Source organism: Pelodiscus sinensis, chromosome 1 (assembly GCF_052426305.1).
Source record: "Pelodiscus sinensis isolate ZL-2025 chromosome 1, ASM5242630v1, whole genome shotgun sequence".
Lineage (NCBI taxonomy): Eukaryota > Metazoa > Chordata > Testudines > Trionychidae > Pelodiscus > Pelodiscus sinensis.
In genome coordinates this window covers 295,657,867-295,788,250 of record NC_143052.1, presented here as the reverse complement: position 1 = coordinate 295,788,250, position 130,384 = coordinate 295,657,867, and the positions used below count along the sequence as shown (strand labels likewise).

The window sequence follows — 130,384 nt, the reverse complement described above, 5'->3', positions numbered from 1 at the left end:
CAGTCACAGACTTCGTGAAGACAGAGACCGTCAGCTGTCCCATTATTGGGGATGTCTCTAATCATCAATACAGCTTTTAGTGATGCCATGCTAATTTACCTTACACCCACTAGCTTCATAAGCATTTGCATTTCAGCATTCTCACTTTGAAAAGCAAGAGAATTTTTCCTTCCACAGGGAGCTTTATGAATCTCTTTGTTTTCTCCTCATTTCAACCCACCAATTCTTTTTCTGAGCCATGAAGTCCTCCACTAAGGAAGGATTCCACTGCTGTTATCAGAGTTACGGGGAAAATGCTTCCATGTCATAGTGGCAGTCTGCCGTATAAAACCTTATAATAGGATACACTAGCAGGCACCAGATTCCTAGAACATAACTACCGCTTTTTAACTGCTGGAAGAGTGGTTGTTGAGTGGTAAATGCATGCCTTGGGAACTTTACCCTCTCCCAGCTCCCTTTTATCCTATGCTCTCCTGCTAGCCACATCATGCTCATTTCCTATCTCCAGATATGTTCCATTTGTATCTCATTTCCCCATCAATTTGTTGAGCAGGTTTCTAGCACACTTTGTCTTAGAAATGTTACCTCTTGTTGCTTTTGTTACATAGAAGCACAGAATTTGATATGTCAAGTGAAGATAGAAGTTCAGAAACAAAATAGCAGCTCTGTCAGATAAAGCAGAACTGAATGCGTCAGCTCTGCCTGTGAGAGTATCTGCTCTCATGGGACAAAGCCAGAGTCTAAGAAAGGGTATGAGCAATTTTGTCAGTGTTTCCTCCTGGGATGGCTAAAAAGCTAGTTCTGTTCACAGCGGGGTGGGGGTGAGGAGTCCTTGGCGAATTCACTTTTTTTAACACCTCTTTTTGTTCTGACTTGTTATTTGTCAGAAGCTGAAGCCAGTCTGTGTAATGGAGAGAGTACAAAGGATGATGTGGAACAGCAGCTTTCAGATCAAACAAGGACACAGCACTTCAGAGTCGGCAATGCACATTCTAGTTTGTGTGTTTTGTTGTAATAAAAGGAAAATAAGGAACAATGAAATTCATAACATTTGTTTTTAAGGAATATAATGAAAGATAATAAATTTTCATTCCTGATTTTAAACAATCCAATACTGTATAATAAGAAAGATGAATCAATGTCTTTGCTTTCAAGAGAAACAGATGAGCTTTTGTTCCTTATTAAAATGTAAAGGAATACTATATGAGTTCTCCCCCGCCGGCTCTTAGTATAAAATATATTACCTGGGATACAGCAAATGCAGCAAGAGTTGTGGTTGCCTGGCTTAAAAATAAGAATGAGTAGCTAATTCAGTCAACCAGTATTTTGCATACAAACAAGTACCATGTAGTTTGACAGAATTTATAAGCTACCTGAATACTTACACAAATTAATCCTATGCATTAGCCTAAAGGCAGAGAAGATACTGATCCAGACTTCTTTGGTTCCAGTATTGAAATTATGTTAAAATGGAATCTCAGGGATTTAGAGCCCCAGTAAAAATTGGTGCACATTACATTCTGGCTAAGTATCTGTGATCGTATCTACCTCTAGCAGCTTGTACATACAGTGAAAACATTGCTATTACTCTGGGAGTTTATTCCATTAGCTCAAATAATAAAGACTATGGATCATGGGCTCTAGCCCCACTTCATAACAACATGGTAAATTCATCACAAAGTGGCAGTCTCCAATTCAAGAGGGGCTTAGATGTTTTTTGATGTAACGTAAGAGGAAACGGGGACAGAAAGGTGAAATGATTCACCTACGGTCACACAGTGAATGAGTGAGTGGGACAGCTGGGTCTTCGAGCAGCGTGTGCCTTCAGTGTCAGAAGTGAGTAACAGTTAAGTTCTATGTACTATGGCCCATGTGAAAGGAGTTGGCAGTCTCATTCCAGGTCCCAATAGCACTACCAGAGCATCCAAACATTTGATCGGCACAAACTGAACTACCTTTTCACGCTTAGAGCAGAGGTCCCCCAAAGGGCCTGGACCAATCTCCACAAGGAGTGGGGAGGTAGCACCACCCAATCCTCCCCCAACTCTGATCCAGCAGTGGTCCTGGACCCAGCCCCAACCCCAACCCCATCACCAACCTTGGCCCCTCCACTGCGCCTCAGGCATGGCTTCTACTCCCAGCTTCAGCCCCTGACCCCAGCTCACTTCTTGGTTCTGCTCACAGCCCCTAGCCTGTCCCTAGCAGTGGCCCCAGCTTCAACCCCTTACTTCTGTCCATACTCCTTACACCCTTAGCTGTGGCCCCAATGCCAGCCCAGCTCTGGGGGGGGGGGGGGGGGGGATATGTGGATAGGGTAAGGGGAGGCTTGACTGTGAAAAATATGGGAAACCACTGTCCTATAGGAGGGAGTTGATTGTTTATACTTAACATCCTAAGGAATGATGTCAAATGATCAGAAGTTGTCTTGCAAAATATTGCTTCTGCCACATGTAAAAAGCTGAGACTAAAGCTGCACTGTAAAGAATCCCTTTTCTTATCAAATCCTCTAAGCCAATGAGCATACTAAACCCACTGAATTCAGTCATCAAAGCCCTTTTGTGAGTAGTCAAGGACCTTTCAAATCCCATTTCTAAGCAGTCATCCTTAGGCTTCCCCTTATCTGGGGGTCACGAGGGATGAGCTCCCTCCTCCCAAGTCAGTTAAGACCTCTCACATTTTTAATCAGAGGGAAATGACACAAATTAAATAAATTTATCTTCATGGGAAATGAATGATCTTCCTCTAGGCTTGGGAATGAACATGTTTCTAAATATTTTATCAGAGAGGTGTCTCAAATGTAATTCAGGAGGAAGAGTGAAGATGAACATCACATATCTAAACAACTGGCACTTTAAGAGCCAATGCAACAACAACTTTCCTACCTATATTCACAGAGTACTTCATTCTTTCATTTATATGGGGTAGTCCACATACCAAGCCATATAATACATAGGCGGGAATGTGAACACATCTGGGTTTTCGTTTAATAGTCTCGTGGCACAGACTTGCTTTTAGTTTGCTGCTTTTGAAGATATATTTCATGTTGTGCTCAGCAGTTATCCTTTTACACATTATGTAGACACATCAACAACCACACAGTAAACAGGGTTCTAAAGCTTGATACTATATTGTGTGTAACAAAGCCAGTTTTTTACATATGTTATATATTCACCTTTCCTCTGACATCTGCATTGCACTTGGGAAAACACTCACACGCAAAGGGATGAGCTCCAGGGAATGTAGAAACATTATCTAGCACGGGAATACTCAATTTTCGCTTGTATAATACATAACATACACTTAACATAATACACTTCTGGTCTCTTGCCAGAGATTCTAAATGATTAGACTGTATCAATTTACTCTTCAAACACTGATTAAAATCTCAAATCTTTCATAGCAAATGATGCATGAACCAGAGTCAGAAACGTGATGACTGAAATATTGCAATGTCACAGATTCATCACACAGCTTTTCCAAATGCACACACATTGTATTTCAGCTGGCTCCTTAAACGCTCTACTCACACATCCTGCTGATCTGCTCCCCCCTCTTGTGCTTGGAAAGATAATAGCCCAGCCTTAATTGAAGCAAACAGGTCATTAAAACGGCAATTTTTTGTAGACATTCACATGACTGACATTCACTGACTGCCAAAGACAGGCACAGAATGAAGGGGGTGGATATTCAAGCACATTTAGCATTAGCGTCTACATAAAACCAAATCTAAGGTAAACATTCAAGCAGCGAGGGGGTCTTAGTATCTCCCTTCATGTTCCAAATAATCCTCATTTGGTGCAGACTAAACAACTACCCAACTTTTGCCATCTGGATGAAGCTCGATCATAGATGAAGTCTTTGACCTACCTTCCTTCTGAGAGTAAAAGGACTCTCTTCTTCTTACTATATCTAACATCCATACAGCATGTAGAACTTATCCAGCCTTACTTCAGGAGAGCTCTCATCCCAGCTCCCAAAGGTGTGTTAAGTTCCCACTGGAATCCAGAAATTCTAGGTCTTCATCCCTGTCAAGCAAAGCACATTGTCCAAAGCAGCTGTGCAAGTAAGTTACCATCTTACCAGAGATGGATATGTGACGAGCAAAGCATTACTGTAAATACAGAATTTTGTCTTCCTCCACCCCCTTTACAGAAATGGACACCATAACCAAGATAATATGGATGCATACATTTATTCACTTCATTATAAACTGTCTGATTTTCAAGACCTGCTGAGCAGCCTCAAATCTCACCACCATCAATGGGAGCAAATATCCAGCATCTCTGAAATCAGGCTAATTTTATTGAAGTTATTATTGGTATGACAGTAAGAGTGTGAAGAACATATGGTCTAAATAAACAAGATTGAGAAAGGTGGGAGAATGAAATCATTATTATTTCTAGGTGAGGAGTTGAGGCTGATAGGTGTTTGGTGGCTTGCCCACATGAACACAGGGGCTGCGTCTAGACTGGCATGATTTTCCGCAAATGCTTTTAACGGAAAAGTTTTTCCGTTAAAAGCATTTGCGGAAAAGAGCGTCTAGATTGGCACAGACACTTTTTGCGGAAAAGCGTCCGTGCCAATCTAGACATGGTTTTGCACAAGAAAGCCCCGATCGCCATTGGGGCTTTTTTGCGCAAAACAGTTTTTAGCTATCTACACTGGCCCTCTTGCGCAAATACATTTGCGCAAGAGGGCTTTTTCCCCGAACAGGAGCAGCATAGTATTTGCGCAAGAACACTGAGAATCTTACATTAGATCGTCTGTGTTCTTGCGCAAATTCAAGCAGCCAGTGTAGACAGCTGGCAAGCGGCTGCTTTTGCGGAAAAACTTGCCAGTCTAGATGCAGCCAGAATGTGTGTAGAGGTTAGCCATTGAACTCAGACTACCTGAATGTCAGGCAAGGCTGCAATTACAAGACCAACATTCTTTGCATCTATGGATTTAGAAGCTGAACTTTTGGTAGCTAGTTTTGAAAAACACTGGCTTATTCTTCAACACAAATTTCCTCAATATCTTCCACTCTGAATATAGGTTTCTAAATGCTCTGGTCTCCCCAAGGTATGGCCCACAGTGTGTGGCCTTAAGCACAAAGTTGGCTTAACACTTTCAGGAATATCACAACAGTTTTCTCTACTGTCACTACTTTTATGTTATCCTTTCTGAATGTTCAAATGCCTGATGTTGAGCTCTCCTGGCCCTTTCCACAGAGTTATAAATATCGTCTAACACATCATTGTTCAGGTACGACTTCTGTATTACTTTCAAGTTGCCTCCTTCGCTTCAGCTTAAGCTACATGTAGGCAAAAAACAAAAATAAAAAAAACCAAACAATCCCTCCTCCCCACCCCCAAACCAGCTGAATGATCTCATTTTTTCCCTCTCATTTCAGACATTCAGCCTGTTAGGCAGAGTTACTGGAATAAAGCAGGGAAGCTCTTTTTCCACAGCAAGCCATCTGGCTGACATAGACTCATACTGATGCTAATCTGTTGGTTTCTTTCTTTTTATTATTTTTTTTCCTGAGGAACACTTCATCTGCAGCTGTAAATTCAGACCTGCTCCCTCTGTGCACAGAGCATTCATTTTGCACACATATTTATTACCACATTATGCCCCATTGTAGGTGTCAGGAAATCATTGTTATCTTTGGTGCGTCTACGTTGTTCTAATGTCAGGGATGTACTTTCAAATGGAAATTAAGCAATTATGTTTCACATGGGGAAACCTGACAGATGCATAGATTTTTACACCACTGGCAATGTCGCTGTCACAAAAGCAGTCATTGCTCCCGGCGGACTGTCAAAGAAATATAATGTACTTCAAGAATAGGGCAAAAATACAGGAGTAATTAAGTGTGCGATGAGAGTTCATAGATCATGTAGCTGTTTAACTTCAAAATGTGCTAATGACATGACGAGATCGCTTAACGCATCCATGTAAAGGAGGCTTAAAGGAAATTATTAAAACGCAGACAATTGCTTTCCACCTCATCTTCACCCAACTCCCATTTAAGTGAACATGATCAACTATGTTAAATATTTTTTCTCCTGTTAGGAATTTCTTTAAATAGGCTACAGTGAAAATACAGACGTTGTAAGCAATGCTGCACATCAGACTTATTAAATAACTCCTTTTCCTTTGGCTTTGTAAATTGTTTATAAAGGGCCATGCTTACTCTCAGTATATGTTGGCTGAAATTCATTTCTAATCTTTATGCTGTACAGTCTTCCTCCTTGGTTATTTTTTTGTTTGTTACAGGACTTTATTCAGCAATCTTTTGTGAAGCTCTTGGTCAGTAGCCTCCTTGCTGCTCCCAGTTTGTAACAGACCAACAGCAGAATGATTCTGGCAGTCAGTGAATGCAGGCAGGCAGGCAGGCAATTATTTTCACTCCCCTCTTGAAATCAATAGGAATTTTGGGCCCAAGAAATAGAATAAGTTAAAAAAGATCTGCTTCTAAAAAAATATTTAAACCAACAGAGACCAGTCAATGTGTGTGTATTAAACCAGGTTTCTGTGTATAATGATCAGTTTAAATGGAAAATTATAAGCATTCTATAAAATGGATCTATTTAATAGATTTAGAGAGACTCACATCCTACAGTACTATCCATGAGAGATGCACTCACTTAATGGGCATTTTATACAGTCAATCCTGCAGTCTTAACTCAGGCAAAAAAATCTAATTATTTGTATTATAGTTGAACAGAGAGATACAAGAACACATACGTTCCTGCTCCCAAAGCTTTTACAATGTATAAGATAAGGCAGGCAAAGAGTGGAAGAAAGGAAAGATTACAATTGCTGTTTTACAGTTGCAGCATAGAGTAAGTGACATGCCCAAGGTCTCACTGAGTCTCTGTAGCAGAGCCAGGAATTGAACCCAGATCTCCCCAAGCCAGGTCCAGTGGCCTAGCCAGCCTCACCCTCTCTGAGTTTTGCTGGTACAAGGACTGAGTAAGAACTACAGACTCTGAAAGTAAATAGGATCAGCCCCCAGTGTAGTTTGGATACTCAGTACCAGGTACTTAAGAATTGGCTTTTGTAGATAGAATTTTGCTATTATGAATTGTTTAATAGTAAAAGAAACACTTTATGAAGTTCTAATTTATTCTAAAACATTTCAGCAGCATAATGAACTTTATTATATTCAGGGCCTGTGGCAATCCGTAGTTCTATGGCTGTATAATCATTTCTGGTTTCACTGTATTTAGGATGCCCATGTTTCTGACTGTGTTACCTTTTTACCCTTAAGGGTAAAAAACAAGGGTCTGTCCTTGGACCAATCCTATTCAACTTATTTATAAATGATCTAGGGAAAGGGATAAACAGTAAAATTTGCAGATGATACCAAACTGCTCAAGATAGTTAAGACCAAAGCAGACTGTGAAGAACTTCAAAAAGATCTCACCAAACTGAGTGGGCAACAAAATGGTAAATGAAATTTAATGTTGATAAATGTAAAGTAATGTACACTGGAAAAAATCCCAACTACAGTAATTCCTCATTTAACACGTGCCCGCTTAAAATGTTTTTGTGATAGCATGATTTTTTTTTAGGGAACATTTTTTGAATTACACGACCGTCGCTGGAATAGCACGATTTCCCCAGCCGGCCCATTGCCAGCGGCAGCCCGGGGCTTCCCCCACCTCTCTGCAAAGCGGTGGTGGGTTTGCCGCTCGCTGCTCCGTTCCCTGCTGACTCCCCCTCACCGGACGCCTTGTCCCCTCTCTTTGGCCCCCGCTTACAGGCTGGTGGCTGGGTTTCCCCAGCCGGCCTGTCACCGGCGGCTGCGTGGGGCTTCCCCCACCTCACTGCAAAGCGGCGAAGGGTTTGCTGCTCGCAGCACCGTTCCCCGGCAACCCCCACCATTCACCGGACGCAGTGCGGGTCCTGGCAGACCTGTCACACGGGCACACTCCAAACCCAATCCCCCTCTCCTCTCCTCCCCTTCCCTTCCCAAGAGCCAAACACCTCCCCTCCCTGCTGTAACCCAGTCCCCTTTCTCCCCCAACCTTATGTCCCGGTCCCAACAGACACCACCACTTGAAATGCAACCCCCACCTTTTCCATTATTTTCAGTGGGAAAACTGACCCCACACAACATGTTTTCACTTAACAGAATCATTTTCTGAAACATATCTATAGTGTTAAATGAGGAATTACTGTATATGTACAATATGATGGGGAATAATTTAGCTACAACTACTCAAGAGAGATCTTGGAGTCATCATGGATAGTTCTCTGAAAACATGCACTCAATGTGCAACGGCAGTCAAAAAAGCAAACAGAATGTTAGGAATTATTAAAGAAAGGAATAGAGAATAAGACAGAAAATATTTTATTACCTCTATATAAAACCATGGTACGACCACATCTTGAATATTACGTACAGATGTGGTCGCCTCATCTCAAAAAAGATATATTGGCATTGGAAAAGGTTCAGAAAAGGGCAACAGAAACTATTAGAGGTTTGGAACGGATCCCATCTGAAAACAGATTAAAAGACTTAGACTTCTTAACTTAGAAAAGAGGAGACTAAGAGGGGATATGATAGAGGTATATAAAATCATGACTGGTGTGGAAAAAGTGAATAATGAAAAGTAATTTACTTACTCCCACAATATAAGAACTTGGGGTCCCCAAATGAAATGAATAGGCAGCAGGTTCAAAACAAAAGGAAGTTTTTCTTCACTCAGCACACAGTCAACCTGTGGAACTCCTTGCCAGAGGATGTGGTGAAGACTAGGACTTTAACAGGGTTCAAAAAAGAGGTAGATAGATTCATGGAGGTTAGGTCCATCAATGGCTGTATTAGCTAGGATGGATAGGAATAGTGCCCCTAACCTCTATTTATCTCTAAATGGGTGACAGGAAAGGGATCAATGAGGATTACCTGTTGTGTTCCCTCCCTCTGGGGTATCTGGTATTGGCCACTGTCTGCAGACAGGGCTTGATGGATGTGAGGGGGTCCACTCACCACCGTAGCAGGGGTCTGCCGTCTGCCTCCGGAATCAGCTCCTTTTGCTGGCAGAGTACCTTCCCTCTGGTGGGGCTTCCCCTCTTTCCTCCAGGCCGTGTCGTCCTCTTAACCACACTGCCCTATGGCAGTGCCCAAGTCCGTCTCTGAGCCCCTCTTTCAGGGGTTGTTGTTTCTCCACCGGGTCGTTATGCAGGCCCTGCAGTCTGGGGGTTTGTTTGGCTAGAGCTCCCCTAGCCCTGCCTTGCCCTCCCCAGCCCTGCTCTAGCTCCAGGGAGCCTCCTGCTTCCCCAGCAGCCAGGCCCTCACTGACCTTCCTCCTGGGAGCCGCCACAGCCCAGGTTCTTATATAGCCCCTAGCTGGGCCCTCATCCCCTGATGCAGCCCCAGCTGGGGCTAAACTCCCCAGCCCTGCTTCAGGCTGGGGTTTGCCCTTAAAGGGCCAGTGCAGGACGAACGCCCTGTCACACACCCTCCCCCTTAAGTATTTCTCACGGGGGGGGGGGGTACCTTTAGCCACCGGTTGCACCTGCACTGTCAGTCTTTATAGGAGTTCTCCGAGGCGGAGGGGGACCTGGACCCACCCTCTCTCCAGGTCCCAGCCCAGGACCCTAAGGGTAGGCGTCTGCGATGCGCTGCCCGACCGGGGGGGCCATAGCCGCAACTCACCGGTCCCCGGGTCTCCCTGACCCTGTCCTGGGCTCCTTCCTCCGCCTTGGTCCATCTATGTCCGCCGCTTCCCTGCCAGGGGGGCTCACCTCCTCCCACCGCTCTGGTCTGCCGCGGGTGCCTGCATGGCTCTACCGGCGTGGGTCTGAGTCCGGGTTCGGCGCCCTGCTGGTTCTGTCCACCGGGGTGGGATGGGGCCCTCTCTCCTCTTTCCAGGCAGGGAGTCCTCTTTTAAAGCTGGCGCCCTTTCGAGGGATGCTGGCGCCTGCACCTTGGGCCACTCGTGGCCCCGCCCTCAGGCGGCTGACTCCGGGGCCAGCAGCGCCTGCGCGGGTGGTCGCCGCCGAACAGGCACGGCAGAGCCGTCCCGATCCTCCGGTGGCTACGCCCCCCCCCGGCGCTTGAGTGCGGGGCGCAGGGTTAGTGTCTGCCGCCCCGTCACAATGGACCTTTGGTCTGACCCACTGTGGCTGTTCTTATGTTCTTAAGTACTCCCTCCCTCCTCCTCACCTTCCCATTTTATTCCTTCTCCTACTTCACCTTCATGTCTTCTTCCTTGCTATCCCATATACCTGGAAGACCCATATTCACAAAGCCAACATTCTCTTCCTTCTTATGTTTTCTCTTAGCATTTCACAGTAAACATGGGTTTATGGAAAATTATGTCAAATTAATCTGATTTTTAAAATAGTGATTACGAATTTGGTTAATAAAAGTAACAGTACTGATGAAACAGATGTCTGTATTAAGACCACTGGTTTGGTACTGCACAACCAGGTACAGATTAGCTATTCTGAAGGCCAGGAGCGAACAGATTTTGTGGGGGCCTCTTAGGTTCCAAGATGGGGCCAAAATGAGTGGTTCAGTGATGGGGCAAAAAAGAGGGGGTTACTGGGGTGTTGGATGGGGTGCAGAGTCTGGGTGGAAAGTAGGGTGGAGAAGTGGGCTGGGATGGAGGTAGAGTGGTGCAGGAGGAGGCTGGGGATTCGGGTGCTTACCTGGCACAGCCCCCGGGGGAGTAACATGTGGCTCCACAGGGAGTAATAAACAATGAAGATGACAGGTCACTGATACAGAACGATCTAGATTGCTCGGTAAACTGGGTGCAACTATAAAGTTATACAAATAGTAGCAAAGAAAAAAAACCATGTCACACTGTAATCACACCTTATACACTACTGTAATAATTTTAGCACAAAAGATGCCTTGCGAGGTATAATTTGAAAATAAATAACTCACTGATCATTAATATTCTTGTGTGATATATGTATGTAAGGTTATGAATATATGGTGGAATTATAACTAAAGTATGTTTAAACCAGCTATGTCAGGAGAATTGTGAAACAAGTCTACCTAAACAAAGGAATGTGTTTATCTCTATTTACATATAAACAGTGAACAGACATGAAGCTAACAGGAGGAGGGAGGCAAATTTAAAACTAACAAATGAGGGAGAAGACAGAATAGGATCTAAACCCAGCAAGAGAAAGAAGCTTAGTCTGGGTTTTACTTTACAGAAGAACCCATTTCAACGGTTTACTAGTATATAAAGATAGGGGGCTGAAGCTCAAATGATAAGCTACTGAATAAACTAATGTATAATACAGTAATATTGTATACTAAGTAAATAGATGAGGTCTTTTCTGAAAGCTAATGACACACAGGTGATTAATATTGTTTAGAAATATATGTATTACCCCTAAAGGAGGATTGTGATCGATTTTGTAACCAAGGCGGGTGGAAGTCAGAATGCGATCAGCATATTGCTGACAGGCTGTTGGGGTCAGAGCTGCTGGACCAGGGCTGCAGCTTTACACAGACACTCAAGGTGTGACCTACATGCTGGCAGGCTGGTTGTGAGCAGCCCAGGCTGGAGCTCCAACAGCAAAGCATTGTGAAGCACCCAGAGTTACAGGACAGACAGCAGCACAACCCCTCACCAATCTGGATGATCTACCCTTCCCCACAAACCCTGACCAGACCATGACACCATACTTGCCTGGGAGGCAAGAAACTCCGAAAAGGACTGGGGGTGGGGAGGAAGTCAGGGTGAATAATCAACATAATATGAGCACCCACTGTGATACTGTGGCCAAAAGGGAAGATGTGACCATTGGAGGTATAATAAGCAGAGGTGAAAGTAAGCGGGCGCGCCCTGGTGCACAGCTCTGGCAAGAGTTGGCTGAGCTGCGGCAAAAGCCAAAAGAGAGCTCAAGAGCGGGCAGGGACCCAGGTTGCAATAGGACAATACCTGTAAGAAATTTTAAGTTACTTTCATTGCTGATAATAAGGAACATAAGAACGCCCATACTGGGTCAGACCAAAGGTCTATCTAGCTCAGTATCATGTCTTTCAACAGTGGCCAGCACCAGATGCCCCAGAGAGAATGAACAGAACAGGCAATCATCAAGTGATGCCTCCCCTGTCACCCATTTCCAACTTCTGACAAACAGATGCTAGGGACACCATTCCTACCCATCCTGGCTAATAGCCACTGATGGACCTAACCTCCATGAATCTATCTAGTTCTCTTTTGAGCTCTGTTAAAGTACTGGTCTTCATACGATCACAAGCAAGGAGGTTATTTGATCTGTTTGGGGTTTTTTGACACTGATGCAAACACTGCTTGAATATTGTGTCCTGTTCTGGGACCCACAATCCAAGGATGTTGGCAAACAAGAGAGGATTCACAGAAGAGCCACCGGAATAAATAAAACACTGGGAAAACCTTCCTTCCAGCCAAAGGTTCAATCTGCTTAACCTAACAAAGAGGCAGTTAAGGGGTGACTTGATTACAGTCTATAACACTCTGCCTGAGGAAAAGAAATTTTATAATAGACGACTCTTCAATCTAGCAAAGACATAACAAGGTCCAATAGCAGGAAGTTGAAGTGAAACAAACACAGACTAAAAATAAGGTGTGAATTTTTAACAGAGAGAAATTAGCCCTTGGAACATTTATGAAGAATTGTGGTGATTTCCCATTACTGGAAATATTTAATGCCTGTGACAGCTATGTGGTCAATTCAGCCTTGAAAATTTCAATCAATACCCACACACATTTAGCAGAATGCGTGCACTAGCTTATCCCAGATTGCCCATATTTTAATCCACACTTTTGCATCCCTTTTTGTTTTGTTTGTTTGCTATCCTTGTGCATTATACTATGTCTAAAATTAGACTGCAAGTTCTCTGGGTTGAGGATCATACCTTCTAACTGTTCTTTAAATGGCCAAGCATGACAGGCAACTGTAAAAATAAACAGTGCCATAGAGTCAGTCAAAAAGCTACATAAAAAGGGCCAAGAAAGACCTTACAAGTATAGTGGCCCCAATTATAGTAAAGAATCACTGGCAAACTCGTTTATTTTGATTGGCTTATTGATTTAAACTAGAGCCCAACCATCTGTTCTAAGAACATATTAAGTTAAAGCACAGGATAGTACAACTATTGTAATGAGTTATAGCTTTTTAAAAAATAGTTCTTACCTACTACCAAATGCTTTTCACATATTCTAGACACGAGATTGGAGGAATTGCCTGTTGTGGTTAGATTGTTTCCTGATATAGTAAAATACATGGAAAAATTGAGGGATGGAAGCATGTTGGACCACGAAGAATTCTATGGGGAGAATTGGATCTTGGATCACATTCTACGCAACCATCCCCAACCCTGCCTAGGATACCTCTCATCTTCTCACTCCTTCTACTTAATTTCTCCTCTCATTTTTCTACTTTCCTTGCTGCATAAATGCTCCTGTCCCTGGATCACAGCTTTTGGCAAGTGCTTCTGGTCACTGAATAGTGGCACTGAAAGAGAAACTTAAGATTTAGTCTTAAAAAACAAGCACCTTTGAAATAAAAATCACATTAGACAATCATCCTACAGTTTGCCTCTTGGTCTAAGCTGCACTTTCCAACCACTTGGCTAGTAAAAAAGACAGATGTTAACAGGCTATGTCAGCAGTTCTTTATTGTAACAAATCCATTACAGACTTCTCTACTGCACTCTCTTTCTTCCCCAATTCCTTACAACTCTCAGTCATTGCCACCTAGTGACTTAGTATGGAAATGTAGGTTGGGATTTATTGATGCCTATGTTGGAACAGATAAGATAAGGGTATGTTTACACTACATCTTATGCTGGCATAATTTGTCACTCGGGAGGGTGAATAAATCGTGCCAGAGTGACAAATTACTAGGACCCAAGTGCTAGTGTGGACAGTGCTATGTTGGCAGAAGAACTTCTCCCATTGACATAACTACTTCAGCACCCGTGAGTGGCAGAAGCTAACCTGCTCCCAATGGCTTAGAGCAGCTACTTTCGAGAGCTTACAACGGCACAGCTGAGCCTCTGTAAATTTTCTAGTGTAGTCGTGCTGTAAGATTTTGCCTGGTGTTATGCAGATGTGTTAAATGGGTGAGGGGACTGCAGTCACAGAGAACTACTATATCTACTGGAATTCTTGCAAGATTCCAGAGGCTGTGATAGCACCTACCAAACTCTGATCCTAGGATGTCTGGCTAGCACGGCAGTGCAGCCAGGCCCTTTGCCCCTTATGGGTACCATACACTGCAACTGGCAGAACACATTATGACATGAGAGATAACAGCAACTATACCTAGTGTTTGCTAAAATCAAAATTATACAGTAGTATCTTCAATTGTAAAGAACTGTGGCAACTTTTGGTTGTGGAAACAAACTGAGCTATTAATCTTGCAATAATTGTATTCTAGATACAAGCCCAACCTGCAAACTTTGACTCTGGCTCTAGTCCTAACCTTTCCAACACTAAGGGTGCGTCTACACTGCACCATTATTTTGAGATAACTAGAATTATTTCAAAATAACAATGTGAACGTCTACACAGCAATTCTATTATTTTGAAATAAATTCGAAATAACGGATGATTTTTTCCAATTTCTGACAAAACCTCATTCCATGAGGAATAACACCTATTTCAAAATAGCTATTTTGAAATAAGGCATGTGTAGACATTCCGCTGCTGCTATTTCAAAATAGCTCCTAAGCAGGCTGATTCTAAATTATTCCTCCACTGTGCCTCCTGGGTTCTAAATCGAGATAGCATGTTTATATTAGGAAAGTCTGCCTCGGACCAATTTTGAGGCTTCCCTGCAGTTTAGAAGTGCTATTTCGAAATAAGCTATTTTGGAGTAACTATTCCGGAATCACTTATTTCGAAATAGCTGTGCAGTGTAGACATACTCAAGATTTATTCATATCTGGGATATTGGGTAAGCCTCATTCTACTGCGTGCAAGATTCTATCCCTCCCCATCCTACCCATGATTTATAATAGCAGAAAGGAGACTTTATATTTCCTCATCTTTTTAAAAAGAACAAGATGTGGTCTCCCATCATCTCCAGTGGGGTTTGCATGTTCTGCAGTCGACATTTGTTAAAGTTCAGGCTGAATTAATTCATTTTTAAGAACTATTTTTAATTTCATTGGTAACACTGAATTAGTGCTATGCAGACCAATCACACAGCAATGTAATGCTTGTCGTATTGCTTAGTAATAAATCAAACTGGGGTAATTTTGGGCTTAGTATAGAGACCTATATATTGTCTTTTATAAATAAATCAGACCTAATACAATTTCTGTAATGAACACTCCATCATTGTCTACACCTCTAATGATGTTTCAGTTACCAAAACTCTGAAATAATTATCAGTAGCGACCAGCTGTTTTGACAATAAAATGAAAAATATTTAAAGCTAAAACATTGGCTATTTTTGAGATCATTCAAATATTGCTAAATCAGGTTGGAAATGTATTTAAAGTCTCATACTGGACCCTCACACACCAAAAATGCCATCATTTTTTATCAAATGGGTTGTTTCCAGTACTAAGCACCAAAATCCTAACTATAACTAATACATTTATGGTGAGAAGAATGTTTGAGAGTTCCATTCCTGATCCTAAGTCACCGTGGAGTCAGGGGAAGATTGGGCCAAATTTGTACAAATCAGCCTTTGATTTTGAATATTGTAACTCACTATTTGGGTGACTAACCTGAGATATCTTGCTCACAATGGTCATAAGTGTTGAGGATCTGCAACTCAAGTTGCAGTCCCTGGGAGCTGGGCATGATCGACACCTTTGCAAAGAGGATTACAAGCTACATAATAAGCACCTGAAAACCAAGTAATCCAAAATTAGAGGGCAATTTTGAAAATGTGACCCTTCCCTTTTCTATCCATTTACCACATGTATAAAATAGAAGTAGTAGTTGCTTACCTTCATAGGTGTATTATTTTAACTAGAATACAATCTCTATTTTCCAAACGTGTTAGAGGACACTAAGTAAATTCAGGTAACTGAGGTTGTAGATAATTAAGGCAATTTTCAATATAACGGGTGTTAGGAGACATGACCCCATTTAGAATAAAAGTGTTTCAGAAAATTGAGCTTTGGATAAATGAAATTGTATTATAGGCCTTCATTACAGTTCTTTGAACATGTAGAACAATGTAAGCAATTTTTTTTTTGGGGGGGGGGGGGGGAGGAGAAGATCCTGCTGGGCTAAGCACAATGTGAGTGTTGATTTCCTTTAAGTTTAGTGATAACATTGATTTCCTGCTTCATCCTTCATGAGAAGGAAAGCACATATTTTAAGAAAAACATACACAGCTGAAAGATACGTAGGTATAGCGATCAGAACCTTGTTTACTTTCTTCTTTGGTTCTTGTTAACACTAATACATAGATTTGACCACCAATAAACAATGACACCTTTGCTTTGCACCTTGTTCTCTGGTGTCTACGAATGAAAATGGAGTAAATTAAGTCTCCTGATAATTCCAATAACTTCTTGTCAGTATTTAGTGCATATTCACAGAGACACCAAAATAAATAGTTTGGCAAACATACTGCTCATCCCCTATGTCTGATTAACAGTTCTTTGTTAAAGTCAGAGAAAAGTAACTGGGTACTACTTCAGTATAGTTCTATATGTTCATATACATACATTTTACTATGTAAGTGGTGGTGATATACATGTAATAAATTATGTGAATATAACATGATCTCTTCCCATCCAACCAACTCAGAGGCACTCATTCTGCATTCCAAATCCTTGAGTAAATTCATACACATACAGACATACACAATATGCAGACATCAGTACAGAAAAGTATTTAAGCATGGGCCTAAGTGTATTACTGAATTGTTACCCACTTACATAATGATTTTTCCCTTTATACGTTAGTCAGCTATTTTTACCCCACTCAGTTTAAGAATTGAACACTTGATAACCTAGCACAGACTAATACATTAGTTGATAGGGTTACCAGGAGTCCGGTATTTTCTGATTTTTTTCCCCGCCAGGAGGCGAAAATACCAGACACCTGGCAACCCTACGACACACTCAGCAACCGGGCCCAGCCCATGGACACCTCGCCAGGCGCCCCTGGATGCCCCCCCACATCCTTGCTTACCTGGTTCCGTAGGGTCTTGTGTTGTCGCTGGAAGAAGAAAAACAAAATGGCCACTGGAAAAAAAGCTCTTCTTAAAGGGGCCATACTGAGTTTAAAATTTTTTTGTTTTGCTCAACAACTTTGGTCCTCCTCCCTCCCCCAACAGAATTTTTTTTTGGAGGGGTTGGGTGGGATGTGTTTGGTATTTTTGGTTAAACCATCTGACAACCCTATTAGTTGACAGTAGTTTATTTTCCATGTGAAACTACTGTAAAGGCTATTCCATAAATGTCCATGGGTAAGGGATATTTCTTTATCCTTCTTAAATTTAAAATACAATGCAATACACAAACTCAACCATACTTTTTAATAAATTATACTATATTATTTATATATCTCATATTTTGAATATGCATTAGCAAAAATAGAAAATGCAGTGTAGATTAATAGAATTGACACAACAATCAATACCTTTTGAAATCTTTATTAAAATACACATTAACTAGCCATGAAAAGTAATCAGTGCTAACTAGTCCAGTGCAAAGCCAGTGAGAGAGACAATCTTAGTGTAGATTTCTAAAATGAGTGTTTATAAAATAACTAATTTCATAACTGCAGAACTGTGCCAAAATATTTCTTCTTTCAACCTGAAATGTTATACATATATTTATTTGAAGTGTTGCAGCTCTGTTGGTCCCAGTAAATTAGATGAACAAAGTGGGTAACTTTCCAGTAATTTTTACTGGATCAACTTCTGTTAGTGACAGACAGGCTTTCAAGCTTACAAAGGGCTCTTCTTCAGGTCTGGGAAAGGTACACAATGTGTCACAGCTATATACAACATTCCACGATCAAAAGTATGTCTTTTTCATCAACACAAGTTTGTCCAATAAAAGATATTACCTCACCACCTTGCAACTCCCATACATATTTAGGCTTTATGTACACATACAGGCCACCTGCAAAATGCTTTGGTCAATTGGATTCATAGGTAAGATTCATAGAAATATATCGACTGTCATTTAAAATCACTGTTAATTACTAGAGTTTACAACATTTTACAAAATTATATGTTAACAGCAGTTAGATAAAGGCAATCATTTTTGAAGACACATACCATATGCTTGATAGAACACAGTGCATGTTACTAAGCAGTGTTTTTTGCACCACTTAGGGAATTTATGTCCTTTCATATAATCCCATTGCCATTCTTGCTCATAGAAATAACTCCTCTAAAATTTATCATGCATGCACCGAAACTAAGGCCTTGTCTATATCTACACGGAGATTGATTTTCTGGAGTTTGATTTAGTGGGTCTAGAAAGCTACTCCATGAGGTCACGAGGAGTATGGGAAGTTGACAGAATATCTCCTGTCAACCTCCCGCAGTGGTACAACCTCAGAAATTTGGTTTAAGGTATGTCGACTCCAGCTACACAATTTTCATAGCTGGAGCTGTGTATCATAAACTGAATTTCTCGCCCAGTGCAGACCTGGCCTAAGATTCTCTCATTATTTTTTGGCTTCTAACTGCTGATATAATCCAACAAATGGATTAATTTGTATAAATATAAAACCATCTCTTCAGTTCTAATATAAAATGCACATTTTCAGTACCATTATCCATTAAAAAATACTAGCGCTCAGCCTTGTTATGATCATACTTTTGTACTCCTGCATTTGTAATGAAAACAATGATTCAAGACTAAACATTAGAGAGTTATGCAAATCAAACTTCTATAATTTCAGGGAGTACAGGTGAGGCACACTCACATAATAGATTTTTAATTTATTCCCAAATTCAGAATTTAGCAGCAGGGGTATTTTTTGCCCAATTTTTAATGCTTTCCTATCTATAATGAATAGTCTGCTTCCCAGCAGAGTTTGGAGCCCTCAGCGTGAGAGAGGCTCCTCAACAGTGTGTGTAGATATGTAACCAAATCTTCTTAAAATTATCACCACTTAATCAGAAACTTTATAAAACCAATGAAAATCATTTAAAATCCTAGGGCCACATGACATCTTTTAGGAGCTGATTTTCAAACCTCTGGCTTTGATCCACGAAAGTATATAAGCATATGCTTAATTTTACCCGTGAGGTGGATTTTATGGATATCACAAATGGAAGGTTAAATGGGACTGCTCATGTATTTCAAGTTAAGCATGTGGGTGTGCGCCTTACTGGATCAGTATCAAAGTACTGAGCACCTTACAGGCTTGGGCCTTTAGACCCTCCCACAGCAAAGTAGTTAACCATGTGAGCAAACACATTGGACTACTCCATTACATTTACACATGTGCTTAAAGTACCTTCTTGAAAAGGTCTTGTAGAGCAATGTTATATTAGCTATAAAATTTGAAGCCACATAAGATTAACAAACAGCTTGTTCAACAGTGTTATTTGTTGACATTAGCTGTTTCTTAAAGCTTAGGGATGCCTTGTTCTAAGAATTCACTTTTAGGCTGTGTCCAGACTCCATGCCTCCGTCGACGGAGGCATGTAGATTAGCCAGCTCGGAAGAGGGAAATGAAGCCGCGATTAAAATAATCGCGGCTTCATTTAAATTTAAATGGCTGCCCCGATCTGCCGATCAGCTGTTTGTCGGCAGATCGGGAGAGTCTGGACGCGATGCCCCGACAAAGAAGCCTTTCTTCATCGACACAGGTAAGCCTCGTGAAACCAGGTTTACCTGTGTCGATGAAGAAAGGCTTCTTTGTCGGGGCATCGCGTCCAGACTCTCCCGATCTGCCGACAAACAGCTGATCGGCAGATCGGGGCAGCCATTTAAATTTAAATGAAGCCGCGATTATTTTAATCGCGGCTTCATTTCCCTCTTCCGAGCTGGCTAATCTACATGCCTCCGTCGACGGAGGCATGGAGTCTGGACACAGCCTTAGAGAGCACATAAGAAAAAGTCTTTAAAAGCTGAATATGAAAGGTGATATAACCAAGCCACATTATGTTCCTCATTTCTTCCTCTGACATCTTTTTACTGACATCTAGAAAGAACAGAAAAAACAGATAAACAAGCATCAATCTATTCAAATAAGAATCAATGCATTTTATTTTCTCTTTAAAATCATTCTATCCTGAACAACAGCAATAAAAACATGGGAAAACATCAGATACTTGAATCCAAGTTTAGCAAAGGCAGGTTAATCCAGCAGGAGGGGAAAAAAAGTAAAACCACATTTCTGTAACAGTGGTGCCATATTGTTCAGCTAACAAAGCAAGAAATGTCACAGCAACACTTCATAATGACCATTCTGCTACTGCTGGCCTTTCACTGTTACTATATTTAAAGCCTCATTTTGGTAAGGAACATTATTTTATATATCTGGCACAATATGCTTTTTATAATTTCCTACAGATTCATGTTAAGGAAGTTTCAAATATGCTAAATGTATTTTATTGTTTCCTAAAGGGAAAGGACATTTTTAAAAATTGTGGGTTTTTTTAAACTTGAAAGCTCTAATGCTTTTGGAAACAGCTTGGGCTTTTGTAACATATGAATTTCTGCTGGACCAAAGACAATCACTAATAAAATCACTATTGTTATAAGTTACTGCATGGCTGACAGCTGACATTGAGATGTGACACAGTAATGCAGAATGCATCTGTGCTCACAGGAAAAACTCCAGACTTGCCCTGGCAAGCAGGGATGAATGTAGAATTCATGTACAGAAAATTGGTGCACTAGATAAGAAGTCAAGATAGATACTTTCCATCTGTACCAGATGTTCTGTCTGTGACCTATCCCCCACCTATTCAGGAGTTAAATTGACCAGCCTTTTTAAGAGCAAAGTTCACAACTCATTTAACTCATGTAAGGCTTTGCTTTTAAAACTGTATTTCATTGGCATTCTGACTTTTAAAACTTCGTACTGTGAAACCCAGAGTCAGTGCTTGCTTTAGAAATCCATTCTCATGCTTCTGCCCTTTCCTGCATCTCTATCCTCAGATTCTTCAATAACCCTTCCAATCTTGGTGCTCTATTCAAGCTTTCCTCCTGACTATTTCTTTTCATTCACTCGCAACTCTGGGTTTTCTTCCTCACAGCCTTTTCAATGCTTGATGCAGACCTTCAAGTAACATAAATTAAACTCTGTCATTGTCTTCTAAAACATTTCTAAACCACCACAGACTGTGTGAAGCCTTTCAGTTATAACAGTCATAAAAGTTTGTTCCCTTCCCATAATACATTGTGCCAATTGGAACTCAAGGGTGGGATTTTCCTCAGGTACTCATAAGAACGGTCATACTGGGTCAGACCAAAGGTCCATATAGCCCAGTGTCTTCCACCAGGCTCTTATTACGTATAAAATGCAGCATCCCAGACCAGCGCTAGCAAGGACCCAGCAGCCAGGACCTGGCTTCTGCTGAGTCTAGCAGCCCCTGTTTGCTAAACACATGGCCCTGTCTGCCACGAACAGAAGCTGCTCTGGCATAAGCCTGGACCGCCGCAAACAGGGTCTGCTTGGCAGCTGTAGCCTCCCGTACCCCGCTGTTGCCTCTGATAGAGGCAGTAGGGGGAACCAACTTTTAAACTGGCTCTCCACAGCACTGGCTCCTGTTTCCCCCCATTGCTGAAGCAGCAAGAGGAGGGGAGGGGGGAAGCGAGAGCAAGAAGTCAATATTCCACTCAACTACCCAATAAGCTTATGCTTATCAGATAGTCGACTAGTCATCTACGCACTAACATCCCTAATTAGGATAATGCAAAGTGGTTTTGAAAACATCATTCTTAAGACCATAGGACACAATTATTTATGTTTAAAACTCTTAACAATTCACAAGAACATTTCCTACCAGCTGCTCTTCAGTATTCCATATAGTGCTACAATGCTAGAAATCACTTACATTCCCAGGACAGAAAATCAGTACAACAAAAAGTGACAAGAGAAGTCTCAAAAGAAGCTTATATAGGAAGAACACAGATATGATGATATCTAGTCTTAATGGGTAAGAGCTGTTTAGCTGATAGATATTCACTTCTGAATGGTACATGAACTTCAGCCCTTTTTCACCGAACCCATCAGTAGAAGACAAGTTATAGACTGATAGCTACCCTTACTAAGTGATCAGAATTTCATGGCTCTGCATGATTTACTTTCTTTCAAACCAACCACGTTCTGATATTCATCTTTCCCTTGTTTCCTGCAGCTTATTTTTACAGTAGTAACAAATATGAATTATGACAGATAAAGGTGGATTCATATTGTAACTTGTCTGTGAATTATTTCTTTATTTTATTGCCAAAATGACAGCTCTTCCATCCCAGCTCCCTTACACAACAAAAGTTTAGACACCCAAGAGTGGAATTTTGATTCTATGTGACTGATGAGCACAATTTCAATTAAAATTGGAGTAGGACTGGGGGATGCTTATTTATCAAAAACATTCAGCTATGGGTCTACTAAAATGATTCACGAATTTGTGTTAACTTTACACTTTTGACTGAACTGAAAAAAATCAAAACATTTTGATAACAAACTAACATGTTTCATTTCTACTAGACTTGCATTTCAGAAAAGATCTAGATTCACAACATGGCTGGAGTGGGTGAGGGGAAAAGATGGTGCTGCCATACTTAGAAGATTTAGCCAAATGGCTCACATGGGATGAGACACATTGGTTCAATTTTCCTTTGTGCCTAATTCTGTGACTTTGAGTCACCTCCATCCAGGAAAGAACTCTAGCCAGCAGTCTACAAGATATTCTGGTGTGCAGCTTTCTCAATCTCTCCTGTTGAAGCTATTCTACTGTTTATAAAATACTTGAGTGCAGAGAGAGACACACACACTATTGGCTGCAGTTAGGAAACCCGCCTTTTTCTCTTTTGCTTATTTGGATTTATTGAGATTAGGTCATTAGGAGTTTTTGAAAAATCACAGTCTTGTTCCTTAAATAAATATTTGGTTATTTATTTTGATAAGAAGCTAGGATTCTTGGAATCAAACACAGTGAAAGATACACAGATTTTTAGTAGATGTATCAATTGCAGTGATGTTATAATTTTTCAAGATGTAGAAATGTATACACAGGGAAGAACTATGAAGATACATCCACAGAGGGGAAAAAGTCCCCAGACCAGGTGCAGCTGGCCTGTGTCAGCTGACTCAGGTGCACAGACTAAATATCACTGTGTTAGCTATCCAAGCGTAGGCTGGAGCCTGAGTTCTGGGATTCTCCAAGGGAAAAAGTTCCAAGAGGCCAGGCTCCAGTCTGAGCCCAGATGTCTTCACAGCAATATTTTAGCTTTGGTGCTTAAGTCTGAACCAGCTGACTTGACCAGCCACAGGTTTTTTATTCCTGTACCCTAACTGCCACAGCTTACCTAAAACACAGCATACTTCTATGTATACAGAAAACACAACAAACAGTTGTTTCATATATCAATTTATGATCTATTAATTTGGTTATTTATTGCAATTTCTCTTGCGCATTATAACATCATCAACTAGGAATTCTGGTTGCAAAGATAATCTCCCTAAGCAGCTCTCACATCACGTGATTTGACCTGAGCTAATAAGGAAACCTTAAGAAGTTGCTCTAGTCTGATTTTATGCAACATGTAAATCTCAGAAATGTAAAACACTTGCTGGACCCAGAAATCATGATTCAAAATTCTCTTTAACTGATGGACTAAATAAACGTCAAACAAAAACCTGTAGGGGAAAAGGGATAGTTTTAGAACAATAATAACTACAAAAATAACTACTATACCAAACTATGTTAGTTTTAGTTTCAAATTTTTATTTTTTTGCTTTAGGCTTTGCACTAAAGAATGCAGACATGGTTTTCATTCCAGTCTTGTCAACTTTGGCTAGAGCTTTCTGAGCGGCAGACATCTTGCTTGTTGCCTGTTGATGAAATGCATTAAAAAAAGGAAAAAAATATTAGTGAGCAAATCTAGAGGAGGAAATGCTAATCTACAAACTCATACATACTGAAATCAAGTAAAGGTTTCCTCAATTTCTCGGTATACAGCAGGGAAAGAAGATGTTGGAGAAAACAATGAAAAAACTTTACAACATGAATTTCAGATTTTTCAATAAAAAATAATTGTCATGAATTGTTTGACCTCAGAGACAGAATCTGTTAAAAGGTCAAGGAAACAATATCTCTCTTCCTCTTGTAGAATGAGGTATCCGAACTAAAATGCTTACTTTGGAATAATACTAGAGAGTGCATTAACAGGAATAATGCATGCAATATAACAGATGCATACTGCAACCTGTGATTTAATCTTATGATTATGTTGTCAATAGGCTGAATTACAACCACGCATTATAAATGATGAATAATTCACACTGATTTACTATCAAAGTCTTTCAGAGAGTGAAATAAAGGGAAAAAAGAGGAAAGGACACCAACAGTGAAAGAGGTAACCAAGATTTGAAGCTTGTTGATTCCACTAGAAAAGCTTCCTAGAGACTGTTACACCAAAATCACATTCTGTGTGTCACATATTATAGAGCTGATCTTTTTCCTGTCTTACATTTTAAAATGTTGTGCTTCACATCTCTAGCCATTTCCCCTATTTGCACTGACCTTTCTTTATGATCATCCTTCTACCGTAGGACTTCACAATTTCCCTAAATTTGGGCTCAGTTATGATGTTATAAACAGGATAACGATATGCAACCAACAGTAAGATTATCTGTATTACTTGTAGTGCAAACAAAAACACTGCCAAAGGATTTTAAAAGTGCAATACACTGAACAGAACCCATGAGCCAAATTCATCTTTCCCAGATGGTCTTAACTACATATTTTGTTATTTCAGAAATAAATCAAATGCAATATTAAAGCTTTCTTCAGTCTTTTTTGTATATTTGTTCCAAGATTCAAAAACATTGTATGGGAGTGAGAAAAATGGAGCTTCAGAGTCATTTATCATGTGAATTTAGGGGTTCTCCTGTACCTTCCTTTATGGCTGTGAAATGCCCCAGGGAATGACAAAATGGCAGACTTCATTGGACTTCCCAGAAAACTGATACTGAAGCTGGTAAATTAGGCGGCTTGGTATTGATTTATTTTATTAACCCATACAAACAAGTTCATCATGCTATACTTGTGGGCAAATTAAGACCTGTTTGAAAATGTCTGGTAATTTAAGCCAATGTTGCCTCCCATGCCCCCATTTTAAAATAATATCATAGCAAACTAATTGTGCTACCATTTTCCCTAATAGCAATAATCTTCTTCCTCCTCCTTTATATTGCTATAGTAGCTTTCATCCAAGGGTCTCACTAAGTCGCAAAACGTTAATAAAGTTGCTGTCTAATCCCACCACTAAAACAGTCACCTTTGCAGTTATTTAGCATTGCACTGGAATACTACACAATAGGATGGGAAATTAAGACTATCATGTTAAATGGGAACTGTAGGTAGAGTTTAAAGAGGCAGAATGCAATTTCTTTCACTAAAATTTTTCCAGGACTCTGGAATCAATCCTTCTATGAAAAATGCCATGAAAAATGGTGATAATAAATGGTCACAACCTTCACTTTAAGACTGTTAATTAATTCAAACAATTTTTATCAATCTTATTCACAAACAATTATGTGTATCAAAAGAATATTGACTGCTTTAGAAGACTTGGCACCATGAATATAGCAAGGGGATAGAATACCAGGAAGAGTAAAAGGAGAGCATTAACATGAGAGCAAATGAATATAAACTGACCAAGTATAAATTAGCAGGTGGTTTCTAACCATCAGAGAAGTAAGGTTGAGAACAGCCTTCCAATAGGAGTTTGGAAACAAGGAACCTATCTAGTTTCAAGATAGAGGAAAGTTTATGAACAGGACAGAGTTGTCTAAGGGTACATCTACAGCGCATAGCTATTTTGGGATATCAGAGGTATCCCTAAATAGCTACTCCATGTCTACACAAACTGCCTGTTATTTCAAAATATTTTTTGAAATAACAGGCGTGCCATTTCCCCATCCCGGGAAACCTCGTTGCACAAGGGATGGCTTGAAATAGTGCGTTATTTCAAAATCTGGCACTGTGTAGACACACTTCAAAATAAGCTATTTTGAAATAGTATTGAAATAAGATACGCAAATTGCATATCTTATTTTGAGTTTAGGGTGCTGTGTAGAGGCATCCTTAGATAGTAGGAAACTAGACTTAATGACCCAGGAAGTCATTTTCAGTCTTGGTTCCTATCAAGGTAAATCTACCTACAATACAGTGAACTAATTTTTATTTAAAACATGTTGAATGTACTTGCCAAAAACATCCATTTTATATTTGCTTTTCTGATTAAGAGGAACACTGCAAAAGGGGGCATCCTGTATATCTGTTTGAGCAGTATTAAAACCTGCTTTAACAAAATGTGTACATGCATACATATCAAGCACATAATGTACCTTTTTGTTCTTGAGATCACCACTGTTAAACTTAGTATAGTCTTCTTCCGCTTCTACAGGTGCATCTGAGAATTTCCTTTTCTGAAATGTTAGAGCGATGAAGTTGCTCTGTCAACCACTACTGTGATGTACACACATTGAATGTTAAAGCTCAAAAGGCCCTTGGGCCGTCTGGTGAAAGCTCAGCACAGAAATGGCACAGGTAACCAAACAAAGAATATGCAGTAGTACTGGTATGTCTCTTTTTATAAACACTGTCCTCAAGAAACAGGAGGATAAATAAGATCTCTTCAATATACAGAAGTTTGGTTAGTTTTGTATGAAACATGTTTTCTTCTCTTTTTGCCCACAGAGGACTGATTTATAGAATCACTTATATATACATTTCAATTTCTATCATTTGCATTTAGTTTTTAATTCAGAGATTGTTTGATGCATCTTTATGGATTCATGCTGGAAAGCATTATCTACTGGCTAATGGACAGGACAAAATTCAGGTCCTCAGTTTCTTGGGGCAGAAAAGCACCAAACAATCCGCTGCTAGAAACATTTATTTGTTGCATAGAACCTCTCTTGGGATCACTACTTTCCACAATCTGGTAACATTTATATGTTGACTTGTTTGATATACATTGACTTGGCTTTGCTCAATGCTCTCTAATTTTAGTTCAATGACAATCTAAGAGACTAGCTGTGCAAGTTACTGCCCTGGAGGAATTACTTATAATGCAGCAATTGCAGAATTCCCCCTGGATTAAAGTTGCTAGCTATCCTTAACTACTCCTGAAGTCATTGGCACTCCAAGGAGATCAGCACTTCGCATGATCAGACCTCAGGAGTGCATGTTTCATTCCTTAAACATGATATTTCACAAAATGCAGAGAGCTTTTTTTTTTAATTTTAAGAGACAACTACCATTGTCTTAATATCTTATGAAATCTGAGCTGTGGCCTTTCTAGTTTCTGTTCCAGAGCGAGTGACATTACAAGTAACTTGAATGGGAATCATTCCATTTTAAAGCCCTATTTTTCAGTGTATTTTTGGCACTTGTGATGCTCTCAATCTGGCACAAAAACCAGGTTTGCATTGTAGATTTCTTGGGCCCTTTGAACCAGTCTTTTTTAGTTCAATCCAAGTTGGAGCAGGCCCTTTGGGAGGTAGTATGCTTAAATATTGCACTATAAGAACATTTTAAAATGACAGCCTAACAAAAAATGATGATGTCCCTCTTCTGGAATCACCATGTTTTTGACTTTCAGTCAAATATTTGCAGTTCAGCTTTAGTATTTCGTGTGGTTTTGTATTATGAACTGTCAGCAGCACCAACTTCCTATCCGGAGGGGATATAGTAATTAAAATTCAAAACTGGTGGTTACAATTAGCGGGAGGGTTGGATATGTCACACTTCTCACTAAAACATGAAGAGTTCAGACTTCCCCAATAAGTCTTGTAATAGAAAAATAAGCTTTGTAATATCCCTCAGATAGTAGACATTTGCAGCTAATCTCTAAGGCTATGTCTAGACTGCAGGCTTCTTTCGAAAGAGCCTCTTTCGAAAGATCGCGTCTAGACTGCAGGCGGATCTTTCGAAAGAGAAATCCGCTTTTTCGAAAGAGAGCACCCAGCGAGTCTGGATGCTCTCTTTCGAAGACGGCCTCTTTACACTGAAGAACGCCTTCTTTCGAAAGAGGAACTTTCGAAAGAAGGCGTTCTTCCTCGTAAATTGAGGTTTACCGCAATCGAAAGAAAAGCCGCGTTCTTTCGAAATAATTTCGAAAGAACGCGGCTTGAGTCTGGACGCAGGGGAAGTTTTTTCGGGAAAAGGCTACTTTTCCCGAAAAAACCCCTGAGTCTGGACATGGCCTTAGGCTCCTGTTTCCCTCTCCATTCAGAAATTTATTTTAGATTATTTAAACAGCAATTACTTTGAACTAAGAAGAGATATACATCAGACCTGTCTTGATTTGTAGGAACCACACATTTTGTCCTTAAAACACCTTGCTTTCACATAACAGAAAATTTAAAATAAGCTAAAACAAAACATTTAAAGCATGTCAGATTTTATCTAATTTATGCTTTGGTCCTCTGAAGCAGTGAGATAATACATATCTTTTTAGGGTCTGAACCCTATATTTTAGGGCATTTTAGATCTGAACTTACAAAGATTCTTCACATAGGTGTTCAACACATTGTGAGCAGCCATATGGTGGAAATCAATGGGACTGTAGATATTTCATAATCATACTATTGAAAAAAATTCTAAAAATGGCTTGAAATTCACATTGCTAATAACTTTTAGAAGTCACCTTTTAAAAAAACAGAGTCTCAGAACTATCCAAACTGCATAATAGACATTTATACACGCTGTACAATCCACATCACAAGAGTGATCAATACAGTTGGTGTAACACCTAATGAATACTGTATCATTTGGCTCAAGACAGAATCAAAGGAACAAATTGTGGCCACAATTACTTCCACATAGTTACAGAGGTATAACTAAAAATAGAAAAATATTTGGCAACATTTTTGTGATCTGCCTCCCATTTCTGAACAGTGCTACTAAAATGGAGGTTTGCACCTTGCTATTTTTAATGCTTTGTCCAGTCTAATTTTAACTGCCTTAAACATTTGAAAGAGACTAATGTACAACATACCAGATGTCTATCAAGAAGTTTTATTGGTACTCTATCTTAAAATGTTTCCTACGTTAATATTTTCCTACCTTTAGAGGGGGGTCTGCTTCTGGACTTGTAACTTCTGGAAGCCTTCAAAATAAAAGTTGTTAAGTTACAGTTTTTACATAGAAACAAATTAATATATTGGATTAAAACTTTTGACTATGTTAACTTCAAACTATGTTCTTCTCCCACAAAGGCGGCACCAATGCTAATCACATCAGTCATTCTCAAAATATTTTCCACTTAATTTGATATTACTTTTATGACACACTAGTGATGTGGGCCAAGTTTTTGAAAGAAGTAGCTAGTGGGGTGCCTGTTAGGTTTAATCATCTTAGGTGACAAAATAGTGCTTGAGTTTCTGAAAGTGCTGAGCAAACACACTGAAAATTGGGTCCCTGTCAAGTGTGTCTCAAGTTGGACACCCAAAACGAAGGAAAATCCAAATCAATAGTTACTTCTGAAAAGCTTTGCACTGATCTATGAAAGGATATTTTATGGACAATTTACATTTCTGAAGGGTAAATTCCTACACAGGACCATCCTTAGGTTTTATGAGGCTCTAAGAAGAATTATTAAACTGGTACCCCTATGCATGGTGTCAGGCTGGGGGAAAAGGGAAAGATGAGTTTTTAGAGACGTGATTTTATAAACTTCAGCAACACACTAATGAAATATTTTAAAAGAAATTGTAAAGTAAGTTCCTGTTGACTAACACAGTAAATTCAGAAAATGCTTGTTAAATGCCTTCATTACCACTTGAATGGCTCTTTCACAGGTTCATTGTTCTCTTAACAGGTCTGGCAGGCTTTTTTTCTTTTAACTAGGTCCTCTCTGGAGGAAGCAGAGCCACAGAACAGGCATAGAAGGAGGTGGGTAGATGGACATAAATACCCCAAATTTTGGGGTGCCATACGTAGCTGCATATTCTGGAGATGGGTAAGGACAGTCCTTTTCCTACAGGATGAACATCCCTGGTCTGGCACCCTCGGGACTAGGGAATTTGTCAGACCAGGGGAAGTCAATGATGGTCCCTCTACTGCTGCTGTCTGTGGGCCTCTGCTCTGACAGCAGAAGAGGGGCCGGCATTGATGCAGCAGGAGCAGGGAGGTGGGGTGCGTTCAGAGGATGAGGCAGGGCAGCCGTGAAGTCCTGTGGGTGGGTCCAGGAGAGCAGCCCCGCAGCTGGTGGTGGAGCTACCTGGCCATCAGGCTGTGCTCCTGCCCCTGCAGCACTGTGCTCCTGGCCAGGGAGCTATACAGCTACCCTGCACCTTTTCCCTTGAGTGTCCCCCTCCCCCAATCCTTGCTCCTCTCCCTCCATGAGTTTGAACACTGCAAATCAGAATCTTTGGGAGGGTGGGTAGAACTACTCAGGCGGGGGAGGGCTTCTTCCTGTGAGTGCTCCAGACCTGGAGCACCCATAGATGCTGGCCCATCGTTGTTGCCAGATGAGGGAAGTTCCAGATTATAGAAGTCCAACCTGTGGTATATTTGTAGGCCCTGATCCCACAAAATACTGCCTGTAAACTGCAGATACACAAACACAGTGAAGCACCAGGGTATACTACAGTCTTCTTGCAAACAATGAAGCCCAAGATCAAGGTCCTAATCCAGGATTAATTTTTTAATTCATATGACACAATATAGGTTAGATTTTAAATTAACCTCCAGGAAGACTGGTGAGAAATCTGATGAGGTTCAACAAGGACGAGTGCAGAGTCCTGCACATGGGATGGAAGAATTCCAAACATTGTTACACGCTGGGGACCGACTGGCTAAGTAGCAGTTCAGCAGAAAAGGACTTGGGGATTACAGTGGATGAGAATCTGGATATGAGTCAGTGTGCACTGGTAGCCAAGAAGATGAAGGGAATATTAGGAGGAGCATTGCCAGCAGATCTAAAGGGAAGTGATTATTCCCCTTTATTCGGCACTGATGAGGCTACATCTGGAGTATTGCATTCAGTTCTGGACACCCCCCGCCCCTCCACTATAGAAAGGATGCATTGGAGAGGGTCCAGCGGAGGGCAACCAAAATGATTAGGGGGCTGGAGCACATGATCTACGAGGAGAGGCTGAGGGATTTGGGCTTATTTAGCCTGCGGAAGAGAGGAGTGAGGGGGGATTTGATAGCAGTCTTCAACTTCCTGAAGGGAGGTTCCAACCAAAAGGATGGAGAGAGGCTGTTCTCAGTAGTGACGGATGGCAGTACAAGGAGCAATGGTCTCAAGTTACAGTGGGAGAGGTCTAGGTTGGATATTAGGAAAAACTATTTCACTAAAAGGGTGGTAAAGCACTGGAATGGGTTACCTAGGGAGGTGTTGGAATCTTCATCCCTAGAGGTTTTTAAATCACGACTTGACAAAGCACTGGCTGGGATGATTTAGTTAGGGCTGGTCCTTCTTTGGGTAAGGAGCTGGACTCAATGACCTCCTGAGGTATCCAGCCCTATGATGCTATGACTCTATGATTAATAGAGCACTGCAGTGGAACCCAGGAGTTCTGGGTCCTATTCCTGGCATTGCAACTAGCTTGCTGGATGACTTAATCTCTCTGTGTCTTCTCTATAAAATGAGGATAATGACATCAACCTTTGTAAAGGATTTTGAGATGTCTGGATGAAAAGTGCTAAAAAAGAGACAGGTATTATTTATACTCGCAAAACATGCTGTTTACATTAACAATTACAATCTAGGCTTAATAAAGTGAGCTCCACTCCTCCTCCTAAGAATGGCCACACTACACTAATGGTCAGACCAATGGTCCATCTAGCACAGAATTCTGTTTTTCAACAGTGGCCAGTGACAGAATAGGGCAATTATTGAGTGATCCATCTCCTGTCATCCAGTACTTACATCTGTTAGAGGTTATGGGGCACCCAGAGCATAGGGAGGTATCCTTGACCATCTTGATGAATAACTATTGATGAATCTATCCCCCATGAACTTACCTAATTCTTTTATGAACTTGGTTGTAAGCTTCTGCATTCACAAAATCACATGGCAAACAATCCTGAAGACTGGCCTTGCATTGTGTGAAGAAGTATTTCCTTTTGTTTGTTTTATACCTGCAGCCTATTCGTTTAATTGGATGATCCTGGGTTCTTATATAATGTGAAGGGGCAAATAACACTTCTTCACTCTCTTCACACCGTTCATGATTAAACAGATTTTTATCATATCTCCCTTGGTCCGCTTATCTTCTCTTCTAAGCTGAACAGCCCCAGCCTTTTTTAAAATCTCTTCTATATGCCTCATCAGTTTTATTACCCTTCCCTGTACTTTTTTTTTCCAATTCTGATACTTTACCTGAGATAGAACGACCAGAACTGAATACAGTATAAATCCATGGTACACCCATACCTTGAATATAGTGGCATTATATTTTCTGTCTGATTTTCTGTCCCTTTCATAACACTGTTAGCTTTCTGAACTATCCATGATGACTCCCAAAATCTCTTTCTTGAGTAGTGACAGCTAATTTAGAGCCTATAATTTTGTATCTATAGTTGGGATTGTTTTCCAACATGTATTATTTTGCACTTATCACTGAATTTCATTTGCTATTTTGTTGCCCAAGCATCCAGTTTTGTGGGATCCCTTTGTAACTTTTCTCAGACAGCTTTGAACTTAATATCTTGCAGACAATACAAAATTACTTAAATTTTGCCATATACTGTTTACCATTTTCCTGATCACTTATGAATATGCTGAACTGCTCTGATGCAAGCACAGATTCATCTCACCATTGACCTACTCTTTGTTTCTTATCTTTTCACCATTACTGATCCATGGAAGAACTTTCCTCTTATCACATGACTGAAAAACCTTTGGTGAGGGATCTTGTCATAGGCTTTCTGAAAGCCCAAGTACATTATATTCAACTGTGTCCACATCTGTTGATATCTTCAAAGAATTCTAATAAACATGACTTCTCTTTGCAAAAGTTGTTTTGATTCTTTCCTAATATATTATGTTCTTCACTATAGTTGGCACTGAAGTTGGCAATTACAGGCAAATAAGCCTAATATAGCTTCTGGGGCTTTAAAACAAAATCAGTATTACATTAGCTGTCCTCCAGGCTTCTGGTACAGGCCCTGAGTTAAGTGATAGGTTATATACCATCTTTGGTTCATTCAGAGCTCTTGCATGAATACCATTTGGTCTTGTGACTTATTACTGTTTAATTTATCAATTTGTTCCAGAACTTCCTCTACTGACACCTCAATGTGGAACAATTCCTAGGATCTGTCACCTGAAAAGAATGGCTTAGGTGAGCACATCTACAGCAATAAAGACTGATGCTTCTTTGTTATCACTTCTCTGCTCTGTTATCACCATGATAATTCAATGGCTCCCCAGTTGTTTGGAAAGCTTCCTGCTTCAGATGTATTTTAAAAAAATGTTGCTGTTAGTTTTTGTGTCTTTTGTGAATTGCTTTTCAAAATAGTTATTGGCTTCTATGCTTTTACATTTGATTTGCCAGAGTTCATGTTCCTTTCTATTTTCTTGGTAGGATTTGACTTCCTCCTCCAATCCAATAAGAGACAAATAAAATATATCATTTACTGTAACTTGATGGTCAAAGTTACAGTATTCAATAGACAAGGTTGTTTGCAGAAAAATGTGTCTCCTATAAAGCTAAGAAATAATTAAAACAATACTTACTGTAAGTACTTGGATAATGCTGCACTCAGACCTTCAGGAATATATTCTGATATTAAGCCATGGGCATATCGTACATAGTCCTCTGAAAGTTTAAAAAAAGTGATTTGGTGGGATAAGAAAGAGTGCATGCATCCATGTTATTCAGTCACAGGACTGCTTTCCAATCCATGCCCTTGTATGTCAGAATCATTCACGATGATGAGCTAATGCTAGAAACTACTAACAGACATGTCATGAAGTTTCTCTTTGTTGAGCAGCTTATGTTATATGACACTTATAAGTTTAATTAAAAAGCAAGGATTTTCTATGCTTACTTTGTCAGCAGAGACGTTATTAATCTCTGTGGCATGTACTTTACAAAACCTGTTTGCTTTCTGAGAGCACTAAATATAATGTATTTTTTCTGAACAATTAATTTAAAAAAACGCTGCAGAAGTAAAAAGCTGACTCAACAAAATGTATAATCATTAATTTTAAAGCATCTGGATCCTACAAGTATTTGGCAAGAGTTTCAGTACTAAAATATATTTTTGGCCTCAACTGAAAACAATTACATGAGACAATGAGTCTATTTCAAAGCCTTGTACTTTACGTCAGTATTTTATGAAAAATGGCAAGGCATATCTAAACATCACTGGCAAGACAGGATAATTATCTGTGGAAATATGAACTACTAGAAGCTGGTTTTGGGACAGGGAACTCTTGCTGTAAAAGTTTTTTTGGAAATCAAACCTTTGGCAGCATGAAGTCCTAAAACAAATCTTTTTCCTTTCCCTTCCCCACAAATGCCTGGAAAACAAGACTTAGATATTGCAAACTCTATGTGAATAATTTGGTGTTAATGAGGCTATTAGAGAGTAACTTTACTCATAAGCATAAATGTTTGAACAAGCAGATCCTAAGCAAATACCTTGCCACTTAATTAGCTTAAAAACACTTCTCACCCCACCACATGCTATATGGAAAAATACGGTAAAACAGCCCCCAGAATAGCAAAGATGTATTTCTCCTGTGTCGGAGATAGTTTGCCAAATATGAAGTTTTGTAAAAGCCCAAAGCAAACTAGCACTAAAACAGGTAAAATTAATAAACTGGCTGCAGCATGCACATTTTAGCTGAACAGGCACAAATTTCCTGTGTCCTTTACAACAACAACAAAAAATGAATTTATTTCTCAAGCATTTCTTCCTCCTTTAGCCCCATTTGCAATCGAACACCATAAAGTAGTAGTCGAGATCCAATATGATGATTCTGAACTTCACCCTTAAAACCAATCTATATCTAAATAAAAGTGTTTTTGTCATTTTGCTGTTCTTTCATGGCACTGAATTATAATGTCAAGTCAGTTACTACAGCAATACTCTTTTGTCAGACTCGGATATGAGCCTGCTTAACCCCTGCTCTCCAGAAATCTTTATTGAATACCTTATCTATTTAAAAATCCAGTACATTGTTTTTCAAGAAGTGCCTGCTGCCTTTCTAACCCATAGTCTGACACAGGGGTGGTCAATAATTTTTGCAGGGGGGCCACTTCACAAATTTTGGCAGTGGTCGCAGGCCGCCTCTGAAGGGGCAGGGCCTTGGGCGGAGAGAGGCGGAGCCTCAGGCAGAAAGGGGTGGGGCAGAAAGGGGCCTCAGGCAGAAAGGGGCTGTTCCCACTAGGCACAGCCAGTCCCGGATGGGGGGGAAATCAGGGCCTAGAGATGGGGAAGCATACAAAGTCTTTCGCCTCCCTCCCCTGCCTTGCCGGGGTGTGCGGCACCTAGAGGGAACCACCAGCCATTTTAAACAGCTGGCGGTTCCCTCAGGGGCCATGTAATCCTGGCGAAGGGGGAGGAGAGTGGAAACCTCGCACTCTCCCCTTGCCCCGTTCCCAGATCTCAATTGGCCTGAGGCGAGGGCAGCGGCTAGTCCAGCTATGATAAAATATTTAGATCCTAAACACGAATCCTTCCTTGTTTCCTGTGTACACATTTTCCCATTGTATGCCCTACAACATTTGTGTCTTTCCACACCTACAGATGCCACTTGGGCTACGTCTAGACTACAAGCCTCTTTCGAAAGAGAGTGTCTAGACAGCAACCAGTATTTTCGAAAAAGAGAGCTGCTTTTTTGAAAGAGAGCACCCAGGCACTCTGGATGCTCTCTTTCGAAAAAGTGCTGTTTGCGTCCAATAACACCTTTTTTCGAAAGAGCCATGCAAATGGTCTCACCCAGTGGCCTCTATCAGGCATCTCTTTTAGTGTGCTTCTCCTCCCCCCCTCCCGCCCCCAGTCATCAGCCTCTGCAACCCATTTTATCCTGCTGCAAGAGTTATTGCTGTGGGCAGTGGAGTAGAGGGATTCGGGCCTGCCCACTTCCCCGAGTCCCAGCCTAGGGCCCTACGGCAGGGAGATCTCTCCCTGACAGCGGATGGGGGAGTAACCCCAAAACTCACCCGCTCTCAGGTTCCACAGCCCAGCCCTGACCCACTTCCTACCCTGGTCCACCATTTCTCTACTCCCTAAGGTGCCACGCGCCCCAGCTCTGGCACCCCCTCCAGCACTCCCCGGTCCCAGGCGCTTACCAGTCCGCCCGTTTCCCCCCTCTCCCAGCCGCCACGGAGGCTTGTCTCTGACCCTCCTGTGGTCCTGTCAGCTTTTTAGACGTCCTGCCGCTTTGGCAGGTGACGTCACCAGCCGGCACCTCCTCCTCAATGCGCCCGGCGCTTACGGAGCTGGCGCCGGTGTCTATCGCGGCCCTGACTGCCCCTCTGTGCGGGTTTGGCGCATCTTCCCCTGGCGCTTCTTGGCTAGGGGACCCTCCAGCCCAGGGTCTCTCTCGCCTCCCTCCAGTGTGGGGTTGCCCCACACCGGCGCAGAGCACTTTTGAAAAAAGACGTTATTCCTCGTAAAATGTGGTTTTCTGTGGTTGAAAAAACTGTTGCGTTCTTTCTATTTAATGTCGAAAGAACGCGGCAGCAGTCTAGACGCAGGTGAAGTTTTTTCAAAAAAAGGCCACCCACTAGTCCGGACATACCCTTGGAGTTTTACTATAATCTACACATCTGCATTTAGAGGCAGACTGTGAAGATGACTGCCATACACTTGAACCAGCAACTGTATGAAAAAATTAATTTCACTACCTTATCACTGAATGAATAAAACAAGATCAGGATGATTAAAAACAACTATAGTAAAGATAGACTTGATCTGACAGTGGCAATTTCCTTTTATTTATTTAATGTTTTTGGAAGTAATAAAGTTAAAGGCACTTGATTCTCTCAGCACCACCTCTTTTTGAAACGATATATTATAATGCACCTCTATAAAACTGTCTTAGCTGTCTCTTAAATATCAATTTATGTTTTTTCTTTTGATGTCATTACTTGGTAAATCATTTCCCACATACTAATTACTCAGAGTTCAAGATGCCTGCTACAATTACCTGCTCATTGTTTTCTTATTTTTAGATTGCATGCAGGCTTCTGAACCTATTATTAAAGTGAATCATTAACTTTGTTTAATGTACTCTAATTACTTCCTGAATTTGAATATCTTGTCTTAAAATTTTTATCTTTTTTTTGTCATATTGCATATTTTGAAGAGTGCATGTAGGATATTTCATAATCCAAACTCTCTGTTACATTGTCCTCAGGAAAAATGATATTCAAAATATGGTGAAACTTTACAAGAGATTTATTTAATGACTAGCTGGAGTTACCTGGCGTTGCTCGGTCCCGCTCCCTACCAGCCGATTTGCTCCACCCCTCGCCCCAGCCCTGCTTCCTGCCTGCTGGTTCTCCTCCTCCCGATCTCCCCCGGCCAGCCCTGCTGCCCCCGACCAGCTCTGCTTCCCGCCAGCTGTCCCTCCCCGGATCTTCCCCAGCCAGCCCCGCTATCTCCGACCCTCCCTCCACCAGCTCTGCTTCCCGCCAGCCGCGCACCCTCCCCAATATCCCCCGGCCAGCCCCGCTGCCCCGACCAGCTCTGCTTCCCACCAGCTGCCTCTCTCCCGATCTCCCCTGGCCAGCCCCGCTGTCCCTGATTCTCCCACTTCCCCCAACCAGCTCTGCTTCCTGGCCCCCCCCCCTTCCTCCAAGCGAGTCCTGCTCCCCTCCCTACCGGTTTCTCCCTGCCCCATCAAGTGTGGCCATTTTTTTTTTTTAGACTACGTGGTAACCGTAGTCATGGGGGGCAGGGCGGATGCCCAAGCAGTTGTGTGCGTGGGTGTGGGGTAAGTCCTGGATGGCACTTTGGGGCTGCAGGTGGTGGGCACCGTGACCTAGGATGGGTGGGGCTGCCCCTGCAGCGCAGCGTGGCGGGTTATTTTTGATTTTTACAGGTTGAGATCGGGCCCGATCAGGACCAAAAGTATCTTAAAACCTTCTCCTGGAGGCAAGGTTATCTCATGGAAAGTTTGGTTGCTGTAGGTCTTATAGTGTCCAAGTTATTAGAGCACAAACATACAAACATTCTCCTTTACATATTAGATCAGCGTTTCCCAAACTATGGGCTGCGGCCCGGTACCAGGCCACAGGAAAAAAATACCGGGCCTCAGCATGGTTGCCGGGGTGTTCCGGGCTCCCGGAGTGCCTGTGCGGCACTGGGTCCCCCAAGCCCTCGGCCCGCCTGGGCCGAGTCTGCAGACGGATGTTCCAGCTCCCAGCAGAGGCGTAGCTAGGGGAGGTGAGGATGGGGGGGGTGGGGGGAGGGAAAAGGAGGAGGGGAGAGCCAGCTACCAAAAGCAGCACTAGACGGTGGAATCGGGGCAGGCCGGGGAGATTCGGGGGGGGGAGGGGCAGCCAGCAGAAGCAGAGCTGGCTGGGGGCAGGGGGCTGGCCAGAGGAGAGTGGGAGGCAGGCAGAAGCAGGGCTGCCGGGCACAAGGTTGAAAGGCAGGGAGCTGGCTGGGGAAGATGTGTGTGTGTGGGGGGGAGGGCTGGACGCGGGCAGTGGGGATGGCCAAGGTAGACTGGGAGAAGAAGCGGGGGAGAACTGGCTGTTCGGCAGGGCGTTGGGGGAAGTGGGGCTGGCTGGAGGCACAGCAGGAGGAGTGAATTGGCCGGCGGGGAGCAGGACTGACCCGGCCATATGCAGATCTCGGGGCGCTACCCCCCCAAAAGCACAAGTGAGTCCAGCCTGGGGATTCTATTGTGCCCCGCCTCCACCCCCTCGAGTAGTTGCGAACTGTCTGGCTGGTAGACAAACTCATGCAGCCTGAGCACATTTACTAGCCAGACAGTTCGAAACTACAAACTGATACATCTAGTAATAATAAAACTTACCTAATGAGAAAATACCAGACATGTTATATATGTCTGGTATTTTCTCAGTTTGTTTTTTATGTGTTTATATTTTTGGGCTGCGAAAAACAGTACTGAAAAAAAAAGGGTTCCAACTAAAGTAAAAAGTTTGGGAAACCCTGGTCTAACGAGCTTTGTCTGTCTGTCTTACACTCCATTTATCCAATCCATATTCCTTAACTTGCTGGCAAGAATATTGTGGGTGACCATATCAAAAGTTTTGCTAAAGCTAGCACTGGGGGCTTTGGGAGGACCAGAAACAACTTATTTGAATATTCATCATTTGATTAATGAATATGCAAATATACAAATGAATGTTACCAGTCCTCCAAATGATTGTGAATGGATTTACTGGTCCCCGTGTCAAAAAGTTTGGGAACCCCTGTATTAGATTATAGCAATAATACTAACACTTTGGGTGAGATTTTCAAAATCACCTACGTGATTTAGGAACACAAGTCATAGTGACTTTCAGTAGGATTGTGCCCACAAAGACACTTCTGAGATTCCCCCTTTACATTGTGTTTATTCAATATATTATATTAAGTCCATAATTTATATTATGTGAGTATCTATAACTATGCCTATACCTACTCACAATATACTAAGATAACATTAGATACACTTTATCTCTCTTTCTCTGTGCATAATCATTGCCCAGGAATAGAATCCCAATTTAAGTATTTGTTCTCTAAGTACACCAATAGGGATAGGGATAGTCTGCTGAATTGACACCTCAATTAGCTTTCACTAGAAGCTATTCAGAACTCTTCTCTCTGTACAATTACCATGTTTTAGGCATCAGAGAACTCAAAATAGTCATGGCACCATTATAGTAACTATACCAAAACATTTTGGGTAAGAAATAATTCAAAGTGTTTACAAACCATTTAAACTGTTAGATTGTAACTGAACATCTAAACTGCAAGTATCTTATTTCAAAAAGATGTATTTCATTACAATTATACTTGGTTTTCTTACCTTCTTCAACATCAGTTATTTGTTTGCGGCTGATAAATGTGGCTGATTGCACCTTTCCACCTACACATACATTGCTGCTTTTAAGTACTTTCACTGTCTGGTTGACCTATAAGGGAGCCACAGATTGAAATGTCTAAATTAATGCTGTTATACACACGTGTGTTAATACAGTGACAAAGCTCTTGTAATTTGGTTTAAAGCACATAAAATGCTGAAGTTATGAACTGTGATGAAACTTAATATACATCTATAATGACTAACACATGATCTCAAAAAATTAAGGATCCAGAGTGTTCGGCCTACTGTCTTTGAAAAATGGCAGCTAGATTTGCAACTCCACTGAGACAGGCTGGAATTTACAGCTGAAGCAGTCTTGGATTTTACAGATGATTCATATACCTGCACAGAAAAGCAAGGGTTTTTCCAATTCTATTGAAATGGGAACAGAGTCCTGAATAGAAATGAAATATAATTACCAGGATTCTGTAGGGCATTGTCAAATTCAATATAAGAGAAAAATAGTTAGAGAAGGCTTTGATTTTGTCTTGAAGGTCACAGAATCCATGACCTTAACTCACTTCTGTGACTTCTTTGGTTTCAACCCTTGGGCCTGGACAAGCTATCAGCCTGTGCCCAGGATCTGGAGTAGTGGCTGGTGATCAGCCTCCCACTGAAGCAGCATCAGCTGGGCTTGGTCTGCTCCCAGGGCTAGAGAAACTATCATTCCCTGCTCAGGAGCAGAAGCTTGGTTGGAACGGCAGCCCTCGGCAGGATTCTAACTATTAGACTCCCTCCTCCAGGGTATTTTTTTAACAAGTCACAAACAGGTCATATGATTCCATGATTTTTTATTTTTTGTCCATGACTTTTGCTAAAAATATCCTGACATCGTAACCTTATCAATAGATCAATAATATAACAATATAACAGCACCCAGGAAAACATATTTGGCCATTAATGTTAAAATAACAGAGATGTGAATCTGTATAGGCTGTTGCAGTGATATTTTTCCTTTTTAACAGCCCTAGAAAAATTCTACTCATCCCAGACCAGTGCTTTCTCTAACAGAAAAGAATGCTATTGTATGGCAACACTATGATCATGGCAAAAAGTGGGAAGTAGTTTTTGTACTTAGGCTGGTAAATGTTACCGTATATTCCGGCGTACAAGACGACCTCTGATGTTAAAAAACATCCCCCAAAAATCGGGGGTCGTCTTGTACGCCGGATGCCCCGCCGCCGGAGCCCCTCCGCGGCTTTGAAAGCCTCGGGGGAAGCCGGCGGCGGGGCATCCCAGGCGCGCATGGGCTGACCCCCCGCCGGAGCCCCTCCGCGGCTTTGAAAGCCGCCGCGGAGGGGCTCCGGCGGGGGGGCAGCCCATGCGCGCCTGGGATGCCCCGCCGCCAGCTTCCCCCGAGGCTTTCAAAGCCGCGGAGGGGCTCCGGCGGGGGGGGGGGAGTGGGGGCAGCCCAGGCGCTTCTGGCGGCTTTGCTCCCGGTGCCTCTGGTCTGCTGGGGACCATCTCCAGCAGACCAGGGACACCGGGAGCAAAGGAGGCGGAGGGGCGCTGGGGTATAAGATGAAACCCTATCTTTTAATTAAAAAGATAGGGGGTCGTCTTATACGCCCAGTCGCCCTATACGCCGGAAAATACGGTAATGATAATTTTCAAGGCTCCCTTATATCTTATGACTGACAAATCATTTTGTCTGATGATTGCTGGCACAGTAGATCTATTCTAATGAAGAAAATCTTCTTTGTGTACAGCAGCTTGCACAAGTACATCTTACCTGATGAGTACAATTTATTTTAGGCATAGAGAGTATGGGCACCCATATTTGCATGACCCTAGAAGTATTAGGGGAGCCAATGTAAAAAGCTAATGAGGAACACAGTTGTAGCATCAAATCACAATAATATATAAGATGTTCTTCCCTCTATGTTTAGCCAGCACTGCTGGTTTGGACTAGGGAGGGAGAAACGGTCATAGCCTCGTCTCCTTTCCATGCTTTAATGCAAAGAGCAGCCCCTGAGTTGAGAGCTAGCATGGAAATAGCAATTGCAGGCTATCATGAACCTTTTTGTGCCAGTGCAAGGAGCAGACAGAGTCTGGTTCAGTGTAAGAGGAAATCTGCTAGAAATCTTCTATTTCCTTAACACTTTATATTTGTCATACTCTAAAACATGACAGCTTTACTGATGAGTTTGCTCTTGTTCAATTGGATACGGACTTTGAATTTACTAACATTTTGTAAAGAAACACTGTACTATTTTAAATTTTGAACATAAACATTTTTTAAAGCAAAAGAGAAACACAATACCTTCTTTTTTAACCACATCAATGTCTTCTCTTGGCTGTATTTATAAAATTTCTTATTGCCAATTTCTGGAATAAAACAACACAGGAACAGAGTCATAAATCATTTTCAATACATAAAAACTCAAAAGATGTAGATAAAGTATGGATCTTTTTTCATAGTTTGGACATGTCATCAGGGTAATAATCTGAAAAATATTGGAAATAAAAAAACAAACAGAAACACCACACCCCACAGCAAAAGGAAGTTACCCTGTGCAGTAACGACTATTATCTGAGGTGTGTCCCCCCCCACATAAGGTGATGGGCCATCCCCGGAGCCACATAATCGGAGCTTTTCATAGCAGTTAGCAGTCGGGCCATGCATTCACAGCATGTGCCTTGTGTTGCTGGCGGTTGGACGCTTTGCACGCGACCTGACTCTCCCACTGCAGAGCAATCGGACTCCAAGTAGCAGGAAAGAAGGGAGGATTGTAGAGCACCCATGGAGGAAAACATCTTGACGAACAGTGGTGACTGCACAGGATGAGTAATTTCTTTTTCTTCTTCGAGTGATGTCCCCATGGGTACTCCATGCAAGGTGACTACAAAGCAGTACTTGCTATGGCTGGTGAGAATCAGAGTCACTGCTTAAGAATGGAAGATAGAACTGCTGTAGCCACTGCTATGTCTGCTGTCAGCTGAGGCATGATGGCATAATGCTTAGAGAAAGTGTGGTCAGATGACTAGGTAGCTGTCCAGGCACACTACTGAGAAATGCTGTGGATGTTTCTGTAGCACAGGTGGACTGTGATCTTGGTGGCATCATCAGCAGTTTGTTGTGAAGGGCTTGACACTAGAATATGCAGTACCACTGACAGGGATGGTACTTGGTCCTGCCATGAAAACAGGGGACTAGACTCAATGACCTCTCAAGGCCCCTTCCAGCTCTATGAGAGGTATATCTCCATATTAAAATACTCAGTGCTAATACAGACCAATTAACATGCAACACTGTAGTGAGATTTGTACACAACACACTGCATGGATAAGTTTAATATAAAGTCAGAATGACACTAGAATACGCAAACTGATATCAGTTTGGAAATGCATTGCGTGGATACTGGGCTGCTCCTGGAATAGTTTGCAACAGAGACGAACAGACGTGGGGACTTGAGTAATGCCTGAGTTTTGTCAATATAAAAAGCCAAAGCCTTTCTGACGTCCAGGGTATGGAGCATAGTCTGCCTGGGAGATACGTGTGGCTTTGGAAAAAACGTAGGTAAGACTATGGGCTCATTGATGTGAAAACAGTTGCTGGCTTTAGGCAGAAAAGCAGGATGTGGTCTCAGCGTCACTTTGTCTTTTGCAAATATGGTGTATGGTGGGCCCACCATTAGGGCTCCTATCTCACTGACCCTCCTTGCGGAAGTGATGGCCACCAGAAAATATACCTTCATCGTGAGGAGGAGGAGAGGACATGTGGCCATAGATTTGAAGGGAAGTCTCATAAGGGACTCAAGAACCAGGTTTAGGTCCCATGAGAGTGGTGGGGCCCTGAGAGGAGGGTAGAGGTTTTGGAGTCCTTTGAGAAACCTAGTCACCGGATGCAGACAAACTGATGACCCTTCAATGTGGTCATGGAAGGCTACAATGGCTGCCATGTGTACTTTAATGGAAGAAACTGATAGGCCGCCACTCTTCAAGCCATGAAGATAGTCGAAGACCATATAGAGTGGGGCTTTGTCAGGATCAATGTGAGTCTTATGACACCAAGATGAGAAGTGCTTCCATTTTTGCATTTAAGTTGTTCTAGTAGATTGCCTCCTGCTACAAAAGATGGTTCTTACTTGCTCCGAGCAACCCAATTCAGCACTATGGAACCCATCAGGAACCAGGCATGGAGATGAAAGGTTCAAGGATAGGGGTGAAGTAGTTTGCCCGCATTTTGGGAGAGGATATGGTGACTCGATGGATGTGTGCTGGAGGTACGGGAACCAGATCTGTTTGGTCCAGGATGGGGCCACTAAGAGGATTCGAGCTCAGTCTGAGCGAATCTTACACAGGATTCTGGGGATCAATGGTACTTCAGGGAAGGCGTAGTGAATTGGTCCATCCCATGGAATTAGGAACGCATCGCCCCATGATAACTGCCCAGTCCCGCTCGGGAACAAAAATGAGGGCATTTGGTGTTGCTCATGTCTGCGAAGAGATTGGTCACTGGATAGCCCCAGAAAATGGAATCTGTCATCTCTGGCTGGAGTTACCACTCGTGATCTGGCAAAACTGCAGCTGAGAGCATCCGCCATGATGTTGTTGACCCCTGGCAAGTATGCTACTTTTAAAAGGACTCTGTGCTGGATGCACCAGTTCCAGAGCCGGACAGCCTCTGCAGAAAGGGATCGGGAGTGAGCTCCATCCTGTGTGTTTATGTAAAACATGGTGGTAGTATTGTCCATAAGTATGCACATGGTACAATTGGTGATGGCTAAGACAAAGTGTCCGCATGCATTCCTGACAGCTCTGAGCTTGGATAGATTGATGTGCAGTTTGGCCTTGTGGGGCAACCACTTGTCCTCTATCGTCTGGTGGTGCCGGTGTGTGCCCCACACTATTAGTGAGGCATCTGTTGTGATCTGTAGTTACAATTCCAGCTGGAGAAAGGGAACCCCGGAAAGTAGAATGCTGGGGAATGACCACCATTTGAGGGAGTCCAGCACTTGCTCAGACACAAGAAAAGGCTTGTGCAATGGATCCTGCGATGGTGTACAGACTGATGCCAGCCAATGCTGGAACCTGGAAGGCACAGAAATGTAGGCGTGCATACTAGACCACATAAGTGGAGGCCACAATGTGGCCCATTAGCTGGAGGCAGGTATGGACAGTCATAGAGCGGCTCACGAGTAAAGTGGCAACTAGGTTGCATAGCATATCAAATCTTTATTGAGGTAGATATCCTCTGGCTGATATGGAGTCGAGGGGCGCCCCTATGAACTCCAAGTCTTGTATGGGATTGAGAATCAACTTCTGCTCGTTTATATGGAGCCCTAAAAAGCTGAAAAGTTGCTTGGTCTTTGATACCATTTCTGCAGACTCCGTTCTTGTGCGACCCTTTATTAGGCAATTGTCTAGGTATGGGAAGATCACGACCCCTTGACACTGAAGGTACGCTGCGACGACTGCTAGAACCTTTGAGAAGGCCTGCAGAGCAGAGGATAGGCTGAAGGGAAGGACCTTGTATTGGAAATGATTGCCCCCTCCCATGAATCTTAGATATCATCTTTGGGCAGGATGTACCTGATGTGGAAACATGCGTCCTGCAGGTTGAGGGCTGCAATCCAGTCCCATTTGTCCAGTGCCAAAATGATTGAAGCTAGTGTGACTATCTTGAAGTGCTGTTTTTGCAGGAACTTCTTTTGTTTGCAGAGGTCTAGAATCGCTCTCCAGCCTCCTGTGTGCTTCTGGGTTAGGAAGTAAGTTAAATAAAACCCTCTTCTCTGGTACTGCTCGGGGATCTCCTCTATAGCTCCTAGCTGGAGAAGCCGATCGATCTTTTGCTTGAGAGGTATCTGATGAGAGGGGTCTCTGGAGAGGGACTAGAAAGTGAACGGGATTGTGTATCCTATATGGATGATTTGCATAACCCACTGGTTGGATATAATTGAATCCCAATGATGGAGGCATGGATGTAGCCTGTGGTCAAATAAATATGTCTGGTTTTGTTGCACAGGATAATTGGAGAGGTCAGGGAGACCCTCAACCAACATTTCAAATGTGTTGTTTAGGGGCCTGGACACCAGGGGGAGTGTGGGTGTTGTGGGCACTTCCTCTGGTTGTGTTGTCTGGAATGATTGTATTTGTATGGCTTGTTTTGAGGACTGTTGTAATATGTGTCCTTGTTCCTATTATAGTGGGAGTAGCGCTTCTGTCTGTAAGCTGGTGTGTACATGCCTAAGGTGCACAGATTGGTACATGAGTTCTTGCTGCCATGTAGGATCTCATAGGTGTTGGGTGCATAGAGCTCATGCTTGTTGAATGGGAGATCCTCCACCTTGTTTTGGAGTTCTTTAGGGGCCCCTGAGACATGCAGGCATGATGTCCTCCTGCATGTTGGAGTTTGGCCAAGGTTGGGAAAAGTCCAATTCTTTGCGGGGGCGGGGAAGAGAGGGAGGAAACAAAATACTTCTGGTCCGCCTTTTTACTGATTGGTTGGGTTGATGCAAGTGTCCGCCAGATGTCATCGAACACCTCCATGATAGCTTCATCTATGAGCAGTGCAATCCTGCCTTGGGAGGAAGGTGCTTTGAGAGACACTGTTGTTTCTCCTTCACCTCTTCAAGCTTCAATCCTGGGTAGTAGCTACCCTTTTTAAAAGATTTTGAAATTGCGTCTAGTTGTCGGTGGTATGTGCGTCCTCGGGTACTATAGCCTCCTCAGGGGAGGCAGCTGAGTGTCACCCTGATCATCTGAGACCTGGCCTTCCTCCTCATAGAATCATAGAGCTGGAAGAGACCTCAGGAAATCATCAAGTACAGCCCCCTGCCAAGGCAGCACCAATCCCAACTAAATCAACCCACCAGGGCTCTGTCAAGTCGTGACTTAAAAACCTCTAGGGATGGAGATTCCAACACCTCTCTAGGTAACCCATTCCAGTGCTTCACCACCCTGCTAGTGAAATAGTTTTTCCTAATATCCAACCTAGACCTCTCCCACTGCAACTTGAGACCACTGTTCCTTGTACTGCCATCCGTAACTACTGTGAACAACCTCTCTCCATACTCTTTGGAACCTCCTTTCAGGAAGTTGAAGGCTGCTATAAAATCCCCCCTCAGCCCCCTTATAATTTTGGTTGCCCTCTGCTGGACCCTCTCCAATGCATCCACATATCTACAGTGGGGGGCCCAGAACTGGACACAATACTCCAGATGTGCCTCACCAGAGCTGAATAAAGGGGAATGATGACATCTCTGGATCTGCTGGCAATGCTCCTCCTAATGCACCCTAATATGCCATTAGCCTTCTTGGCTACAAGGGCACACTGTTGACTCATATCCAGCTTCTCATCCACTGTAATCCCCAAGTCCTTTTCTGCAGAACTGCTACTTAGCCATTTGGTCCCCAGCCCGTAACAATGCTTGGGATTCTTCCATCCCAAGTGCAGGACTCTATATTTGTCCTTGTTGAACCTCATCAGATTTCTTTTGGCGCAATCATCCAATCTGTATAGGTCACTCTGGACCTTATCCCTGCTCTCCAGTGTATCTACCTCTCCCCCTAGCTTAGTGTCATCTGCAAACTTGCTGAGGGTGCAATCCATCCCCTCGTCCAGGTCATTAATAAAGCTGTTGAACAAAACCGGTCCTAGAACCGATCCTTGGGGCATGCCGCAAGAAACCGATCGCCATCCTGACATCGAGCCGTTGATCACTGCCCAACAGTCTAGCCAGCTTTCTATCCATCTTACAGTCCATTTATCCAATCCATATTCCCTTAACTTACTGGCAAGAATATTGTGGGAGACCATATCGAAAGCTTTGGTAAAGTCAAGGTATATCACATCCACTGACTTTCCCATATTCGCAGAGCGAGTTACTTCATCACAGAAGCTAATCAGATTGGTCAGGCATGACTTGCCCTTTGTGAATCCATGTTGACTATTCCTGATCACTTTCCCCTCTTCCAAGTGCTTCAAAATGGATTCCTTGAGGATCCCCTACACAATTTTTCCAGGGACTGAGGTAAGGCTGACTGGTCTGTAGTTCTCTGGATTGTCCTTCTTTCCTTTTTTAAAGATGGCCACTACATTTGCCTTTTTCCAATCATCCGGGATCTCCCCCAATCTCCACAAGTTTTTGAAGATAAAGGCAAAAGGCTCTGCAATGACATTTGCCAACTCCCTCAGTACCCTCGAATGCATTAAATCCGGGCCCATGGATTTGTGTATGTTTAACTTTTCTAAATAGTTCCTAACTTATTCTTTCTCCACCAAGGGCTGTCCACCTCCTTCCCATACTGCGTTGTCTAGTGCATTTGTCTAGGAGCTGATCTTGTCTGTGATGACAGAAACAAAGAAAGCATTTAGTACTTCAGCCTTTCCCACATCATCTGTCACTAGGTTACCTCTCTCATCCAATAAGGGCCCCACACCCTCTCTGATCACCCTCTTATTACTAACATGCCTGTAGAAACCTTTCTTGTTAGCCTTCACATCCCTTGCTAGCTGCAATTCCAATTGCGCTTTCACCTTCCTGATTACTCTCTTGCATTCTCAAGCAATATATTTATACTCCTCCCTAGTCATCTGTCCAAGTTTTCACTTCTTGTAAGTTTCCTTTTTGTGTTTAAGCTCACCAAGGATGACCCCGGTAAGCCAATCTAGTCGCCTACCATATTTTCTTTCTTGCTGTGCATCGGGATGCTTTCTTCGTGTGCCTTTAATAAGGCTTCTTTAAAACACTGCCAGCTCTCCTGGACTCCTTTCCCCTTCATGTAAGCATCCCACGGAAACCTGCCCATCAGTTTTCTGAGGGAGTCAAAGTCTGCTTTTCTGAAGTCTAGGGTGTATATTTTGCTACTCTCCTTTCTTCCTTTGGTCAAGATCTTGAAATCTACCATTTCATGATCACTGCTTCCCAGGTTGTCACCCACCTCTACTTCCCCTACTAGTTCCTCCCTGTCTGTGAGCAGCAGGTCAAGCTGCACATGGCCCCTGGTCGGTTCCTTCAGCACTGGTACCAAGAAGTTATCCCCAACATTCTTCAAAAACTTCCGGGATTCTTTGTGTACTGCTGTATTGGTCTCCTCTTCTGTTTCTGGCATGGTCAACGGAGTGTGAGATGGTGAGGCTGGTGGAAGCCTTTTTGGTAAAGGCGAAGGACCAGCAGACTGATGTCTAGGTGGTCCCCATTAGTCGCAGAGTGCCCAGAGGGGTGAGTAGTGTGGAGGAGCGTAGCGCCAGTCAGGGTGCCACTGAGATTGGTACAGGCGTTCCCTGTAAAGATGGTATTGTTGGGACATGGTGGGAGATGAGCGCTGTGAGGAGAACATGCTCCTCCGATCATACTTGGTCACCCTGGGTGCCCATGCAAGCACGGAGATATCCTATATCTGGAGATGGGCACAATGAAAAGAGGATAGTTCCCTTGCTGGGAGTAGAGAGGAGTGCCTCTCTTCACTTCCAGTACCAAGTAAATCTTTCTTATTCCTAATTGATTCACTGTGGTCAGCCTCAGCTAGCTGTACGGTGACAGTAGCCTCCACAGGGGGAGGCATCAAGGAAGCTGGCATGCTGGGAGACAGTGCTGGGGATTTGCAGGGCCGCTTGAAGCTGCCTCCTTTGCCGGTGCAGCACACTGAAGCACTTATTTCGGCACCAGGGCTTGCTGATGCGCTCTCCCTGATGTGGAGGAGGAGTGCACAGATGTCGTGTTGTGGTTAGGTGCTGCTGTAGCATTGCTTGGTGTAGTTCTCAGCACCATGGTGCCGGAGGTGCCTGGAGGGTCTCCCTGCTCACTCTGAGGAAAGGATTGGGTGGCAGCGATCTGGCTGGTGAGACCCTCCTTTTGTGATGCTTCTGCGTGTTGCAGAGGCAGATCTGTGCTTTGGAGGGTCTTCTCTCTGGTCCACTGAAGGTCCCCCTGTCGGTTGCATAGCCTTTTCAAGCAGGCTCATACGGAGCCTAAGCTTCTGATCCTTGCTTCCTCTGGCAGTTAAACTTCCAGGTTGCATTTCTGTGATGTGTGGAACTCCCCCAAACACCTTATGCAGCTGCTATGTTCATCAGAGTCATTAGGTCACTGCAGCTGCGGCACTTTTTAAAGACCTGAGTGCCCGCCATCTCGGGGACCGTTATCGTTTGAGGCTAAGGGATGAGGCTTGTTTGAGCTGTCAGCCAGCTTGGTATAAAGTTTGCTGTTTTCTATCTTCTCAAGTTAGTTAATTTGTTTCCTCTTTTTTTTTTTTTTTTTAAATAATGAGGAGTGTGGCTAGCTGGAGGAAAGTGGAGCCCCATCGCTCAAGTGTTCTGGGCCAAGGGTCAGCTCATTCTGTTTTGGTTGTTTGTTTGTTTTGTAGCAGAGTGGCAAGAATGTAACAGACACAAATTGTAATTTAGGGAGGTTAAGAAGTCAGTAGGAGAAAGCAAAAGTTCCTGTGAAGAGAGGAACACGTGGAGTGGCAGGAGAGCTCCAGCTACGAGCGAGGGCAGTAGACGAGGAACTGAAGGGGGGAGTCGGGCTGCGAGCCACCTGCTATGCATTGGCAGTCCAACTGCTAACTGCTATGAAAAGCTCCATTTCTGCGGCTTCAGGGATGACCTGTCACCTTACATGGAGCACCCACAGGGACATCATCTGAAGAAGAAGCTGATGTTCACAAGTCCATGCAACTTAATAAATCTCTAATTCATCCTTGATCCAGCAAAGCATATTTAAGTAAATGAAGTGTCAGTCCCATTGTTTTCAAAGGGACAATTTACATGATCAAAATTGACCACATGCTTAAGTGCTTTGCTGAATCCCTTTTGACACATACCAATACATTATTGCATTTATAAGTAATACGGTTATAGCTGGTTCTTGGCCTCAGGTTCAGTACCTAGTCAATTTGTTGTTCAATATCATGTCTTAAACCTGGACTTTGTAAACAGATGCATCTGGCAGCAAAGGCAGAAAAAAGGTTGGTTTATAAAAATATATCACTGCCCTTCTAAGCATTCTGCCCCAAAGACTCAAAGGATGTTGGAGACCAACAGTTTCTTTTTCATCTCCTCCTCCTGCTTCAAAGTACTTTAACATAAATGTCAAAGCAAACCAGTTGTAGTTCTTAAATAAAAGTGAAACATGCAAATTCTTTGGGGAAGGTAATATGTCTTATCTATGATTTGCTAATTAATGATGATACATGAATTAAAACTATTTTCCATATCTATAACTATGAGAGCACAAACATTCATTGCTCATGAATGCTTAGTTTTCTGGGTGTCGTGGGGCAAATTGAAAAGGAAATTACAAAGGTTTCAAGAAAATTTCAGTAGAGAACTGCACACTAACTTAATTGTGCATAAAGTCAGGAAACTGAATAAACTGTTTAATAACATAACATACAACATTTCTATCTTGCTCTTTAACAGGTATTTTAATAGCATTTAATCAACTTTATAACATTACCATAAACACCTACATTTGTTTTATGTAACTTAAAAGGTTTGACACCATACTCCAGCATGAGGTTCATGAAGACTCCCTCCCTACAAACAATTAACGATGCTTTATTTATGGTTCCCTAAACATTTCCTTCTTTGAGGTTTATCTTGGCTCTTTCAAATTGCATAAATATATCTAATTGTTGTGCGCTTTTTGTATGTGCATAGCAGGGGACTGCGAGGGGCTGGGGGAATATTACATTCAAGATATAGTTTAATTTCATCTCAACCACTGTAGAAGAATAAAAAAACCTATATTTTACATAGAAAAAAGAAAGAAAAGAAAAAAGAAAATTCCAAGTACTGTATTATGCTTTATTTTATAATTCATCTATTGCAGATAAAGTAGTTATGATATTATTGTTGGCTATTAGGACTCAAAAAGAGTTTTTAATGGTTCTCAAAAGAAAAAAAAACTTTTGATAGAAGAAAAAAGGATACAAGAACCTGTTGCTCAAAGAAACGAATGTGTTTTGAATCCACGAATATAATGTACAGTTTCTAGATTCCCCTTATCTGAGAAAGTTTGAGGAGAGGATATCCTCTTGCCCTGCTCCCCCAATCCATGTTGAAAAATAGTTCAAGCACAGATTTCCAGGCAGAATCCCTAAACAGTATGAATCAGACTGACTCAGTTATGGAAATGTAGAATTGTGAAGCCATTTTCATTAAAACATGAACAATAATTACATTGAACCCTTCAGGGATCACTTTGTTTGAAAGTATTTTATGCACTTGACAGTTTGTACTATTAAACACTAGGAACTGATAATATTTGAGACCTCTGAAGAATTGAAGTGAGCTGTGAAAGTCACAAACTGCTGACAAAAGGATTCAATACTGGAACATGGATGTTACATGTAATGCACATTTGATATTGGTGAGAGTTAGCAACAATGTTTGATAATATGAGAATATATGGAAAGACTTTTGTTCCCTAATGTGTCTGGTGCCTATAAAACGGGTCTGAGACATCTGGAAAGATTGGGTTTGAGAAATACAGATGGAATATAAGTGGTTCTACAATTAAATAATATGTTCAGCAATTGGGTAATCACTATGTAGACTTGGAAGTTTCCCTGAAGTATTGTTGAGCAAACTGCCTAAAGCACATTTTAACATCTATTTTCTTAGTGTTTTCCATAACTCAGAAACGCATAAGGCCCCTTTTTTCCTACCTTCTGGGAATACAAGTTTGGCAATATTACTTAGCTATTCTAATCAGGTAAGTTTTCTTGGCTCTTCATATTAATCACATCAGACAAGATCATAGTGCAGTTTTTGCCTTGCAAAACAAATCAAAGTATAACACTCGCGAACTGAAGTTCATAACCCTTTTATTAATCCTTTTCTATCGTAGTCTTTCTCTCATACATGAACTTATTTGGAAACAATTCTCCTCACTCAGATTTAGTGAACAGAAACAAGTAATCTCTACCAACAAAGCAGGTGAATGCAAGTTCAGTCTGATTTTTACACAGAAACAGAACTGTGACTGTTTCAGTGCCCAAGCCACTGGGTGCAAGGGAAGGAGACTTCTTAATGTTAGCACAGCAAGTGTAAACTATAAATTCTCTAGGTTGGTGTGGGCAATAATTTTTATGGGGGGCCACTCCAAGACTTTGGTATGTGGTCAAGGACATCACTTTTCTATGGAGGGAGTATGTGGTCTGGAAAGGAGGTCGGGTGCAGAAGGGAGTTTGAGGTAGGGGACTGGGGTGCAGGTGATGGTTTGGTATCTGAGAGTGAATTTGGGAGGAGGAGGTTGTGACCTGGGGTAGCGGATTGGGGTGCAGGGTCCAGGAGAGGATATGGTTGCAGGATAGCATTCTGGCCAGGGGAGGGCTGAAGGACAGGGTACAGGATCTGGGAGAAAGTTGGGGAACAGGAAGGAGGTGCCTGAGACAGGCTCTGGCCCAGAGGTGCTTACGTAAACGGCTCCCAGCTAGCAGCCTGGTAGGACTCGCATGCAGGCTTCCCTGCCTACTAGCAGCCCCAGACTCTTCAAAGCGGCTGGCTGTTTCATGTGGCGCTCTGCTCTGTCCTTGGCCCCCAAAACAATCTCTCAGCTCCCACTGGCCAGTTTCCAGCCAATAGGAACTGAGAGATTGTGCTGGGGCAGGAGTAGTGCACAAAGCCTTCTCCCCATTCACCCGGTGCAGAGAGCCACAGAGAGCAGTCAGGCACTTACTACTCCTTGTAACACTTCCTAAATCTTTCCTCCCCAAGATGTCAGTGACAACTGCAGCCTGCCATGGCTAGCAGGAATTGGTTCAAACAAGCCTTCTTGTTCCTATATATTAGTGCCTTGTAAGTGCTCTACACAGCACAGAAACAGAAAAACTGGTTGATTTTTTTCTTAATGGAAAAAGGTGGTCAACGTTGAAGATTTTGTTTTCTTTAACTTCTGTATCCTTCTTGACTGGTTAGTTCTCCATTCAGTCAAGAAGTCAGCCCAAGACTCCAACTATCTGAAATATGGAATGCATGATTTTTACAAGTTTAGCCCCTGGAAGCTAACCTAACTGCAGCTCTGCACTTTAAATGTAGTAGGAGTCTGGCGGTAGTGAGCCCCCCCCACTGACTAATTGAGTAGTCGATGGAAATTCTATTGACTACCTGATTAGCTAATTAACCCATAACTTAATATCTCTAATGTGTACACCCTTGACTGATAGAGATGACTCAAGTTTTCTTTAATACCGTTTATCACCTAATTCTACCACACAACCCTCTCTGAACAAAGTTCTCTATGGCAGACAACTGCTCACTTTCTAAAAATAATTTTTTCTTTTTACTTAATTTTAACGTCACACCATAAGTTTGTAAAAACTGTAGGAACTTGTGTTGTCTCTTCTCTTTTCCTGAAATGCCTCTCACAGCTAGCCTGGGTTTTTAGGGATGTAAAGTCCTGTTTAATAAGTTAACTGGTTAAATGTTACATTTAAATGGGATCCCGCAGGCGGAGGTGAGGGGCCACTCCAGCCCAGCTTGGCCCACCATACCATGAGCTGCTCTGGCTAGGCTGTGACCACTTGGGTTGGAGCTGCTCTGGCCAGACTGGAGTGTTCCCTGCCCGTGGCCCAGCGGGCCCAGCTGGAGCACCGTGCCATGGGCTGCTCAGACAGGGCCAGGCTGGAGTACCCTCAGCCTGGTGCGGTGGGCCACGCAGGCTGGAGCAGCTCCCCCACCCAATGTAAGTGAGGGGCCGTCAGTTAACCAGTAACCAATAAGCATCAACCAATGAGATCCCTAGTCTACTTATTCTCTATATACTGCACTTGTAATTCACAGAGGACATTGGTACCTCTGTTCCCTAATGGACCATCCAACTGGCAAAAGAGTCACTGAAAGACTCGTGATGCTCAACAACAGAAAAAGCGATATTACTCATAGGATAAGAGAACCACTCTGACTCCTTTTACAACTTAAAAAAATATACATAAGCATATGGTTCTATGTTACAAAAATTAAGATACAAATTTATAAACAACGAGAAAGATTTAATTTGCCAAATATAGCAGTTACTCTATTGGGGGGTAGGGCAATAATTTTCAAATGTAGGCAAATGCTCAGTCACCTGAATAGATTCCAATAATAAAATGTAGCAGGACATGTGACAGATTATATTGGCATGCCAAAGATGGTTGGGGTAACAAGACATAAAAAGCCAGCACCTAATCCCACTGTGCAGAAGTCAGCTGAAACAAATAAATATATCTTTAAGAAACAAACATTTGCTGAAGAATTAGTCTGTTAGCTAAATTAACATCCCAAATCTTGTACCTTTTTCTTCTACTACATGATGTAGTGAGTCCATAACTCTTGCACACTGTAGCAACAGCATACAGCTAGAAAATTCTGAATCTACCACAATTTGATCCAGTGGTTGGAACTTTCCTTGCTGGAAAAAAAAATCAAAGGGTTTACAGAAACATTACTATAAACAACAGCAAAAATATAATAAGCCGTTAAATTTTTTTTATGGATGGATTTTTAAACCAAGGATTACAAAGAAGGCTGGACTGAAAGTAGTTTATGAATATGTCGTGGCACTGTTTATAGAGCAACAAACTATAAACAGAGATTTCAAAACCATAAATACTTATAAAATATTGAACTTTTCAATTAGTGTACTTAAAAAGGTCCAGTTTTAAAACATCATGTAGACAAATTCAAGGTATAGGGATTTATTTTGGAATATGACACCCTAAGTTACAGTAGTTTAATGTGTGCCAACAGCTTTTCTAGACATAACCTGCTAGATTAAATTCAGCATCATAATTTTCATTCACGTTTTGCTTTTTCCTCCCTTCTAAAAAGAGGAATCTCAGAGGACCAGTACTTAAGGACATAGTACTAACTTTTCACCTCTGGAAAGTGAGTTCCAGTTTGGCCTGAAGTCCTACACAATTGGCACAATTTAAAAAAACAATGTACATGAAAGAACCATCAAACAAATTTTGCCTTTGCCGGACTTTACAATGTATAATTATTCAGCACAGTTTGGCACAACTGGCAACTTTCCCTTTGGAAATCTCCTTAAGCACATTAGTACAAAGGCTCAATTAGCTCTCCATCCTTAGAGTGAATGGTCTCTGGGGCCAAAGCTGAAATCATGATGCTGGTAAGGGTGACCAAAAAAAACCCCAAAGCCGGGTAAACTGTATTCATTATTAGAGAATAATATCATTGGAACAATCAAAGGATTCATAAAATAACCAACTGAAATTCACAAGGTACAAAACAAAGGATTCCATTTTTCATTTGTTTCTAGAGAAGAAATAAGAAGAGGTAATAATCTAAAGAAAAGGAAAGATTGCAAGAGTAAAAAATAAACGTATATTAAAATTGGACCGTGAATAAAATTTTCAAAGTGCTATCACATCTAAATGAAGTGTGGTAGATGAAAATCCAGTGAAGGTATTCTTCTGTAACTATTTATAAGAATGTGGACTGCTAGAAGATTGATAGACTACAATTCTATAAAATATATTTGTTTAGATTATCCTTTGTCATAAAATGAGGAAACATTTCCAACACGATATAGGTGAAATTGATGGTTTGAAATATGAAACAGGTGTTTACTGCTAGAAGAACATGAATAAAAGTAAGATTTTGTATCATCCACAACCTAAAAGAACAAAGAAAATAATTCTGTCCCATTCATATAATTTTTCTTCATTGAAACAGTGGCAGGGAATCTTTGAGGGAGAAACAAGAAATAGGTCCTGAAGAAAAGAGAAACCTTTCAGATAAGTAAACTGAATTAAAAGTGGCATTTAAATTCTTCCGGTTAGATCAGCGGTGGGCAACCTGAGGCCCATGGCCCATATGCATTCTTTGGGGTTTTATGTGTGGCCTGTAAGACATTTTGTTTACTGTTTCCCACACAGTTGCCAGATTTTGCTGGTTTCAATTTGCGTAGTTCTTTTCCTAACGGTATTAGTAAAGTGACATGCATGTAAAGCAAGGGCACTTGAAATGAGGTACATGCTGATTACACGCAACACTGACTGTGAGAGCCATACTCTACCTATGCATCCAATTAAAGTGCTGCTACAGTTCAACTGGCACATCCCACAAATTTTAGGTATGCAGGTACCATCTACATGTTTTGTTAGTCTAAAAAGTGCTACCAGACCATTTGTTGTTTTTTAAGTTTTTCCTTTAAGATCAACCTTCCATAGAAATGTTTGCTTATATTATTAGACAACCAAGAGTATATAATAATTGTATTTGTCTATGTTGACCTGTATCTTGTTAGAAATTTAACAATATGATTTAATTAGCTTGTGGTAGCTAAAATTCTGTCTCTTTCTTTAATGATTCATTAATGTAGTATAATGATTCAGAGATCAAAAAGGGATATTATCATTTAGATGGGATTTGCAGTGTAGTAATATTATTGACTTAATTTTTCTTTAAAACTTGCAAATTCCACATAAGTAAACTAACTGTGACATGTCTGAATGGTTAATTGCCTTATGTTAATGAATACAACTAATTACCAGGAAACAGAGATTAGTTTCAAAGCAATAATATACAGGCACTTCCCGAGTTACAAACACCCAAGTTATGCACATGCACATGCACACAACTCTCAGGGGAGCAGGCAAGAGGTGCAGGCAAGGAACTGCAGGTGGGCCCATCCTCTGCCTCCTCTCCCCCACCATCCCACAGACATTGTAGTGGCTCCAGCAGCCCCTAGCCCAGAGGAGCACAAGATATGGCCCACGGTCCTTTTAATTTGACCCATGCTGCTCAAAGTGGCTAGCTGTCCTCTATGGTTCTCTGCACTGCATGCATGGGGGAAGGCTTCATGTGCTGCCCCCAGCACAATCTGTCAGTTCCTATTGGCCGGAAACCGGGCAATGAGAGCTGAGAGATTGTGCAGGCGGCGGGCCAGGGGGGTGTAGCACAATACGCCAGCGCAGAGCCACATGAAACAGCCCGCCACTTTGAGTGACCTGCTGGGCTGCTGGCCAGAAACTGCTTAGTTAAGTGCCTCCGGGCCTGAGCCTGCCTCTGGCACCCCCCATCCTGTTCCCTAACTCCCTCCCAGATTCTGTACTCTGTCTTACACCCCTTCCTCAGGCCAGAATGCTATCCGGCACCCATATCCCCTCCCAGATCCTATAGCCCAATCCCCTAGATCACAACCTCCTCCTTCACCCAAATTCTCTCTCAGACCCCAAACCCTCTCCTGCACCCCGGTCCTCTATCCCAAGCTCCCTTCTGCACTCAACCTTCATTCCAGACCCCGCACCTCCTCTACAGAAGAGTGTGTTCTTAACCACTTACCAAAATCTTGGAGTGGCTCCCCATCAAAAATTATGCCCACCTAGCTCCATTCCCCAGCTGTCCCCTCCATGGGCTCTGCACTGGTTCTGGCAGTCCCCATCCCTTGGCCACTCCCCTCTCCCTAAGCAAAAGAGGAGAGCTGCTGCAAAAAGATCGCTGAGCCACTAAAAGTGCAGATCTTTTTGCAGGGCCCCAGGCTGCAGCCACTAACGTCCCTGAGTTCCAGCCCTGCAGGACAGGGAGGGGACACAGCTTTGCCATGTCCTCTCCCCACAACCATCAGCACTGTAGCTGCAAGAATGAAACACTTCTGATGAAAAGTAAAATTTTTCAGAAAATTATGAGCAGAAAGAGAAATATAAGGCTTATGACCAAACGCAAAATGTAACCGTAATTATAACATCCTTTACTGACAACACACTAAATCTTTAATCACTAAGCACTAGCGGCAAAGATGACAACAACTTGTCTGGGATATGTGTTTATGCTTCAGTGAAATATAAATTAACATTCATTTAGTGTGGGAATCCCACTTTAAAGAATTAAAATAACTTTTAAAGAAAATAAAGTAATAAATAGCTCTCTCTCAAAGTTTCTAATATTAGAATCAAGGACACTTACCTCTTTCTCTGCCTTTATGAGGTAAAAAAGCACCAGAAATAAAGGATCCATTGGTGTTGCAAACAACAGACGTCCATCTATGGATGGAAAGGTGAAAGAACATTTAATTCCCAGAACCATTGCATAGCAGCTTGATTATTTCCTTTTAATTTTACTGATAGGGATTAGAGAGTTTCCATGGAGCATGCAAGTAAATTCTGAAATTTTGTTTTATAAATGCTTTAATTTAAGAGGGCTCAATTCTCAATCATGCCTGTGCCATGTTCAAATACATTGGGACAGGGGTATTGATAGAAAGTTAACTGTAGCTCAATGATTTTGCTCTCCCCTAGTCTTGGCATAACTTAAACCTGTCACAAGTTAGCTTTAACACAAGCTGTAGGTGAAATCCCATCATCAGCATAGAATAATGCATAAATGAGGCCCTGCTCTTTTGTGGCCCCTTCACCACTTACACGAGGCAGCAAGCTCTGCTGTAGGAGGCAGAACTGTAGCTAAATTCAGCAAGCTTTACAAAAGCCAGATTCCCTCTGCATGGGGTAGTTCTCTGGTGATTTCTTATGTGACACAAAGAGAACTTAGCAGACCAGAGAATATGGCCCAGTGTATATATTTCATAATATACAGGCAGTCCCCGGGTTACATACAAGATAGGGACTGTAGGTTTGTACTTAAGTTGAATTTGTACTTAAGTCGGACCTGGCGTCTAGATTCAGCCGCTGCTGAAACTGACCAGTGACTGACTACAGGAAGCCCGAGGCAGAGTTTCTCTGCTCTGGGCTTCCTGGAATCAGCCGCTGATCAGTTTCAACAGCAGCTGAATCTGGATGCCTGGGACAGAGCCCGGGTCCTCCGCGGCTTTGCTCCGCGTCTGTCTGGTCTGCTGGCCCCCCCACAGTAGACCAGGGAGACGCGGAGCAGCTTTTCTCACCCTGGAGGACACGGGCGGTGGGACCACGGCGCATCTGGGCGGTCCCACCGCCCGCATACTCCGGGGCGAGAAAAGCCCCGTTTGTAAGTACGGATCTGACATAAGTCGGATCCGCGTAACTCGGGGACTGCCTGTATACTGATTGCTGGATAGGGCTTTCATTTAATGGAGTATTCATTATGGATAACTGGAAATTCATTAGATAAGATCTAGTAACTGATAATCATTTTACATTAGAAAACCAAAAATGAGCGTAGATATGTGGACCTGACAGCTAGAGAGAGGTTTATGTTTTAATTCAATAATAGCAAATTAAATTTCAACATACTTTTCCCATTTTGAATTTCCAAAATCTTGCCAAATCAAGATTAGGTTATTTGGCTTACTACTACTAATTCATATTTCAAAAAGGGTTGATTTTTCCAATGAAACACCTAATAGAACCAAGAGGCTCAATGGTAAATTATAATTTGTAATGTCTTTAATTAATTTCCAAATCAGCTCAATTTTAGAGTAAGATTGCCAATAAGTATGAACCTCATTCCTCAAATTCTGTATTCTTGTCATCTAATCCTCGTTACAGGTACCTTCTAATCTGATAGCTGAAAAGTACCATCATACTACTGAAACAGCAATTTTTGTAAAAAGAAGTTTTTCTGTATTTTGGGGACACAGAATACTCAATGTATTTCTATTTCTCAACACACATTTGTTCTCATAAAACCATTTCCCGTAGCAATAAGTCTAATACAGGCAGTCTCCGAGTTACGCGGATCCGACTTACATCGGATCCGCAGTTACGAACGGGGCCCGTCTCCCTGGTCTACAGCAGAGCAGGGAGAGGAAGCAAAGCGGCGGAACACGCGGGCAGCGGACGCGTCTGGGCTGTCCGCTGCCCGCGTGTTCCGCCGCTTTGCTCCCCGTCCCCCTGGTCTGCAGACCAGGGAGACAGGGAGCAAAGCAGAGCAAAGCCGCGGAGTCCGAGGGCAGCAGGACAGCCATGGTGCGTCTGGGCTGTCCCGCTGCCCCCGTGCTCCGCGGCTTTGCTCCGGACGCCTGTGGTACAGCAACTGGGGCGCTGCCGGTTGGTCCCGTAGCGCCGCTCTGGGCGTGTTCCACCGCTTTGCTTCCCGTCCCCCTGGTCTGCAGACCAGGGAGACGGGGAGCAAAGCAGAGCAAAGCCACGGAGCACGCGGGCAGCGGACAGCTCAGACGTGTCTGGGCTGTCCGCTCCCCGTGTGTTCCGCCACTTTGCTCCCCATCCCCCGGTCTGCAGACCAGGGAGACGGGGAGCAAAGCAGAGCAAAGCCGCGGAGCCCGAGGGCAGGACATGGCGCTTCTGGGCTGTCCCGCTGCCCCCGTGCTCCGCGGCTTTGCTCTGGACGCCTGTGGTACAGCAGCTGGGGCGCTGCCGGTTGGTCCCGTAGCGCCGCTCTGGGAGCTACTGGACCAACCCGGCAGCACCCCAGCTACTCTGCCCCAGGCGTCCTGATTCAGCCACTGCTGGTCAGTTTCAGCAGCGGCTGAATAGGATGCCTGGGGCAGAGCAGCTTGGGTGCTGCTGGGTTGGTCCAGTAGCGCCGAGGAGCGGCGGCACTACTGGACCAACCCAACAGCACCCCAGCTGCTCTGCCCCAGGCCTCCCCAAGTCAGCCGCTGCTGAAACTGACCAGTGGCTGACTACAGGAAGCTCCTGCCCCGGGCTTCCTGGAATCAGCCGCTGATCAGTTTCAGCAGCAGCTGACTTGGGGATGCCTGGGGTTCTTAAGTTGAATCTGTATGTAAGTCAGAACTGGCGTCCAGATTCAGCCGCTATTGAAACTGATCAGTTTCAGCAGCGGCTGAATCTGGACGCCAGTTCCGACTTACATACAGATTCAACTTAAGAACAAACCTACAGTCCCTATCTTGTACGTAACCCAGGGACTGCCTGTAACACATTACTGTCACTTAGAAAATATGAGAAAAATCCAAACATTGAGATATTATTACACATTTTAAAATAAATTATAAAAAGTAAGAAAGACTGGTCTTTAGAACGCAACAGGGGACACAGGATATGTCTACCTTACAAGCACTACAATGGCCTGGCCCTGCGCCCCCTTGCTGCTATCTGTGAGGCAGCAGTGGAAGTAGGGGGTGGGGGACAGGCGAAGCTGCCTCAGAGCAGCCTTTGTTCTTGGAAGGCCCAGCCTAGTTGCGGGCACAGGCTGTGCCCGTGGGATGCTGGCGGAATCTCTGTCCGTGGGGAGCTTGATCCTCCCTGAAGGCAGGGGCTACTGCTGCCCTGCACTGCTGCCTCTGATAGAGAGGCAGCAGCGTAGGGTAGCAGGGGGCTCCCCAGGAGTGTCTTGGCTGCCAACCCTGCTCCCAGGGACTATGGAATAGTCATGTAAGTGCTAACTTTTAATACTGTATTCAATCCACCCCCTTGAGAGCCAGTTCAACAGAATTCGTCGACGTATCAGTGTACACATTGGGGCTTTGATCAGCTTAATTTTTCACCCTCTTGAGCAACATACCTAAGTCACCCTATATTTCACAGGGATATCAAGTCTAAGTTTCTGGAATGGCTGAAGATGGAGCATGCTGTGAAGGTGACATGCTGCCTATCAAACAGAGGTAATGTTACACTTTTCACACAGTTGCTTCTACAGTCTGATTCTAGATCATTCAGAACAACAACAGATATGCTACTGCTTGAGATGCAGGTCAACCCATCTTCCAGGAGTACATTTGCATTAGCAGTGAGATATAAAGAAAAAAAAGGCCTACAAGAGAAGATAACATGAATTACAGGGAATTGGAGTGTCTCTTTCAGGGGATGCAGGAAATCAAAAATCAGGAATTCCCTGGCACAGGTACCTATATGTTAGACAAATGGAAAAGTGCTTCTCAAAGTTTCCACAGATTCATATGCTCTAAAATAGGTTGAACATGGAGACATTTACAGAAAGAGAAAAAATTAATGAATTTCAGACTTATACATAGAAAACTCAAAGAAAAAACCAATAAGCTGAAATATCTTTAGAAGTATAACTTTTTCAGAGGTACAGGAGTTAATTGTATACATGCCCCTGAAACTCTCAAAGCAATTAGGAATACCTTTCCAGGCTTCTAAACAAAATATAGGTGATGGTTCCCTACTAGAGCTATTTCTCAGGGGCCAAGGCATAAAGTGGGAGAAGGAGCATGAAGCATGCACACTCGCTTGACTCAACATCAATCCATAGCAACTCAAAGTTTAGAGCAGCTTTACTTGAAGTGTGACTATTTTTATAGGCACCTGTGCAAAGGAAATTTAGAATTAAATACACACCTAGGGATAATACAATTAAAGAAGATATACTGTTTTTAGAAAACTGTTTATTCCTCTGTCATTAAATGATGCTTTTTCTTGAAAAAAAAAATCTAATAAAATAGGATGCAATAATTGACTGGGCAAGAAACTCTTCTCTAGTGACATCCTCACTGATTGAAAAAAATTGTTAGATCTTCCTGGTGAGAAGATATCTCCCTTCTATTTAAAAAGATAGACTAAGATGAGGAGAGGGTTGTGAACAAATAGGGGAACTTGCTCCAGGACATGAAATTGCTAAACACCAGCCACAGAAAAGAACCATCAGCTTGAGATCCCAAAGCTTTTCTGGGATCTAGAGTCGTAGGTAAAAGGAAGAGGGATCAAAAGTTTCAATGCCTGAAACTATATTTCATTGCTAAAATAAGCGGGACCACTTATACTTTTTTCCCCTAAAAATAAAATATGCATACATGTCCCGAGAACTCATCAGGTTGACTGACGAGAAAAGCTAAATATTTTGTGTCACTTGAGTTTACAACAATTTTTTTTCCAAGACACACGAACATCTGTCTGATTGCAACTGCCAAAGGCAGTCTTCTAAGAGACCACAAAGCCCCGCCCCTGGCTAAATCCAGATGGCACGTGAATGCCTCAGAATGTGGAGATAACTGTGTTACTGGTCTCCACAATTAGGAGATGCACTAGTAAATTTATGGGGGAAAATGTATGAGTTACACGTAGGGATAAGGAAGTAGAAACACTATCTTACTTACCACGTTGAACAGCCTGACCTATAAACCAAGAACGATATTCTTCATGAAAAGCTTTCACTTCAAACAGCTGCTGTACACTGCTATTGAATAAGTAGAGGGCAGCTTCCCCTGTTAAAAAAAAATCTGGTTTGTATTTGTAAGCTTTCATGAAAATCAAAAGACCATCCAATACATCTGAAGAATGTGCCTAATATATACATAAACATACATACATTCTACATAAACTTTAACTACAAAGTAAGCTTAGACAAAGAAAACTATTATATACAGATGTTCATTTACCAGCTCTATAATCCCTACTGAATTTTCAATCAATAAATAAGAAGTGTGAATAGTTCATCTTACAATATAAAGCGTTTGATTCAAACCCAAATCAGATCACACAAGTAATTAGCTTTTCTCTGTCTGAAAGGGGGTGGTGGTAGCCAGAATTTCCCTCTTCTTTCTTTGTGTCTGCCTCTGGGTTATCTGACTCAGGGATAGGAAATGAGAAACCTGAGTCTGAGTGCCATTTTGTTGTTTGTCATTTACTTGTGTGTGTTGGCATGGATTTAGGGAGATTATGGGTTAAATGCATTAGGTGAACAAGGGATCTGAATTAGGAGGTTTCATTAGAAATTTCAAATCTTGTAGATGACTGGAATTGCTTTATTTTAGGTCCCTTCACAAAATCCCCCTGCTTCTCTCATTGCTTCATGTGGACAAAGTGGGATGGATCATTCTTAAACCTCCTATATGATTTTTCCATTACAAAATGTCAAATATATTGTGACAATCTCCATTAATATAATGGAAAATCACTAAGACTTTGTTTGGGAAGCTGTATGATTTTGCAGAGTTGGTTAGTCCTAGCTGAACACTCAAGAACACACCAGTATTACATGGACATTCATACAGTATTTGGAGACAATTTATTTATTAAGACACAAGTATAATAAAATTATACCAAAAGGGTATTTCTTCTCTTTCTATTTCAAACCTTGCACTCATACATTAGGTTACATAACCAAAAGTTTGCACATTACAGGTCTTAAAATAAGCTTCTGATAATTCTAAAGGAAGATACCCAGCTTTGGTGTAAACTATACTTACAATTTTTTTTTCTAAAAGCCTTATCCACACACTTTTCATTCTACAAGTTCAAGAGATTACCAACAAGTTCACCAGCCTTCCCTGGTGAAATATAAATTCTTATCCACCTTTTTTTCAATTCTGGAGACAAACTGTAAAGCCATTTCAGTACTGTTGATTGAAGATGTGTACTGCTTTATATTCTGAAGCTAAATTCTGAGTATTTTTAACAGAAATAGTACACTGTCTTACCATTCTGTATCTCTTGTCTTTCATTAGTCTCTTCCTTTATGCAAAGCAGAAACTAACAGAATATTTGTACTTGTAATTAAGTTCCCAAGTTTGTTTTAGTATCATAAACATAAGTGGTGACATTTTTAAAAAAACCCAGTAATCCTACAGATAGCAAATTTATTTATGAATGATGTGAAGAAACAACCTGAATCAGATTTTTCAAACTATTTTAAAAGTGAAGATTTTCTGTTTAAGTAAACTAAATAGGGTTTAATGTTGTATACTTTAATGAAAAGAAAGTCTTAGACAAAGGCAAATTTAAGTTACTCTAGCTAAACAACCAAAATAGAAAATGATTGTTTTGGAGGTTGGAAGAAGATTCATTAAACTTTCTACAATATTTGTTTTCCCAGTATGTTTCCAATTAAAGGTAAATCATCATCTACTGACAAGAAAAGAGATACCACATTTTGGACTGAGTAAAAAGAAAACTGTAGTTAAAAACAAAAAGGCTCAAAAGTTTGGCAAGTGTACTAGAAGCCTTTACTAACTGAAAGTTTATTTTATAGCATAAGGTGATTTGCTGAAGAATCATAAATTTGGATTGAAAAGAAAGGCCTGTGGTTACCCAAAAACTAATGCATTTGAAATACACCATTTTTTGTGTGCCCAATATTTCTGATGAACAGTTTCACCAATTAAACTTATAAAATAAATCTAAAATATTTAAACTGATTTAGCTAAACAGAATCTGCAGCTAAATCTCTGGCACATGAGATTCACACATCATTTCAGCTTGCAAAATATTAATCCACTGATTAAGAGATGAGAGGAATTAAGCATAATATTAACAGAGTCTTTAACTGTTGCAAACTTGCCTGTACTTGGATTACGTAGTCTTGTAAATAAAGGTCCACCATCAGGTTTCACAGGAAGATCAGTAACAGACTCTGAAAACATTTATAAAATTATAAATTAGATCTTTCCACTCCATCATACTTCACCAACATACTTGTCTGTATTAATTCAATTTACCTTTGAATTCCTAATTTTCCCCCTGAAGCCACACACAGTGGCTGTGTCTACAACTGGCACGATCTGACGCAAAAGCGGCCACTCTTGCACAATCTCCTGGCACTCAAGTTAGGCCTATAAGTGCCAGGATTACCTCTGGAGTTTGTTATAATTGCTGTTCCATTAGCCACCTCCAGTTATCTGCTACAGAGATTGATTTAAGTGACAGGTATCTGTATCTTATCTCAGTTAGTAGTTTTGCGATTTTCATATCTTAGTTGCTTTATAATTCTTGAGTGAACACCATCCAGTCTTAGTGGTATATTACTATTTAATTTATCTATTAGTTCCAAAACCTCCTCTGCTGAATTTTCAACCTGGGAAAGGTTCCTCAGATTTGTCACCCCCAAAACGGTTCAGATGCAGGGATGCCTCTCTCATCCAGTACAGTGTAGACCAATACAAAGAATTCATTTAGCTACTCTGTAACAGCGTTTTCTTCCTACAGTGCTCCATTAGCACCTCGGTTGTCCAGTGGCTCCACTGACTGTTTTGTAGACTTCCTTCTTCTGACTAACTTAAAAAAATACTGCTAGTTTTTGTGTCTTTTTCTAGTTGCACTTCAAAGTAGTTCTTTGCCTGTCCCAGTTTACGCTTGACTTGCCAGAATTTATGCACCGTTCAATTTTCCTCACTAAGACATGACTTCTAGTTTTTAAAAGATACCTTTTTGCCTTTACCACTTCTTTTACTATACTGTTAAACTACAGTGGCTTTTTTTGGTCTTCTTATGGTCTTTTCCACCTACAAAGATATTAAATTGAACTATATTATGGTTGCTGATTTAAGAGAGGCTATAAAAGATTTGAAAATGTGTAGCACAACAGGTATACTAAAGGGTAATCCCAACACACTTATTCCCTCACTCACTTTAACAGAAACCAAGTCTAAAACAATACCAGAACACAAACAATTAAAGCAAATGTCTAGACTTCTTGCACATTTTACAAAACATTCAGGTCATCTGATAATGACGTGGTTGGTGTCTGCTATAGACCACCAGATCAGGTGGATGAGGTAGACAAAGCTTTCTTCAGACAACTAAGAGAAGCTTCTAGATCACAGGCCCTGGTTCTCATGGGGGACTTCAATCGACTTCAATCACCCTGACATCTGTTGGGAGACCAATAAAGCAGTACACAGATAATACAGGCAGTCCCCGGGTTACGTACAAGTTAGGGACTGTAGGTTTGTTCTTAAGTTGAATCTATATGTAAGTCGGAACTGGCGTCCAGATTCAGACACTGCTGAAACTGACCGCCAGTTCTGACTTACATACAGAATCAACTTAAGAACCCCAGGCGTCCCCAAGTCAGCTGCTGCTGAAACTGATCAGCAGCTGATTCCAGGAAGCCCGGGGCAGAGCAACTCTGCCTGGGGCTTCCTGTAGTCACCGCTGGTCAGTTTCAGCAGAAGCTGACTTGGGGACGCCTGGGGCAGAGCAGCTGGGGTGCTGCTGGGTTGCTCCAGTAGCGCCGCTCCTGGGTGCTACTGGACCAACCTAGCAGCACCCCATCTGCTCTGCCCCAGGCGTCCTGATTCAGCTGCTGCTGAAACTGACCAGCAGCGGCTGAATCAGGACCTGGGGCAGAGCAGCTGGGGTGCTGCCGGGTTGGTCCAGTAGTGCCCAGAGCGGCGCTGCAGGACCAATCGGCAGCGCCCCAGCTGCTCTGCCCCAGAGTCCAAAACAAAAGCCTGGTCACTAGCTGCCCCCCCCCCCTCCCCAGCAGACCAGGGACCCGGGGAGCAGAGCCTCTGACAAAGCCTCAGAGGCGCGGGGAACCGCCGCTGCTACCGCTTCAATCTGGGTGCCTGTGGTCTGCTGGGGACCGTCCCCAGCAGACCACAGGCTCCCAGATTGAAGCGGCAGCAGCGGCGGTTCCCCGCGCCTCTGAGGCTTTGCTCTGGCAAAGCCTCAGAAGCGCGGGAACCCGCCCGGTGCCCCTGGTCTGCTGGAGATGGTCTCCAGCAGACCAGGGGCACCGGAGCAGCTTACCAACGGGGCTTTCTCGCCCCGACTTCCGGGGCAAGAAAGCCCCGTTGGTAAGTGCGGATCCGACATAAGTCGGATCCGCGTAAGTCGGGGACTGCCTGTACAGGAAGGTTTTGGAGAATACTGGGGATAACTTCTTGGTACACGTGCTAAAGGAACCGACCAGGGGACACGCGCGGCTTGACCTGCTGCTGACAAACAGGGGGGAACTAGTAAGGGAAGTAGGGTGCCAATCGATAGAACAGAGCGCTTTTTGCAGTGTAGGTATACCTCGTTCTATGAGGAATAACTCCTTTTTTTGCAAGAGTTCTTGCAGAAAAAGATATGTATGGATGCTCAACAGGTTTCTTGCGCAAGAAGAGCCTATCACAAAAAGCACAAGTACTCTGATGGCCATTCTGTGAATAGCCATGAGAGCTTTCTTGTGCAAGAGTGCCCATGCAGTGTGGACGCTCTCTTACGCAAAAGCGCATCGCTTTTGTGATCTGCTTTTGAGGTGTGGACGAGCTTTTGCGCAAGAAGTTTTTACGGAAGATCTATTCCACAAAAAGTTTCTTGCGCAAAAACCCTACAGTGGAGACAAAGCCCTATGATGGAATGTTAGATATGGAAGTGCCCCCCAAGCCACCAGGAATGTTTTTCCTATCCTCATCCCCTGCTGCCCCTGCATGATTAATAATTGATTAATACTGATTAATACTTCCTTTCTTACCAGTTATCTATGCCCCAGCTTGGGGGCCTGGGGGAAGAAAAAATTCCCCTGCTGATTGGAGGACTGGGCGGGGGGAGAGGACAGAAAACACCCATGCTGGATGTACCCTCCTCACACCCCAACCCTCACACTTGTATACACCCCCAGGCTCCCACACTCTCCACCTCCCCACACATCCTCGAGTCCCTGGTCTGAGTCCTGCACGCCCCCCTGCCCCAAGTCAGCCCCCTGCCTTGAAGGACCCAGGCAACACTGGGTAAGTCTGCTAGTCACATTATATAAGAATGTCAACTTTCTTTTTTTCTTCCTTAAAAAGTAAGTTTTCAGTCCTCATATTGCAGAAAATAAGCTTGAAAATACAATTCTGAAAGCTCAAATAAATAAAGACCTCTCAATTTATTACCTTTAAAATTAGTATTTTAAAAATCTCATTTGTGTAATTTTAAAACACTCAAAGTTGTCAATACTGCCAGATTGACAGTAAATTCTGATATGAAACTTCATTTAAGTTAATGCTGACACGCGTTCCCCTAGACTGGGGTGGAAAATATATGGTCCACAGGCCATATGCAGCCCCACACCTTTCCTTGATCCAGCATGTAATGTTTGGGCTTACTCCTACCCACAGTGGCATGAGCTCGTGCTGGCATGCCAGCCATGTGAGAGGCGCAATGGCTGGTGTTCCAGCACTGGCTGATGCTGATGTGGGGCCAATCAAAGCAAACCACAGGCTCAATTGGACCTGCCTGGCAGGGGGGGACGAAGCAGCTGCATGCAGCTCTGCGTGCTGCATGGAAGTGCTCCCTGCAGTGTGCAGAGCTGCGCAGACCCATCTGCATCCTACCCCCTCCTCCCCCCAGGAGCTATGCCAGTTAAGCACCCCCATCTCCTGCCCAGACCACTCCTGTACCCTCTCTCCCATTCAGATGCTGCACTCTCACCCCCTCAATTTTTGCCCCATCCTAGATGGGCCCCACAAAATCCACTAGCCCTGGGCCCCAGAAGAGTTAATGTATCCCTGGGGAAGGAAGGGTGGGGCGAGAGCCCTGAGCCTTGGTACCCCTCTCCCTTCCTGTGGAGCTGGAGCTTGGGGAGAGTGAGAGGAATATCTCCCCCCCCCTTTTCCTCACTTGGGGGTTGAGGTTTTTGTTGTTTTTGCTTCACTTGTGTGTGGCCCCTGACTGTTTTTTCTGTGGGTCAGTGACCCTGACCCAATAAAGGTTCCCCATCCTTCCCTCCCATTGGCTGGAAATAACGATGTATGGTCAATGGGAGCTGCAAGCGGACATACCTGCGGACATGCAGGTAAATAATATGCTAGCAGTCTACTAGCGACTAACCCTGGAAAACCACCTTCGGCTTCTTGCCCACCCCTGGAAGCTTTTGTAGATAACTCTTGCAGACGATCCTGCATCTTAGAAGGATAGGGGTTGGCTGGATATACAAAGAGGCCTTAGGTAGAGTGCAAAACAGACAAGGAAATTAAGTATTTGATAAGGGACGATCTCTCCTCTACATCACCAGTGGCCTTTGAGATTAATCTAGGTCACTTATGAGGGAGAAGGCGCAGCAGATATAGACTACAGCAGTGGTCTCCAACCTTTTTATACCCAAGATCACTTTTTAAATGACAGACCAAGCCAAGATCTACCGCCCGCCCCTTCCTTGAAGCCCCACCCCTTCCTTGAAGCCCCACCCCTTCCTTGAAGCCCCACCCCTTCCTTGAAGCCCCACCTTCTCAATTCTCCTCCTCTCCATCACTTGCTATCCCCAATCCTTATACTGCTGCTTAAAAAAAAAAATCTTCTGTAGGAAGAGGTTTTTCCAACATTCGGCCTGTCTAGACTAGACCAAATGTCAGAAAAAAACCCTTCTTTTGGAAGCCCCCTTATTCCTTGTGGAAAGAGGAGTATAGGGGTGACCGAATGTAGCCAGACACGAACCCCATCTTGGTTTCCGCCTCCCCTCCCCCACCAGAGAGCAAGAGAAAGGCAGTCAGCCTTTGATGCCCTGGGAACGCAGGTGTGCTGCCTGTCCCTGACTCTACCATAAACAGAAACCAGACAGTAAATGGGCTAGCTGACGACCTGGGGCCTCCAGTTGCCCTGATGGCTAGTACCAGTAATTGACACACCTGCACTGTCCCAGAAGAGGAATCTTCACCCATCATATACCAGAGGAGCATTTTCCCAGGTGTGAATTATGCTTTGCACCCTTTGTGGGAAACTTGGTGTTCAAAGCCATTTTTCCTAATTGGCCACTTGAGACCAGGAAGAAGCCTACGTGACCCAAGGGGTATAAAGAGGGTTTAGTAGCCCACTCCATTTGAGCTCCAATCATCTATACCTGCTGGCAGGTATTGATTGTCTCCCAAGGTCTGTGGGACGCCCAACCTCGTCCTACTTCTTCCCGAGGGATTGAGAGAAAGACGCTGGCCACGCCAAGTCTGGAACGCAGGGGTGAGAATATATACCTGCTAGATGTCTATTTTGCATGCATTTAATAAGAGCTCAGAGAACCAAAGGGGTTTCATAGTACCTATAAGTGACTTATTAGTGTAATTTCTGTCCTGTCCTTTGTAGTGGCTGTGTTATCTGTAACACAGCAGTAGCATTTAACAACTAAGTTTACCCTGTAACAATAAAATAGTAACTGTTTAAGCTTTAACTGACTCCTTCAGTTGCTGTTACAGAACCAGGCACAATTTAAAAGAACTTCAGCCGGTCTTAAGGGACAGATATAGGGAGAGCTTGGGCGTTTGGATTTGTGTCACTCCCAGGTGGCAGATCCGTTGGGGCACTTCTCAGCCTCCCCCAGGCTGCCCGCTGCAAAGGAATCACGGATTCTAGCAGCTAAAATCTGAAGTGTAATAAGCTCTCCCTGTAAACTTATTGGGGCGCCCGTCAATCTCTTTCAGGTTGCCCACTGCAAGGGACCCCGGTCTCAGCAGTTGAAGTCTCGGGTGTATAGCACGCGCGCGCACACACACGCACACACCCACCACTCACTGCCCTGACCGTCGGCTGACACCGAAAGAGCCTGTTTGCTCTTCCACTAAAAAAGTGGAAGAACAAACACAACTCTGGATGCAGAAGAGTTTTGCTGGGATATCTCCAGAATCCTGAAAAACTCCTGCAGTCTAGCCGGACCCTCACTGGGTTGAGACAGGATGTGTAGTCTCTGGGGTGGGCATGAGGGATTTGGGTATGGGAAGGGGTGAGCAGTGCAAACTCTGAGAGGAAATCTGGATGCAGGAGGAGGTGGAGAAGGGAACACTGGCTCGGGAAACAGGCTCCAGGCCGGGCAGTGTTGGGGTATTAAGGAAGCCACAGGCCTGTGGATGTGAGAGTGCAGGAATTTGGGTTGGCGTATGTGAGGGGCTGAGGGCAGGAGGTTCCAGGGTTTGATGGGCTCAGATCAAGGGTCTGGGGAAGGGGGAATGCAGGAGTGGTTGTGGCCAGATGGGGGCTTGGCCCCAACTGGAAGTTTGTTGGTTAGGCTTCATTTTAAAATAAAATACTATGTTAAACACAAAGGCTGTGTCTAGACTGGCCACTTTTTCCGAAAAAGCAGCCGCTTTTCCAGAAAAACTTGCCAGCTGTCTACACTGGCCGCTTGAATTTCTGCAAAAGCACTGACGATCTCATGTAAGATTGTCAGTGTTTTTGCGGAAATACTATGCTGCTCCCGTTCGGGCAAAAGTCTTTTTCTGAAAAACTTTTGTGCAAAAGGGCCAGTGTAGACAGCAGAAATTTGTTTTCCGCAAAAAAGCCCTGATCGCGAAAATGGCGATCGGGGCTTTTTTGCGGAAAAGCGTGTCTAGATTGGCCACGGACGCTTTTCCGCAAAAAGTGCTTTTGCGGAAAAGCGTCCTGCCAATCTAGACGCGCATTTTTGAAAATGATTTTAACGGAAAACTTTTCCGTTAAAAGCATTTCCAGAAAATCATGCCAGTCTAGACGTAGCCAAAAAGTTTCTGCATTGTCTTTATTTATGAGAATGGCAGGGAACCTATCTTGAGTCAGGGTCACTGACCCATAGAAAAGTCATTCAGGAGTAGGGGACACAGTACTGGGGAGGGATGCTAGTGGGTTCTGGGGCAGGGAACAGGGTGCCAGTGGGGGCAGAGGAGAGGGGGCCAGAAGGACAGATTTCTGTAGCAGGGGACTGGGTGCTGGGGGGGACAGGTTTCTGCAGGGGGGAGCAGGAGGACAGGTTTCTGTAGTGAGGAAGGCAGGGGAACTGGTTTCTGCAGTAGGGACAGGGTGCCTGAGGGAACTGGTTTCTGCAGGGGAGGCAGGGTGCCGGGGGGCAGGTTTCTGCAGCAGGGTGGGGGGCAAGGAAGAGGGAACAGGGGGGCAGGAGGGCAGGGGACAGGTTTGGGGCAGGGGAGAGGGAACAAGGTTGGGGGCAGGGAGTTCCCTACACCAGCCACGGAGGGAAGCCTCCGACCCGCGCTCCCTCCGGGCTGAGCGGCTGCCCGGCCAGCTGGCCATGGCATTCAGCCAAGGTGCACCATGCTCCAAGTGGGCTGGTGCAGAGGGGAAGCTGCCTGGCCAGCTGGCTGTGGCATTCAGCCCGGAGGAGACTGAACCGCGCTCCAGCTGATCGGGCGGCTGAGCACCATGGCCAGCTGGCCGGGCAGCTGCTTCTCTTCGCTCCAGCCCGGCTGCCCTGCGCTCAGCCGAAGGAGGCTGCGCCTAGCTCCAGCTGTGCTGGAGCAAGCTTCCCGGGCTGAGCGCAAGGCAGCCGGACTAGAGTGAAGAGAAGCAGCTCCCGACCTCCCAGCTCTCACCAATCCGTGCACTGTGTTGTTGCTAGGTGAGTAGCTGCTCCTCAAATGAGGAAATCAAATTTAAATGTACTGCGCAGGCGCGCAGTTCAGAGAGGGCTCAAGAGCGACTCTTAGAACCTCTGAGATCGACCGGTAGATCGTGATCTACTGGTTGGTGACCATGGGATTACAGGCTCTCAAACTATGGGTTGGGATCCCAAAGTAGGTTTCAAATCCATTTGAATTAGGCGGTGAAGGCTGATGTTGGCCCTAGGCCGTAGCAAGGCCAAGCCCCACTGCCCGAGGCCAAGGTTACATGCCCCCCGGGGCTTCAGCTTTGCCCCATTCCCACCAACCTGGCTTGACATAGGTGGGGCTCAGGCAGACTCAGGCTATGTCTACACTATGAAGTTTTTCTAGGATAGCAGACGCGCTCTTTCAGAAACCCTGCATTCCTCATTTTATGAGGAATAAGGGCTCTTCCAAAGGAGGAGGTTTTTCTAACATTTGGACCCGTGTAGACGGGCCAAATGTCAGAAAAGCCTCTTCCAAAAAGAGAATCAGAAAAAGGTACACAATTTTCATTTTGCAATTTGCATACCTTTTCCCAAAAAAGCCCAGCAGTATAGACAAAGCCTCAGTCCTGCATCCTGGGGTTGTGTAGTAATTTGGTATCAACAAGGGGGGAAGGGATGTTAATTGTGTTTAAACAACTACTCATCTAGTCGATAGAATTTTCATTGACTAGTTGATTAGTTAAGAACGGCAACACTGGGTCAGACCAAAGGTCCATCTAGCCCAGTATCCTGTCTGCCAACAGTGGCCAATGCCAGATGCCCCAGAGGGAGGGAACACAACAGCTACGTCTACACTGGCATGATTTTCCGGAAATGCTTTTAATGGAAAAGTTTTCCGTTAAAAGCATTTTTGGAAAAGCGGGTCTAGATTGGCAGGACGCTTTTACGCAAAAGCACTTTTTGCGGAAAAGCGTCTGTGGCCAATCTAGACACGCTTTTCCACAAAAAAGCCCCGATCGCCATTTTTGCAATCGGGGCTTTTTTGCAGAAAACAAATCTCTGCTGTCTACACTGGCCCTTTTGCACAAAAGTCTTTGAGAAAAAGACTTTTGCCCGAACGGGAGCAGCACAGTATTTCCGCAAAAGCACTGACAATCTTACATGAGATTGTCGGTGCTTTTGCAGAAATTCAAGCGGCCAGTGTAGACAGCTGGCAAGTTTTGCCGCAAAAGCAGATGATTTTGCGGAAAAACTTGCCAGTCTAGACACAGCCAACAGGTAATCCGCATAGGATCTCTCCCCTGTCACCCATTGCCAAATTAGTTGATAAGCAGGTGAAACTGCAGAGCTGCAGTGAGGTTAACTCCTGGCCCCAGGAGCTAACCCTGCTGCAGCTCTGCCTTGTAAATGTATTAGGAGCAGGCAGGCTCTTAATACATTTGGGGAACCAGGCATGAGCTGGGAATCAGCTGTCCTGGCTCATGCCTGGCCCCCCACTAAGACTCTGCCCCCCCCCCACATTGCTGGGCCGAACTGACTTTTAAGCCCGCTTCCCCAGCACTGGCTCCAGCCCCCCCCCCCCCGGCTGCGAGTCACTGCTTGTGCTTTATCAGACAGGAAGTGTCACAGTGCAACAGAGTTTCAGAGCCACTGACACACACACCATCCAAACCTGCCTTAAGCAGGCGGCTGCAGGGCTCTCTCGGGATGCAGAGCAGCTGCACAGCACGTGACCTACACACCGTGTGTCGCGCGCCCCCCCTCCCCCCCCACTCCCGGGGGCTGGACGGGGCGCGGGTGGGAGTGGGGGGGGGGGGCAGGCGGCCCCGCCAGGGGAAGTTCAGCTTGTCACACTGAGCCAGCCCCACTGCTCTGAGCACTGCCCGCCCCTCCTTGCCGGGGGGGGGGGTTACCTGGTGCAACCAGCACCCACTGGTCGGGCTGCGAGTCCGCCGGACGCCGCCGCCCCCTGGCTTGCATGGTCCGGGACCCCCGCGCGGCTCAGCCTCCGCCTCCGAATAACGGCGGGGACGGGGCGCGCGCGCGTGGGACGCGGAGGGGGGGGGGGGACGCGCGCGCAAAGCGCCCTCCCGCAGGCGCTGCCCCAGGCCCAGCGGGGCCCGAGAGCCCGGCGGGAAGGCGGCGCCGCTCAAAGGGCGCGCGGGGGTCACGAGGGAGTCCGGCCGCGCGCCCGGCAGCCCGCGACCCCCTGCCTGGGGCCTGGCGCGCACCCCCGCCGCTTGGTACCAGCCCGTTGCGGGAGGCGGGGCCAGCGGCCCGAGCCTGCGCGCCGGGGCCAATCCCCCCCCCCCCCGGGCTCTTTAGCCGGCGCGAGGCGCTGCTGTGCTCCGCCTTCAGCTGAGGGGCAGAGCGACAAACCTCCTCCTCCTCCCCCCCCCCCCATCCCCAGACCGGGGCGGGGTACCAGCAAGAAGCTCCCCCTAAGGCCCAACAGCGTTACATTCACACCCTCCAGAGCTGGCCGGCACCTCTGCTATTCAGCTGTGCCCAAGACTTCTGCCTGGTATTGCTGGGGTCTTGGGGCAGAGCTGCCTTGTGCTGCCCATTCAGCACAGACAGTCCTGGTCCCAAAGAGTGTATCCATCCTGCTATTAATGCCATCACGTGTCGTTTGCCTTCGTAAGACATCAAAAATCCCACACAACCAACCACATTCCAAATAGCTACATTCACGTTATGCAAAAATAACTCCCTGATGTTTGGCTATATACATTTATACCCTTAGGCTGTCTACACTGCAGGCTTCTTGTGCAAGAACTGCTTTGCACAAGACTTCTTGCGCAAAAATTCTTGTGCAAGAGTGTGTCCACAGTGCCATATCCTTTTGTGCAAGAGATATACTTTTGCGCAAGAGCGTCCATGGCAGTGTGGATGCCCTTTTATGCAAGAAAGGTCTGATGGCCATTTTAGCCATAGGGGGTTTCTTGCGCAAGAACCCCTGTTGCCCGTCCACACTGCTCTCTTGCTCAAGAGCTCTTGCACAAGAGGGCTTATTCCTCGTGGGGAGAGAAATAACTCTTGCGCAAGAAGTCCTCTCTTCTGATGCTTTACTGTAAATTTACTTGCGCAAGAACTTGCGTGCACTATAGATGCTCCTCAAGTTTTTGCGCAAGAACAATTGTTCTTGCACAAGAAGCCTGCAGTGTACACATAGCCAAAGGCTACACTGCAAGGTTTTTTGCACAAAAACCTGTGGAGCATTTACATCTCAAATGCGCTTTTGCGCAAGGAAATCAAGCGTAAAATGGCAGAACAGAGGGCTTTTTCAGCAGTAGGTATACCTCCTTTTACAAGGCATAACTCCCTTTTGTGCAAGAGTTCTTGTGCAAAAAGGCAAGCATAGAAACTCCAGGGCTAGGTCTACACTGGCTGGTTGTTGTGCCAGAAATACGCAAATGAAGCTAAGTGTGAAATATCACCGAGTCTCATTTGCATACCTAATGAGCCGCCATTTTTGCAGAAGAGGCTCTTGCACCAGAAGGAGCTATCTACACCGCCCCTTCTTGTGCAAGAAAACCCCTCTTGTGCAATGCCACTACACTGATTATTTTCAGGAATAACGGTATTGCGCAAGAGGGCTTTTCTTGCACAAGAAGGGGCAGTGTAGAGTCTCTTCTGTAAAAATGGCGGCTCATTAGGTATGCAAATGAGGCTCGGCGATATTCTGCGCTTAGCCTCATTTACATATTTCTGGCGCAACAACCCACCAGTATAGACATAGCCCCTAGGTGTTTCTTGCACAAGAAACCCCTATGGGAAAAAGCACAAGTGCTCTGATGGCCATTCTGGCTACGTCTACACTGGCATGATTTTCTGGAAATGCTTTTAAAGGAAAAGTTTTCCGTTAAAAGCATTTTCGGAAAAGCGCGTCTAGATTGGCAGGATGCTTTTCCGCAAAAGCACTTTTTGCGGAAAAGTGTCCGTGGTCAATCTAGACGCGCTTTTCCGCAAAAAAGCCCCGATCGCCATTTTCGCGATCGGGGCTTTTTTGCGGAAAACAAATCTCTGCTGTCTACACTGGCCTTTTTGCACAAAAGTCTTCCAGAAAAAGACTTTTGCCCGAATGGGAGCAGCATAGTATTTCCGCAAACGCACTGACAATCTTACATGAGATCATCAGTGCTTTTGCGGAAATTCAAGCGGCCAGTGTAGACAGCTGGCAAGTTTTTCCGCAAAAGCAGATGATTTTGCGGAAAAACTTGCCAGTCTAGACACAGCCTCTGTGAATGGCCATCAGAGCGTTCTTGCACAAGAAAGTACATACAGTGTGGATGCCTTGCAATGTGTTTTGAGGTGTGAACGTGCTCTTGTGCAAGAAGTTTTTGTACAAAAACTCTTGCACAAAAGGTTTCTTGTTCAAGAAGCACGTAGTGTAGACGTGGCCTTAAAATTATGTTAACCTGAAGTCATTTTAATTTTCCTTGACTTTTTTTTTTAACCTAATTAGGGATAGAGACATAGAAAAAGCCCAGGACCACATTATGGCATCTGTAGTAAAGGAGATATCACCAGAAAGTTCTGCTGATAAAGCAATGGCCTGGTATGAGTCCACAGGTATTTTTTTAAGACCTTACAAACTACCCATGCTACTGGAATTGCAAAATTCACTAGCAGAGTTTATAAACCCTACTGGTTGTTCAAAAGCTTCGGAGGGGTAGCCGAGTTGGTAACAGAAAAAACTTAAAAAACAACAAATAGTCTAGTAGCACCTTAAAGACTGACAAAACATGTAGATGGTATCATGAGCGTTCGTGGGCACATCCCACTTCTTCAGATGATTGGAGCTAACACTCAAGAACATGTGCTCAAGAACATCTAAAAAAAGCAGTCTGGATTTTTGTTATGTGATGCTCTAGGGTCCTAAGACCTTCTTTTGGGGCACTTGAAGGGTGTATCTACACAGCACCCGAAACTCAAAATAAGATACACAATTTGCACTATGCAAATTGCATAGCTTATTTCGAGTCTATTTCGAGCACCAAATTTCAAAATAAAGCACTCTTTCGAGCCATCCCTTACTCCTCGTAGAATGAGGTTTACAGGGATGGTGAAATAGCGCATATGCTATATTTTGAAATGGCAGACACGTTCAAAAGATGTGGGGTAGCTATTTTGGGATACCTCTGGGCCTAGGGTATAACCCAGAAATAACCCTAGGCCACCTTATCATAGCTTGGCTTTATATCTTATTATCTAAAGGACAGCATCTCAAGTAGTTGTGTTCCTCTAACATAACACTTGAGCACTGACTCAGTTCTAACTCAGAAGGAAACGTTCTTTATTGAATTACCAACACCATTTCTTTAGCAACTAGGTGTTGTTTGGGGTTCTCCCATCTGTGATGAATTGGGAACATGCCTGTACAATTTATGAATGCTGTGTGAGATTCTGAACCCTACATTTCTGTGTCTGGCTGTATACTTCATTAGGAACGTGCAGCCTTTTGTTTTCTCTATGCTCTATATGCTTCTATGTTTGGATGAAAATTCCAAAGTCTGGTGGCAAAAGAACATTAGAGGGTAGTTGACTTTTAAGTACCCACTTGTGGGAAACCTCTTCACTCTACACGAGAGACTGGTCCCTGCCCAGAACACTTGATTTAGTTGGGGTAAGTCACTTTGTGTGTCACAACAAGGATGTGAGGGTAGTATGATTTATAGTCAGAGCAGGAATCAGGCTGGGTTGGATACCAGGGGATTATCACCTGAGACAGTGCTGAGGGAAGAGTGGCAAGGGGCAGGTCACCAAAAAATCAGAGTCCAATTCAGGCCAGAGGACAGACCAAGACTCAGGTGGTAGGCTGGGCCAGGATATCAAAAGGTCAGAGTCGAGGAGCAGTAAGTGCAAGGGATGCAGTCCTAAGCAGGGCAAAACCCATTTGCACCGACAACTTCCTGTGCCTCTGCTTGGTTCACAGAGAAATGGGGACTGTAACAGGATCCCCAGAGCTCTACCAGTCACATCCCTGGATTGGCATCCTTGGTCCGATTGGAGCTTCTAGTTTTGATGACTCTTAAGTCACAGGGTGGTAAGTCAGAACTTACTAGCTCTTAAGAGCCCTGTGGACTGGGCTTTGATATCCATGCTCCTTGTCATCAGCCAGGGGTTTGCAGTAAGAGGGGAAGCTGATAAGCATGTCAGCTGCCATGGGGCTGGAGATGCTAGATACTGGTCTGCTCACAGGCCATGTATGTGGTAGAGACCACTTGGCAGCCAAAATGTTGCATTTCTGGACCCAGATAGTTCCCTCAGAACTCACAAGGGGAGGGTGAGTTAGAGAGTAAGAGACTGCATGGATTCTGCACTGCACCCAGAGGGGCTAGGTGGCTAGACAGCAGGTTCTTCCACTGAAAGGGGGTACTCCGAGATAGAAGGTCTCCACCTGTGGTGTGTACCTGAGATAGGGGCATTGGTTGGACTTTTCAGGCTTCATGAGTTTGAAACACCCCAAAGATCCAAAACCAAGAGACATGAATGCTGCTCACGGTAGTCTTTGGGTGTGGCCGCCTGGGTGGCTCAGTAGGATCCAAGACACCATACAAGTATGGAGATAGCCAGATCCTGCTTCGCTTAGGTGACCTGACAGACTCAGTGCCCCAAATGACATGGATGTAGGTCCATCTACATTCCCATTTGCTTCACGGATTAGTGTGAAGAGGTGAATTAAAACCTTCAGTATCAGCCTTGCTTATGCAGCAAAAATGTCAGAGAAACTGAACAAAGAATCATAGAATCATAGGACAGGAAGGGACCTCGAGAGGTCATCGAGTCCAGCCCCCCGCCCTCAAGGCAGGACCAAGCTCCGTCTACACCATCCCTGACAGATGTCTATCTAACCTGTTCTTAAATATCTCCAGAGAGGGAGATTCCACCACCTCCCTTGGCAATTTATTCCAATATTTGACCACCCTGACAGTTAGGAATTTTTTCCTAATGTCCAATCTAAACCTCCCCTGCTGCACTTTAAGCCCATTACTCCTTGTCCTGTCCTCAGTAACCAAGAGGAACAAATTTTCTCCTTCCTCCTTGTGACACCCTTTTAGATATTTGAAGGCAGGAGTGCTCTGTGAAGTAAGTCTTTACAGTAGGATACAAAAACAATCACTATGAAAAAGCTACTGAAGATGAAGGATGCTTGTCTCATTTGGAAAACATCTAAGGTAAAGACTTCTGTCCCCCGAAACTAGAGTCAGTCATTAAAAGGGAGTTTTAATGTCTCTCTGGATGGACAGATTCAACTCACTAAGAACTGGGAGAAAAATCTAAAGGTGATGGACATGTTATTAAATTTTAACTTTTTTTAGAAGGGAAAAACAAAAGAATGGGAAAATAAATGATGCAAAGGAAAACGGGTAAAAGCAGAAGAGGAATAAAAAGGGACAACAAAGAAAGGAAACTATGGCTAGTGTAAGAGAAGGAAGAAGAAATTACAGAAGATACTAAAAGATTTTTATTTTGTAGACTACTAGTTATCAGACTGTGGGTTGGGACACACCACAGTTATCAGACTGTGGGTTGCCTATTACACCCACTGATGTGTAGCGCAGTAATGAAGGTTCTCCATTTTTGTCTGTCTTTGGCCATTAGGAAGGCCATCGCACAAAGTTGTAGGAGAATTCTTTGTTGCTGTTTCCGTAACAATTTTTTCTAGGTCAGGATTGTTAGCCCTGAGCTGAACCCCCAATCTGGAGGATCAGTGAATCACACTTAGTCTGGTCTCTTCTCTTCGACCTTTTCCGGCATGGATGATCCTACCAGGAGCACTAGGCTCCCACCGACATAGCTCTAGGGGTCACTGAGACACAGAAGCCCCCCAACTGCGACAAGGTAGTGATCCATTGGGGGGACAGTGCGGGTAGTAACCCCATTTTAACAGGGTCACCAGGACTGATGTTAGATTCACTGGGGTTCCAGGTGTTGCGGTGGAGGGCGGGGCAGGGAGGAGGGGGAGCTCAAGAGCTTTGGATCTTCATACAAGGTTCATGTAGTAATGTTTGTTGACAGAAACGGGTCATGGTGCAATGAAGTGGAGAATCCCTGTTGTAGACCATTCCAATTGGTCAGTAGCATAAAAACTTATCCTTTGTGAGACCTAGATTTGGCTGTGACCTTGGAGATTTTTCATGCCACAGACTGGAGGTAGTTTCCAAAGACTGCAAAACAAGGGGAAAGGACGATGGTTATCTCTTTCAAACATATCTAACTCATTGCCTAGTTTATCAGCATTCGTCTGGAAGAAAGCTTGTTGCTTGAAGGAAAGTGCCATTATGAAAACCTTTAAAGGGGCCCTTTGCAGTAACTAAACCTAGTTTAACAATGGCTGGTTCATTCAGCAGTGCCATAGCTTGGTTATAAGGTGGTTTAAACAATCAGTGTGGACAGGGTTAAAGGACTGATTAAAAACAGACTTTTAAAAAAGTTCTTTAGGTTCCTACCTAGAGAAGGACAATTTTTTTAAACTTGGTAATAAACACTTTGGCTGTGTCTAGACTGGCCAGTTTTTCCAGAAAATCAGCCGCTTTTCTGGAAAAACTTGCCAGGTGAATACACCGGCCACTTGAATTTCCGCAAAAGCACTGACTTCCTACTGTAAGAAATCAGTGCTTCTTGTGGAAATACTATTCCGCTCCCGTTCAGGCAAAAGTCCCTTTTGCGCAAAGCTTTTGTGCAAAAGGGCCAGTGTAGACAGCTGAGATTTGTTTTGCGCAAAAAAGCCCCGATCGCGAAAATGGCGATCGGGGCTATTTTTTTGGGGGGGCAGAAAAGCGCGTCTAGATTGGCACGGATGCTTTTCCGCAAAAAATGCGGAAGAGGTGTAAATGGAAAATGGTAGGATAAATGACAACCCCTGAATACTATGAGTGAATAGCCATAGACTGTCTTCTCTGGGAGACAGATACTTAGCAATTCAAAGATTGATATACATATTAATTAAGAGCAAAGAAGAGCTCATGTTCACTCATTCATGCTTTGATAATTGTAAACTATGTTTGTACGTTTCCTGAGCAATGGGACTTGGCTGTACTCTAACAGAAATCCTGACTATCTCTACCAATATAATTTTAATATCAATGCCAGTTGATATATCAATGCTCCCTTTTGCTATGATTTTGTCTGCCTTCCAGATGATTTAAAGAGATGTGTAATGCCACATTCTGCTTGTAAATATGTCTGTTTATATTGTGTGGGGAAAAAAAGAGGCTAAATTTATTTGGTACTCACAAGTTTGGTTTCCCAATTATGAAACAGGAATCCTGCCTACTTGATGTAAGTCTGACTTGCATACTGATTTGTGTGTGCATAACTGGCCTACACTGTATGATCTGATTGCTATTCTAATGGGGGCGGGGAGAAGCAGAAGCATAAGAGGGCTACATTTATGTTTCATGTCTGAAAAGTGTTTTTAAAATTAATCAGGCCCTTTTGGGCCTGATATAATTTGTGTAAGAATCCCGTTGTGATTAAAATAGCTATTTAAGATTTTTGCTAAGTGTTTTTTACATGGACTCAGTAGAAAGATTCCAATAGCAGTATGTTAGCTTTCCCCTGTCAAATTCAGGTTACAGACCCTTCGCAGATGTTGTAAATAGACATCAATACTAAAAGCGAACATTATATAAATGAAAATCATAAGTGTACTCAAATTGCCAACACAAAAATTTTGCTAAAAACATCTGTCACATAAAAGCAAACATTTAAAGCCATTATATTTATAGCAATTGTTTTTATTTGATATGTGCAACATTTGTCCTCTCTCCTATTACTTTGATTTTTTGTTATATGTGTAATTTACTTTACCAATGATATTTATGCCAGTGTTTATATAAATAATGTCATATAATGCAAAGAAATAAAAAAAAAATCACAACCATAGTTACAGTTCTAATACGTAGTTGTGGAATAAGCCTGTAAAGTTAACTGGCCTTTTTACACTGAGATCTCAATTTTTTTTTATTTGGTATCATAAAGGTATGTATTAAAATGTATTTCCATTTGAAGAATTAATTTCAAGTTTTATTAATGTGATACTAGGGGGCTGCGCCTCTTGCTCACTATGCTCACCAACCCCCCCTCCCTTTGGGGGTAGGCAGCTCCGGCTCTTCCCCTGGTTGCCGAGGAGGGCTGGGCTGAGGATGCAGCGTGGTAGCTCTGGTCCTCCCCTGTCCACCTTGCTGGTCACTGGGCTGAGGCTGCAGCATGGCTGTCCTGGTTCTCCCTCTTCCCCCCTCCCTCCACTTCCTGATCTCAGGGCCTAGGCTTCGCCAGCCCAGGATTTCCCGCCATCCGGGCTGAGGCCACGGCAGTCCCAGTTCTCCCCCTGTCCTCCTAGCCACTGGGCCGAGGCTGCAGCAGCCCCGGCTCGCTCCCTCCAGACCATTGGGCGGGGGGAGGGAGAGGAGGCCACGCAGCTGAGGGTGACAGGATGATGTGACTCTATTGTCCCGCTGGAAATTTTTGTGTGTATATATATGTATGGCTACGTCTAGACTGGCATGATTTTCCGCAAATGCTTTTAACGGAAAAGTTTTTCCGTTAAAAGCATTTGTGGAAAAGAGCGTCTAGATTGGCACGGACGCGGTTTTGCGCAAGAAAGCCCCGATCGCCATTTTAGCGATCGGGGCTTTTTTGCACAAAACAATACCGCGTTGTCTACACTGGCCCTCTTGCGCAAAAGCATTTGCGCAAGAGGGCTTTTGCCCGAACGGGAGCAGCATAGCATTTCCACAAGAACACTGACAATCTTACATGAGATCATCAGTGTTCTTACAGTAATTCAAGCGGCCAGTGTAGACAGCTGGCAAGTTTTTCCGCAAAAGCAGCTGCTTTTGCAGAAAAACTTGCCAGTCTAGATGCAGCCTATATGTATATGTATATATAGAGAGATCTATCTAACTGTGGACATCCCTATTGTTAACGCAGATGTTCTAAACTTGCAAGGTTCTCAACCCCTTCCTCCTCCAACTCCACTAACATCAAAGGGAGTTGTGGCCAATCACTACCTTTCACGAGATGATTAGCACTTTTACAGGGTTAATACTCTGGTCTAGACTAAGGAAATGATACTTATTGAAGAAAGCAGTTTAAGCATGAATTAAAAAAGTTAAACACATGTTCAACTCCTGTTGAACGATGTGGAGCTTAAGCACATGCTTAAGATATTTCTTGAATTAAGGCCTCTGGGAGCAGATTGTAAATTGCTAGATTTTAAAAATGGCTGAAGCCTCTTGACTTATATTTTATTTAGCATCAGCTGTAAACTTGACAGTGTACATATGTATATTAATACACATTCCCCATTGTGAAGACTTTGCAGATCAATTCAGACCCAGACAATAGTGTCTAGACATAAATAATACACTGGCTTCTGGTGTGACTCAAAGCAGAACAGATCTCATGGAGAGATGAGTAATATGCTTAATAGTAGGTGATTATGCAATCAGACTCTTACAGTGCAAGCTCTTCAGGACTTTTTTTATTTGCTCTGTAAAGAGTCTTCTACAACAACTGGGCTGTAAGACATAGTATTAATGGTATAATTTGTTTTTCAAAAATCTTTTAAAACTTTGAGCATCCTCTCCACAACAGAATAATGTCTTAAACTACTAAATACACAAAACACAAAAGATTAAAGGAGCAATTATTCAGATCAGGTAAAAGCATAAACAGAGTCAAGGTGCCATGTAAAAGGGCTGCTGAAGTGAAAGGTTTAAAACAAGCCACAGGAGATTAATTCCATGGCCCACCTAAGGTGAAAAGAGACTAGATTTCATATCCCTGGTGCTGAAGAGGAAACTGTAAGAATATGCTTTCTGGACTTGTGAACTGCAGGCTCTAACAGTGCTTACTTCCCTTAAAGCTCAGAGAATGTGTATAAGAAACCAAATGCTCAGAAATATTTATGCAGTGAAGGCTTGAGCCAGCTCCTCCTGAAAATCAGCAGAAGTCTGTGTTAACTTCACTGGGCTCAAAGCCCTCAATGGGACTTCAATAAGAAATATATTAAGCTGTATATTACTCACTCTTTAAGGGTAATTCACTTCAGCTTCCTTGTTATCTGGGGCATGGGATTTTTTGCTCACTGGCTTGCTTTCACCAGGTTGGGGCAAGTGGTTGGGGGCAAGAAGTGGTGCAGAATTTTGGGATCCAGGAGTGGGCTTGGGATTGGGGCACAAGATTGCAGTGTGGGGGGTGTGAGAGCTCTGGCTGTGGGTGGAGGCAACAGGAGGGGGCTCTGTGCTGTGCTTACCTCAGGCAGCTCATGGAAGTGTCTGGCCTGTCCCTGTGGCCCCTAGGCAGCAGTGTAGCCAAGCAGCTCTGATCACTGCCTCTTTCTTCAGGCACTGCCTCCGCAGCTTCCATTAGTTTTGGTTTCCACTTTATTAAAATGTGTTTTTTATTGGAGATTATGGAGATAGGGCTAAGGTTAGGCAGGCTTGTCTGCAGTAAAACATAGAAAAAAAATGAAAACCAGGCTCGTCCTTCTAGAGAAGAATTTAAAAGAAACTGCAGGAGCTGTCTATCTCATGTGTATGGCCAACATTCACTGACATGGGGCACAGGTGCAAGGTCCAATTGAATTTATCAACTTCCCACACAGGAGTGGTTGCCCATGTTGCTTTTTGCTCTTTAGAACTGTCCAGGATATTATGATTATATTCTTAAAATAAATGGGTAGTCATCTGTGTCTTTGTTCGCTCCCAACGCAATAGTTTAAATGCTTAGTGACACAGCTGAAGTTCACCTGGGAGTTCTCACCAGGGGAGAATGCAGCTACCCATTTCCAGAACGACGTGGATTGGCATGAACCCATAACCTTTTAAAAGTCCTGTGTGGTCTTTCTTGAGACATGATTTTCCAGAGAGACCACCTCTCACTGCAGTCCTTCCCATGGCAATTAAGAGAAAGCATCTCTCTGTAGATCAAGGGTGGGCAATAATTTTTGGCTGGGGTCCTAGAAGGGGTGGGTCATAACCCAGAAGGGGTAGGGCCAGAATGCTTCTGGGCTTCCCAACCCCAAGACCATAACTGAAGTGCTCCTTGCAGGGCAGCGGTGAGGAGAAAAGGGCGGAAGAAACTTTGCACACTCCTCCTGCCCCCAGGCCAATCACAACTTGGGGGTAGGGGAGCATGTGATGTCTCCTCCTGTCCTGCAAGCAGCGCATGGCGCTTCAAAGCACTGTGTGCTGCTCACAGGGAGAAAGCTTTGCACGCTCCCCTGCCCCCAGGCCCTAATTGGTCTGGGTGCTGGGGAGCAACAGGGTCTCTGCCAGCCAGATCCACCTGCTTGGCTGGCCACATCCAGTTCGTGGAGGCCCTTTTGCCCACCCCTGCTGTAGATTATCAGCATGTCAAACACTTTCAGCCAGAGCCTCCAGTTTCCAGCCAGCTTCACTTTGCATTGCTTATGTGGTACAAAGTGAACTTGCCTGAGATTGCCACAGTCTCCCCTGGGGTGCCTGCCTCTTACACCAGCTGCCCCCAGCCTATTGAAAGTAGAAGGGGGCATTATCAATAGCCCCTCTCCCACTACATTAACTCCCAATAGGGCCAGGCAGGTGAGAATTAGGGAGGTACAACTGGCTCCATATGGCTACAACTCTTCCCTATGTCTCAGGGGATTCCATGCAGCATGAGGATCTCCATGTCTGACTGGAGGAGCTGTCCCATTTTTAAAGGGACAACTCCATTCTTAAGCCCTATTGCAGGTGTCCCTACTTTTTAAAAAAATGGGCAAATTGTCCTGTATTTTCTGTCTCTTCTCTTCCACCAGTACTGGTGGGTCCCACTGCTGTCTGTGTCCTTGCTTGCCAGTCGCCCACCACCCACCAGTAATGAGGGTGGGGAAGCAGTGGCTGATGGGTGTGTGTGTGCAAGGCTGGTGGTCAAGCAAAGCTGCAGCATGTGGAGTCTGCCTCTCCTGCTGCTGATTTATCAGTGCATTTCCTGCCCCATGCCAGCTCTTGGCCAGCAGGGTCCCCTCCCAGCACCCCATTTCCAGCTAGCACTGGCTGTTGTCTGTGGTGGCTGGTGACTGTGGGCAGGTGGTGGCCGGTTACATGTCACCTCTGCTGCTCACCCATTGGCTCTTTAATGCTCCCTCTCTTGCTGTCCTCTCCCTGGTGTGTCCATTCAATACCCCCTCCCCATCCTGCTGCTCCCCCATGTTCCCACTAGCAGAGTGCAGCCTACTCCTGGTGCTGTCTGGAGAACTGGCCCCTGGTTGAATCATTTAGCTCACCAACAGCCTGGCTAGCAGGCTCCTTCCTCCCCATACTGCCTCTGGCTGAGCTGGTACCCAGAGAAAGCTCAAGACCCTATGGCTCAGGAAGAGCCAAGCCCTGCATGTGCCAGCGCTCCACACAGCTCTGGCATGGGGAAGCTTCTCTGCCTCCGGTAAGCTACAGAGTGGTGGAAGGAAGCTTTTTCCAGCCAGTTTGCAACCTCAACCTTTCTGGCCCCCAAACAGAGATAATTAGCACCCTCTTCCCACACTGCCCCCTTTCCTAGCTCCTGCCCCTCAGGACTGAGCATGCTCTATCCCATAGCACCCTTTCCTGCTGAGCAACCTGTCTGGCCAGGTTAGCTGAAGCCCTTGCACTCAGGTTTCCTGGGTCCTGGTGCACAATGCAGCCTTAGGGCTTAACTTCTTCCTGCCCAGGCTGTAACCAGGGGACAGAAGGTGGCTGGGTTATGTTCGTGGCCAGCAGCAGCTTGGAGGAATTACTGACTTTCTACAATGTGCAGGCAGGCAGGAGCAAGCTGCCTGCAACCACATGGGAGCAGAGGTGCAGGAGCAGAAGGGGAAAAGGAGGGAAGAGATGATCTCTGGACACAGGCCAGATCATCCCTACTCCCTTTTTATCCAGAAGCAGCTCCTAGGCCAAAAGGCTGCTGCTTGCCACGTTCTGCTGTGAATCCCAGCAGAAATCTGGAAAAGGGACCTGTGACCCTGCACACCCTCCACGTTACCTTGAGAAGACACAGCACCAGGTGCCAGGAAAGGCAAGTCCACCCTGGGGGCCTAGTCAGGCCTGGAGGTCGGAGAGCACAGAATAAGAAGGGTTGTGTCTATTAGTCACCCCCAAAGAAGGGATGGGTCAGTCAGTCACCCCCAATCCTGTGAGAGAGAGGTGAAGGAGAATGCACGTGTGGTAAATAAAAAGATTCCAGCTTCACAGTATTTCTTTTTAACAGGGGCTCAGTCAACTCAATGTTAATGTAAACATTTGTACTGCACTGATGGCCATTGAACTTCCTTGAATACAAGTAATTTTACCAGGTGCCCTCTATTCAGTATGGGGAAATATGGTCACCCTAAACTGGAGGGCTTGCTTAACTCAGGAATTCACTTTAGAGACAATGCAAAACACATTGATTTTGTTTAGCACTTGATTAACTGTTGGTTTTTCAGTTCTTATTCTGTGTTTTAATCTCTGATTAAAGCACTGCTCAGTAACAGTGAGAGGCATGATAGAAATTAGCAAAATTATATACATGTGTGTGGACACATATAGCTATAATTTTCTACATCCTGTTTGAGTGTTACAAACAAAAATATACACACAGTCCAGGATGGCAATTTTGTTTTCTGTTCCTTTATTTCCTTCACAAATGTGTTCTGAAACCACTGAAGACTAATTTTAGTAAATTCTGTCAGGTTACACTTGGATTACTTCCTAAATATCCCATTGCTTGGTACAATAGGATAAGACTCCACAAAATGTACCATGGGAAAGAATGCTTCATTGGCAGGAAGATAAACTAAGTGTCTGAACAGGTCCTTTCCACCACTAATCTTTGTGATTCTGTAAATAAGCAGCATCATTCTCATTACAGCTCACAGAGAAACAAAATAAAAAGCTGAGTTTAATCCGTTCATTGGTTAACAGAACCACCAGGAAATGCACCAGGGAGTGTCACAAATCCCAGTGGAAGTCCCCGAATGCTGGGTTGTGTGCATGAACTTCAGATGTAGCTGAAAGATGTGTAAAAACTCCTTTAGCCACACAGCTCCCTATTGGCTACACATCTGTGAAGGCTCAAAAGCACTGTATAATTCCGCAAGGGTCTGGTATAAATTACGCTTCATAAATTGGGTCCTGATACGCTTGTTTCAGAGAGAAGAATATGAAGAACTCATGTGCTGTGGGAGCATGTGGCCAAACCTTGCTATTTTTGGCGCCATCACAAATGTAGATAATATGTGGATGCAGAAATATGCAGTTGTTGGAGGATGGTAACATACTAGCAGATCAGCACTGTAGCATGAAGTCTGCTCCCACGTTCTTAGAGATCTTTGATGGTTTTGAGGCCAGAGTTGGCCATGAATTATGTACCCAACAACCTACTCACATGCATAAACAAGATACTATGGTGGAACACTGGGGGATCATACTGAGGTCAGCATGCCAGGCATGTTGCCTATTTAAATAGTTATGAGATTATTTGTACCTTTACCCTCATATTCGCATCCAAAAATTCTGACATCTTTTGCAAAAGGAACGCTACTCCCTGTGACGGGGGAACTTACCCCTGCACTCCCAGCCACGGGGACCGCGGCCCCGTGCCCCACGGGGAAGGTCTTCCTCTTTAAGGCTTTACCCCTATATTTTTCCAATTCTGGGGTATCCAAGTGTTACTGGACTGGTTAGCCAGGTATCATTCCTGTTATTCTTCCACATTAAAATTATGTCATTGCCCCAATTTTCAGCCCAGGGATCTTCAAATCAGCAGCCAACATTTTCCCCTTTCCAAATCTTGCTGTTATTTCACTGGGCTCTCTCCTACTCCACCTCTATCAGCCTTGTGGCTCTATCACCCTTCTAGGTAAACCCTTCCTTCCAGGTCAGGGCCTTAGGCTTTCTGCTCTCCTCATTGTTTTCTTTTCCTCATTGCCTTTTCTAAGTCCAGAGTGTAACTGCAAGCTTCCTCATTGCAAAGGGTTGCCAGGTGTCTGGTTTTGAACTGGACAGTCCAGTATTTGACCTTTCTGTTCGGGGAAACAAATTGAGAAAATATAAATGTCCAGTATTTTCTAAATAAGATGTAATGTAGATTATGATATAATGTCAAGTGTGGCCAGTATTTTTGTTGAAACTATCTGGCAACCCTATCATTGCAGCCTCCTTAGGCTCTCACTTCCTAGCCTTATACCAGCCTTCCCTATACCTGCCCAGCTAAGCTCCTTCCTTAATCAGTGCCTGCTCATCAAGCCTGTCCCTCAGGTGGGACTTATTTGATTACTTAACCTCTCCTGAGCCACCATAACCCTTTATGGGCTAGTGTGGGGGTGGACTCTTCACTTTAGCCCTTTTGTGGTATTTTAGATGCTACTTGTAATTATTAGAACTGGGAGCACTGGCTGTTGGGAATCTGGAAGCACAGGAAACAGGAAGGAGGGGGGAGGAGATGGGCCAGGCCTGAGTGAGAGCTATAGAGGGGAGCAGCAGCAGCTTTGTAAAGAGGTTTCACCTTTGATAAATAAAGGCCTGTTGAAGTTTGTTACTACCTTGCTTGCATGATACAACATTTTGGCAACAAGGATGGATCTTCTGCCTCTGAACCCACCTGCACCCTTTCTGCAAAGGCCAGGTGAGCCTCCGATTGCTTTTACTGCCTGGATCCATATGTTTGAGACTTATCTGCTTGCAATCAGTGCTACAGAGATTTCTGAAGTAAGAAAGCGTGCTCTGCTAATCCACTGCCTTGGAGCAGAAGGGCAGCGTGTATTTTACACTTTTCCCCTTGCAGATGATAAATATGAGACTGCACTCACTGCATTAAAGAACTTTTTTGTGCCAAAAGTGAATGTAGTAGCTAATTGCTACAGATTTCGCCAGCGTGAGCAGAAACCGGGGAGACTATAATGCAGTATGTTGCTTCTCTGAGGAGTCTGATTGTAACTTGTGACTTTGGGAATATGGCAGATGAGATGATTAGAGACCAGCTCATTGAGAAAACAACCACGCTTCGTGTAAGGGAACGCTTGTTTCTAGAACCACAACTTACACTGGAAAAAGCAATAACCATTGCTACCTAGATTGAGTCAGCTATAGAAGAAGTCAAAATAATGAGCATGGATACAGGAGGCCCAGTCCAGATTGTGACTCCTTTGCAGAAAAGTTCACTATCGCTGCAGACAAACAATCACAAGGGGAAAGCTAATGATAAGCCACAGAATCAGCAAAATCAAAGCACAGCAAAAGCATGCTTTCGCTGTGGATCCCCACAACACCTTGCAAGCTACACAAGATGTCCTGCAAAAGAAGCTCAGTACAATCACTGCAAAAAGATTGGACATTTTGCTAAGGTATGCTGCAGCAGCCAGTCCAATCAACAGGTGCATGCAGTTACAATACCAGATGTTACTGTGCTGAGTGTGGACAAAGTCACCACTGCACATATTCCAGAACAGATAAGGTGCACTGTAAATGTTTCTGCCCACCTTCAGGCAAATCACATCCTATTCAGCTAACGTTGGACACTGGTTCAGCAGTATCTATACTACCTGATTCCATCTATTTGCATTACTTTAAAGATGTGCCTCTTACTGAACCCAAACTTCACTTGGTGTGCTATTTGAAAAACCAAATTCCAGTTCATGGCTGCCTGCCAGCAACAGTGACTTTTGGTGGTTGCTGTATAAATGCAGAGTTCTACATTGTCCGCAAAGGCACTCCTATCCGTGGCAGAGATTTATTGGCTGTTTTAAACCTCAGGGTAGTTAATGGATGAATTGAACTTCCTCAGCAAAGAGCTCTTGCAGTATACACACCAGTTTCAGCTGGAACCCAAGATGGTTGAGGAGAAACTTGGCTGTGCTTATGGGTTTCTGCATAAAGTTAAAATGAGACATAATATAATGCCTGTACGACAGTTACGGCGCTTACCATTTTCAGTCAGGGAAGCTGTTTCAAAGGAACTTAAAACACTTGTTCAAAAAGACATTATTGAAGAGATTGACTCCTCGGAATGGGTTTTACCTATAATAGGGTGTTAGAGAAAAGAAACTGCTCTCCCAGTAAAAAGGTTTGGCCAAGCCGCTCTTGCTATAGTGGGCTGCAGTACTCCTTGAGAGAAACCGGCCGCACCCTTCCTGCATACCATTGCCTTTAGAAAAAGGGAAGGTGTGAAAAGGGGAAAATAGCCTCAGACTCTCCCACCCGTCACCTTGGCGTGAGAACTGCGGGGCTTACCTGGTCGCATGAAACCTGCACAGTTTCAGCCCTACCCCTGGGACACAGACCTCCCCACTTGGTGACCATTGGGCCATATATGGTAATATGCAAGCGTGGGAAAGTGATGTGCAGATTTGGGGATAAATACCCATCACACAGTTCGTTCTAGGAGGTCTTCGCAACACACGTACCACCATGCGTGTGCCTTCTCATATACTTCAAAGCGCTGCCAGCCTGATCAACCGACCAGCCACCTCCCCCGAATCTCAGGCGTAACCAAGGCTTCGCAACCGAACCAATATCTGTGAAATGTTCCATGGGCTGTGTAAGTTGGTATGTATGATTTGATTTTTTCTTGTTGTATAAGCTTAGTGTTGTAGTTGTTTTGGGTAGTACATAGAGTTTGTAGTTATCACTGTTATTTAATTAGTGTAGATGGATATTTTAAGATTAGAGACTATTCCCCTTGCCATTCCCATCCTTATATCTCCGACACGTTTTAACTAGAAATCACAGAATATAATAAATACTGTAAATTCATTATTAACACGGTCTATTAAAAATCTTAGAATAAATACTATAAATTCACCATTGTCATAAATAAATATTTTTATTTGATAAAACTGTCCACCTGGTTCTGTCCTTCCCCCCTTGGGTATTTATCATCGGACCTGTGATTCTCGCGACATAGGGACACAGAAGAAGGATGGAGGCATTCGCCTTTGTATGGACTTAAGGGAGCCAAATAAAGCTATTGTGATTGACAGCCACCCTCTTCCTCACACTGAAGTAGTATTTGCAGAACTCCGTGGAGCAAAGATGTTTTCTACTCTTGCTTTGCAGAGTGCGTACCACCAGGTTATGTTGCATGAAGATAGCAGAGACCTCACAGCATTTATTACACGAGGGACTATTTCATTTTAAATGGGTTCCATACGGTCTTGCATCTGCCCCAAGTGCCTTACAAAAAATGATGTCATTGATTCTGAAGAATCAACATGGAGTTCAGTGCTATCCGGATGATATTATCATGTTCGGAAATACTTCTGAGAAGCATGACAATAATCTGCAATCTGTACTAAACTGCATCAGCACAGCAGGCCTCAAGCTCAATGTGTCTAAATGCAAATTTACACATACAGAACTCTCCTTTCTGGGGCATACAATTTCACCGTCTGGACTAAAACCTGATCCAGATCATATCCTAGCAGTTTCAAATGCTCCTCCTCCAACAGATTTGCAAACCTTACATTCCTTCTTGGGTCTAACCTCCTGGTATGCAAAATTCATTCCCAATTATGCTTGTGTCATTGAACCGTTATGAGAATTACTACAGAGAAGTTCAACCTTGGTGTGGACAATGGATGCACAAGCTAGTTTGGAAACTGTGAAAGACTTAATTGTACATAGTCTAGTTACTTGCACTATTCAGTCCTGCATTGCCCACAATTGTGACTACTGATGCTTCTGAATATGGACTTGGAGCTGTCCTCACACAACTTCATGAGGACAACACAGAGAGGACTGTTGCATTTGCTTCAAGGACACTGAGTGATGCTGAGAGAAAATATTTTACAGTTGAAAAAGAAGCACTTGCTTGTGTCTGGGCTACTGAAAAATGGAGAACTTACCTGTGGGGCCGCACGTTCAAGTTGCGCACAGACCACAGCCTTTTGACATTTCCCAGCCCTTTTGTGGTTAGCAGAGCAGGGAATCGTATTACTAGATGGTCTGCAAGACTACTCTCTTTCACTTATGAACTGGAATATAAGCCTGGAAACCAAAATGTGATAGCTGATTGCCTTTCTTGCCTGCCTTTGTCTTCACCAGATGGTGCACCGGAGGATGAGGATGAAGTAGTTGCGCTTATTACAAGCACTCTTACTGCAGTTACAAGAGAACAATTCCAAGCTGCTCGTTGAGCATGTCCAATTCAACAAAAGCTACAGGAATTTCTGACAAAGACATGGCCCAGTAACCCTAAAATCCTTGACCCAGATTTGCTGCCTTATTTTAGAATTCGGGATGAACTTTCTTTGCTTGATGGCACACCGGCTACTTGTGCCAGAAGAATTATAGCCAAAACTCATACACCTGGCACACAATACTCATCAAGTATCAGAGGGGTAGCCGTGTTAGTCTGAATCTGCAAAAGTGATGAGGAGTCCTGTGGCACCTTATAGACTAACTGAAGTGTAGGAGCAAGCTTTCGTGGGCAAAGACCCACTTCATCAGATGCATGCATCTGACGAAGTGGGTCTTTGCCCACGAAAGCTTGCTCCTACACTTCAGTTAGTCTATAAGGTGCCACAGGATACTCATCAAGGTATTGTCAGAACGAAACAAAGACTATGAGATCTGTATTGGTGGCCAGGGATGGACTCCCAAACTGAAGCAATCATAAAATCCTGTGTCACTTGCCAAATGCATGATAAGACAGCAGTGATATGTACCCCACTGTGACGGGGCGGCCCCCACCCTGTTCTCAAGCCCAGGGAAGCCACCTGGTGCCGGGGGCAGAGACAGCCCCACCCACACAGCCCTACTGGGCATGCTCCCAGGGGAGCCAAGGCATAAAAGGCTGCTGGCCTGCTCAGGAGGGGCAGACTGCAGCCAGAGCTGGAGCTAGCGCCCAACCACCCGAGGTGCTGACTGGACCACCAGAGAGGGAGTCGCCAGGCCTGCTGGACCTCCCGCCGCCGGGCTCGACCCCAATGACGGAGCCGCCGGCCGACCCCCTGTGACCCAGGAACCGGACCGGTCACCCCCAACCCCGACTGGGGAAGTGCTGCGACAGCCAGCCGACTCACGCCGACAGGTGGGACCGCTACGGGCCGGGGACAGGGTGTAGGAAGTGACCCAGGGGGCTCGGCTAAAGGACTAGGCCGCAGAGCCTGGACACTTTCAGACTAGGCCAGAGGGCCGTCATTCCCCTAATACAGGGGAAGTGGACCTTTGAAATTAGGCCGGGGAAGAGTGAACTATGTCCTGGAGGCGGGTGGCCCGCTCCGAGGGAGGGGGCGGCCCCCCAACACCCACCATTACAGCCTGTTCCTCTTCCTGATTCTGCATGAGAAAAAGTTGTGATTATCAAAGGGTCCTACAATGTCACTGCTCCAATTGACTGTCATTATGCCATCACTTTAATAGACTATTTCAGTAAATGACCTGAGGTAGCATTTACATCGCAAATTTCTTCTGCTACAGTAATTAAGTTCCTCTCTACAGTTTTTAGCAGGGAAGATAACCCCAAAGAAGTGGTTTCAGATAATGGTAGTCAATTTACTTCCATGGAATTTGAAACTTTTCTAGCAGAGAAACATTTTACATAGAAGATCATCCCTGTATTACCCTCAGGCTAATGGGGGAAATCAAAAGGTTTAACAGAAGTTTGAAAGAGAGTTTGCAAATGGATAAACTGGAAGGCCGCTCATGGATAACCTTCACTACTGATTTCTTACAAGCTTGCAGGGCTACACAACATGCCACAACACAAAGATCACTCACAGAGTTACTGCATGGAAAACAGATGAATACTAAACTGAACATTGCTGGATTGTTAAAGGCAAGACCTGATGCACCAAATGGGGATGCTGTGAGAAAGACAGTTGAACAGAAGCAAGCAAAGTATAAGGCTTTCACAGACAAACGACAGGGTGCTAAGCAACTGACGTTTGAGTGTGGCTCCTTCGTTAGAGTAAGAAAACCTGGAATTTTACGCAAAGAGGACCATGAATTCACATCTCCTCTTAAAATCATAGAGAAGAAAGGACCTTATACCTATCGACTTTCTGATGGGCGGGTATGGAATGCTTCTTATCTTGCACCTGCCTATGCACCACGAGGAGATGATGCCAACACCCAGTGACTTCACCATAGCACCAACAAAACAAGACATTGCACCAGAACCGGGGTTTGAGAGACGGTCTGTCAGACCTAGACGACCACCTGTCTGGACTAGAGACTATGTTATGTAGTATTGACAGTATTTTCAGTGTAATATTTCTGCCAACAATATAGTGTCTTCTTCCATATTTGTTGCTGGGGTTAGAACAACAATGTTTATTTTATAATTGGGAGAGCTTCTTAAGAGAGGAGGGAATGTGGTGTTTTAGATGCTGCTTGTAATTATTAGAACTGGGAGTACTGGCTGTTGGGAATCTGTAAGCACAGGAAACAGGAAGGAGGGGGGAGGAGATGGGCCAGGCCTGAGTGAGAGCTGCAGATGGGAGCAGCAGTAGCTTTATAAAGAGGTTTCACCTTTGGTAAATAAAGGCCTGTTGATGCTTGTTACTACCTTGCTTGCATGATACAACACCTTTCTAGGCATCACTGTTTGAAGACTGCATTCTGAAGGAAGCTGCAGAGAGTGAATACAGAATAATGAATTTTTGTCAAACAGTTTCCCAAGTCTGGCTTTGAGCTCTGCCTCTGTTTTCCCTCCTTTGCCAACTAAGATGAGATCACACTGCAGGTGGGTTTCTTGTTTTTCTTTTTTCTTTCCCTTTTGGGACTCTCGGTTTATTAACAAATTTCCACCCCACCTTCTTAACAGGCTTGCAATCCCTGTTACAGGGTCATGCACCTATCCCTGCTTAAACTTCCTCCAGCAGGCTTGTTTCTCAATTCAATTTCTGTTGCCTGCTCTAGTTTCCTGCAGGTTTGCAATCCTCAGGCCCTTGGCCGGAGAACATAAAAGAGTCTTTATGGTACAAGTTCATTCAACCTCCTGTACTGTTGAATACCCCTCTGAATTCACCTTGCTTCTAATGTCTCCCAGCAGGCCTGGTTCTAAAGCACATTCTCTCATCATTTGACCCTATCCTCCACCCCCAGACATATTAACCTCATCTGGTGAGATGACAAATGTGACACCCTTCCCCCAATCCTTTGAAAGAGCCATTTTACCTTTGACAAATCCACTCAAACTTTGAGATTGTGTCTACACTGGTGCGTTCTTGCATGAAAACGGCCGCTGTTGTGCAAAAACATGCTGCCTGTCTACACTGGCCGCGCGTTCTTGCGCAAGTAAACTGACATTGTACTGTAGAAAATCAGGGCTTCTTGCACGAGAATTCTGACGCTCCCTCTCAGTAAGAAGCCCTCTTGCGCAAGAGCTCTTCCAGAAGAGGCCAGTATAGACCGGCAACATGATTTTTTTGTGCACGAAGCCCCTATGGTTAAAATGGCCATCAGAGCTTTCTTGCAGAAGAGAGTGTCTACACTGCCATGGATGCTCCTGCGCAAAAGGACATGCCAGTGTAGATGCTCTCTTGTGGAAGAGTTTTTGCACGAGAACTCTTCCACCAAAGAGTTCTTGAGCAAGAAGCTGCCAGTGTAGACGTAGCTTTCATTGTCTGAAAATTCTAAAAAAGAAGCTAAGATCAGAGGCACTGGAATCTTTTTTATAAATTCACAAGTTTAAACATTTGCAAAGAAAAATGTACATATTTACAGCATAGAATACAAATATTATACATGAGATTAATGCATACAGCCACTCTAGATTCTATAGAGTCTAAACACCAAGTATGTTCTTATAGGACTAATATCTATTTTGCACAACACTAACTTATGTCAACTGGTCTGTTCTCCAGCCATGAGTTTTGTCAGTTCCTGGTTAATGCCTGCAACCCTGGCAAGAGCTGGCACCTAGCCTGCCAGCATTACATTAACTTTTATGATTTTTTTTGAAAGGAATGAAGGTTTCTTCGTGAACTAGAAACATGTTAATGACAGATGTTTACGATACTACTCAATAGTTTAAAAATACAGCAAGAGAAAGTTAATTCAGGAAAATAAAACAGTCCTTCACCATTCCAGGAAAAATACCAGCCCTTAGCTAACGCCAACAACAACATATTTATGGAAGGAAGACAACACCCTAGGTATTCTCTAAAGAATAAAGATATGTTGATTTACAAGAACTCTTAATTGCTCTTATTATCATCAATACAATACAGATGTGGATATTAGAAAAAGCTATCTGAACAGTCAAAAAACCTGCATCTTATTTTGTCTTGTTTCTAGCAGTGACCCTACATTTGATTACATTTTCTCAGTCATAGAAATAAATTAATCACCTGAATTCAACATTAACACATCACAGACTAACTAATCAGTGTGCTAGTCCTGTGATGCTTTTAAATGAGCTGGGATATTAAAACACAGCAGCTATTATTCTCACTGGCATGCATGGTACATAGTGTGTGTTCTGATATTTTTATAAATATGACCTCCATGCTTCAAAATAATGATAAACAAATTCATTTATAACAAAGTAATAACTCAAGGACAAAATTTAATTGCTATTAGATAAAAATGGTGGTTTGTTCTAAGTGTCAGGTGCCACCTCTGAATGACATGCATTGAAGTAAGAGGATTTCCATCTCCATATCCTTCCTATAGGAACATAGCAATTTCCATACTGGATCAAAATATCTAGTCTGTGTCTGATGGTAACAAGGTTCAGATGCTTCAGAGGAAAGTGTAAGAAGCCCAATAAAGGGCAACTATGGAATAATGGGCTCCTAGGGTAAATGTCTTCCTAATCCGAGGCAGTTAGTAGTTGGCTTATGTCTTGAGGCCTGAGGGTTTATATCCCTTATTTTTTATCCCATCCCTTGTAACTGTTCATACTGCTCCTTAATAGCAACAACATTTTTTAAAATAATGTGATTTAAGAGAAAGCATTATAAGTTTGCCTGATTCCATTTATAGTTTCTTTTACAAATTAGATCAATATATTCTGGAAACACATGCAACATGCTTGCTTGACACCCACTCTTCCAAAGCAACTAATACCCTCCAATTATGGTCTCATATTGGTGTCATCCCAGAACTACTGTAATTGCAAAAATGTTTAACATCAGCGGTGTCTTTGCACATAATATTTCAAAGTAGGAGATGTGTTCAACGTTTCACATAACTGTCTGGAAGAGGTTTAAGTGTTGGCAAGCAAATAGAGGCTAGCAGCCAAATTAATTCCTGGTGTAATACCACTAATTTCAGTGCAGCTACACTAGGGATAAATTTGGCCATCGGTTCCATTACTGTCCTATTGTCAATGCAGGAGGAGTGCTTCAATAGCACATAATACTATTTGCAGCCTTCTTAGTTCTTTAAATTGTACTCAGATGTTTATCATGTTGTAATGGTTTTGTTCTTTATTGCTGGGGAATTAAAAAAGCGGATGTAAGCACTATTGTTACTAGCTACTAAGGACGATTTGGTTTTGGAGCCAAAAACTGTAAGTTCTATTCCTCGTGTCATGGTTGCAGTTCCAGTTATCTGACATCTGTGATGGCTGAGCATTTATGAAGCCATATATCACTATATACAACCTTCCAAATTCACATGAATCAGTAGGTCCAGTCTACCCATCCATTTTCAGCCATACTAGTATTGTGGTTGGAAATACCCATACCTTTGTCTAATTACCAAATTTAACCCTCTAAAGCCCCATCACATTTAGAGTGGTACCTTCAAAGCTGCTATTCATGTGTGACCACTAGCTGAGTTGAAAAAGTCTTCAGGTGCAGAACGTTCGATGGATTTAAGGTGTTGCTGCAGATTTTCATCCCTTTTAAAAGTCACAGTGTTTCACTTGATTTGTTTTATGTGAATACAATATAAATCACATGGATTTTGATTACTTTTACAGAACTTCAACTTTCATTTTAAAGGGGAGAAAAAGGAAGTTTCTACTGCTTTGTAGGTTGTAAAGATTGTCTACACAGTGTATATGAAAAAAACTGCATTTTTCAAAATGCTGGCAGATTAAAATAAAAATATTGATTCCTCTCTTTCTGCTGAATGTACTGGTAACACATTATGGCTATGTCTAGACTGGCATGATTTTCCAGAAATGCTTTTAACGGAAAAGTTTTCCGTTAAAAGCATTTTCGGAAAAGAGCGTCTAGATTGGCACAGACGCTTTTCCGCAAAAGCATTTTTTGTGGAAAAGCGTCTGTGGCCAATCTAGACACGCTTTTGCGCAAAAAAAGCCCCGATCGCCATTTTTGCGACCGGGGCTTTTTTGCGCAAAACAAATCTCAACTGTCTACACTGGCCCTTTTGCGCAAAAGTTTTGCGCAAAACGGACTTTTGCCCGAACGGGAGCAGCATAGTATTTCCACAAAAAGCACTGATTTCTTACAGTAGGAAGTCAGTGCTTTTGTGGAAATTCAAGCAGCCAGTGTAGACAGCTGGCAAGTTTTTCCAGAAAAGTGGCTGATTTTCCAGAAAAACTGGCCAGTCTAGACACAGCCTGTTTGTATAAATCCATTCACTTAATGGAATTATACTACAGATGAACTTCACCCCTTATGACTAAATGTGGCTATTAACAAGCCATCACCATTAACCATTTCACTACCGATTGTTTTATTTTTCAGATGAGAAACAGGCCAGGTCTGATTTGCCAGTCTGTCCCAGCTGCACTACACAGATACAAAGCAGCCAGGTTAATCATGCTAATCTAGCTTTTTCTCTGCTTTACATGACAAAAGGCATGCAAAGCAGACTGTGAACCAATACATTTCACCCATAATATTTTTTAAAAGGGCACAATGACAGCCAGGGATCTGTCATCTACATCCTCTCACTACCACTAATTCATAGGTGCTGGAACTAGGTGTGCGGGGGGTGCTACTGCACTCCCTGACTTGAAGTGGTTTCCATTATATACCAGCTTTCCACTTTAGTTCAACTCAGCACCCCTACTATAGAAATTGTTCCAGCTCCCCTAATTTTACCACTTCTAAGGAGTTAAAAATGCTTCTTAGGTCAAACAAAAAGGGTATTTGGAGATATATATGCAGATATTGTAAATTGTATTTATTTTCCAATAATGGAACAGAAAATGCTTGCAACTAATACTCTCCTTCGCCATCCCAACCAGTGGACAAGATGAGAGGGAGTAAACCTGTGCTAATACCTCAAGTAGCATCATACAAAAGAATGCTTCTCTACTGGAAATAGCCACCATTACATCCTTTTCAGGACACCCATGCAACAGGGCACGAGTGAAGCCGGAAGTGGCATACCCCTCGCTAGCACTGTGACAGCAGAAAAAATTATGGAGAGTTACAGTTGTCTAGGGCAATGCTAACTCCCTCTGCCGACTGGGCTGCTCATCTCCTGCAAAGATACAGGATGCAACAGGAGACGAGGGAGAACAACACTAATGGCACAATGGCTATGGGTCTTGTGGGGCTGGACAGAATGTCCTAGGGCCTGAGTCAAACCACACTGAGGTCAATGAAAAAACTTATGGACTGCAATGGGACTTAGATTAGGTCTCATGAGTAGAGCGGACTGGATTTTTTTTTTTTTTGGATGAATAGTTTATTTCTTAAGAAATGCAGCTTCAGGTCAACAGAATTATTTGTGAATTTGGGTTGAATTTGGCAAATAGTTCTGGTCAAAAAAAAGTATGACAAAGCCTAAACATTTTGTTCTAACATTTTCTACATGAAACATTTTAACTTGGTCTGGAAACATCTTAAAATAAGCTTAAGATTTTATTTATTTAAAATAAAATGTTAAAAACCACCCCCAAACTCAACAACCCTCCCCCCAGATCATTTTGAGTTAAACCAAATGTTTTGTTCTGCTCAACTTTTTTTTTTAAATCAGTTATTCGCTCAGCTCTGATGCTGAGTGTGGCTGACCAGTATTGGTGGAGTTGGAATCTAGCATTACTTCATACTTCCATCCTATTACATTTTTTTGGCTTTTGTCCTTAGCCAATTCACAACCACTCTTGTCTCCTGGATGAGGGTGGGAGATGACTGCTTAGGAGTTGTGTTAATATCTATTTTTCCACATATAATTGCTAAGCATGTGGACCAGTGTCTACAGAAAGAGAAATATTGGTTTTATGCACACATACCACAGTCCTATTAAGATGATAGATCTGTTTGCCATGGTTTCAGTTTTGAGAGGGAGGGAGAACTGCTGTTATGAAGACAGATGTTATACCCCCATAATATCTTTAACAAACATTCATTTGAAATTTGGTCGCTTCCTGGTTTCCTTGAGACACAGTATCCTCAAGAAACCACAAAGTACACAAGTAAACAATGAACAGAGAGGGAGACTGATGTTGCAAATAAAAATTGGCTTCAATTTTTTTTCTTCTAGTAGTCTTTATATAAGAATTTGCTAAAAAAATACCAGAGAGCATTTTGTCATTTTCTCCCATTTCACACAAAACACATTTTTTAATTTACGTAATTCCTGCTAAAACCTCTATGGCTGTGTCTACATTGGCATGATTTTGTGCAAAAGCGGCCACTTTTGCGCAAAAACATGCTGCCTGTCTACACTGGCGGGGAGTACTTGCACAAGAACACGGACGTTCTAATGTATGAAATCAGTGCTTCTTGTGCAAGAACTATGATGCTCCACTCAGGGATAAGCCCTTTTGCGCAACTGTTCTTGCACAAGAGGCCAGTGTAAACAGGCAACGTTCATTTCTTGAGCAAGAAAGCCCGATGGCTAAAATGGCCATCGTAGCTTTCTTGCGCAAAAGAGTGTCTACACTGGCACGGATGCTTTTGCGCAAAAGCACATCTCTTGCGCAAAGGCACATGCCAGTGTAGACGCTCTCTTGCGCAAATACTTTAACGCAAAAACTCTTGCATTAAAAGTATTTGCGCAAAATCTTGCCAATGTAGACATAGCCTATATGTCTATAAAAACCACTTTATTCATGCTTGAGAACTGTAGAAGTTCTGCTAGTCATTCTTGAACAACTTTTTCTGTAAGAGTCTATATATGTATAAATGTATAGCCCAGACCCAGCAATTGGAGCCCCTCTGCCTAGATGGGGCCCCACTGAATTCAGTGAAACTCTACATACATGTTGTACACCACCTGAATACTAAATCAATTGATAGATCAAGGCCTACATCTCAAAAGAGTGCCCCCTTAAAATAATCGAAGATGATAAATTTATTTATCATGATTATACAGCACCTTTCATCCAAGAATCTGAAAGTGAGGTGATATTAAGACTAATGCATTTTTCTGAAGTAAGTTTTATTATAGAGTGAAGATAGTTCCTCTATACTTAAGGGCATGTCAACAAGGAAATTATTTCAAAATAACAATTTTAAATAACTCCCAAAATAAAATCAAAATAGCATGTCCCCACTATGGGGAAGCCTCGAAATTAGTCCAAAGCAGGCTCCATTATTGTGTTTGCACTAACAGTGCCATAACTAGCTCATTTTGCGTGAGGCAAGAATAAAAAATTGCACTCCATCATGTGTATGTAGCCCTTCTGCCAGGCCAAGTTAATAGCAGCAAGGGCCGGGTTCAGTATCTAGGGGTCTCCTCCCAAAAAGGTAATACAACACTAGCTCGAACCCCCACCTAGTGACCTAGGAAGTCTTACATACACCCCCGGGTGCCTCAAAGAGACAATTCTTCCCCTCTCGCAAGCACAGAGTCTCGGTATAGCAGCAAATCTTTAATAACATGAGATAACCAACCTCAACATTAAATTTGGAAAACACCACAACAACTTGGATTCATAGACCAAACATGACCAAAGACCCACCCCCCAGCCACGAATCACCCAAAGTCCCCAAAAGTCCAACACCCCAAAAGTCTCTGCCCCGGGTCAGTGCCATCCCAGGGTTCAAAAGTTTTACCATCCCAACCTGGAGGGGGCTGAGGGTGATACACCTTACGTGGTCCACCGATGGCTCCGCCTCTCCGTAGGGGTCTGCTGCCACCATCAACACGAGTCATTCTGCCATACTCCACCTGCTGTCCCGTGAGCCATCTCAGCCGCCCCACGCACTGCCCTGCTCTGCCGGCCGTCTCAGCCCACGCCCCTGGCCGCCAGCTGGTTGCTCCTGCAGCTGCTCCACTGGCTGCCCGCCGGTCATCCCCGCCAGCCGCTCTGCTGGCCACCTGCGCTTGCCAGTTGTCCCCACAAACCACTCTGCTGGCCGCCTACGCTTGTCCCCGCAAGCTGCTCTGCTAGTAGCTCAGCAGTATAGCATCAGGCTCCCCACAGCACCAGTGATTTCAGCTCTTCAGCACATAATAGAGGAGCCTCAGGGCTAGCACCCCATTGGCCCACAGTGAAGTCAGCTCAGCAGCTCGCATACTAGACTCCTAATGGAATCCAAATTAGCTTTGATATTCCACAGTAGAGAGAGAAGGGGGTGCTATCAGTGTTTTTTAGGCCCTTAGACAGACCCCCACCATCAGGTACAAAGACCTGTCCCCAACCTCTCTCAACTTGACTGGATTTAGAACCCATGCCCCTTGTCTAGCGAGTGCTACTTAGTTTATTGTGAATCCCTCTGTCATTAACAGTTCCACTAGTCCATTATCCTTGATTCACATAATCAGGGTAACAACACTTTATCCCCCTCCCTCAATAACAGAGAGACTGGGGATCCCACAGTGGCCAAAGTGACCATTTGGGCTGCTGTGAGCACATACTAGGCAGAGTGGATGTGCCTATGCAAATGAGATCAGCCCCTGAAGTCTTTTTGCACCACTCGCCACAATTCACCAGCAGATGTCAGGGTAGAGCTTATCCTGACTCTGCTTATATGAATATATTCATAGTAGTTATTTTGTAGAAAAAGGGGAAATACATTAACAATAATAACGTTTATTATAGTTATGAGATCTACATAAATAATCAATACATATAATTATAAAATATCAATATGTCAGGTACTATTAAGTATTTGTGCACTTTTAATGAGGCAAACATCAATAATTGTGTTGAAATTAATATTATTTGCTACCTCATGTTCTATTGATAAGATGGACATATTTGATAATCTCTGCTGACCCATGGATGCTCGAAAGTAGTTCTTAATTTTCGTTTACTAAAACTTCTCTCTCAAGAAGCCACAGTCACCGATTTGTCCCCTTGGTGTGTGTAGCACATTCAAAGCACTTAAGCACAGGCAGCTCAGCAGCATGGGATCCAGTTTTTGGTGGGGAAACCATGACTCCAACAGGCTAAGGGCCTGGACCCCAACCCCTAGAATCCAGGGATCATAGCTCCCAGACCCCCAGCTCTAATCACATACCCCTAAGACCTAGAGCCACTCCTCTGGCAGAGGTGAGACAAGACCCAGGAGTCCTAGCTCCCAGCCTGACACCCCCACCTCACCCGTTGCACCTCTGCCTGTGCAGGGCAATCTGAGCCTCTTCTCCCCCTGCCCCATGCCTGGGAACTGCGCTAGGCACCTTAAGGCAGCGTTTGGTGAGGCTGAACAGGTACCTGGCCACCCGCACAGCGCGGAAGCAGATGATGTGCCGGGTGGTCGCCAGGGCTGGTGACTGTTGGATTGCAGAGCAGCAACGTGCAGCCTGACATGTAAACTGCGGGCCAGCCGATGCTAATGGGTGGGGGAGGGAAGCAGCGCTGTCTTAAAATTAGTTTTCTGGGGTTTTTTTGCACCCCCTCAGCTATGCGCCCGAGGCAAGTACCTCTCTCGCCTTGACCTTGTTACGGCCCTGTGCTCTACCTTGACTTAGACTCACTCCCCAGTGCTTCCTGGGGCTCTAATTGCTTTAATAGACTCTGGGGAGTAGTTATTTTGCAATAAGGAGGTTATTACAAAATAACTCCCTAGTATAGACCAAGGATAAGATTGTAGCAGAGTTTCTGTTATAAATAGAGTTGGTCAGGAAATGTTTTTCCCCTCCTTTGAGAATTTTTAAGAGTTTTGAAAAAATTTCCCATCCTGATTCAGGATGAAAACCTGACCTCTTGAATGGTTTTGTAAACCAAAAATATCTGAATAAAAAAAAAATCAGATTGGAGCTATTTAAATATTTCATTATGAAGATTTCAAGATTTCATTTGTTTAATTTTTGATTTATTTAGTATAAATTAATGTTCCTTTCAAAACAAATAGCCGTTTCAATCCCAAACATATTGGCTGTGTCTACACTGGGCCACTTATTCCGGAAAATCAGCCGCTTTTCCCAAATAAGCTGCGAGCTGTCTACACTGGCCCTTGAATTTCCGGAAAAGCAACGATGCTCTACTGTACAAAATCAGCTGCTATTCCGGAAAAACTATTCTGCTCCCGCTTGGGCATAAGTCCTTATTCCGGAACACTGTTCCGGAAAAGGGCCAGTGTAAACAGCCCAGTAGTCTTTTCCGGAAAAAAGCCCCGATCGCGAAAATGGCAATCGGGGCTCTTTTCCGGAAAAGCGCATCTACATTGGCCACAGACGCTTTTCCGGAAAAAGGGCTTTTCCGGAAAAGCAGCCTGCCAATGTAGACACTCCTTTTCCGGAAAAACTGAAAATGGAATAGTATTCCGTTTTAAGCATTTCCGGAAATTCATGCCAGTGTAGACAGCCATTCATTCTAAAACTTCATTTTTCCATTTCAAACAAAATACTGGGAAGTTCATCCAAACTTAACCTTGCTCCAACCACCTTAGATTTAACTAATCCAACTTAGTACAGCCAGCCTGCAGCCCAAGCCCCGTCAGAAACCTCCCCAGCCCCTCTGTGAGGCATTAACTGATCTGTAGAACTGCAGGAGATAGGTACATAAGGGGTGTCTGGACTCAGCTGACCAACATTGGATTAATACTGAAAACAAACAGAATGCTAGCTCAAACTCAGGCTTTCCCCTCCCACTGGGGCTGAGCAGCCCTGGCTCATTACTGGCCTAGCAAACTGCCTGTCTAGATCACAGAAGCCTCTCCACAGCGTTAGCAGGAGTTTAGTTCAGTCTGTCTCCAAGCACCCTGGGAAATGGTGTGGTGACAGAGGCTCTAGTTGCCACTGTTGTAGTTCATGGGATATGACCTTCCAGAGGTTCAGTCCAGAGTTCCAGCAGCTGGCAAAATCCAAGTCAGGGCTATAAATCTAACTACACAAAGGTTGGAAGGGGCCACCAAGAGGTGAAGTGACTTTGTTCAAGGTCCTGCATTATGACTGACAGAATAAGAACAAAAGCCAGATCTCCTGAGTCCCAGCCCGGTGCATCATCCCCTGGCCCACATTGCCTCAATGACATCTCTATTGATTAATCTTGAACCTCTCAAAGTTGAGCAGATTTCTCTGAAATAAATTCAGCAGTTTGAGAGAAATGCTGTATTAGTTCTAGCGCAATTTCAATTCATATAGATTCTTTTTTGGACTAGCTATTTCATGTTTAGATTGAAAAATCTGCCTTGCCTTTAAAAAAAAAAAAAGAGCAACTTTTCTCCTATCTAAAACCCACTTCCTGGGTTACAATTATGGGCCAGATTATGACGTTGAAGCAGATCCTGGAATAAGGGGCAGTGAAGAGCAGTAATTCCCCAGTGGAAGCACTGCAAGGCACTGAGCCAGCTGGCCTCAGTAGAGCATTAGAATGCAGAACTGGATTCCCGATCAAAGCAAACTTCTTTACATTTATAAAGAATGTGAAAATAAGAGAACATGAGCTAATGTTTAATTTGGGACCAAATGAGAAGTTTAGATGTACGTTTTTCAAGGAAAAAAAACCCCAGAATTCCAGTAGCAACTTTTGCTGAATGGTTAAGAGAGGAAAAAAATTTGACGGAGAAAGCACAAGGGTTGCACTCTGATAGTCGTTCAGGCCTTTCCCCTCAGATTACTTGTTTTATAACATTTTTCTAAAACACAGCACCCACAACTGTTTTCCCTCATCTATCAAAGCATAAAATTGCCAGTCCTTTGCCCTAACTTAAATCAAGGAAGTAGCAATGTTAGGTTTAATTAAAAACAGCAAATATTTGTACAGCTGTCCCTGGTTTCACAGCACAGAAATAGGTTTAGCATAAAATCTTACAGTTTTAAGTCTCCTGGGGACCATATATGAAGACATATAGGATCCTTCTGGCTCATTTTCCAAAGCCAGAAATGCCTTTTTTTTAAAGTTATTTCAGGTGGGGCTCTTTCACCCTTCCTATTTCCAACTATTTTCCTGCGTGAATAGAGATTTTAACTGGCTCTAAACAGAGCACTGGCAAGCTTACAGGTTTAAATTATTTGGTGCACCTTGAATTCATAATAAAGCACTAATAAAAGCAGAGAAATAAAAATTTTAACTTTACCAACAACAATTTCAGCTTTTATATATAAACAATTGATTATCCATCTCACAAGTGTCCATTTTCCTTGAGGCAAGCACTCCATTTTCTCAGGAAACCAGTGCCAATCCAGAAGTTGTTTACACTGTTTATTTGCTTCAGTTGTCTGTCAGAGGCAATGTGAATGAAAAAAACAATTAAACTACTGTAAGTCTGATGATACACAGAGTTCAGCCAGAGCTCTTAACATTCCCAGAGATTGGAGGTGTCTGGATGTAAAGTTTTGCTTCTGGCCCGACTCTAATTTTAAAATTACTCACTGAAACACATTGTAAAATCATTCATTGCCAATGAGAGAGAGAGAGAGAGAGCGCGCGCGCGCAAGCAAGACTTTCAAAACTGCTTACACATGAGAGCAAAACAAGTCTCCCTTCCTTCCCTCACCTTCCCGCCCAAATGAGGTTGAGTAGGTAATCTCATCCCAGCGGAGTCCATTTATACCAACTAGTGCCAATGCCTTACAAGAAACATGTTACATTAAGCATTCACACAAAACACAGTGCATATGCAAGTAGCTCTTCAGAAACCAAAGAAAACCTCGGTTTGAAAACATACACGAGAAGCTTAATGGAACTTGGGTCCAAGAAATACAGTGAAAGGCTGATCTTTAAACAAGTGTTAAAATGAACCAAAGCTATTAACCCCAGGTTGAAGGGGAGGGGCAGTCGGCCACCCACAGGGAGAAGAGATAAGAAACAAAAGGGTGGGCAGGAGGGAGAGGGAAAAGGCCAAACAAGGCTTAAAAAACACTCCACTCTGGTCTGTGGACAGAGAAGAAGCAAGAGAGCTGATGGCTAGATCAGTACCTTTAATTCTGTCTCTCAACCACCAGGTGATTGCTCTCCAAACCCTGCAGCTCTTGCACAAGCAAGATGAGGAGGCTAGAGTTTGCCATCCCCACTACAAATTGGATCAGGCGCCTCAACCGCAAAACATAAGTGTGTCTGCCCTGTCTCTGCATGGCATGGGACAGGGTCTGGAAGCTGCCAGGTCTAGCTGGATTCAGAAGGAGCAAGAGGAAGGCAGAAAACCATTAAACAAAAGCTCTGAGAAAGAAGAAGCATGTGGATCGCTGGCTCTTTCTAGACCAGATGAGCCTGGACCAAAAGATTCAAAACAGCTGGTCCCAGCCAGGCCCCAAACACTTACACAGATTGCTGTGCACAGCATGCTGTCCCGAATGGTAGATTCAACATCCCAGCTTGTCAGTGTGGAACAGACTCTCCTGCTGCCTCTCTTTCAGGAACATCCTTTTCCTATTCACTTAAAAGTAAGTAGTGAGAGATCAAAGGATTTGCTTCCTTCTGCAAATGAGCAGTTAATTGTGCTGATTGGGGCATCTTTCTATACGCTGGGTCTTGTCAGACTGACTGGAGCAATTTTATTTACATTAAATTAATCCAAATCATGTTAAGGTTGCACAGAGTTTACAAACTATTCATAAAGTCATGCCAATTCTTTGTGTTAGCACAATAGCGGTAGTGGATACAAACACTCTTTTGTTCTAGTTGGGGTTAGTTATGCTTTGAACTATAAATTAGGAAGCATAAGAGATTTTTTAAGGAGATATTTACATTTTCCATGTGAAGTCTCAAAAAACTTCCATGTGCTGTTATAATACCTGAAGAGCCCCAGTCAATAATGATGAAGAGTGACTTGTAAGTGGAATGTGGGTTTTCATTAAATAAAAGAACTAGAGCATATGGAGATTTTTTTAAGAGCAGGTTAGACAAACACCTGTTAGGGATGGCCTGGATGATGCTTGGTACTGCCAGGAGTGCAGGGGAGTAGACTTGATGTCCTTTCAAGGTCCCTTCCAGTTCTCTGATTCCAGAATGAGAAAGTTATATCTATAGTTGAGATTTAGTGAACATGTGTAAGAAGAGGTCCTCATTTTGCTGGTAAAAGGATTGTGCATATTCTCACAAGAAAAAAAATTGTGGTCCTTTGAAAGTCGAGAAAAGGCCATGCACAGGGAACTGGGTAATTCATGAGAGTGTGATACAGAATCCATCACCTGTTGGTCTCTAGGTTTACATTTGGTCCTTGTTGGTTGTGGCAAAAAGTCATTACCTTAGAATGATGTACAAAATGAATTGTAATCTCCATCTAATTTTTAATGGCAGATGTAAACATCACAAAAAGCACATTTCACTCCAGTTTGCATTCTTGTTGAGCTTCCTAACAGAGAGGCCATAAACTGAACCAATGTATGGATGACTCTCCCCTTTCACCTTAGCAGGTAAAACCTCCAGGTGCAGATTGGCATTGGCAGGGCAATGTGAGGAGGAGGAAGGGGGAAGTTTGCTTTGCTACCAGCAGCTGGAGCCATAGCTGTTCAGTGAAAAAACCAAGGTCAATGTTTTCAAAACTTGTTTCTGATTTTAGGTGCCTCAGTTTTGGGGTATCGTTAGTCTGAGACATGTCAGGGACCTGATTTGTCAGAAGTGCTAAGCTCCCATGCTTCCCCTGACTTCAACTAAAGTTGCAGCTGCTCAGCTCTTCTGAAAATGAAAACCATGGTCTCTCGAAAGTTGGGCACTCAGCTACTGAGGCACCCAAAAATTATAAGCTATTTTTGAAAATTTTCATCTAGATTATTTCAGGCTCCCACAATATTAATCCAAGACCTTTTGTAACTACCAGGGGGCAGATTTGATCCTGAGAGCTCTAGAGTTTGATGTAGGAGTCACTACAGCTTGAGCTATAAAGCCAGCTACCTCCTAGCTTCTGCTGTAGAACTCCCTTATTCTTATCTCTTGCTGTAAGTGGTCCAAGTGCCACTACATGGAACAGTGAACCACACTAGGGCTATTTCTACACTACAGGTTTTTTTCGGAAAAAGATAAGCAAATTGCGAACCACAATTTGCCTATCGTTTTTCCCCGAAAGAGGCTTTTCCAAAACTTGGCCCATCTACACTGGGCCAAATGTCAGAAAAAAACCTCCTTTTTCAGAACATCCCTTATTCCTCATACAATGAGGAACATAGAGATGCTGAAAGAACGCGTCTGCTTTTTCAGAAACTGTTCTGAAAAAGCTCTGCAGTGTAGACATAGCCTACGTGTGTGGGTTACACTTTCACCAGAAATAAATTCACTTGTGAAGTGCAAGAGGGTGGAAAAGGAAAAACCCTTGTGTGAAGTGAAAAGGACAGCACTTAAAAAAATCAGCTCAAATGGGTAGACTTAGCATTCCTATGCTAGTGAAAAACGCATCTACAATTGTTTATTGGATTGCTGCAATATTAACTACAGGCAGTCCCCGTACAAGATAGGGACTGTAGGTTTGTTCTTAAGTTGAATTTGTATGTACCGTATATTCCGGCGTACAAGACGACCTCTGAAGTTAACAAACATCCCCCAAAAATCGGGGGTCGTCTTGTACGCCGGATGCCCCGCCGCCGGAGCCCCTCTGCGGCTTTGAAAGCCTCGGGGGAAGCCGGCGGCGGGGCATCCCAGGCGCGCATGGGCTGCCCGCCCGCCGGAGCCCCTCGCGGCTTTGAAAGCCTCGGGGGGCGGCGGGGGGGCATCCCAGGCGCGCATGGGCTGCCCCCCCTCCGGAGCCCCGCGGAGGGGCTCCGGCGGGCGGGCAGCCCATGCGCGCCTGGGATGCCCCCCCGCCAGCTTCCCCCGAGGCTTTCAAAGCCGCGGAGGGGCTCCGGCGGGCGGGCAGCCCATGCGCGCCTGGGATGCCCCGCCGCCGGCTTCCCCCGAGGCTTTCAAAGCCGCGGAGGGGCTCCGGCGGGCGGGCAGCCCATGCGCGCCTGGGATGCCCCCCCGCCGGCTTCCCCCGAGGCTTTCAAAGCCATGGAGGGGCTCCGGCGGGGGGGAGCCCAGGCGCTCCTGGCGGCTTTGCTCCCGGTGCCTCTGGTCTGCTGGGGACCATCTCCAGCAGACCAGGAACACCGGGAGCAAAGGAGGCGGAAGGGCGCTGGGGTATAAGATGAAACCCTATCTTTTAATTAAAAAGATAGGGGGTCGTCTTATACGCCCAGTCGCCCTATACGCCGGAAAATACGGTAAGTCGGAACTGGTACATATTGTAGGGGAAACTCTAGCCAAACATTTCTCCAGAACTCAGTTTTATTCTCCCACACCTCACTTCCCTCAGTCCTTTATTCTCAAGCTGAGGTGTCTGCTGAGAAAAGCCGCTCTGCATCTCCCTGGTCTGCTGGGGGGGGGGGGGGGCTAGCTTCGTGTCTCCCTGGTCTGCTGGGGGGAAGCAGCTAGTGCGGGGTTGCCTCACCCCGTTTGTAAGTAGGGATCCGATGTAAGTCGGATCCATGTAACCCGGGGACTGCCTGTATAAACATGGCACTGTCATTGCTGATATGTAAAAATATTCTTAAATAGTACATACTAACAAAAGGTTTTATATTTTACTGTTCTTTCCCAGAAGAGCTTTAATATCTGCTTATGTGACTATGTTTTAGATGTCCTTGTGTTTTTAGATGAAAAGCTGACGTTGGATTTTCCTATTACTATTCTACTTGAAGTCAGGCTAGATTTTTTTTTTCCAGGGAATGCCCATTATCAGACCAATTGAACACTGGGGTTTTCTTGAATCAGTTTCTATGGTCAAAAAAATTCTGTGGTGTGTTTCCATAAAATTGGAGTCATTTAACTTGGTCTGTTAGCTGTGAGTAATTTCACTGGTGCAGAGTTTAGTTTTAAAACAGTTGGTTTCCAAGGATTCAGTTTACATGTTCACCCTGCTGGGAAATTTAGATGAAAAATCTTCTTACAACTGAACTTTTACCTACAGTTCTCAGATGAGAGGGCCATAACCTCTCAAACAGAATAAAAGGAGCAGCTGTTGATAGGATGTCCATTCAGTCACACCTACAGCCAAAACACAATCCTCCCCAGAGTGCAAAAACACTCTTAAGTGCTAAATGGCCAACCTGGCCTCCATCATAATACAATATATTCATTACTTCCTACAGCTGACAGTCCAGAAATGAATCTGATGGTCTTATTTATAGTTTGTCAGGTTCAGTTGAAAAAACTCACTGACTGCTATAAAAGTGGTCCAAAAATATAGCAACATGGCTTATGGGGGAAAAAAAAAAAAAGATCCAAGCAACTGGCATTATAAAATAGTAAAACCTGTCTACTCCAGAGACTACCACGGACCTGAAAGCAATGCTTTTACAACTTTCAGGCTATATCAGACAATATTGGTCTGGGAAGCCTGGCTCAGGGTTAATTTGAGATGGGAGGTGTGTGAGAATTCTGATGGACCTCCCTTTAAGTTTGAGAGGCCACTTACTGGTATCATCAGCAACAAACAATATACTTAGTGTCTTTGGATTTCAGATATCCACACTAAAATTGTGTGCGCATAAACTCTCCTATAATTATGCATTTCCAGAATGAACAGATCAGTCAGCACTAGAAGTAGGAGATTTTATATTTTAGGCAGCACTGTGTATGTAGTTGAAGAGAAAACATAACACGAAAAGTTTCCTGAAATGGGAGTGTGCGGCTTGCCGGTGATGTGGGCAAGTGTAGGTTTCATTATCACTATTCTTTAATAACATCCTGCCTCCTTAGCTGGAGTAACTGAGGGGGTCACAAAAGTGCTACTAACTCAGAAATGTATAACGGATTAGATTGGACTAAATTGGATCTCAGCCAGCTGGAAATGGATTATAAATTACACTAGGAAGTTCAAATAACTCAGTGTCAAAACAGTTTTGGTATTTTTTTTAAATGTGTGTGTGTGAAAGGTGCTAGACTGACACTGGAAAGGGAAAACTCTCTGACAATGCAAGTTCCCTATGTCACTCCACTAGTGTTCTGTTGCTAGGCATGAGAGGGCAAGTCATTCTCCATGATTATAAGGAAATTGATCCATCTGGGTGCACCCTTATGCCTATGTTGCCTCACTGTGTAAAATCCTCAAGCGATATAAACTGACATAGATAGCTGCATGGAAATCAATAGAACTATGGTAATAAATACCAGGAAAAGGAATGGGATTCTGAGCAAACACAGGAGTGTGCCCATGTGGAACTCTTTGCAGAATCAGGGTCTGCATCCGTAGTCTCTCTGCTCAGACCTTCAACGTCAGTGCCACTGTTTGTTGGTTTTTTGTTTGTTTTTTCTGCTATTTTGAGAGCAGTATTCAGGGAAGGGAACTGAAACCATATGTTCACTCAGCAACCAACAGATGCAACATCAGACACTGTTGACCTAAACCAGATTCAAACTGGAGGATTAGAAGAGCTAGGCTCTGTACTGCAGCTAGTCTTCTTAGCTATGATAATCTTTGAAAAATACTGTAATGCGCATCACTCAGAAAACAGCTAGGTTACAGTGCTTAGTAACCCAAGCACAGTGCTCTTTTCTCACGTCATTTCCACCACTAATAATCATTGCAATAAAGTTTTTGTAATTACACTTCATAAAATCATATTTTCTGATGGCTGCTTTCTGACCCAGAGGAAAGGTTCATTTTTACCACAGAGCAACTGGCTCTACAGTAGACCAGATGCTGATTCACAAAGAGAGGATTAGTGGTGATGGTAACCAGAAAATCAACTTCCATCACAATTTTTAAAAAAACTGCCACCTTTTAAAAAAAGCCAATCTTTACCTGCCACCACAGATTAAACCAATTAACCCCATGAGCACACACTGTTTTTTGTAGTTTGAGATTGTAACATAATTCCTGTGTCTCCTAGCAAAGAATTTTCATTCTTGCAGTAATTAATATGAAAACTGACTATGGAAGAAGTTGAGGTCTATTGGCAGGGAAGCTTGCGATATACCTCTTCTGAGGACAGAGGACTTCAGTCTTCAGTGTTGTCACTCTGGCACTTTTCACAAATGTAAAAGAGAGGGAGGGGGATAGAAATGAGGGGGAACATGAGAAAACCAACAGATTTATAATTTTCTGAGGAAATAACATTTTGTACCTGTATAATGCTTGTATTTTCCAAATGCTTTTCAGATACTAGCTAATTCACTCAGCATCCCTGTGTAATAATGCTTATTTATGTCTATTTTATAGATGAGCAAATTAAGGTAAGGAAATTAAAGCACTATCTTCCTAACATATTTTACCCAGACATTAACTAACATTGATTGCACTTGTGTAACCTTGAGTGGGCTAGACTTCACTGCCCTTCTCCAATGTCTAAAGAAACCCCCACTTTCACTGCAGTACTGGAGACCCAAAGTTTAGTCTGTAAGGAATTTCAGCAAGGATTGCACAGTCTCAGCCTCTCTACATGCAAGTTCCAAAATAATGAATTTAATTAAATAACTTCATAAAATTTTATGAAGAAACAAATAATCTAATTCCTACAACAGAACACAGCTATTTTATACCCCACAAATAATATCTATAATTACAATAAACATAAGTAAAGATAAAACTAAAAGTGAAATTTGAACAGTTCAGTCCGCACAAACACAGTAAGAAAAGTTCACCAAAGTCTCAGTTTGTGCCTCTGATATCAAATCTGCACCATATGCTGTGACTGAAGTCTCTCTCCATTTGCTTGTAGGCACTACTAAGTTGGAGTCCAGGCAGACTCTTCCTCTGCTATGGTCACTGCTAGGCAGCCAGCTCACTGATTAACTAGTCAGTTAGCTCACAAGTGGACAGACTTAAAGAAACCCTATTACAAGAAAAAAAACAACCCATTGAGAATAACAACATGGAAATGACTCTTTCCCCATTGCTACATTCACAGAGGAGCTGAAGAATATCACAGACTAAGAAAGTAAACTAGAACAGTTTGACTAAAATCAAAACAGCATCTAAAGCAGACAACACAGAAGTTATTTTCCCTCCCAGGTTCCCCTAACTCTAAGAAGCATTGTCCTGATCCCTGGTAGAGAGTAACAACATCACTACCTGCTGCATAGTGAGGAACAGCAGCCAGTTCTCTGCTCCTGGCTTAGCTTCCTCCAGGCCACACAGGCCTTAGAAAAGCATCTGCCCTGCCTGCTTGCTCATGAAGTTTGACCCCAAATTACTGGACCCAACTCCAGAAACTTCTGGGTGGAGTGCTGAATCTGCCCAGCACCAGTAACACTCAACTCCCTCCTACCTCCCCCCACAGGGGTGTCTTAAAGAGATAGCTCCCTATTAAGTGCGTGGATTACACTTGCTCATCCTGATGGAACCAAACCATCCTGTAATTCCATTAAAAATTTTAGTTCTGCTTTTTTTTTTTCAAGATCGGGGCATTATGATTTGTTTTAATTTTTAATATGGTAGCACCTATAGGCCCCATTTCAGAGTGCTACAGATGCAATACAAATGTTTAGTTCTGCCTTGCCTTTATAATCCATTTTATTATATGGCTGGGGCCCTACCAGGTTTAGCATTGTGCTTAAACATGATAAAATATTTGGTTATTTGGTATATAAACGAGGTGCCTGAAGCTATACACTGACCATGTCCACACTAGGGATGTTAAAGACTAGTTGACTATCCAATAAGCAAATGCTTAACAGATAGTTAGTCCACTAGTCGACTAGTTGATTTCTCCCTGCCCCACCATGCCTTGCTGCCTCTATCAGATAGAGGCAGCAAAGGGGGTGGGGGGAGAGGGGAAGGGGCACTTGAAAGTAGCAGCGCTGCACAGCTGAGCCCAGACTCAGCTGTGCAATGCTCCAGGGTCAGCTGGGGAGTCCATTTCTGGGGAAATGGAACCCAGGGTCAGTTGAGGATTCCCCAGCTGATCCTGGGTTCTGTGGAAATGCCGTGCCGGAGCCCGGTGTCAACTGGGGAATACTCAGCTAACCATGGCTCTGTGTGGCATTTCAAAGCAGCAGCAGCTGACCCTGGGCTCCATGCTGTGCTGCTGCTTTGAAATGCATAATAGCTCCCGCTGGGGACTCTTGTGCATTCCAAAGCTGGCACCTGTGGGGCTCTTGTACATTTCAAAGGAAGAATACGGAAGTGCCTATCGACTAGTCAAGTAGTTGATGGAAATTCCATCGACTACTTGACTAGTCAATTAACCACTAGTTAACAGCCTTAGTCCACACTAGCATTTGGCCAAAAATGTCCACCATTGCTTCACTTCTACCAACAGTATCAGCAGTATTGAAGACAAGGCACTGGATGGCTGCAGGCATTTCTACCACTATATTGTCTAAAGTTGCAGCAGGTATACACAACATGGTGGCTAAAATGCTAATGAATGTCTGCAACACTGTCTGCACTCGCCTTTCATTGCTGCGACTTGTGGAGCTAAACTGGGAATAGACACCCCAGAATATTTTTGGTAAAAAAAGCCTACTTTATAAAACAGTCTACTAAGCAGGTCTGGAATTCAGAAACTTCTAGATTCCAACTTCATAGGAAATCCACTAGATCAATCTTCTTGACTACAAACCACAAAGATCTGCTTGTTATCTATTTAGCAGTTCAGAGTGAAAATAGATTGACATAAAGAGTCTTTATCTTCTTTAATGGAGTCTTGTTAAGGGTAGCATCATCATTAACTAGCAAGTGTAATTTAGTGTATATTCTAGTTAAAATAGCGTTAAAAATAATAGCCTACCTATTCAGCTCAGGATTAAATGACAAATATCTAAAGCACTAAAGATTGGTTGACTATTTTAAGGCCTAATTTTAAGAGATTTAGAACTAATGGGCCATGCAATTCTTATGCTGGTGTAGCTCTGTCAGTGCCATGTGGTGTATTAACTCATCTGTCTAAACAGATGGGTCTTGACAAACAAAACTGCAAGGAGGATATGCTCCTGCACTGAAATTGAAAACACTTTCGATGAAATTGTTGAAAATATTGATTGTGTTAGTCTTTTAATAGAAACTAACAACCAGTGGAGCTGTCTCTATCACTTCAGATCACAACAGGCCACTGTTCTAAACTTAATACAAAAGAGCTTTTTTAGTAAAGCAAACTTTTTTATTTACTTCAGTTAGTTAATAGCCAGTTTTTTCTGAAGGAAAAAAAACACTTTAAAAAAATCATATCCTAAAGTTCCCATGTGCCGGACACCTGGAATAGTTAGCAGTGCTAGGTTGTTTACTTATTCAAATATATTAACAGATCAAAGAAATTGTACAAGGAATTTTATACCAAGAAGATTTCTGAATTCTACGTAAGGAAGCTTTGTAGAGCAGGATCCAAAAAGTGACCTTTAAGGAAACAGTCAAAACATTTTTTTAAAAAGGGAAAAAAATTGTTAGTCACCGAGGCCTGGTGTACAGTACACTAGGGGTATGTCTACACTACAACACTAATTCAAACTAACTTAATTCGAATTAGTTAATTCGAATTAAGCTAATTCGAACTAGTGCATCTAGACCTAAAAACTAGTTCGAATTAGCATTTTGCTAATTCGAACTAGCATGGCCACATTGAGTGGACCCTGAACCGAGGTTAAGGATGGCCGGAAGCAGTGCCGGCAGGGCATCAGATTAGGACTTAGAGCGTGGAGCTGCTGTCTCAGGCTAGCCGAGGGCTGTGCTTAAAGGGACTCGACCCCCACCCCAGACAGACAGTTCTCAGGGGTTCCCCGCTCGCTTGTCTAACTCGATGAGGGACAGTCCTGGCTTGGAGTGCCCTGAATGCCCACACTCAGCACATCACAGCACTCGGCCATCAGCCCAGCTGCACTTGCCGCAGGCTGCCATCCGGGGGAGGGGAGGGTCAATCGGGGGGCTGCAGGACAGCTTCCTCCCCAAGGAGCCCGCAGAGCCACCCCAGTCCTCCCCATCGGGGGCTCATACCCCATTCCTCCCTCACCTCCTTCCACTTACCCCTCCCTAGCCCCCCTTCCTGATGTACAAAATAAATGACACGTGTGTTCGAAAATAGAAACTCTCTTTATTTAACAAAACTGGGGGGGAGGGATTAACCTCTGGGGAGACTAGGAAAAGGAGGTGGGAGAGGGGAAGAGAGAGGGTGGGAGAGGGGAAGGGGAAACCTGGGAGGAGGGAGCTGGAAGGGGGAAGCCAGGGGAAGAAGGAGGAGGGGAAGTATCAAACTATGGTACGCCATGTCTTCAGTACTATGTACAGATGTGATCTCCTCATCCCAGAAAAGATGTTTTGGCCTTGGAAAAGGTTCAGAAAAGGGCAACTAAAATGATCAGGGGTTTGGAACAGGTCCCATATGAAGAGAGGCTAAAGAGACTGGGACTTTTCAGCTTAGAAAAGACGAGACTGAGGGGGGATATGATAGAGGTCTATAAAATCATGAGTGGTGTGGAGAGGGTGCATAAAGAAAAGTTCTCCATTAGTTCCCATAATAGAAGGACTAGAGGACACCAAAGGAAAGGAATGGGTAGCAGGCTTCAAACTAGTAACAGAAAGTTATTCTTCACAAAGCAAATAGTCAACCTGTGGAACTCCTTGCCGCAGGAGGCTGTGAAGGCTAGAACTATAACAGAGTTTAAAGAGAAGTTAGATAAAATCATGGAGGTTGGGCCAATGGAGTTCTATTATCTAGGGGGTAGAAATGGTGTCCTTGGCCTCTGTTTGTGGAAGGCTGGAGATGGATGGCACGAGACAAATGGCTTGGTCATTGTCTTCGGTCCATCCCCTCCAGGGTACCTAGTGTGGACCGCTGTCAGCAGACAGGCTACTGGGCTAGATGGACCTTTGGTCTGACCCAGTACGGCCGTTCTTATGTTTTTATGTTCTAAGCTCAGGGCTCAGGGTCAGGGGTCTCACTGGACCACCTTGATATTCATGCAAACCTGCTCCTGGGTGGCCAGGCTGGCAGCTCTCCTGCCCTAGATGGCCGCTTTCCTGTGCCTAGCGCGGAGGTTGTGGATGAGGTCCACGATGTCCGCACTAGACCAGGCGGGCGCCTGCCTCTTGCGGCCCCGGGCAGGCTCTTGGGAGCCGCCAGCCTGGTCCCGGGAAGAAGCGGAGGGTTGGGTGGCAGGGGGTGGCTGGCTCGTGCTGTGCCAGGTGCAGGGTCTGCTGGCTGGGTGCTGGCAGGCTTGCACCTGGCACGGGAACCGTAGCCAGACCGTGCCCCTTTAAGGGTTCCCGGGGCCGGGAGGGGGGCAGACAAGTTTCCCTGGTGGTACCCAGAGTGGCCACCAGGGCAAGCTGGGGAGGGCAAGCCTCCAACTAGTTCGAATTAAGTGGCTACACAGCCCTTAATTCGAACTACTTAATTCGAACTAGGCATTAGTCCGCGTAGAATGAGGTTTTCCTAGTTCGAATTAAGCGCTCCACTAGTTCGAATTAAGTTCGAACTAGCGGTTTGTATGTGTAGCGCCTATTAAAGTTAATTCGAACTAACATCTGTTAGTTCGAATTAACTTTGTAGTGTAGACATACCCTAGGAAGGTTAGCTTAAGGTACGGAACTGGCTTACTTTAAGATGAGCTTTGGCGGCATCTACACTGTGGAAGGTTGATGGGAACGTTTGCTTCCCTTACTCCTTGCAAAAGGAGGAATACCAGACTCCGGTGGGGGCTGCCCTCAGCGTTTGATTTATGGGTCTATGTTAGACCAGCTAAATCAAATGCCAGAAAATCAACCACTTGAGAATCAATCTTCTGGTAAGAATAGACATGCCCTTAGAGTCTTACCTCAGGACTCTCCAGTTTTCTTGTGTTGGGGGGTGTTTCACAATGATGGAATCTCTTCACTTGCAGCAGACTTCCAAATCATGCCAGAAGAGTTCTAGGAGGTCTATGACCAAATTGGTTAAATGGTTAGTTTAGTATTCTGTTTGTGCCGATCACCCATTCCTGCCTGCTATAGCGAGGCCATTCAGCATGTATTTCAGTGCTAACTCCTTTTTGATGTATTGCTTGCAGATCACCTTTAACATTCCCATAATGTAGCAGATACTGCCTGGCTTAAACACATTTGGCTACGACTAGACTGGCATGATTTTCTGCAAATGCTTTTCCGCAAAAAGTGCTTTTGCAGAAAAGCATCCATGCCAATCTAGATGCTCTTTTCCGCAAATGCTTTTAACAGAAAAACTTTTCCGTTAAAAGTATTTGCGGAAAAGAGCATCTAGATTGGCACGGATGCTTTTCCGCAAAAGCACTTTTTGCGGAAAAGCGTCTGTGCCAATCTAGACGCTGTTTTGCGCAGGAAAGCCCCAATCGCCATTTTCGCGATCAGGGCTTTTTTGTGCAAAACAATACTTCATTGTCTACACTGGCCCTCTTGCGCAAAAGCATTTGCGCAAGAGGGCTTTTGCCCAAATGGGAGCAGCATAGTATTTCCGCAGGAACATCGACCATCTTACTTGAGATCGTCAGTGTTCTTGCGGAAATTCAAGCGGCCGGTGTAGACAGCTGGCAAGTTTCTGCAAAAGCCGCTGCTTTTGCAGAAAAACTTGCCAGTCTAGACGCAGCCATTTGTGTATAGTTTTAACAGGATTTTAATCTGAAATAACATCACCTTAGCTCATGAGGTGCTTGAACCTGCATTTGGAGAACTACTTCGGGCTGACAGCAGAGTCTGAACTGAAGTCTCAGAGAGCTAAAAGCATGAGCCTTTACCATTTCAGAGAAAGGACCAAGTATATTAACTAGAAGAAGCTCTTTTGTGGAACTGCTACTAGAGGGGGACAAAGACCAACATTCATCTAAGGCACGTCTGGAACATTCATTATGTAACAAAACAAATATGTCTAACCTACATTGTGTTAAACACTACTTTGCACCAGGTGCGAACACAAATAAGTTGTGCTTAAAAAGCATTAGTGAATATCCCCCTAAGGTTAACCACGTCCACCTAACTTTTAAAACATGGTTGGCATGATCTACACTAGATGCAAAGCTATTTAGTTAGAACATGTTAAGTAGCATGTTGTCCAACATCATTCCTTTCCCTAGTGGACACAAGATCCTGGCATGGATTATGCTAGCAAAGCAAGTTCAGGGAGGCCAGTGAGTCTTTCGGGTTTGCGGGGTATATAAAATCAGACCAGAGACAGTTATCACAAGCAAGTATTTTTGAGGTAAATGCCTATATGATTGATTCATTGAAAGGGAGGTTTTAATAACAAAAGCAGGTAAGTAAAACTAACTGACACAATATTTCACGCCAAGACAGTTTGCAGCAATGTGTAAAGCTAAGAGACAAAAGTTCAGATGAGAGGTTTCCACCTTGAAAAATGTGCTGTGTGTGGCTAAAGCATTACTTGTCACTCATTTCTTTCTGGTTTGACTTTTAGGATAGCATTGAGTTTAGAAACATCTGCTGTCATCTGGCTTTACAGCGGGAGGGGCAGCGATTTGACAGAGACTTACATGCAGCGCACCTATGTTTGAGGACCATCGTTGAGAAACTGATTCATTCACTTGCAGTTTTTGCCTCCGATTTGTATTCCATAGCTGAAGCTTCTCTGAGACAAATCCTACAAGACCTCCCAGAGACGTGAAACAGCCGCAAAGACAAGAACAACTAATATCTGTTAGATATGGGGATACAACCGCACCTCTGAATTGCCTCCAAAATTATGTGCAATTTGAAAGGTTGATTCTGCAGCCTCTGCTTGTACAAGTGATCCCATTGACTTCACATGAGTAAGGACATCACAATCAAGAGCCCAATCCTGTCAAGTGTTGTGCACCCTTTATCTCTCACCAATATGTGTGTCAAAATAGTATGGTTGGGAATTGAGGGCATCAGGAGTTGATCTGAACCTTGCAGAATTGGGTGCCAAATGAACAAGGACTATAGAGTTGGCGCCTAAAATCAGGACACCATGAATAAAAATAATGGTAGTGGAGAAGAGGACTGGACCTTTGGAGTTCTATTAACCTGAATCACTGCCAGTGAAAACATGCTCAGATGATTCTTTGTTCTAATTTGACACTTCAGAGACAAATCACTGTACTTAAGAATGTAATTTTATTACAAGGACAAAACATAAAAGGCATGTTGTATGCATGGTATTTACTGATTTTTTTTTTAAAGATGCTCTGCAGTGTCCTTTACTACAAAGAAACAACTAATCTGAAAGGTTGCCAATTAAGAAAAAAGGGGAAACATTTAGACCCAGTAGCATCACCGTTAAAAATAAATAAATAAAAGCCCTCAGTAGTCAACCATATGTATGATAATGGAAAACAGACAGAAGGGGCACAAAGTGTGGCTACAGCAATGTATTCAAAGATTTAAACATATATTTGTGGAAATTGTATTGCAAAACTCACCAAGCTCTTGTGATTGTGCAGCACTCACTCTGCTCACCTATTGCTAAAGCAGAAGTTTCCATAGTCTGAGCTAGTGCTTCTCAACCAGTGCTACAAGAGAAGTCTGAGGATATGTCAACACAACTGAAATTTGGAGAAAACTGAATTTGTTTTAAGTGTTACAGTGTTTTATTATTTTTGTACTTTTTACACCCAAAAATTTCATCGCCCACCCAGCTATGATCAAGTTGTTTAAACAAATGTGTTGCAATGGTAGAAAAAAAATTGTGTGTCTTAAAACTTATAGGTAGTGGGGGTACTTATAATTTTTTTAAATGGGGTACTTTATATAAAAAAAAAGGTTGAGAAACACTGGTCTGAGCTGCTTTCATCAGCTGCATGTGATAGAGGAAAATGTTTATCCTGGGTAAGGATGCAGGCATTCTGAGGAGAGCATGAGGTAGAAAAGTGTCTCTTTACACGGTGCCAAAATAATGAATTTTCACATGATTTCTCACTCATGTATGATCATCAGCTGAATACTTTCTGCATGTTACTCTATATACTGCTTGATTTGCCATATTTTCCATCACATCAGACCCCTTTAAAACTACACTGATGCTGGTCTCACAGCTATAATGATGACTCTCTCAACCCTTCCTTTATAAAAATACTTGTTTGGTGGTGTTAGTTTGAATGCAGACCTTTGCTTTAGAATGAAGCTTTGTCTAATCCAGTAGGTGCAGTATCTACTATATATTTGAGAGAGTCTGTCTGTTCAAGAACGCCTCCTAAACAGTAAGAGCTAGGATCACCAAAATGTGGTATGTAGCTTCCTGTTACCACAACTTAAAGCAAGGGTAAAGGTTTGATTAGGCCAGGAAAATGGGATGTCCCTGGAATGGGACTGTTTCTCAGAAACCCATACAGAATAGAGGCAGTTAATTGAGTTAAAGACCAGAGCAATGCCAGGTAAATCTTCTAGTTAGTTTATAAATTGGAAGAAAACTCGTGAAAATGTATTGCCAAAGCAGAAATATTTTTTAAAAAGCCTTGGCGTGTCTTGCTCATGAATGAGTTCCTTCCTCCCTTTAAGAAAAATGGAGGGAGGGACACATTTGTGGCAGCGACCACCCCTTCAATGCGCCTTGTTGAATATTGGGATTGTCAGGTAGACGTAATGCTAAGTTTGAAGTAGGGATGTGAATGTGTGCGTGTATATACGGTTAACTGACAAGCTTGGGCTCATCAATTAACTCTCACAATTATGCGCATCTCCCCTAGTCCCCATGCTGCTGCCTCTGCATCAGAGATAGCAGTATGGAGGAAGGCGGGAGCTGGTGCACATGGGAAGCCAACTTTTAAGCTGGCTCCACGCATGTGCTGACTCCTGAGCTGCCTGCCCCCCGCACTGAGGCAGCAGTGTGGGGGGAGGAGTAGTCGGGAGCTGGTACATGAGGAGAGCCAGCTTAAAATCTGGCTCCCCATGAGCACCGGCGCCCACCTCCTCCCCTTGTGTGTAAGCATGTAACTACTGAAAATTTCAGCGGTTACACAGGTACAAAAATACACGCACTTAACATTCCTAAGGTGACCTGCAAAGCAAACAATGTATTATAGTTCTGTGTGCCCTGTATTAATATCATGGTGTGTTAGATATCACTTTATATGTATTATAGTGATACAGTGAATACATTTTGTTATTATTGTCCCCGTTCTGTGAGAGGAGACCATGAGGGCTTAGGACATGCGGTGAGACAAAGCTCATGGAGACATCTCCTAAAGCTCTGCTCTCCATCCTGCAGAACAGAGGTTGTTGGGTTCTGTGTGTCTCTGCCCTATCTTGTGCTCTGTGGTTTCCCCCACCTCTCCTCCATGTCAGCCCAGTTATCTGAGAAGCCACACTGGTACTATCAATCTGTCTCCTCCATATTGATATAGCATTAGCTGTGGGAACAAGGCTGCTTTGATGAGCATTAACTCTTGAGGATTAATACTCACCCATTTCCTTCCCAGTGATCAGTTTCATTTATTGTGGTAGTATGGTTGTTTCTGACCACATTAAGTGTCTAGGTGTCATGTAGTAGCACAGTTCTACAGTGTTTGGTTACAAAATCTAGAAGGGAGTGTATAGAGTTGGACAGAGGTGTTTCTATTCTTTTCCATAAAAAGCAAATTAAAGGCAAAACTTACATTTTGTGTGTACAGCGCACATCTGGTGAAGTTCTGGCCTTTTTGTTATGTCACTGACAAAACCCTCATTGTCATCATAGGGTCAGGATAATCACAATATTGTGCTGACATAACCAATGTAGACTGTGCACACAAATGAGGAACTAAACAAGAGCAACCATGTTGATTTTTGTTCCATTTGTCCACTTACCCTCATGCCTTTACATCTGATGTGGACCAAATGGAAAAGAACAAAGTTATTTGGGACAAATTCCTTTTCAAACTCCTAAGAAACAATCAAGCAATAGAAGTTAAGATATAGTGTATTTAAAGAGTAGTTAAGTGTCCTATTGCAGGCAGCATTGCGTATGTTGAAAATTTCCAGGACACTTCTTTCCTGAAGCATTCTCATTTCAAATGAATTTTTGGGGTCAAGGTCATTAAAAAGAAACACTGTTAAATTCTTTGAAAATTTCAGGGCTCTAGAAATTTAAAAGTCTCTGGGATACTTTAATTTAAATTTGATTAAAATATTCACATAAAAGCTAACCCTCACTGGGGCAGGGGATTAATTTTTCTTTCAAAATGCTTGCCTAACAGAATTGGAGAGCAATGGTTCCTTAAGCCCCAGACCTGTAAACACAGGCTTAACTTTCCTCAGAGGAGTACGTAGATCAGTGGGCTTATACATGTGTGCAAAGTTATGCTTAGACAAGTCTGAAGATCAGGGAGTTATTTAATGATGCATTAATTATGGTAACGTGTAATAAAAACTAATAGTAATCGACATATCCTATTTTGAGAACCACAGCCTGCTCTCAATTGCAATGGACTCAACAATCTGTAAGGCTTTTTCCATGTCAAACAGCCCACTGTAAATTGGCATTGAAGTTTCTTTTAGTTGCAGATCATCCACTCTTCTCATATGTCAAACTCAGCCAGCTGCATGGAGTGTGTCAGTTTCTAAGCAGTAGACCAAATTCAGAACTAAGAGTGAATGGCTCTAAATGTCAGGTCCTGCTTCTGAAATAAGAACCATAAAGCCTTTGAATTTCAAAAGAATTTGCTGCCCCAGAATAGCATGAGAAAGCTGCCTCTGCTGATCTATTGTTGTGCCTGCCGGCTTGCATCATCACACAGTACAATGTCGTATGATAAAAGCAGCCTCCAAAGTGTTTACTTTTTATGACAAATCCTATAAATTGGGTTCTTATAGTGAAACATTGTTTATGCAGCTGTGATTCCATAAATAAATCCTGACTTTCTTCTCTAGTACATCTTTGTTTCAAAGACACTATATGTTTTTTCTCCTTTTTTGTGGATTTTTTTCAAATAATTAGAAAGTTTTAAGTACAATCGTTGCACATGAAATCCACAAAATCAATTTGTTTTGCTGGGCTAAATGTTTCCATCTTTTGTTAGATTAATATTAGTCTCTTAAAGAGATATTATCTTCTCCTAAACGTGTCTTCTGCAGTGTGATAATTCAAATCCTTACCCAAGTAATCCTGTGAATCCTAGGGACTACCCGTGTAAGTAAGGGCTTGAAGACTGGTTTTCCCAGAAGCATATTGAGTGTAAAACTATATTAAGTGTAAAACTAAAGACATATTGGCCATATGAAGACAAATATTATCAGCTGAAGCCTGACCAAGCAAAGATTAAAGGCTCTAGTAGATTAAGGATGCTATTTTTCCCCTCTTCATTTGATAAGCCAGGTCACAGTTTTGACAAATATAATACACTTTTCTCCACTGGGATTATTTTATGTAATAATCCAATAGTGTATGTTTATGTGTATATAGCAGACCTGGTTGAATGTTTTCAAATTGCAATTTTTTAATGAAATTTCAAAATTAACAAAAATAGAAAATATCTTCACATTTTCATATTGCCCATTGTTTTTGGAGAACAGAAGATCTCGTCAAAATGTTTTGAATTTCAATTTTTTAAAATGTTTTCTTTTAAATCCACATTATGTCTGGATTAGCTCTAGTATACATCATGTTCAGTGATATTAAGACCTTAGTGTCTCAGGAGCCAAATTACAAATCAACACATTACCATAAAGAGCTACAGTTGTATGAATTCATTGTTTCATTTACAATATGTATTATTCTCAGAGCAAATTAGTAATTGCCTCTAGCTTTCAAGAGATCTATGCTTAGAAGCATGACATTATCATATTCAGAACTGTATTCATATAATGTTAGATGTTTCTAATATTACATATGCCACATAAGTAATACCACACTTTCAAACCTGTGCCGATAAAACTTCTCCCTACAAAATATTCTCTTCTCTTGTTAAATACTCTTAGACCTATTACACACACACACACACACACACACACACACACACACACAAATAATGTTAAAATAACATTAATAATGTTAAAAGTCTCAGGGGGTATTTGTGTTAATCTGTAACTTTAAAAACAATGAGCAGTCACGCAGGCAAGCACTCAAAAGCTAGGAAATATCAGAATTAAGGTTGCCTGTTCAACCTTAATTCAGCCCCTTTGTGTGGACGTATCATGATACGCCGTGTGGACCAGTCTTAGAGGGAGATGGGACACTATTTGGCAGTGGTTTTCACAGGTTTGATGACAGCAAAGGAAAGGTGGGACTAAAACATCTTGGGTTCTGTTCCAGGCTCTGGAGTGGCATGTGCTCGAGTGAGCACTGACTCTGTTCCTTTTCCACAACCATGAACCAGACTGACCCCTACCGTCATCTCCCCCACACACCTGGCCTATTGCTCCCGCTCTGGACCACTCATCTCTCCCTCAGGCTCCTTGTTTAAATTTCAGTGCCCCTCTAGGTCATTGTCTCAGTCTCTGGCCAGCCATTCCTAATTGTCCCTGGACTGCATATGGTTAGACTGAGCTAGCACCTGACCTGTCTCACCTACCTCCCCTGAACCTCACTGGTTCTCAGTCCCAGTTTCTTTGCTGAGGCAGCCCTATTTGGCCTCCCAGGAACATATTCAAATTAGGATGCTTTCTCTCCCATGCTGCTGGGACCCAACCAGGCGTGGCACTGAAAGCAAGGGACAGACAGGCTCCCTGCTCTCAATTCAGACATGTAGATCCAGGATGGCTTGCAGCAATCCACAACTGCAGTCATAGGGAAACGTCTGTTCTATCCCGGGACTGGATATGAACTGTGGTTTTTTTTCACAAGTTTATAATTTGGTCAAATTTGAGTGAATTCCCATGGGAATGGCAAAAGACATATCCCTGATGCAAAGTCAACATTTCTGCCACATTTCAAGTCACTGCTTAAAAGCATGGGTGTTCTAGAGCTGTTCAAAGAAAAGGCCAGAATTAAATGAACAAAAGGCAAAGCAATGTAACTTTCCCTTGTCCCATCCTCAGAAATGTTTTTCTGAATTTTGATTGAAATTTTCCAAAAAGTTTCAGCCTGTGGCAGACTCCCAGGAAGGCAAGTTGCAGACCACAGCTATGTCTAGACTGTGACGGTGTTCCCGGGGTGCAAGCCCCTCGCCCCTTCTCCCCCAGCCAATCCTGGCCCAAGTCTGGAGAGGGGGCCCAGCGTACCCACCGTCTGAACTAGATTCATTGGTCGCCCCACCCGGGGTCTGTGTAGTAGTCTCTAGTTGCGGGGGTGATCACCCCTCAGCCCCCAAGGGACTGGGGGGGCTCTGCGACCCCTTCGTCAGTCTTTCCTGCTCCTCGACTTGGCGGAGTAGAAGGGGGTGGTGGCGTGGAAGGGGAAGGGGAGTGGGGGACCCGGGCCCTCCCTCACCTCCGGGTCCCAGCCCGAGGCCCTAAGCGGAGGTCAGCGACCGGTTGTCGCCCTCCGCTGCAGACGGGGCTGCGGCCCTCAACTCGTCTGCCCACGGGCGCCAAAAGGGTCCCGCCTCAGGCTCCT

At 43.5% G+C, this 130,384-nt stretch overlaps 2 protein-coding genes and 2 long non-coding RNA genes across 5 annotated transcripts; 2 read left to right on the top strand and 2 right to left on the bottom strand.

Moving 5' to 3' along the window:
- The first annotated feature begins 19,412 nt into the window (after positions 1 to 19,412).
- On the top strand, positions 19,413 to 20,321 carry LOC149525768 (uncharacterized). The gene is made up of 2 exons (XR_016348523.1): positions 19,413 to 19,552; positions 19,989 to 20,321. It is a non-coding gene; the product is annotated as an uncharacterized LOC149525768 (long non-coding RNA).
- On the bottom strand, positions 19,975 to 76,113 carry RNASEH2B (ribonuclease H2 subunit B). 2 transcript variants are annotated; one of them, XM_075919084.2, is made up of 11 exons: positions 75,803 to 76,113; positions 66,198 to 66,269; positions 64,015 to 64,122; positions 59,010 to 59,086; positions 55,371 to 55,488; positions 42,408 to 42,472; positions 40,088 to 40,193; positions 33,824 to 33,905; positions 29,200 to 29,242; positions 26,475 to 26,555; positions 23,827 to 23,954 (listed from the first exon to the last, which is right to left on the bottom strand). In XM_075919084.2, the coding sequence occupies exons 1-11, from the start codon at positions 75,867 to 75,869 to the stop codon at positions 23,847 to 23,849; spliced, it is 927 nt and encodes a 308-aa protein (XP_075775199.2). In that variant the 5' UTR covers positions 75,870 to 76,113; the 3' UTR covers positions 23,827 to 23,846. The 2 variants fall into 2 exon arrangements, with proteins under 2 accessions (XP_075775201.1, XP_075775199.2); XM_075919086.2 differs by lacking the exons at positions 23,827 to 23,954; positions 26,475 to 26,555 and adding an exon at positions 19,975 to 20,090.
- Positions 76,114 to 101,169: 25,056 nt separating this feature from the next.
- Positions 101,170 to 117,238, bottom strand: LOC142826505 (uncharacterized). Its single transcript, XR_016348522.1, has 4 exons — positions 117,070 to 117,238; positions 115,976 to 116,023; positions 110,347 to 110,460; positions 101,170 to 109,303 (listed from the first exon to the last, which is right to left on the bottom strand). It is a non-coding gene; the product is annotated as an uncharacterized LOC142826505 (long non-coding RNA).
- On the top strand, positions 109,941 to 125,446 carry DLEU7 (deleted in lymphocytic leukemia 7). The gene is made up of 2 exons (XM_014572660.4): positions 109,941 to 110,467; positions 123,353 to 125,446. The coding sequence occupies exons 1-2, from the start codon at positions 109,988 to 109,990 to the stop codon at positions 123,557 to 123,559; spliced, it is 687 nt and encodes a 228-aa protein (XP_014428146.3). The 5' UTR covers positions 109,941 to 109,987; the 3' UTR covers positions 123,560 to 125,446.
- The last annotated feature ends 4,938 nt before the right edge of the window (positions 125,447 to 130,384 follow it).

Excerpts from the sequence above, each read along its gene's own strand:
- DLEU7 (XM_014572660.4), top strand. The coding sequence starts at position 109,988 with ATGGCTAGATCAGTACCTTTAATTCTGTCTCTCAACCACCAGGTGATT. Across the intron at positions 110,468-123,352 it reads CTTTTCCTATTCACTTAAAA|GATAGCATTGAGTTTAGAAA; the intron begins GTAAGTAGTGAG and ends TTTGACTTTTAG.
- RNASEH2B (XM_075919084.2), bottom strand. The coding sequence starts at position 75,869 with ATGCAAGCCAGGGGGCGGCGGCGTCCGGCGGACTCGCAGCCCGACCAG. Across the intron at positions 59,087-64,014 it reads AGGTCAGGCTGTTCAACGTG|ATGGACGTCTGTTGTTTGCA; the intron begins GTAAGTAAGATA and ends TTCCATCCATAG. Across the intron at positions 42,473-55,370 it reads TCATGTAGTAGAAGAAAAAG|AAATTGGCAATAAGAAATTT; the intron begins GTACAAGATTTG and ends GTTTTATTCCAG.